Source organism: Hetaerina americana, unplaced genomic scaffold, assembly GCF_022747635.1.
Source record: "Hetaerina americana unplaced genomic scaffold, ioHetAmer1.1.p SCAF_52, whole genome shotgun sequence".
Classification (NCBI taxonomy): Eukaryota; Metazoa; Arthropoda; class Insecta; order Odonata; family Calopterygidae; genus Hetaerina; species Hetaerina americana.
In genome coordinates, this window is record NW_027287117.1 from 879,584 (window position 1) to 1,023,762 (window position 144,179).

At 40.1% G+C, this 144,179-nt stretch overlaps 4 protein-coding genes across 6 annotated transcripts in view; 1 reads left to right on the plus strand and 3 right to left on the minus strand.

The window, feature by feature from the left end:
- Window positions 1–16,223, minus strand: part of Ask1 (apoptotic signal-regulating kinase 1) — a 109,115-nt gene extending 92,892 nt beyond the window's left edge. For both annotated transcript variants that reach the window (XM_071593152.1, XM_071593151.1), the window contains exons 1-6: window positions 16,127–16,223; window positions 15,717–15,814; window positions 15,249–15,451; window positions 8,901–9,095; window positions 4,773–4,945; window positions 554–722 (exon numbers count right to left, since the gene is read on the minus strand). In XM_071593152.1, coding sequence (XP_071449253.1) covers window positions 554–722; window positions 4,773–4,945; window positions 8,901–9,095; window positions 15,249–15,451; window positions 15,717–15,744 — 768 coding nt within the window. In that variant the 5' untranslated portion in view covers window positions 15,745–15,814; window positions 16,127–16,223. The remainder of the gene's footprint in view (window positions 1–553; window positions 723–4,772; window positions 4,946–8,900; window positions 9,096–15,248; window positions 15,452–15,716; window positions 15,815–16,126) is intronic.
- Window positions 16,224–20,283: 4,060 nt separating this feature from the next.
- On the minus strand, window positions 20,284–36,689 carry LOC139694674 (zinc finger protein 28-like). Of its 2 annotated transcripts, none has more exons than XM_071593171.1 (5): window positions 36,640–36,689; window positions 35,930–36,067; window positions 35,648–35,846; window positions 25,041–25,720; window positions 20,284–23,142 (listed from the first exon to the last, which is right to left on the minus strand). In XM_071593171.1, the coding sequence occupies exons 3-5, from the start codon at window positions 35,819–35,821 to the stop codon at window positions 22,722–22,724; spliced, it is 1,275 nt and encodes a 424-aa protein (XP_071449272.1). In that variant the 5' UTR covers window positions 35,822–35,846; window positions 35,930–36,067; window positions 36,640–36,689; the 3' UTR covers window positions 20,284–22,721. The 2 variants fall into 2 exon arrangements, with proteins under 2 accessions (XP_071449272.1, XP_071449271.1); XM_071593170.1 differs by lacking the exon at window positions 36,640–36,689 and adding an exon at window positions 36,165–36,606.
- Window positions 25,714–27,260, plus strand: Yeti (yeti). Its single transcript, XM_071593172.1, has one exon. The coding sequence runs from the start codon at window positions 25,830–25,832 to the stop codon at window positions 26,682–26,684; it is 855 nt and encodes a 284-aa protein (XP_071449273.1). The 5' UTR covers window positions 25,714–25,829; the 3' UTR covers window positions 26,685–27,260.
- Window positions 36,690–43,154: 6,465 nt separating the features above from the next.
- LOC139694670 (PR domain zinc finger protein 15-like) lies at window positions 43,155–90,827 on the minus strand. The gene is made up of 20 exons (XM_071593164.1): window positions 90,739–90,827; window positions 90,451–90,515; window positions 90,190–90,375; window positions 89,980–90,102; window positions 89,765–89,878; window positions 89,155–89,233; window positions 82,789–83,042; window positions 81,540–81,740; window positions 73,240–73,425; window positions 71,460–71,595; window positions 70,830–71,116; window positions 67,241–67,394; window positions 61,798–61,946; window positions 59,177–59,387; window positions 56,619–56,710; window positions 49,854–49,961; window positions 47,935–48,120; window positions 46,735–47,023; window positions 43,209–43,286; window positions 43,155–43,159 (listed from the first exon to the last, which is right to left on the minus strand). Exons 1-20 carry the CDS (start codon window positions 90,806–90,808, stop codon window positions 43,155–43,157), a joined length of 2,973 nt encoding a protein of 990 aa, XP_071449265.1. The 5' UTR covers window positions 90,809–90,827.
- Window positions 90,828–144,179: the final 53,352 nt, after the last annotated feature.

Here is a 144,179-nt window from a genome sequence, read left to right on the forward strand (position 1 = left end):
GAAAACCTCTGACCTAACAAGGATTGGAACTTAGGCCTCTGAATTTCTGATCAAGTCATATCGCATAGTCATCTGTCCAATGCCTCTAAATGTAGAAACTCAATCACCATCAATTTATTATTGACAGCAGGAAAACCCTTCATGGATAAGCCCTTCACAATCCAAAGATATTTTTTTCACAGGAGATGGTTCACAGGTTAAGAATTATGAACTTCACTTATCATTCTTCAGATTTACTTCACATGCAACTGCATGGAAATTTTAACCTTCTCCGCATATTTACAAGAAATGTCATAAGTAAATACATTTAACAATTCACTAATAATTATTCTATCTAAAAATTGTCTCTCGAATATTGATGAATGGTAGATTAACAACAGAGCAAATAGTTTGAGAAGTTAAGGTTTACTCAATTGATGCGATGACCATTAGAAATATATTTAATTATTTTCTAAGCCCAAACTTAACCAGCAACTTAATATGACCATGCTCATGCTAAGATCTTTGTAAAAATGTTTCTGCAGCACAGCTGCAACTGGTATTCTGTACTTACTTGTATCTCTCGAAATGATATTAAGACATTGAGCACGACATCACCAGACAGTACATTTGGATCATCCAGCCGCTTTCTCATATTGTGCAAGACGTTTGCCAGTTCTTCACCAGAATACATTTCCCTTGCCTTGCGGAGGTCTGATAGGAACTTCTCCTTCATGTGGGCTCTTGAGATTACAATGGAAAAGTTTGAACATATCTTACACATTTAAACATGATCAACTAAATGTTATGAAAACATGAGATTTCATTCTATTAGGTTATGCACTTATTAAAATAATACTTGAATGACAAAACCATTTAAAAAAATGTTTTCCTTAATTCATCGAATTGTAGTAAAAATTTTAGTTTTTCCAAGTTAATCAGAGCAAGGCAATGAAAAATACCATCCTATTCCAAAGGTGGAACATGTTTAGTGACATAAAATATAATTAAATAAATTATTTTGGAAAGTTTTAATTATATCTTCAAGCCACTTGAATGGGAAACAATTGAGACAGCAAATAATTCATAAGGGAATGATTAAACATTCTATAAACCCACTATTGCCTCCCTTAGATGATAATTAAACAAGAACTGCATACTATGGCAACAGTGCAAAGTTCTCACTTTGAGATGTCTCTCCCATCCCAGAGTGGAATGGGTTTAAATTTTCAGAAACAAACACTGTAGAGAAAAGCACCATCTTTCCCGAGCCTTGAATTTTCAAAGATACAGGCAAGCAAAAGGAAATAAATAAATAAATAAATGGCAAAATCAGTGTTCCACACTCATTATTCACACAGAAAAATCATGTTGATTGGCAGCAGATGGTTGACCATCTCATATACAGCTTTAAAGGTTATCATTTTTGTATTACCAATCATAGTTGAGATCTATGATGTAATGTAACACATAATTGCATTAATTTTCTCCAAAACTTGTACTTTCTTGCCTCTAAAAACCAACTTTACTTGGCAACTAATTGATCTAGATAAAGCATAACAGTATTAATATTGTAAAATGGTTTCCCGAGGCTTCTTTAGTAGCTCACATATCTCCTAACCTTTTGCTATCATTTAGAAGCAGCACAATCTTATGCACCATTGGATGTTAAAACTGAACATGAAATAAACAGTACAATGGAACCTTGCTTACTGAGCACCTCGCACAGCGAATGATTTGCATGGTGAGCGAAATAATTAGTCCCGTCGCTTACCGTGCCACTTTTTGCATTACGAGTGAAGAGGGGAATTCCTCGATTCCTTGCAGGCCTGCTACTGCAGCTTGCTTCTAACACTCATTCCACTAGCACCTTAGCGGTACCAGTGACCACATATTTTTCGAAACTTGTGTTCAAACATACTACCTTGATCAAAAAGTTCCCGGAATAACCACCGTGTGGCGCTCCCATCGTTCCGATTTGAGTTCTGTTTTTTTTGTTAAATTGGTACATCTGTTGTTGATATTCCCTTTAAATCTTAGTGTCATAACTTGACATTTGCAAAAGTTACGTAGCCAAGAGTACATCTATCTCTGTGTGTGTTGGCGATTTTTTACAATTTCAGAAATGGATTTAAATTTGCAACAACGAACTTGTATTAAATTTTGCGTAAAAAACGGATTTAGTGGCGCACGGACGTTGGAAATGTTGGAAAAGTGTTTCGGCAACGATTCTCTAAAAAAATCGGTCGTTTACCAGTGGCACGAGCGGTTCAGAAGTGGTCGTGAGTCAATCGAAGATGATGAACGCAGTGGCAGACCATCGACATCGAAAGTCGGTGAAAAAATTGATAAAGTAAAAGAAATGTTGGTCAATAACCGCAAATTAACCATCAGAGAAATAGCGGAGGACTTGAACATTGCCTATGGATCCGCCCAAGACATTGTGGTTAATGATTTGGGTTTCCGTCGTGTAGCAGCAAAGTTGGTGCCAAAAGACCTCAATTTCATGCAAAAAAGAGACCGTGTTGACGTCGCAAAAGACATGATTTGCGAGGCTGAATCCGATCCCACATTCATCAAAAGGATCATTACTGGAGACGAGACGTGGGTTTATGAGTACGAAACGCAATCCAGACATCAGGCAAGTGAATGGCGTTCACCAAATGAGCCGAGACCAAAAAAACCACGTCATTTTCAGTCAAAAAAGAAGGCAATGCTGACGGTTTTCATGGATTACAACGGTGTAGTGCATCATGAATTTTTGCCAGAAGGCCAGACAGTAAACAAAGAGTATTATTTGGGCGTTATGAGACGTTTGCGTGAAGCAATTCGCCGAAAGAGACAAGAAATGTGGGCAGAAAACTCGTGGATTTTGCACCATGATAACGCACCGTCGCACAGTGCTATCATTATTCGTAATTTTTTGACGAAAAATGCAACAAATACCATCCAACAGCCACCGAATTCACCTGATTTGGCTCCCTGTGACTTCTTTCTGTTCAATCGAGTTAAAAAACCATTACGGGGAACGCGTTTTAGCAGCCGAGAGGAAGTAATGGAAAAATCGCAGGAAGCACTGATGGACATACCGAAAACCGACCGTAACTTTTGCAAATGTCAAGTTATGACACTAAGATTTAAAGGGAATATCAACAACAGATGTACCAATTTAACAAAAAAAACAGAACTCAAATCGGAACGATGGGAGCGCCACACGGTGGTTATTCCGGGAACTTTTTGATCAAGGTAGTATTATTAGCGATTTTATTTGTGCAAAGTTTAATAGTATTTTGTACATAGTTTTAAAAATGACCGTAAAGAAAATTCTATCTGAAGAAAGCCATAAGAGAACAAAAATAACAATAGAAATGAAAAGTAAAATCACTGAAAATAGGGAACAAGGTGTGAGTGTGGCTGACCTAATACGCACATCAACAACCACTCGACATCAATGATTGGACTTTTCTTCAAGAACACGGACAAGACTAAGGAGATAGATGGTTCAAATAGAGTGATAAGAGCATCTACGCAACTGTTACGTTATTTCAATGATGTTGACAGATTGCCTCTCATAAGCATAAACAAAATGCAATTGCAATTTGACACTATTAACGAAAATATACGTAATATGTGAGAAATGGAAAGTGATTTTCACCAACCCCGTTAGTAAAATGTAAGGAGCATCAATGGCCTAACAAGTACTTAAGGCGAGTCATGCATGACTCAAGAAATTAACTCAAGAAGAACCATCATCCATGGCATTGTGAGGCATCTTCAAGCAGCAAGCTCTTAGTCAAAGGCAGCAGAGACCTTCATCGGAGATGTCAAAAAGGTTGTAGATTCTGAGGGTTTCCTGACACAACACATTTTTAATTGCGACGAGATGGTTCTCATTGGGAAGAAGACACCAAAGCGAACCTATATTTATGCACGTAACAGCAGAAGAGATTACATTGCCCAGCCAAAAGCCAATGAGAGGCTGTCTCATGCTGCTATTTTGCACAAATGCTAGCAGCAATTTGAAAATTAAAACCCCGCTCGTTTACCATTCGGAAATTCTCAAGAACCTTCAAGAAGTTTTAACTCCAAAACAGCAGGCTAAATAACATTTTTGAGGTCACAGGAAACTTTTGCATCGTATCATGAGTAGGAGGCATTGCTCCAATCAGACAGTAGCGATGTGCGCTATAAATTCATTGAACAATCATTTTGAGTGGCATTTTTACTGAATGTTGAAGCGTTTGCAAGAACAAATGTCTCTAAACAGCTTTCTAGTACAAAGGAATTAGGTAAGTACCATAAACAATTACCAATTAATTTTGATTCTTTTTTGCTTTCACAATTTGAGTTTGCATTACCGGTCACTTCATTCCATGACAGAAGAAAAGGTGAACGTTATCCACAATCGTAAACAATTTATACATAATGTTCTTTGAATAAACCTTGTGCATAATTAATTTTTTTTGACATGGAACGCGCTCTCATATTTTACGTAAATTTACAAACCAAAGGTTGTTTCACTGACCGAGTGCTTTGCATTACGATAAAGATCGTGGAACAGATTAAACTCGTATTATGAGGTTTCAATGTAGTTTGTGTTTTTCACAGTGAAGCTTCATAATAAAATCAATTCCCCTGAACTACACCGGAGATAACATTTCCCTCTCAGTTCCACTCTATTTTGTATCCCTGAATACAACGTCGGGGAGACATTGTAAGGGCCAACACAATGGAGGATGCCTTTTCTTTTCAGTCCCCCTACCCAGTTACCCCTATCCCCTCATCCCACTTACTTGGACTGCACCTCAACATCCTGGAGTAATTTTTTGAGCTGAAGGGTCAGGTGCTGCTTGTTTGGATTCACTGGTCTCCCCTCCTCAGTGGGCACCACCCTTGGCGCCGTGCTCACGCAAGTGCCACACTCCATCACTCGGTAGGACACAAATGTATAGGAGCCGCAAGAGAGCTGCAATGTTCGGAAGAAATAAATGATTGATCAGTCAACAGTGGGTGTTCTGCTCGTTCAAACATAAATTGTTTCTGGTGAATCACATAATGTTGCAGAAGGTAGAGCAAAGATGCAAGCACCCAAAATTTGTACTGAGTGGGTATTTCCTTCTGAGCATGTTGTTATTTTATGCAATTTTCCATTAATTCTGTTACCTTGATCATGCTAAGGAAGAAATATTAGTCCATTTATCACAACTGATTCAAACTAAGGGAAGTTTCTTGAACAAAAATTTATTTTTTAATCAAATGCTGAATATCAAAATATGTAATACTTTGAGACAGTCTTCCAAATGAGAAGACAAATAGAGAGCATTATTAATTCCACTTTCAAAATTTGAATACACAACCGCCCCTAAATTTGGTGCTTTGTAATACAATGCTAATTGTTCAATAAGGATAAATTCATAATAGCTTACTTCTACATCTACATAATACCCCGCAAGCTGCCGCAAGGGCTTATGGCAGGGGAAAAAACTTTTGCATCATCATATTGTGGTCAGTTAAGCAATTTACCATACCATTACTGGAAGGGATAGAATTGCAGGGGTGTAATATTATCGGAGCAGATTGCCCTTATCGACTAAGTGACTGAGGTGACTCAGAGGGGTCGAAAAGGGCGACAGAGATTTGATTTACAAGTGAAGAAAAAATTAAACGCTCGTAGGAATAAGGTGTATTCGTAGGTGTAAGTGTATATTTACATTTGTTGATGGAATATGTACTTGCATGCATGTAAATAAAAATGGAGTTAGCATAAATATATATATGCCTCAGTGGGGGTAACTTCACATGAATCTGTTGATTATGCAAGTGGTTTTATTTTCCTTTACAGGCATTGATCTAACACCCCCCACCACACGCCCTTGAGGCAGTTATCAGGGTATTATAAACATGTAGATGCATATTTCTATTCTCCTAATTCTGGAGCTCCTTTTAAGAAGTAGCTCCAGAAGTTGGGAAGCAATGGGATTGAAAAATATGTAAAATATACATATAAATTCTTATCAGACGGCAAGCAAAGGGTCGCAATTGATGGAGTATCTTTAGGCACAGTAAGCATCACATTGAGTGTTGTACAAAGGTGCGATTGGTTTGCTATTGTTCCTTTTCTACGTTATTGATATTGTCTCAGGTTGCCAGTTGCTTCATCTATTTGCAGACGACAGAGTAATACATAGGGAAATATCCAGTCATGAGGACAGAGTATGATTTCCTTATGATCTCAATTCAAGATTTGAGAGCTAGAATTAAATTTGAATTAATGTGTTTCAATTAATTTTTAGAGACAGAAACTCGAAACCCAAAAGCATATTGTACTGGAAACCAAAATAACAGATGCGGAACCATTTAAACACTAGTTGTAACAATAACTAAGGATATGTTCTTGGGGAAACACATTTGTAAAATTACCGCAATTATACCCCCACGGTATATCGGCAAAGGTGAAATACAAGTACGAAATGTGAATTCCAGACCAAAGATGGTGCATCAATGTAGTTTGTGGTATAAAGATTTGATACTTATGCCATTTTGTTGTGCCATCAACAAGTGTCAGACGCACATGAGTGATAAATTGAAATAGCGCTTGCTTAAAGTTGTGTTGCTCTGCTCCATACGTCAAATTTATACCAAACAAAAAGCATTCACGGACAGCATGAATTTTTTGTTTTCATTTAAAGAAAACTGCTGCTGAATCACATAGTGATCACTCAGAGAAGCTTGTGGTGAACATGCAAGATATGTGTGAACGATGGTTTAGGCGTTTCAAAAGTTGTGACGTCGATGTTGCAGACAAGGGACACGGAAAACCACCAAAAAAAGGTATGAAGATAAAGAATTCGACCATTACAGGACAAAGATGATTCACAAAAACAACTCGCAGAGCAATTAAGGGTTAGCCAACAAGCTGATTCTAATCGCCTACGAGAGATGGGAAAGATTAAGAAGACTAGCAGGTGGGTACCACATGAGTTGAACGACAGGAAGATGGAGAGGTCCAAAAACACTTGTGAAATTCTGCTTGCACAATATAAAAGGAAGGCATTTTTGCATCGTATTGCAAGACCGAATCGCTTCGGCGGAAAGACGATCCGCAATATTTGGTAGGACCAAAAGGGTGTAGTCTAATATGAGCCGTTAAAGTCTATTGAAATGGTTAATGCTGAAAGAAGCCACTAACAATTGTTCGATTTGAATGCTGCTTGAAAAAGACCAGAATACTAAAGGAGGCAACACAAGGTCGTTTTTCTTCATGACAATCCTCCATCACATAAGGCAAAACCAGTTCACAGCACATTGGATGTAATGAGCTGGGAATTTCCACTGGCTTGCAGCTTACTCACCAGGCATGGCTCCTTCCCATTATCACTTGTTCCCATCGATGGGTCGCGCACTTGCTGAGTAGCAAAGCTCGTTGAATGGTTCGTGGAAAAAGGGAAAGATTTTTACCGGTGTGATATCTACTATTTGCCCAAAACATGGGAAAAATGTCCAAATAGCAATGGAGCACACTTTGAATAAAGCTCTTTTTATCATTCTTCTTTCTTCTTTGGAAAAAAATCCTCATTTCATACTTCTGGTATATGCACGACTGGAAGAAGCATTGAGACCAGGATAAAAGAGCATTAGATATGCTAAGAGAAAGGAAGAAAACAACCAATATTTGCTAAACATTTGCTAGGGAATTAGCTCGACAGCAACTTCTCTCCCAGCTCCTCCGCATTGAAGAAGGAAGGCGACTGGTAATGTTTGAAGCCCTTGAAATAGTGCTTCATACAATGGACAAAGGAGCCCTAGTTAAAGAACAAGTGTTTTCCTCTCACTCTCCATTGTTTTCCATCCCCCTTAAGTGCATCACAAGGACACACAACGCCTACCATCTTCCATTTTCTGTGGAGATAATTGAAGATTCAACCTCCCTTTCCCCGCACCCACCTCTCAGCCAAGCACTCAGAACCACAAAGACCAACCACCCGCTTAGGCAGGAAGGATCAAAGGAAGGCCGTGTGTATTGGGTGTAAACAGTGTTTCTGTTTCACTGAATAAGTGAGCTGTATATGAATTTCTGTCGTTTCGGGGCATGGGCGATGTCATCAGTTATTATGTCGCAAAACACATACTCTTTGATCACTCGACCATCAACATTGTGTGGAGACCGGTAGACCGGCGGTTTTGTGAGATACCAGCAATCATTAATTGTCACAATGTAGACCATCATATGCAGTGCTTTCCTTTCCCCCACCCTCCCCCACTTGGCCTTTGTGCACCCCACACTTTTGGCTCTTTCACCTGGCCAATCAGTCGTCACTTCCCACCCACTAAAAAATCCCTACCCCCTCAACCCTCCTCCTCCTCCCTCATTCCTCTCATCATCTAAGAGTATATATTGGCCAACAGGCATGTAATTTTCACCTGAAGATGACACAAAGTGTTGAAACCCCGGTTGTGAGAGTAAAAATACTACAGTGGAAGTCACAATCATTAATTATCATTACTCTCCAAAAGGTAAAAAGGCAGACAGTTCAGGTAATAGCAGCATCTGTTACTCTGTGAGGTAACTGCAAAGGCCTCTGACCACTGAGGGCCAACCATTGAGCGATCATGTTAAATTATAAAGACATTTGAGGAAGGCAATGTGAAACCACCCACAGTATTTACTCTGCAAAACAATGATGTTTTTAACATTCAATAAAATAAAGCTACTCATAAAGAAATCATACACAAGGGGTGAACTGACATAAAATTCAAATAAATTACACGACAATGAAATGACCAAAGCATAAAAAAAACTAGTATGCCAGTACAAATTCCAGAGAGAATATCTTCCTGGTTAATATTTATTTAGATTTTTACAAAAATTATGCGATACTAATCCACACATTTATTAATTCTTTCATAAAGCAGGTGCTTACCTTGACACGAAGTGTTGCTTCTGAGTCACAATCATGATAGAGCAAAATGTTTTCCTTCATCCCAAAACTTTCTCGCACCCCAAGATGGTACAACAGTGCACTCTGCTGTAACTGAATGGACAAATCCACCACGGCAACATCTGCATTGTAAAATGTGTCCAGCACGTTGGTTTCTCCAAAATCCAATTTCTCAAACTGAAATACAAGCACATTTGTGAGAATTTTCATGAAAAACACACATCTTCGAAATAAGACACACAATCACATCTAAAGACCTCCTTTTAGGAAACCCCATAGCAAACTACAAAATGCCTCCACCAGGGTAGCTACACAAAACCAAACCCTGCATGGTAGAAAGAATACATATATATTTCCAAGGGGTTCACGGTAAGGATAAATTGAGCTTCTTTTGGCCTCTTTTTAGACTGACTACATTAAATAATATATTCTTAGGCCCTTAAAAAATATATCCTTAAAAATAGTGGATCGCAGTAGTGCAGTGGGTAGAGCATTTGACTGCTGACTGGAGGGTCCCAGGTTCGATTCCCAGGCAAGTCTCAGGGCAATTCTTGCTGCTCCACCTAATCTATGTGATTTCCAGGTACCAGATCTCCCTGGGAAACCATAACCGGTACAGGGAAAGGAACTGGCCCCCCCACCCTGCTCTGTGAATTTCACCCACCGTCGAGCTTAGTACTGTGTGAACTTTACCATCACCAACCAAACCGACCTTCAGGTTAATTACTGTGTTTATGGTTTTATCCTTAAACCGTAGAGGGTTTTTTATAACACTGTACAAGTAAAAAAAGGAGGGGAGTATTGAGATTGGTGTGGTGATATACGGGGAATGGTAATCCCTCACAAGTGATCAAACACTTATTCAAATTATAGCAAAACATTCATATTTACACAGGGGGCATGTTTGCCGAACAGATTCACTAAAAGGAATTAATCCCATTGCCAGGGACCAAATTTGGGAACTTACAAATACAGGCACAGTCGCACTGGTTAGGTTAAGTGGTTAATGGGGAAGTTTTTCCCTCACCAAGGTCACCTCTTGACAACCTTAGGCGTTAATTAGGAAGAGACCAAATAGGTTTATGAAGAAATTAATTCCCCTTTTCACACCATTGTTTCCTACTTTTTTACGCATCAGCTGTGTGTCATACCCAGCGGCAGGAGAGGTAAGGCTTGAAAGTTGAAGACAGAAAAATTATAAACTATAAAGAGAGAGATGAAATAACAAATGAGGATAGTTGAATGCACTGTCAGGAAGTAAAAAGGGAAAATTGTGGCGAACAATCAAAGATAAGTCAGAATAAATATTAGGAGAAACAGAAAAATTCAAAGAGAGATGGAAGGCATATAAAGAAGAACTCTACTGTACAGGCATCAGGCCAGCATGATTAGAGCATGGTAGAAAACATTCCCTCAGAGGATGGGCACTTTAGAGATATTGAGTCCTAGCAACTATAGGACTCAGCCCAATTGGCAGTGGGAGAGGCAGAGCTTCTAGAGTCGTCATCTTATGATATCCTTGCAAAGAGAAAGGAACAGCAGCAACACAGAAGACCAAAGAGGACATAACTAGTTAGAATAGGGACTTAAAATGTTAGGACGATGTTGATGGCAGGAAAATTAGAAAATATAAAGCAAGAGATGCAAAGAGGAAATACAGATATTTTAGGACTATGGGAGAGGCGATGGAGGAATAGCGTGGATTACTGGAGTGATAGCTATAGAATAATATACAGCGAAGGGGACCAGAGCCAGTGAGGGGTGGCAATAATTTTGAATAAAAAGGTGCAAGAGGTGTAGAAAACGTAGTAAAGCAAGCAACTGATCGAATATTATTGGTAGAAGTAAAAGCTGAACCAATGAACATTGTCATCATCCAGGTCTAAATGTCGCCAACCAATCCAAACGAGGAAAGAGTCAATCGAGTTTAGGATCAGTTGGGGGACATGATTGCTGAAGGGAAATTCCTGGTATTCCTGGATGTGAATATTTGATAGTGAAAAGAGATTGGAATGCTTCGGTAGGTGAGGAAGAGGTGGTAGTGAGATTCGGGAGACTACGGCTTAGGAACAAGAATTGAGCATGGGGTGAAAGCAAAGAAATGAAAACATACCAAAAAAGGGATATGGAAAGCTTATAACAAAAAATGGTAACAGTAAATAAGAATAAAACTAGAAAACTTGGATTACAGATGAGAAGATGGAAAAGATAGCTGGCAGCAGGAAGAGGAAGAATGTAAACACAGATTAGGTAAAAGGAAGCGTCAAGAGTTAAATAATTATTTGAGGCATGAAACTAATAGAGAGAAACAAGCATGGTGGAAGATGCAGCGTGAGAATATGGAGAGTTTACAGATGAATGGTGAAATCGATGCACTGTTATGGAAAGTTAAAACACTGTTAGGTAGTAAGAAGGAAAAATCTGAGATATCAATCAAAGGTAAGTCAGGAAAAATATTACAAGAAGATCTTAGAAGGATGGAAGGAATATATATAGAACTGTGTGGTATTAACTTTAGGCCAGCAAGTTTACACATGGAAAGAGATTATGACGTAGATGAGGACAGCTTAGGTCCAGGCATAATCGATGATGAGCTAGAAAGGGCATTAAGGGAGATGAAATTAAATAAGGCCGTCGGGGTAGACATTATTCCTACGGAACTACTAAAAGGTTTAGGAAAATGAGGGAGGAAGGGTCTATATGGACTGCATCATAGCATCTATGAGAAAGAAATTTGGCCAGAAGACTTGGTAAGATCAGTGTTAGTTTCTGTTCCAAAAAAGGTAAAGGCTACATCATGTGAGGACTACAGGACAATAAGTTTGACTACACACGCAGCTGAAGTGGTTCTCAGGATCATCAACAAAAGACTAGAGGGAAGGGCAAATGATTAATACTTGGAGGATGAAGTGTTAGGGTCCAGGAAGGGAAGAGGCACACATGATTTCATTGCAGTGATGTGATCACTAATTGAGAAGAACATATTTAAGAACGTATTTACCTGTTTGGTAGATTTTGGAAGATGTTTGACAGAGTGAATTGGGTAGAAATAATGAATTTGCTGCAGGAAATAGGAGTAGTTTGGTGGGATAGGAGACTCACCCACAACCTTTGTAAGTCACAGACTGCAATGGTGCGAGTGACGCATGGAGAGTCGGGTTGGAGAGCTGTAGGAAGCAGGTTAACACAAGATGTGCCCATTTTTAACCCTTGCTTTTCAACGTACATGCATGGAAAGAGTTAAACAAAGCAAGAGAAGACTTGGAGAAAGGAATACAAGAAGGTGAGGAATTAATAAAATCCATAAGGTTGGCTGATCATCTAGATTTAGCTTCCAGGCCAGCAGAGAGGCTGCAAACATGGCTGAACGTACTGGCAAGTATATCAAATGTGGATGATGGAATGAGAATAAATTTAAAAAAAACCATGGTTATACAGTTTTGAGAATGAGAAAAGCTAAGTTATATATATTAAAATAGGAGTCATAAAAAAGAAAAGGTGGAACAGTGAAACTTTGTTATGGAGTGTGGTTTTGTATGGTGCGGAATCATAGTCATTGGAGCAGGATGATAGAGACTTAGATTGGAGGCTTTTGAAATATGGATGTGGAGAAGAATGGACAAGGTGAAGCAGGCAGAAAGGAAAATAAATTGCAAGGTGGCACGGGTGGTGATGCAGAGTTGGACGGAATGCAGGAAGTAATTGAGGAGGGACTTAATATAGTGTTTGATGCCAGGATGTTATTTATTAGGAGAGGCAAGTTAAAGAATAGTTGCACAGTAGCAAGGGCGTATCCATCCAAAACCTACCTAAACCAGTAGAATCCCAATGACAAAATCATGCCTACATTTTATTATTAATTACATTTTTGCAAAATTATAATTACATCTTTGTAACCCAGATACGTATTTTTGTAAATATTTGAATATTCAATGGATAAGTAAAAAAAACTCCTATAAATAATGTTATGTACATTCATTTATGGTTTATAAGAAGACAAACATTTATACGTGGCCTATACACTATTTTTATTTCCCTATAATTCATATATTTGCAACCGATACTTTATGATTCTTATACTTAGATGAAATATAATAAGTACAATAAATTACTGATGGCACATGTAAATACCTACATGGGAAGGCCCAGAAGTACCCGGCCTGACCTAGAGATGGCGGTAGTTGTTTGAAATATATCACTGTATTAGAAAGTAAGCAACCTATAAAACATATGTTTCAACTTTGAAGGCATCACTTTGTTTAGTATTTGTTTGGCAGCCATCAACAGTGAACTTTTTCCGTGAATTTGTGAAAATGGAGAAAATTGGTCATCATTACGTGATACAATACTTCTATTTGAAAGACCTTATCCCAACCAATATAAAAGGTGAAATGGATTCTACTCTGGGTGAGTCTGCTCCTTCGTTTACAACAGTAAAATATTGCATAGCAGAGTTTAAACGAGACCGTACGAGTTGTCAAGACAAGCATCGCATTGGTCGACCAAATGAGGCAATGACTCCAGAAACGGTGAAGAAAATCCACAAAATGATACTGGATGATCGTTGATTGAAAGTGCACGAGCTAGGAGATACAGTAGGCATTTCAAAAAGTGCAGTATATCGTATGTCAACTGAAAATTTGGAAAGCTGTGTGCAAGATGGGTGCTGCATTTGCTCACACTCGAGCAAAACCAGTGTCGTAAAGATGTTTCAATTGAGTGTTTAGCAAAGTTTCACGGCAAAAAAGCAGATTTTCTGTGCCGTTTCATAACCATGTATGAAATATGGGTCCATTACTTCACACCTGTAACAAAAAGAACAATCAAAACAGTGGATTCACAAGGGTTTCCAAAGAAGGTGAAGACCATTTCATCTGGGATGCACGTGGAATAATTTTCATTGACTATCTTAAAAGAGGAAACGCTATCAACGGCGAGTATTATGCAAACTTTTTGCCATGTTTGAGCAAAGAAATAAAGCAAAAGCGGCCGCATTTGCCTTAGAAGAAAGTGTCGTTTCATCAAGACAATGCACCAGCTCACAAATCCGTCATTGCAATGGCCAACATTCATGAATTCATGAAAGTTTGAATTGCTACCTCATGCACCCTATTCACCAGATATAGCCCCCATGGATTATTTTCCGTCCGAAAACTGGAAACAATGGCTCGGTGGTCAAAGATTTTCCAACCGTGAATAAGTGATGTCGGCAGTTAATGGCTATTTTGAGGAGCAAGACTCAGTTCGTATTATAAAAAGGGCATCGAACTTATTGAACATTGCTGGGAAAAGTGTATAGAGCTGAAAGGAGATTATGTTGAAAAATAAATACATTTTGTTCCAAAATTATTGTTTTTTATACTGGGTTGGGTACTTCTAGGACTGCCCTCGTACATTGCTCGAAGAACCGGTTGGAGATGTTTTTTAAAAGCTGGTCAACTGTTTCAAATATTACCTGAAAATCTAAACCTCATTTTAGCACTCATTATTTATGCCAATATTTTTAAATTAAAAATGTGGTTTTGCAGAATTGGTGTAGAATCCAAGATATTGATAGGCTATACATTTTTTAGTGGGGCACGGTAGTCCAAGGGTAGAGCATTGAACTACTGACCGGAGGACATGGGTTCGATTTCCACACAAGCCTCTCTGGGCACCTAAAGCTCCATCCAAGCTATGTGATTTTACGGGTACCATATTTTCCTGGGAAGCCATAACCGGCACAGGGAAAGGAACTGCCCCCCCTATCCTGCTGTGTGAATTCCACACGCCGTTGGGCTTAGTACTGGGTGAACTCTGCCATCACCTACCAAACCGACCTTTGGGTGGATTACTGTGTTGAGTTATACATTTTTTATCAGAAGTTAACATACACAGTAATAAAAGTATAATATTAGATCCTAGTTATATCAAATGCCACATTTCATTCTTCTATTTTAATAACATTTCAGTGGTATGAGTAAAGTGCCCAAAACACACAAGCACTGAAAGGGTTATTTGTTAACTTGTTTGATATTGCTTTTCATGCATCACTTTGACTGACAACAATTTTGGGTCCTGTGTGATATTACGTCCATATTATAGTTATAATATATGTACTAATAAACATTACTAATACCATCAAAACACACACTAGTTTTGATTTGGAATTGAAACCTGCCGATGGAATTTTTACTGCGTAAAAATGTTTTTTACCAATATACTCACGAAAATTCATTATAAATTGTGTTTAATTCGAATTTATGTTTATAATATCTATAACCCCTAGTCCTCTATCTTTTATCGAGAGGAACACTTGACAGTTATGCAATAACGGAGCCTTTTACTTACTTGAATGTGGTGACAATTAGCGTTTACGAGAGCACATGCCTGCTTCACTTCGTCTAAGGCTTTCTTTCTCTCACAAAGATGTTCAGCTTGATGAAGGTCCAAAACACAAACCACATCCATTCTTGTTCTTACACTGCCTATAGCACCGCATCCCACAGAGATGTCACTCTGACTACCAATACTGTCCGTGACACTTCTGTACTCTAGTGAAGAGAAATAGTGACGTTCATTAATTAAATGACACTTGTTTTGATATGCTAGCGTTAAACTACATAATATGTAGCATTTTTATAATTGAAAATAATGTTTAAACTGAAATAACATTACACACTGTAATGTTTACACTGTAGTTTCAGAACGAGAAGCATCAAACTTTTACAACAAAGGAAAGAAAAATAAGTATTTCCTATAAAATTGTGATAATGATAAATAGAAATATATGCTTCGCCACAAAAGATTTTCACAGACCTGGAATATCGGATTCCGTTGTAGGCATTTTTCCTCTGTAGCCAGCTCAAATATTTAATGTAACAGGAACCCGTGAGTGATAATGTACCAAACGGAGCCTTAAAAGGGTAAGGAAGAATGAGTAACAAAGATCACAGCAAAGAATTAAAATTATTGAGATTCTATTAATGTGTATTATATATTTATATTATTTTAAGTATTCTTACTACCATTAAAGTTAAGCATTTTTTTGGTTGTCGGTAAAGGTGTTGTGAAATGTCTGTCATTTGGAAGAGTGTTTAATGATTTATATATAACGGGTGAAAACAGATAATGATGTTGTAACGCACATTATTAAATTCGAAGGATCATTAGAACGATTAGCCAAAAAAAGTAAACTATCATAATTCAAAGGTTATGATGTAACTTACATTCTATAATCACATCATTGACATATGACAGTTCCCATTACAATCTACTAAAGTGTTTGATAATACACTGTAGTCTCGGAACTTCACAACATTCACACTTCCACAATAACTGTTAAACAATTGAGTAAAGAATATTTATTATGCGCTGCCTTAAACTAAGTAAAATACCTGGGTGATAGATGGATTTACGACTAGTTGTAACAGACTTTGGTAAAATTTTCATTTAACAGATTTCAATTTTTAACTTAATCACTTGAAAAATATATTGTTAACTTCAGAAGTGATAACTTTTATTCATAAAGATTCAAAATGAATCGGTCATTATTTGTGATTCGTTCATGAGCATCACAACGACCACAGCTCAAAAGAAGATGGTAGTAGCGCGAGGGAGTTAAAGGGAATACTTCCGGTTGCCGTATTATTTTTGACAGTGAAGTGGTATAACTTCTGGCGGAACTATCCTGACATTTAAATTCTTCATAATTTCGGTAAGACGTTCTCTAAAATCTTAAACACTGTTGGGGAGGATAAATGGCTTTGTCCAGAATACATACAGGTGATGCTTTGAAAAATAGTATTTTGCCGTTTTTAAATTCGAATCACACATTCTACTTTTATTGATTAAGTTCCTGACTTACCAGGAATATATACCTTCTTGATTGGTGTATCGTGTGTTTAGTTCACTATATTAATTGCGCAACCAGGTTATGATTCAATTGTGAATTGATAGACCAATTTTTTTATATTTTGTCTCAATGTTGTAAGCAAGCTCTCCAAGACGTTTTAATATATTCGAGTTGTTGACTAAGGATAAAATTTATCTGAGGTTGCAAGAGTTGGGCTTACTGTAACATTGTATGCCACGGAATCAACGTTTCCGCGTGACTATGTGGCGCCAAATTCAATGATGTCCCGCAGGGGTTGATAATGCCATATTGCTATAGTATCATATTCGTGCGCGCAGATGATCATTTAGTGTTACGTTTTTGGGTTGTAAAATTTCATTCAAATAATTGCATGAATGGAGGAATCGTTTAATTCGTACCGTCACAAACAGTAAAGTTTGACTTGCCAGAAAGCCTCTTAACTGGCCAGATCTTAATGGTTACTCGATAAAAATATTCCACTGTGGTTAAAAAAGAAAACTTTATCTTCTTGTTGTTTTAGGACTTACAATTTTCAAACGATTGAACACATGAGACCCTAATACCAAGTGTAATTTAAAATATTTTTTATTAAGTCAATTATTATTTAAATAGTTATTAAGTTAATTATTATTTCTTATTAATTGCATGACTCGGGACCCTCACGACGCACGCCAGCATAATTCTCATTGCGTTCATCTATCAACAGCTCTATTACATAACGTAGCTGAAGTGCAAATAATTTGATTTTTCAACAGGTACGTGAAATATTCCTGTAGGAATATATTCCACAGTCCGCTCCTGCAGTAGTAAATGATTTTCAAATGAATGAGGAAGAGATCCTATTTTTATGCGGGTAGAGAAAAGAAAATTTGCTTTCCTGCATAAAAAGATTTAATATATTGCACGACCATGGTTTTAATGCTGAGCATCATTTTTGGGGGCCTGATGATGATGTGCAGCGTTGAAACCATGGTTGTGTGTTATATTAAACCTTTTTATGTGGAATATCAAAGTTTTTTCTCTACCCTCATCATGAAGGAATTCGACCTAGTTAAGCCTGAAACTGTTTTGTACTATGTGATCTGCGGCTCCGCTAGATTCATTGTCTTCTAGCTGTGGTAATTGTGTTTCCTTGTCTGCATACATCATAAGGAAAAAGATACTTCTATGAAATTGGATATTTTGACCTGCACATGTCTTCTGAAACTGGTGTTAAACTGTTTATTATTTGTGGTAGCACATTTGCAATCCACATTTTTTCTATTGGATTTTAGCAAATTATGTATTTTGCTCTATTTAGAGGAAGGAACATTCAAAATGTATCTATGGACCTTCTGTTATTGCATGTTTCTGAATATGTTCAAAGGATATGGTCAACTGATATGTTAATACCAGAGATCATTTCTGAAATACATTTGGCTGATTTTTCTCAGAGGAAATTGGTGCATATTTGGCACATTAGCGGCATCTACTTAGGGGCATGGAAAACTAGAAGGAATAGGCAAAACTAAATATGTCGTATGATCCTTATTATGTAAAAATAAACGTAATTGAGGGTGTGTGGGTTTTAATATGATAATGTAGAGGGGCATGAGGTTTTGGAAGTATAAAATGAATTAGTATTGAATTGAGAAACACCTTAGCAGTAGGTCAAATATTCCTTAGAATTAAACAGGAATTGTTGGGGTGAACACCATTATTGGTGTATTATTATGCCATTTGAAAAAAAAGTTGTTACACCCCTAATAAAATTTATTAGAGATGGTTGTTCTAATGTTTTTGAGCTTCATTAGGTACAGCATTGGTGAAGTACATCATCCCATTAAATGTTATTGGGAATAGTAAGATTTTTAAATAATGATATCAGAAACTTGACAGTAGTAGTGATTATATTTCAATCATGAGAAAAGTAATTGAGTTAGTTTTGCATAAATGATAGTGTCACTGGAATGGTTACCCCACTGGGGTCAGATGACTGGAGAGTCAGGGAATAGCCAGTGTGGAAAGTGCCCACTGATAGCAGGGCACTTTCAATAGAGAAAATGATGAAACTGGCTTGAGAAGATCTGGGTGTTAGGATGACAAGGCAGGGAATGTGTGCAACTGTTACATGGAGCATGGTTTTGTACAGCGTGGAAACATGTTCATCGAAGCAGGATGATAGAAGCAGATTGGAGGCTTTTGAAATGTGGGTGTGGAGAAGGATGGAGGAGGTAAAGTGGACAGAAAGGAAAAAAATGAGGAAGTACTAGGTATGGTGGGCAAGGAGAGGGGATTGCTGGGAGAAATCATTAGGAGGCAGGAAAGATGGATGAAGGGCATTTCAATTGGTGATGGAATGTTTAAGGGTGCGAGAGTGGAGAGGGAAAGAGTTGGCCAGTTAAATGGTATTATTATTAGGTTCTTATTTGGCAATCTACCAGTTAAGATAGGTTTTGAATGGACACAACTGCCAAATAAATATTTTGTTTCCCCTAACAAAACCCTAACCCAACCTCCTACTCTACATGAAGTCCTTCCTCATCTTGGTGTACGTCCTTCCTCCCTTCATCCCATCCAACATCCCTATCCTATTCCTGCCCCTTCCTCTTTCGCCTATCATTCTTCCCTCTATGACAGTCTACAACTTCCCACTGCCGATCAATACTACCTTCACCCATTTTTCCTGCCTCCTTATGATTTCTCCCAACCATCCCCTATCCTCACCCACCAAACTGTTACTCATTTGTTTTCCTTTTGGTCCATTTCAACTTCTCCATCCTTCTCCACACCCACATTTCAAAAGCCTCCAATCTACGTCTATCCTCCTGCTTCAATGACCACGTTTCCGCACCGTACATAGCTACGCTCCATATCAAATTTTGACGAGTCTTTTCTTAACATCCTTACTCAACGTTCCTGTCATCAACTCCCTCCTCCTTGTGAAAGCCTCTTTGCATAGTGCGATTTTTCTCCTTAATACTTTGACCATTTCGGCCAAAAACACTTCTGAGATATGTAAACTGTTCCACTTCCTCTAGTTTTTGCCCTCCTATTAATGCTAAGCTTAGCCTTTATCTATCAGGAAAACTGCATAAGCTTTGTTTTATTTATATATATTTTTAATTGGATTACAGCAGGAAAAATATGTGGAATAGTAAGAGGGTTTATGCACCGTGGTGTGGCACATTTTGTAATGTTAGTTAAGGCATATAAATGGCATGGTGGTAAATCAGTCTCTCCATCAAAAACATACCTTAAACTTTAGGCTACCGTAATAATATAACAATATTCATTCTATGAGGAATTTTGAAGAAATGCTTGTTAAAATATGAATGTATATAAAATTAGATGTACCACGTACATATTTTAATTGATGTTTTTAAAAAGATCAACCAATTTTCCATTGCATAGCAAAAACAATTGGTTAATGCACTCTTATGGTTAAGGTTGTATTGTGCGCTTTATTGGCTTGTCGTCGTTGTAGGGTTTACATGATATGCATAAAAAAATATAACAACTTTTCAAACTTCCGCAACTTTATTGACCCCAGTTTTGGTAATAACATGGAATAGTTGTTCTTCTATAAAAAGCTTTGCCTTAAGAGGCCAACAATTTTTTATTGCGTACACCCAAAATACCATATGATGAGAGATATGTTTTCAAAAGTGCTCACATACAGTTCAACTATAAATCAATTAATACTGAATCAATCTAAATCATTGATCTCTTATTTACAATTAAGTAGAATAAAATCTGTTGTCTCCGGTGTAACCTAATGGAATTTACATGACATATTGAATTGGTTGCGGTAGTTCAGTGGGTAGAGCGTTGGACTGCTGACCGGAGGGTCCCGGGTTCGATTCCCGGGCAAGGCACTCTGGGCACCTGCAGCTCCACCCAAACTAAAGTGATTTTTTGGGTACCAGGTCTTCCTGGGAAATCATAACCGGCACAGGGAATGGATCTGGCCCCCCTACCCTGATGTGTGAATTTCACACGCCGTGTAGGGCTTAGTACTGGGTGAACTCTACCATCACCTACTAAACCGACCTTTGGGGTGATTACTGTGTTTATGGTTTTTTATTGAATTCAAATGAAATTATTGACTTTGCAATTCCACAGACTTACTTTAAAAACACGACCCAGGTTTCGATATTGAACGTCAACATCAGGTTTTGGAAAAAAATTTTCTTCCTCATGGAAGCAAATATCATTGATCTAGGGTGGTAATCTGAACAGCAAAAAATATTTATCTTTTTTTTTTGCTGGTGGGAGTGGGTTTTTTTTAAATTAGCCCAAATTAACACAATTTCTGACTCATTAGCATATTATTCCATTATAATATTGATTCATGCAGCTTTGAAAATGCACATATAATAAAAAGTCAATATCAAGTGGAAGATGGAGATTTTGCAAGAAGTATATTAAAATGTTAGAAACTTGCGGGGCAGTTGAATATTCAAATTATATTGCTCTGCTTCTTTCCCCATGTATTTCCATACTTTGATGTGGTGGAATAAATTGTGTGATAGGATGGCCCCTAGGGGGGAGGGGTGCTGGTGGGAGTGAAAATACTGATGGTGGAGTGACCCCTATCAGATAGGTCAAAGAGTAAGAGCCAGATGAAATGTGTTCCACAAGGTTTCTTTCTTTAGTGAAGCATCAAAGATAAAGACCCGGGCCACTTTCAAGAAAAGGGAAGGCCACTGGAAACCATGCCATTTATTGATGGCAAGCAATGCAACCAAACATAAATGCATGCAGGCCATATTGAATGGCACTGGACCGTTAAAAGGTGTGATGGAGGTAGAAATGTTGAGTAAACAAGGTAGAGGCAGGATATCAATAGTCATTTTGAACTGGATGGAGAAGAGTGAGTAAGTATGGCATATTGTAATGCAGGCTTTATGAGTACTTATTTGCTGTTGTGTTAGGTGGGACTTGTTTAGGTAGCAGAGTCTTTTGATGGTTAGCAATATGCCCATGAGCCAGAGTGAAGGTCCATATATTCAAATACCATCATGGATATGGCCACTTAATGGTCATGTTGAATATCCCAAGTAATGCTAATAGTATTGGTTCTTAAATTTATTGCGCAGCCCTGAATGGAGCTGTTGAAGTATGGTAAAGACAAAAAAATCATCATTGAATGTTTTCAAAGGTATAATACACATATCTTGTTTGAACTTTGATTCAAAGTCTTCCTTTATTAAGTTATTAGTGCCATTCAAACTCTATCTCTGAAGGTGATGTTTTTTCTTGGGAGTTGTATTCTTAACAATGCAAATTAACCTCGATCACTGGAGTACCTACAAACCAATTAATACTACAAGTGGTAACAGAAAATCTTAATTTGGAAAAATTTTTGCCCTTTAGCGTCATTTCACAATAATGCCTCGTATAAGCTTTAACTATTTCTTCACTGCTCTGCAAGATGCTCACTGTTTAAGTTACTCTATGTTGCCGAGCTTATTTTTCTGTGCTAAAACATATTAGCTGTCTTTTCACACCATGAATAATATATTACTATGACTCATGAAAATTAGTTAATCAACTATGATATTTTATATTGCATCTACCTAGAGCATATTCTTATAGTAAATGAGTCAAAATTGAAAGTGTGTTCGAATGGCTTCAAATTCTCATGTTTATGACAGACATGAAAGAGTATTTCAGGGATGTGTCAAACCCACATAATAAGTAATGACTTAGAATTTGAAATGCAGTATCTATGATATAATTTCTGATTAATTGATATAATTACTGGTATTACATGGAGATATGTTGACGAAAATGCATGTTTTGCATTTATAAAATTGCTTAGTAACTAACTAAATGAATATAAAATTGCCTGCAGTAACATGAAGATAACAAAAGCAAGAAAATTATATTCAATAGTCAAATAACTACTCTGTTAGGCTTCAGGTCTAAAAAGACCATTTGGGTAACAATTCAGAATGGAACTCCTATGCAGTTTTGGCTTTTTTTTTCAGTTTCTTGAGGTATTCACTGCACTTTTTATTCTTTTGGTGAATTTTGAGTTTACTAGGAAAAATATAATCCCTCCCACATGCAAGACACTTGGTGGGCTTTTTGGGGTGCGATGGTTTAAGGTGGAATTTGTGGATGTGGCTTCTCAGCCGGCCCTTCCTCATGAAGCTCCTCCCGCAAGCATCACAGACGTACAGTTTCTCTCGCGTGTGCACATTTTCATGCTTTGCCCAGTCTCCATTTGTTTTGAAGGATAAATTGCAGTATCTGCACTTGACGGACTTCACAGGAGCATGCCGCTTCCGGTGCTCCATGAGGTTCCCACGCCGCGAGAACTCCTTGAGGCAGATGTCACATTTGTGCATTTTCAGCATGGTGGCATTCACAATGTGGCCCCTGAAGTACAAAAATCAGTATTAGCCATGACCTCTCCATCAAAGGTGGCAGCTGACAAGGGATTCTTCACGTGCAGATGAATAAGGCATTTAATATACAAGTATACATACATGTACTATTTCATGGGAATTCATGAATGATGGTGGAAAAAAATTGCATGGGAGATGCAAGTCGTTATGTTTTGCCCAGTGAAACCACCTTGCTTAATGTTACCGAAGTAAAATTTGTGAGGGTAGTTTGAAAAATAATCGCAAAGAAAGGACTGCACGTCTGGTTGGTATCATGGCTATTTTCAGTATGCTACAGTTCTCTAGAAGGAAAAACACCAAGTTTCAGGCAGATCATCATATTTACTCTGCGTTTATTGGAAGAGAGTGATTTCCAAAATAAATAGATGAAAGAGAATTTTGTGGGTCAATCAAAAATTATTATATGAAAGGTAAATCACCTAGAGAAACAAATGAGACACACATTCCGAAAAATCTGTAACTTCAATTAGGATTGTATATAAATGATATCAAAATTATCATTGCAGCCATATGAGCACAAGTGATATTGAACATTCTGGATGCCTTGAGGTCACTACTCCAGAAATCAATGGTTTATGTGGCGGTTCATTTGTTTGTGCGATTCAGGGGTGTACCGCGAGGTGTCACCCTGGGCACGACCCACGAGGAGGCATTTTGACCAACGCGGGACCAGTCACGCCTCAACCCCCACCAAGCGTTCATCCCTCTTGTGCACGTTGCGCCCGTGGCATATATCTTACCGTGTTGACCTTAGTCTGTTATCCACAGCACTCAGAATAAATCTGCTGTTCATTCAAACGCTTTATATGTGCTTCATTAGTATTTCCTAGCACCGCCTGCGCTTCCCAGCACTCCCACAGTTAAATCCATGATATGGTAAGGGATTATTATAGAGAGAATGAATATGTGATGTATTGCATCAAAATTCAGACACAGGAAGCTATCCAAATAATGGCACAATTGCTTGAAATCGACCAACTCGCAAAAATAGAAACTTGTATGTTATATATTGCATCAAAATTTGGGCATGAGAAGAAATCCCACAGGATGGGTACCGCAATGGATCACAGTTGACCAAAACTGTGTAGCTTGTTCGAAGACTAGTTTGCAGCTTTTTAATGAAATCCACAGAACTTCAGGTATTATTTCATCACGGTGGATGAAACTTGGACCACTACATGCCAGAGGGCAGGCCCAAGCAATTGGTTACCAGTGCTGAATCTGAACCAAAGAATGAGAAGACTTCCTTAAGCTTAGAAGGTTAGGCAACTTTTTTTAGATCTTCATTGACTATTTGGAAAAGGGGCAAACTATTTTGGAATCATTATCAGACATTTAAAAACTGAGCTGCAAGACAGATGTCCACAATAGCTGAATTCAGACCTTTGGTTAAGTGTGAGCGTGGTCGCACATTGTATTGGTATTGATACAATGACACCATTATCACTGAAAAAAATGGGGATAGAAAAGACATGCATTTAACTTGTCCCAAAGGTCTTGACGGATGGCCGAGAGTCGAAAGTGTCTGCTTGGCATCACGGTGATTCCACATCCCCCCTACAGTCCCACTATTTCCTATTCCCAAAAGTGAAATCCACCATCAATCAAAGGGATGCGCACCAGGGGATGTACTTTGAAGAATTTTGAAGCATTGTAACAATATCTGAAATAAATCTGATTTTACGAAATTTTTCCCCATGCGTTTTATACAAACCATGTATGTCATACAGCAGGTGTCATACATTACCAGAGTCAAATCAATGAAACTTTTTTTTCTACTTATGAGCCGTTTGTAATACTAGGCATGAGTAATGTAATAAAGCGCTCTCTCCCTTTCCACACAGGAGAGGCTGTGCACCACTCACTCACCCTCTGTGCAGCGCCACATTAGTCCCCAGCCGAAACGTCTTTGGGCAGAGACCACAGGCCAGCGGTCTCTCACCGGTGTGGCTGGCCCTGTGCTGGTTCAGCTGACCACGGACACGAAACGTCTTGGGGCACTTGTCGCAGCCATAGGGCTTCTCACCCGTGTGCAGCCGTTTGTGCCGCACTAGGTCGGACTTGCAGTAGAAGGCCCTGGTGCACTCGTCGCACTGGTAAGGTCTGGTCCCAGTGTGGATGTACATGTGCGTGCGGTAGCAGAAGTCCCTCGCAAAGGTCATCCCGCAGTGGTTGCAAACGTAGGGGCGCTCACCCGTGTGCACAGAGCGGATGTGCGCCAGGAGGCCATCCTTGCGGGCAAAGGACTTGGTGCACATGGTGCACTGCTGCCTGGGAAGGGGACCCAAGTGAGTCAGCTGGTGCTTCCTGTGGTTGGAGTGGTGGAAGAAGACCCTGGGGCAGTAGGCACAGCTGTAGCGTGCATCATCAGGGTGCAGCTGGAGCCGGTGCAGAGCCAGGGCGCGAGGGCTCTCCTGCTTGCACTTGCATATTGAGCACCAGTGCTTCACCTTCTCTTTCGTTGTCCTGACGACTCTGGTGGTCCTCCTCTGCCCCTTTCTCCTCTTCCGTGGGGGAGTCGCCAGGGCGTGACCCTCGTCTCCTGCACCCTTTAGCAAAAAGAAGTTGCCGTGTCAGCTCTTACCATTTGATTGGAATCCTCTCCCAGGGAAGTGACAAGCCTCAAGCGTTGGTTGGGCACCATTTATTTTTAGAGCAATGAGTTCGTCAGGGAGTGATTCTGGCGATGAAGATTATGTTCCCTCTGACTGTGGCAGCCAGCCCCCTTCTGAAGTGGAGTCGGACGGGGACGAGGAGGACTTGGATGCTATTGCGGAGGACACTGTGAAGAGCGGGCCCAAAGGTAAGGGCAGGAGAAGGGCGAGGGATGACCCTTCTGAATCACCCAAAGAGCAAGAAGAGGAGAAGGAAGATGTTAAACAAAAATCTGATTCTCTGTGGAGTGACTTTTTGAAAGATGTGTCCAGTGATGGAGGCAGCTCAAAGGGGAACTGTGTTCCTGAAAAAAATCAAGGGAAAGTAGAGAAAAAAACAATAACCCAGGTCTACGAATTTGCCGGGGAGAAAGTTACTGTCTCGAAGGAAGTCACTGCAGAAGCACCCAGTAAGGTGAGGAAAATTTCCTCAGGGTCAGCCAAAAATTGTGACGACGTGATTGCAGAAGAAAATACTTCATTGTTTGAAGAGGGCAAAGTCAGTGATGTCAACGAGGGCAAAATTGAAACCCCCTTGAGTGGTGTGTCCAAACAATCGGCACTAGGTCTCTCTGACAAAAGCCGTGTCATTGGAAAACCAATCACAGTTCGGTCAGGCGCAAGCAGTTTAGGTTCAGCCCTGGATAAATTAGGGAAAAAAAATAGATTGTCAACTTTGGAGAAGTCAAAGTTGGATTGGGAAAGTTACAAGAACAAAGAAGGAATAAGTGAAGAAATAAGTGCTCACAACAAGGGAAAATCAGGTTATTTAGATAAGCGAGATTTCTTAGAGAAAACTGATCTGAAGCAATATGAACTGGAAAAGCAGTTTCGAAACTCACAAAGGAGGAAATTGTAAGATTAAAATTTCTTTTTTGATCCTTAGAGCTGTGATTTCAACTTCCTGATAATTAATGTGTGATGTTTTTAATGACCTTTGTCTCTTGTCATTCATTTCCAAGATACATAAGATGTTAACATGCATTCCTCTCTTGATGGGACTGGAAATTCCAGCATCAGCATAATGTCAGTTCCTACACTATTTTCAGATTCTAATTTATTTTTTTAAGATCAGCTTGTGGTTGTTCCCTTAAAGCTGGGTCGAAGGTTGTAAAATGGATTTTGATGGCCTCATTATTGTATGCACTGAAGATGTGTAAAGGGGTGTTTTTATTCAAATTCGGCAAATGCATTGTTCCATAAGTATTGTAAAATGACCATGATAATGCAATTTCAAGCTTCCAGATCTTCATTGCCAGGGATTGCACTTCTTGATGCTTTCCTCTTAAGCTTTGTATTATTGCCAAGTAAGATGTCTTATAAGATACATAAGGCTCATGGATTTGGCCTAGTATTTAGACCAACTTTATTTGATAAAATGGAAATGTTAGCTTAAAACACTTTTGTCAATTGTGAGGCACACTTATGCATAATAAATTGCAGCTAAATGTTTATGCTAATGGAATTTTAGTTCCATAAGAATTAAATAAATGAGATAAAAAGTAAAGTAGTGTTTGGATTTGAAAAATGAGTGCATATTGGGAAAACCCATTATCTCCACAATATGGCCCAAGGGCTCTTTAAGAGACTCAATGGCTGCCATTCTGACTGAACCAATAATTTTGCAACTAGGCAATGTAGAGACTGCAATTAATTCTGAATGAGGAAAGAGCAATCCTAAGTCATGATACCATTGCCTGGTTGCACTAATTATTGAGCTGCCACAAAACAAGATCCTGAGAATTGTGTTGAAAACTTTGGGGTCACAGCATACTGTTTTGGATTTAAGTGGAGTAAGTATGGGCATAGAAATAGGGTCAGGATATTTTTGGGGGAGGTGCAGAAAGATAGGGATGTAGATATATAAGAGTGGATGATAGGATAATATTAGCAACATTACTTTCAGAAGAAAAAGCAATGAATATACTAATGAGCTCCTCTGCACCACAAGCAAAAAAAAGAAAATGGTGGGGCCATCCATTGTACGTGTGGCTCTTGTCTAAACAATATATCATTGTCTGCTTTCATTGCAATTTTCAATAATATGTATCACTCTTAATGTGCATGTCTGAGTAAATTAAGTTTCGAGGTGATTACTGAAGCTAAATGGGTGTGTAGGATCTGCCTAACATGCCTAGGTGATGATAATAATAATAATGTTTAGTGGTTCCTGTAAGACATGTTTGCAACAAGCTGCCCATTTTTGCAATCTAAAGAGGTGCATGGAATGACATGAGTGTCCCCACACAGCAATGCTATACTTCAGTCGACTATGAATAAATGCACAATAGACTGAGAGCACCATACCATCGTCAAGCAGGGTCACAATGTTTCTCAGGAGGTAACAACCTGTACCAACTTTAGGGCATAGTTGACCAACATTAACTTCCCAGGATAGACACAGATGACACAATAATCCTTAAAAAGAGGAGGGGGTGTAATTATTCTTTGGTAGAAATGAAGCAAAAAAAAAGAAAAATGAAACATGAATGAGGTCCCACTGACGTTCAATGTACCCTCGAACTAAACGTAGATTCTAATGGTACAAAAAGTGTAATCGTTAAAACTTATAGACATGAGAAAAAACTGTAGTGTTACTGTCTTGCTGTGTGTCTCTTTTAGCTTTAAAAAGGAAAAACTGCCAGCAGTTGTGTTTTTGTACGTTTATCCTAAGGGCTGGATGGATACAAGGGGAATGAATCTGTGGATGGACAGCATTTGGTCGTCTTGAAACCTGCCTTACGAGTAAGGGGTATTTCAGGATTGCAGAACAGAAGCTGTAACAAACAAAACGAGCCTCCATCTTGGTGTCTTAACGTCCCTACACTCAGTGCACATCCTGCTATGGCAGTGTGTGTAGACTGTGGTTCTTCTACTCTGCACACTGCTAACTGTTAAAATGTGCACTGCAATAGAGAATCTGGAGAGTTGTGAAATGCGATCTGTGATTAGGTTTTTACACGCAAAAAAACTATGAGCCACTTGATAGTGAGAGGCAACTTTGTGAAGTGTATGGAGACGGAATAATAAGGGAAGGCAGAGTGAGGCAGTGGTGCATTCAGTTTAAAAACGGAGACACCACTGATCACGACAAGGACACCGTAGTGGTCAGCTTAGCCTTGTGATAAATGAGCTGATGGCTGGCCAGTTCTTGGATATCAAGGGCATTTGTCCATTCACTCTTAAAATAACAACACCACAACACACACTGTACAACACTCTCACTCTTTACTTAGTCAGTGCATAGCATGAGTGTCAGCAGCTTTAAAACTTATTGCCAGTAATAACCTATTCACTCAATGGATTTTATATCTGGAGGGATTTCTAATTGACCTGTCCATTTTCACTTGCCATTCTAAACAAACAGAAAGCCGTGAAACCTTTGTCATACCTGTTAGTTTTGTGACAAAGTTTGGTGAAATCTACAAATTTTACTAATTTCACTAGACTAGGCTAGTACATTTGAATTTATTCCTCTTTTTTTCTCTGATTCAATCCTGTAAATGCTAGTTATTCAATTAATTTATACGACTCAAAATTAAGAATACATCTTTGGAGAAATTTAAGGTATTCATGGAAATGTTAACAATGATGTGGTTTACATTAATTAGTCTTGGATGATATTGAGTAAGTGATCCTCAAGTACATATTTCACCAATAATGACAATAAAATGATTTAAAAATACATTCTTGTACATGACATTAGACAGAAATAGTATTAGGGCACACCCTCCGAAGGCATTTTCCCACATAGACTCCAATCTTGTCATTTTTCTGGAGACATGAAATCGTCACTTAACAGGTTGAGGGGCAAATCAACACCCCTGGCCTTTTAGAATTAATAAACTCGTGTATCGAATTTCAGATTATGAAATCCCTCAAGTTAAACACACATTTAAATACTTTCCATTGCTTAAAATACATACAATGCAAGAGTACCACTCTTTCAAAAAAATTGACTTCTCTCAAACTGCAACTGAACAGGGAGATGATATCAAATGGATAGTCCCAGATCGAGGTAGGCTCACAAATTCATCCACCTGAAATAGTCTAAACCTCAAGAGTCTAACGAAGATGCCAATATGAAACCATGTCCTCAAGAGAGGTCAACGAGCTCCAATGATGAGAGCTTTATCATACAACACAAGAACTGGAAGAAAAATAATTTCTTCACCATAGGATAAAGTGAGATGATCATTCAGGTGGTCTCCTAGCAGCTAAGAGAATGGCTTACATGTATGTCAGTCATTAAGCCAAAACCACTATAAAAGGTGAGGTAATTGAATATGTTAAAAAAGTAATTTCAATGTTTTGAGCATGAATCTTGCAATAAACTAAGGGGAAAAGTACCAAAGGTGCCTTTAAGATTGGCATTGCCTATGCCGATTACAACAAACTTGTAAACCAACTCCTGTGGCAAACTTCAGGAGATGCTATAGCAGTAACTTTTAAGTAACAGAGGATACCTTGGTAGCTTAACAGGCTGAAGCACTTGACCGGACATCGAGGGGACTGGGTTTGAGTCCCCATCGAGGCGAATGATTTTTACGCTTTGAAATTTCTGCATTTCAATAAAAGTAGTAGTATCTTTAATCTTACCAATAATAGCACCTCAAACTTGCTACACAATGTACACAATCTAAAATGAATGTTCTCCAACTATTTCTTATTGATCACCAGCCTGATGTTGCTTGTATATGTGAATACTGGCTGCGCCCCGACGAAATTAAAATTGCCAGCATCGATGGTTTTTACATGGTCTCACACTTACATAGATCAGAACACAAAAATGCATGTGCTGATTTTTATGTTCAGAAAAATCACCTCAAAGTACAAAATTCATCGTGAAAACCTGAGCAGGGAACTTGATCTGGAGTGCTGATGGGTGAGGCATTGATATTTGATGATGTGAATTGAACTATTGAATGTGTATACAGGTAACCTCACTGCAACTTTTCTGTCTTTGTGAACCTTTTTCCCAGACACTACATATTTATACTAGGAATTTGTTGAATACCATTATCTGTGGTGACTTTCATGTTGAGTTTGGTTATTTTTCTGCGCAGAGAAATCAATTATTGGTCACTCTAATGACTTAAAATTGTCTTTTTCCATAAACGTACCTACAAGGGTTACTGGTTCCTCCTCATCAATCATTGACAACATACCCTCCCTCACTGTAGCCAATAAAATATTGATACCCACTGTTCTGACCATAAAGCTCAGTTTTTGAATTTTTCTCCTTTCAATGCTGACTTCAGCACAATGCATAGTGGAATCTAATACAAGGGCTTTTAATCACTTCCAGCTCTATCACATTTTCAATGATTACTCGGAGAGCAATCCTGGAATTCCATATTTACAAACAATATTTTTGATACTAAATTCAACAACTTCCATGACATTTTATTGCACCACTTCAATGTAAGTTTCCCTTTGATACCTGAAAAAACTGCGGCCCCCCAGAAAACAAACTGTCAATGGGCGACTCAAGATATGAGAGCTTCTTCTGCTAATCTAAAACAAGTCTTCAATAATCTGAAATCAAATCGCTCTGTCCCACTGAGATCATATTATAAGCCCATCAAAAAGAAATATAATAACTTGGTGATGCAGAATAAAAGAAACTATAAAATGCATGTCATAAATTCCACTTAAGTTTTTTTAACAATCGAAAGGACATTTTTTTCTGGTTTTTTAGGCATTTTATTAGAGTAGATTCACAGGTTTCCAAAAATACAGAAATATCATAGAGCAAACAGCAGAATGGATTCTTTCAGAAAGCTGAACCAAGCACATAGCCAGCAGAATAAAAACAAATTACTGGAAAAAGATGAATTTTAATAAATGATTGTGTTGTAAATATGGATTCATATTCCCTGTACGATACCAATTAAAATTGTGTAGTGTAGATAGTCAATGACTTCTTTGTTGCATTGTAAAATTACTTATTTGCTCTTGCCTTAAAGTAGAATATGGAATTCTCAGGGGTTGTGAATGTGAGGGAAACAATAATGAGAAAGTAAAAAAAACCATAAACACAGTAATCAACCCGAAGGTCGGTTTGGTAGGTGATTTGGTAGAGTTCACCCAGTACTAAGCCCGACGGCGTGTGAAATTCACACATCAGGGTAGGGGGGCCAGTTCCTTTCCCTGTGCCGGTTATGGTTTCCCAGGAAGACCTGGTAACCGAAAAATCACATAGCTGCAGGCGCCCAGAGTGGGTACGGATACAAAAATATTTAAATTAAAATGTTAAATAATATGCCAGCTTCTTTTTGTAAAATTAAAATCTGTTATGAAAGCCCAGGTATTTTCAAAATCGTAAAAGAAAGAAACTAGTTGAACAGAAAGAGGATAAAGGAAATTCTGGGGTAGCTCTTAGGAAATAAGACTAAGTTCAAAATGTAGTGTAGAGAGTTTAATAAATGCAATGATGTAACCTTCCTAAAAAAGGACCCCACAATCAACTTCCAGTATATTTGCAAAAGTTTTTTAGCATCCCGTGATCTAACAATGCATTGTAAGGAAATATATCGGATAATCTGGATTACGGATCACTGTATTTCCATTCTTTATTTTTACAAATCGAGTTCGCATTCCCGGTTGCTTCGGGAGTTTTTAGATTCTGAGGGTTACCACCTCCAAAAGGTTTCTAATTGTGACAGGTTGGGTCTCTTCTGGAAGATGATTGAAGATTTGCCAAAGCAAACCTATATTTGTACACGTTACAGTAGAAGAGAATGCATTGCCTAGCCACAAGCCAATGAAAGGCTGTCTCATGCCACTATTTTGCACAAATGCAAGCAAGGATTTGAAACTCAAACCCCTGCTTGTTTACCATTCAGAAACTCCACAAACCATCAGTGTTTAGTCCAAACCAGCAAGCTAAATGAGATATGGAGGTCACGGGAAACTTTTGCATCATAATAAGCCTATGAGGCATTGCCCTAATAAGACAGTGGCGATATGCACCAAAAATTTATTGCACAATTTGTTGCAATAAATGTTGAGAATTCATTCGCACCATCAAGAACTTTGAAGTCAATAAAAACGAGACGTGCTGGTGAGCTTTGATGTGGTCTCTCTGTTCACGAATACACCTATTGATGACTGTATGCTACTCAATAAAGAATCACCTCGGAGGGATTAACAAAGGATTTCCCGGACCTTGCAGAATTCTGCCTTAGGAACTCATACTTCCTTTGGAATGATAAGTACTTTCAGCAGAAGGAAGGTACAGCCATGGGATCACTTCTCTCTCCTGTAGTAGCTCACATTTTCATGGAGAATTTCAAGCAGAAGGCAATAGAGACTTATATTGATAGAAATGAGCTCTTATGGCTAGTAATATTGAATGAATGTAAAACTCCAATAGCCGTAAACAGTTTACCTTTCTAAACAAAGTACAAATGAAATTAGTTGGCTAGCGCCACAAGTCAAGAAGGGGTAAAAGGTAAAGGGATGAAATACGAATGCGCGTATTTTGGCCAAGACTATATATTCTTCGGATTGCCCTTGCCCTTTCTCACTTTGACTTGTGTTGTCGTGACGACTACCCTTCAGTACGCTGAAGAGGGCTACTTTGTGGCCAAAATTCGCGTATAGTATTCGTATTCACCTTTCTTATCCCTTTCCTTTTTACCTTTTACCCCATCCTTGACTTGTGGTGCTAGCCAACTAATTTAATTTGTACTTTGTTTAGAAAGGTAAACTGTTTACGGCTATTGGAGTTTTACATTCATTCAATAGAGACTCACCCAAAGAAACTATCTCTTTGGATCCAATATGTTGATGACACCGTTGTCATCTGGCCACACGGGAAGGAAGAACTAGAATTATTCCTGAAACATCTAAATCTGCAAAATAAAACCATAAAATTCACAATGGAAATTGAACAGAATAGTGGAAAAGAAAAACCGACGACATCTGCTACCATCCAGTATGTCACTGGAATGGCTGAAAAGATAAGTAACCTCCTACGGAATAGTAATATAACAAATAGGTTCTCCAAAGCAAGAAAAATCAGCGATATCATCTCTAAGCCTAAGGAACAAATCCCCAATCTCATGTACAAAGGTGTATATGAGATCAGGTGCACATGTGGGAAGTCCTATATCAGCCAAACAGGAATGTCCTTCAGAAGCAGAACCAAGGAGCATCAAAGGGCCACAGAGAGAAAACAGTTCCGTCTCTCGGCAATTTCCGAGCATGGGTGGTCGGAACCCGGACACATGATTAAGCTTGACCATGCTAAAGTGCTGGCAAGAGAGAGGCATTATTTTCCAAGACTCATGAGAGAAGCAGTAGATATTATGAAGAATCCCAACAATTTCAACCGAGAGGATGGCTACACCTTGACTTCCACTTGGAAACGGGTGATTCATATACGCCTCAAAGAGAGAGCAAATCAGAGAGCTCCAAGCCAATCAGCGTCTTGTGACCAAACCCCAATGCAGATCACTTCGACCTGAAGACGCCTCCAGGACTGGGGATGAAACAGTTGTCCATCAACACACCTACACAACCGTAATTCCTTGAAGCAGCATGGATCCTTCATCAAAGCCATTTCCAAGTTGATGTCCAATGCTGATGTGCATAGGCACAACACGAGAGGTTGTAATGACTTGAGGATAACTGCCACAACTCATCCATGTTAACTAAGAACCCTTGTTATGCTGGTGTCAAGTTCTTGAAAGCATTACCAAGAAAACTAAGGGAAAAAGAAACTTTGTTGTAATTTAAATCTTTACTTCATCAGTTCCTCTGCAAACATCAATTCTTTACTGTGGATGAATTCATGGCCCTCTCTGTCAATAAATAATTTGTAATGAATTGCTTTTGTCTCCAATATTTGCAATAAATATGACATTTTCCATACATGTCTTTCAGAAAAAATAAACATCACTATTGCTATATTTCGAAAAGTAATATACTACTGACTACTGGCCTAACAATCATAGTAATATCATTTTCATTATAAGGTCTTCACTTCAAATGTTCATCAAGTGCATAATATTTTTCATGTATACTCATTATACAATGATATTTCATTTGTGAGCATTCATTATACAATGATATTTCATTTGTGAGCATTATACTGTAATACTTCTACAACATAATCTACACTAATGGCCAAATCCCTAAAAATTAATAAATTATAAGGTGTGCCACAAGACCAGTTGCTAAGGGATTTCAACAATATCAGTGGTTTAGTTGAAGGGATCCTTGGTTATGTGGAAAAATCGAAGGGCACACACATTTTGTAAGCTTTTGCAATAAAAGATGGATGAGAGGCTGAACATATTGATATTGCGACATTTACATACACATGGCCACCACCGAGGGTGGTCATTTATTCAATTTTATTCGTTTAATGTTCTTTTCTCTTGTAAATAGAAAAAGGGTGAAAATATTTTATGGTAATAGTTACTGACATTGGGAAAAAGCACCAATATGTATTCTACACAAAAAAACTTGTTGCCAAATCTCCGATCTTTTTTGTCACTTATGCCAGAAGTACCAGATCTTGATATCCCAGTATTGTTTGTGAATACTGAAGAGAAAGGGGCATAAATGAAGTCTATCCACTGATTCAAGTAGGAATGTGAATAGAATTAGCTGTCATGAGTAACCAAGAGATTAGTACTTAGGTTTAGCATGGAGTTAACTGAAATAATTTCAAATTTGATGAAAACCTTGATGTTAACATACTGCCGGCCAAAATTTTCAAACATTTAAGCAATTTAATAGTATTCACTTAGAGAAGAATGACTTAATACATAAAACAATTAGAGATAACTCTATGGAAGTCAAACTTACTAAATCTTCCTCATCCTCTTCTTGTTTTATATTCACGGGCTGATCCTGGCTTATAGTCTCTGACCAAGAAAATTCATTGTACTCATCAATGCTTAGCACTTCCTCTTTAACAATCGAAAGGTCAATGTCCATGGGACTCTCCCCAGGGCCATCACTTTCATTTACTTCTCTCATTGCTGGTGAAGGCAAAGGACTGCTCCTAAGAACCGTTAGATGAAATGTAAACTTCATAGGAACAGCTGTTCTAAATTTGTGCAAATAGAAAATTGGAAGCGAACTTACGATTATCTTGCCATGACATAATTTTTCCTCGTCATAACATGTACATACTTCCTTTTTAGTACATAAGCTGAAATACAGGAGACTTCAAATATTTCTCACATCTCCAATCGGAGTCACTCAAGAAATTGGAAGGAATCCCTAGAAATTAGAGTGGAATCATTTATGACACAATTGTGCAAGATGGTTAGTGGGTTGGCGGTTAATGATGGAGCTTGGCTGAAAACTTGTTATATACTTTCAGAGAGCGGCCAAAAGATACATCAATTAATCCGCACCGGAGATCAGTAACTAGGAGAATAGTCGCGGAAAAGTATATGAAATTGAAAGCTGCTATAAGTCTCATATTGTTATGCGACTTTACTTAAGAATTGTAACATGAAAATATTATTGGCATTAATCACTTCACTATCACTTCCAAGTCAACGCTGTTGAAATTTGGTACACACACTAAAATCGAGAAAGACCACCTGTTAATCAGGGAAAAAGGTCACGTAATGAATCGTTTCCATAGTATGAATACGCAAGATATCAGAAGAGTAACATCTGTCCATTTAACAAAGCTAATTTTTTTTACCACTCACTAAGCACCTTAATTCCATCAAAATATAAATGTTTGCTATACAACAAAGAACTTTCTCCAAAGCAAACCATGCACACTCGTTGCAAATTCCCGATGGAATGACCTAACCTAACAATATCAACAAACATACCTATATTATCTATACATCAATATCACGGTTCTCCCACTTTCCGGTACAAACCTGTGACCCTCTACAATTTTTTAAAACCCATTCACAGATGGCGCTGCCTTTCATCGCAAGTGTGATAGTTAAGGCCTTGGTTGATAGACTGCGCTAACAACACATTGTAGCAACGCCGTTTGAATACAATCATTTACATTTTATGCTCTTATTAAGTAATCTACCGGTTAAGATAGATTTTGGATGGATACAACAACCAAAAAAACATTTCTCCTTACAAAACACAACCCAAAATTCTACTCATAACAAGCCCCTCTTCAATCCTCACATACTTCCTTCCTCTCTGTAGTCCATCAAAAATTCCTGCCATTCTCCCATCTATATCAGCCTTTAACATCCCACAGCCGATCAATACCCCCTTCATCCATTTTTTCTCCCTCCTTAGGATATCTTCTAACAAACCCATCTCCTCGCCCACCAAACCTAACCCTTTCTCATTTGTTTTCCATTCTGTCCACTTCACCTTATCCATCCTTCTCCACACCACATTTCAAAAGCCACCAATCTATGTATATCATCCTGATTCAGTGACCATGTTTCCATTCCATACATAACTATGCTCCATGTAAAAGTTTTGATGAAGCGTTTCTTAACATCCCCATCATCAACTTCATCCTTATGAAAGGCTCTTTGCCTAGTACCAATCTTTACCTCGCACCCCTTCTACTTTGTCCATTTGTTGAAAACACACCTGAGATACATTAACTGTTGGACTTGTCCCCTCCTATTTTAATTGTAAGGTTAGTCTTCATCTTTCTGGAAAATCACCTAATCTTTATTTTATTTAAACTGATTCTCATCCCATAGCTATTGCACCAAATTTCCAATTCACTCAGCAATGCCATCAACCCCTAACTGCATTGCCAAGTCAGCACGTTTCCATGGTGAAAAAATCACCACTCTTCCGAAATTCAGACCGTTTTTGCCTGATTCTCTCTCTCAGGTGTTTCATAACCTCAAGGCAGTACTCCGTGATGACTGTATTGCCTTTAAATAGGCAATACAGTCACCACGGCAAATAAATAAATAAATTCCTGATGCACAACCCCCTAAGCATGAAAAAAACAGCCAACATCACCGTGACATTCAAGCAAACTTGTCAAGGTTTTGGGGGCAGGAGGATGTTTCACCAATACATTGTGAAGATCTCTTATTTTTTGATTTTACATCCATAAACCCATGACTTGTCACCTATTAAGAACCCTGGCAAGCAGATTTCAGCCTCTTCAGCTCGATCAAACAGTTCATGATGGACTTGAACTGGATGTTATTTCTTGCCTGATCTCATTAGGCGAGGTACCAATTTGGTGGTGACTTGATGTATCCTTAATTCTTCAGTCAGGATTTAATGATAGCATGAAAAAAACAAGTTACCAGACTTCTGAGAGCTTCTGAATGTCAAGCATTGATTTGCATTAAGGATATCGTTCACTTTCTTGATATGGGGTCTTCGGTCAGCATAAATAGTCTTCTGGAGCACTTATCTTCCACTAATTGCTGCCCTTTTTGACCTGGGTAAACCACTCCTAACATAGTACATTTCATGGCATCCTCACCATACGCCTTGGTAATCAACTCAAAAGTTTCTGTTTAGGATTTGCAGCATTTCTCTGATCAACGTAGCTCCTTTAAAGATCTCATTTCTGTGGATCCAACTTTTCACCGCACTCCACGAAAACACCACATTAACGGCCATAACTTATCAGCTAATAATAATGCATTTATTTGTCCAGGGATTAGTTGCATATTCATACATACACAAATATTGGATACATCAGATATAAATTTCACAATCTTAGAAGAAAAACAATATACGAGGCATGTTCATTAAGTAAGGGCTGTTTGGTCACAGTAAAAAATATACTCATATGAAACACATTTTATTGGCACTTTTAGTTAGCTATGAACCTACTTCATTTCTCAACATAATCGCCATTCACTTATAAGCATTTTTCGTACCACTGCACTAGATTCTTTAACTCCTATGCATAGAAGCTCACCATCTGAGAGTTGAACCAATTGACAACGCCATTCTTGAGTTCCTCTTCAGTTTCGAAACATTGTCCACTGTTTCAAGTGCATGAAGAGGAAGTAGTCGCTAGGTGCAAGGCCAGGACTGTACGGTGGGTGGTCAAAGAGTTCCCAAAGAAAATCTTGAATTTTCTTAATGGTTTTGGCAGCAGTGTTTTGGTACCCACCTTGCACACAATATGTGGTATCCGAAGTTTTCCGTGACAATATTTTAGACAGTAGTGCGTCCAAGTTGAGGAAATCCTTCCGCCAGGCTATTGATATTCAATTGACGATCACATCGCAGTTTTTGTTCCACTTGCGAAACACTTTCATCGGTCAGAATACTGGGTCTGCCACTTCGCCCTTCGTCATGGACATTTGTTCGTCCATTTTTAAAATCACGGCACCACTGCCTAACCTTTCCTTCATTCATTACTGTAGGTCCATAAACTAGGCATAACTCCTGATGAATTTCAGCAGCCAACAATCCTTTTGCATACAAGAATCGTATGACAGAATAACGCACTGCACAGCTGGCGGGATGAGCGATTACGCGGACTTTGTTGTTTGCATGCACGGACAAGCAAACGGCCCTTACTTTATGAATATGCCTCATATTTATTTACATGCCAATACACTAGAGTAATTACATATTAATTGGTCAAGCTGCAATTGATGCATAGCGACAATTCCAGGTATTCATTTACAGAGCATATTATCTTTTAATAGGTTGAATAGCTTTTCCTTGAAAATTGGTACTTTAGTTTCACATTCGATTTCATGGGAAAGTTTATTGAATAACCTTAAGCTCATAAATGAAAAAGAAACACTTTGTTCCAATCCACCACTTTATTACAGGTACGAACTAGTCGTACCTGTAATAAAGTGGTGGATTGGAACAAAGTGTTTCTTTTTCATTTATTAAAATGAACTTCTACAAAGTTGAGGCTGAAACTATTGAACCTTAAGCTCATTGCTTTGGGCCCATGAGCAGTATTTTGTGTTCTGACAAATGGCCGGTGCAGGTCCTTGTGTAGTGACTATGGTTATTGTGGTTGGACTTGTACTGAGAAATATTACCCTTTGCATGCAAGATGACATTAAATATATATATATACAAGGTACTGGTAATAAACCAAGTCTTTTGAAGAGAGGTTCACATGGCATATCGCAAGGAGCATTGCTCAAAATACGTATAATCCTCTCTTGGATTTTGATACACCATGTGATATGCGATCGTTGTAGTGAACCTTGTTTTTGTAATTCCATGTTGAGAAGTGGATAATAGGTTATATACTTCAAGTTATGATACTAGACTATGATAGAAAACTATTTCAAATATTTTCATCAACTGGTTCAACAGGGATATTGGTCAATTAGAATTCATTGCCATTTTGCAGCCTTTAGTGGCTGGTTGCAGTTACTCGGGAAGTTCCACAAACAACTGGAGACATTCTCTTCAAAAAGTTCAGCAACCTTTTGAACAGACTTCGTAAGGCATACAGGACAAATTTTTTGGCAGGAATGTCAACACCATGATAATTTGTACTGAGCAATCTTAAGTTCACAATGTAACTACATATTTATTTCATGCATATCAACATATGAATTAATTAGAATGATATTTTGGATTTTAAGTTTCCTTCAAACAATTGATAGCAGTTGATATTATCTTAAGCAAATAAAATTATGATGAATACATGTTCAATGGTTTTAGAGTATCCACACGCCTATGCGCTTAGAATTCTCAAGATATGTCTTAAGAGAGATGAAATGATATCACTCTGACCTACTTAAATATAAAAAAAATATGAAACTTTGCAATTTCTACTCGGTTGCTTTTGGTTAAGCACTTTAGGTTGCATTTAGTGGCACATATGATTGTACAGCAAGGAGACTATATGAGATTCATTGAATTGTGCATATTTGATGGCCTGATGAAAATAAGAATGCAACAAGATTGGATTTGCTTAACTTCTTTTCATAATTGATAATAAATTATGATTAACCCATGCACTTAGTGCTTAAATGCACAATATATAATGCTTATGCATTCGTAGGTAAAAGAGAGCAGAATTGGACTACTCCATGAGGTAATAAAATGTAAAATTACGCCATCAGTTAACTATTTCAGAAAGCCCTTTTGGATAGGCATCAAATGTGATAGAAAATATGAGGTTGCTGCCATTCTGCTGAAATTCTGCTCCATTCAAGAATGCTATAAATTAGATTATCAGGACAAAATATCAGCGGTTGATTAACAGGAAAATAGTTGTAGGCTCACCCCAAGTTTTCCTGTAACAGATTGCACATCCACAAATATTGAAAGCTCATTTGGTCTTACCATTATTGAAGGAAGAAGCGGACAACATACAGGTGCTTGATAATAGGCAATATATTGTATTTACAGAGATTTGAAATAGAGCAAAGGCTATATCTGTTTCCACATAGTGCTAAACATCAAGCCAACACTCCCAAGCAGTTAAGAAAGTTATGACAAGGAGTGGACTTAATTTGGAAAGGCTGGGACCCAGAACAACACTGAAAATCTTTTAAGTGAGTCGTTAACCAGTGAAATATGAACAGTGGAAGACATCCAGGGAAAGAGGACCAACAGAAAGACTAAGGAATAGGAAAACAAGCCCATCCATCATCCTGTCTCGACTCTCATGAACCATGACTCTTCAGTGTGTCAAAGATGCCGCACTCAGTGCAACTCTTTCCTAAGGTCATCGCTGCGGAGTAAGTAACATTCATACAACAAAAAATGGCATATGCAATCTTCCCCTTAACATACATTTGGCCCAAAAATTGCCAATGGTAATTTGCGTACACCCAAAAAACATATATCGGTCATGGTATATAATGACAGTAAATAACATTTTGGCACATAATTTAATCTCTGATTTATCTTGGCTGCTTTATTATCTTAATTTGTGGTTACTGATTATAAATAATTAAGTATTTTTCATAAAAATGTGCTACACCTAAGTAAACAGTTCATTTTTACTTTCATACGGACATAAAACATTCATTTTACACTTTAAGTAACAATTAACAATCTAATTTAGTTTTGCCAGTAAATGTTATGTTTTGCAGAGTGTCATATTACCCCTAAATGCATCTCACTTACTCTACTATCAACAGCCCATCCCTTCAAGAGTGTCTGTAGGTGGGTTTCACTAAACATATTGTCACAAAATGAATGCAGAATATGCATTTTTCACTTGATATTTCCGGGTTTTGTCAATGAGACCCAATGGAAATGGAAGGTTTGATGTTGGGAGCTATCCAGCCTGGCACCAGAAAAAAATTCTAGGTCCAATTCAACTAGAATAAGTGATAATAAGGCGGCAAAATGCCAAACTCTCAAAATTCCAGTCTGTTAACTTATTACAAAGTATGTATAAGCATAAGATCAATTCAATTTTGACAGGGTTTTTGCCAACATTCACCAGGCCATTGAAAAAACAACAGGAGGGGACCACAGAATACAACACACAACTGCAACAACACCCAAGGGCTCTTGGATGTCACTTCAAAACATATAACAGTGCCCATTAGCAGAGATGATGCATATCACTCCCCCTCCCGGGTTACTTCCGCAAAGCTAAAGCTTCCCCTTTAGAATAGATCTGCTGAAGGGGACCGGCCAATTCCCTACACCAAGCTGAGGTTGGCCGCTTGGATTTCACCCCCAAGGACGCAGAGGAGGATCTCTGCTTGGTGTGCCCCATCTTGCTGGATTATCGTTCCATCCTCGAGGATAAATGTGTGGCCTGGGGAGGGCAAATGCATACTCAATAACATGGATATGAACAGAAAAGGTAAAGTGGACAGAAAGTAACACAAATGAGGGTGTGCTGGGTACGGTGGACAAGGAGAGGGGATTGTTGGGAGAAATCATGAGGAGGTAGGAAAATTGGATGAAGGGGGCATTGATCAGCAGAGAGATGTTGGAAGGTTGTGATAGGGGCGAGAATGCTAGGAAAAGGAGGAAGGGGCAGCAATAGGATAGGCATGTTTGCTGGAATGAAAGGAGGAAGGAAGTACACGGAGAGGAAGGATTTTGTTGTCGAGTAGGATGTTGGGTTTAGTTTTGCTTGGATAAAGAAAACATCAGTTGTGTCAACGTAAAACCTACCTCAACAGGTAGATTTTCCAACAATAACAATTTAGATAATAATTGAAACATGATAATTTCACCACTGGATTACTGTTTCATTTTTCAATACTGAACCTCCATGGTTCAGATCTTCAGATAGTGGAATTACTTTCAGTAACTATGGGCCTTTGGGCACCAAAAGAGCCTTAAACTAGTGGGGAGGGTTGGATAGAGGCTATGCCTTCCCATTCCTTACCAGTGAGGGGCACTTCGTCACCTTGGGCCATCCCCTCCGCCGATGCTATGGCCTTGAAGCACGACAGGTCACCATCCTCTGCCCCCACCACTACACTGGCACCACCCTCTTGGGGCCCCTCCACCACTGCCAGTGGAGCCTCACCCTCCACTGCCAGTGGTGCCCCCACCACTCCCGCTGACTGCAGCCCCCCTGCAGCCACCGCCAACAGAATCTCTGCGCCTGGCAAGAAACGGAAATTGAACAGTGCCACTATATGAGTCATGCGCACATCCCACGCACACGCCCAGGGCCCACCACTCGCCCGTCAAATTCAAGTTTTCAAGTGTAAAACAAACTATTAATAACATGCTCACACACAAGCATATGGACTCTGTTGTTTTATAGCATTCAATCCTTTAATCCCATTTGTAGGAGGGCTGTCGGGAAAGTAACTGACGTTTCGGCCTAGCGTGACGGTGGGTAGGGCTAGAGCAATCACATTTGGTGTCCCTACACTCAGTATGCATCCTGCTGTGGCAGTGGGTGCACAGACGGTGTTTATTCTACTTGGCTCACTAGGCGAACTGTAAAAATATGCGCTGCAATAGAAAATCCCACAAGTTGTGAAGTGCAATTACCGATTAGGTTTTTACTGGAAAACACCACAAGCTGATTGAAATTCATAGGCAACTTTGAATGGAGTGTATGGAGACGGAACAATGAGTGAAAGCTGGAGTGGGGCAGTGGTGCATTCAGTTTAAAGAAGGGCCACAGCACCAACGTTCACGACGAGGACTGCAGCGGTCAAGCCTGTCCTTGTGACAGATGGCCAGTTCCTGGATATCATGGACATTTTGTCCGTTTGCTCTTAAACTAACAACACCACTGATGCACGAATCTTTCACTCATCGCTTAGTTGGCGCACAGCACAAATTTTTCAATGAATGTGGTTTCTTGCCAGTAAAAACCTTATCACTAAACGGATTTTATGTTTGGCAGGACTTACATTTGTATTGTTCATTTTGACTCACTACTGCAAACAAATGAAAAGCGATGAGAATGCTGCACCCAGTGTGCGCATCACGAACTACTACCCATTATGATTTGCATCATAATGGGTATCACCCTGGCATTTAAAGAAAATGGATATCATCCTGACATTATCTGGTTATAAAGAATGGTCTCTGGCTATGTCGTTGCTTTTCACAAATTTCTTTATTTTTTTTTCCGTCGCAAATTACAATGGAGAAAAATCATTAAAATGGTGAGGCCATTACTTGGGAGACCACTTAAAATATTGAAAAATCATAACAGCAAAGAATAAGCACCTTGCACAAGAGAGTAATTTCCATTGTGAGCACAATATTGGTCCTGAAAACGACTTGCTTGGCGAGTGACTTTCCACATCACGAGTAACGAGGAGATGGCAATTCCTGGATTTGTTGCAGGCCCGCTGCTAATGCAGTTTGTATCCAGGACTCGTTCCACTAGCATCTTAGCGGCACAAGTGACCACAAATTTCACCAAATTTGTGTTCAAACATTTTATCAGTGATTCTATTTTCAATAGTATTTTGTGCGTCATTGTAAAAATGACCGAAAAGAAAATTCCATCAGACGGAAAAAAATAACTGCAGAAATGAGAAATAAAATGATTGAAAATCAAGAAAAAGGTTCGAGAGTGGCCGACCAACGACACACATTAACAATTGACCTTTTCTTCAAGAATACAGACAAGGCTAAGGAGATCGATGCATCTAATAGAGTGACAAGAGTATCTACACAATCGTTACGTATTCTCAACAATGTTGAAAGGTTGCCTCTCTTATGCATAAATGAAAACCAATTGCTATGCGACACCATTAATGAAAATTTAAGCACATGCGAGAATGGGAAAATGATTTTCACCAACCCTGTTAGTATCAAGAGCATCAACAGCCAAACAAGTATTTAAGGTAATCCATGTGTGGTTCTAGAAGTTAACGAGAAGAGCCGTCATCCATGGCATTGTGAGGCATGGTCAAGCGGCAAGCTCTTAGTCAAAGGCAGCAGAGAACTTCATCGGTGATGTCAAGAAGGTTAAAGATTCTGAGGGTTACCTAACATAACACGTTTTTAATTGTGACGAGATGGTTCTCTTTGGGAAGAAGATGCCAAAGCAAACCAATATTTGTGCACATAACAGCAGAAGACAATGGATTACAACAAGGTATTGAAAGGTCATCCTACCCTGCTATTGGCAGATTTTTCAATTGTATCCCGATCCCTAGTTGAGGAAGTTTGTGGAGAGAACTGAAGGAGTATGCCGCCCATCTGATGGGACGTTTAACTGTGGACCCCTTGGTGCCTTTGGTTTATAGTAGACTAACGCTGGGTTTCTCTCCACCCTTCCTCCTTTCCCATTCATCCCTAATGGTGCAAATCACCTTGAGTGTCGGAGGCCTCCCCTAAAACTAATACTACAACCTTCTGAGTTTTCAACTGATTTTTCAGCAGGCTCCCCTTTGGGTTACACAGATGATATTCTACTGTCATCACAAAACCTGCTATTTCTTCTATTGCTTATGTTTGTAAATCTGAGTCTCCTTCAACAGTATGAAGTCTTCAACATTTTTAATAGTCAAAGATATTTCCACTGCAGACATTAAAAAATCCTGATAATATTCAGCTTCAAATCCTGAAGTGAAATCCTTTTCATGTAACTTTTACCATAGTAGATTGTTTAACCTCCCTCCAAGAAGCAGCCTAATTGAAGCATAAGGACTTCAAATGATAGGTTTTTATATTCGTTCTTGCTCCCTGTCCCCTGGCCATCAATCTTATCATCACTTGACTATAGCACTTCTAAAACTTCATTAACAAACTTGTAACTGTATAACTTCTTGGCAGCAATAAATTACTCCTTGATCCATCGGCAGAGATACTGAACTTATATTCAGGAGCAAAGCAAGCCACCTACCCATCTTCCCATCCCCGCTGTGCAATTTGTCAACGTCAGGATTGTATGGAGCACTGCCCATAATTGAAACTGCTTTTACCTCATCCTATGGAATTCTTAGGACATTGACTAGTTATTTCACAGCTTTGACAACAAAGTGAGAGTGGATCCAGTTCCCCTGAGTTCATTATTGTCAAAATTTTCCCACAACACTTCAAATTGTGGATGTCTTGGAGTGTAGAGACCTTTTCCTTACTGGATTTTCATCCAGAAACATTTGATTCACTTCACAAAGCTTGCATCTTTCCTGGCAAAGCTCTCAAAATGCACTGGCCCTTTTCATCTAAATTATACACAGGATAATTTAAAATCAAATTCAGGCATCAGTGCATTAAATTTTATCCATAATGGTTTAATTACATCACTTGAAGCACCCATGACTTTACCAGGCACTCTTTTCATCAACATAAGTATATCTCCTAAACTAACACGTACTGTGAAGTTTTCTACATGTAAGCACTTAAGTGAAAACGTCATGAATTTAGAATCAGAAAACCGGGCAACGCTGCAAAATTAGCTCGCATAACATGTTTCAAATTCCTCCCATTTGAGTTTAGAATACACCCCTAAATAGCAAAACAATAATGGTCAATTAAAACACCCCATAATGTTCAATTTGCAAGTGTTTTCTGACCGTTATGAAATGATTCCATCGCATATCAAGGGTTTGTTTCCACTCCTGCCCACTTACTCTCTGCCACGTCGATGGCTGTGTCCCTTGTTTGAATGACAAACGAAGCACTGTCCCCCGATGCCATCTCCATCCCCTCGACTGCCCTGCCTGCCTCCTCTCCCGCCACTCTCGTCACGAGCATTGCATCCAGCACACCCACGCCCTCCCACTCCGCACGCATCTCGGGGTGCCTGCACACCAAGTGTCGACGGAGGCTCTGGCGCAGCCGCATCGACTGACCACAGAATCGACAGGCGTACATCTGGTTGTTGTGGTACTGCCTGTGATGGGTGCGCAGAAGGTGCTCCTGCAACAAGCGCAAAGCTAGCTATCAATGCGAACAGCGCACATGACATTCTATGACAATGAGTCTAACCTGGTTGAGATACAGAATATGAATTTAAAGCAAAAAATAAACAAACTCTGCATTGATTAAAGTCCTGTGTATGTTCTTGAAATGGCTGGCTTCTCTAATTTTAGTTCAACTCTATTTAGAAGCAACGACCGTGTCGACCGGTTTGATTGGAATGGCATATTTCCATCTAGTGGAAACCAAACAAGTCACAGAAAGCAATTACACTCATAAATTATGAAGAAATAACCAGGAAAAGTGTGTATCCAAATTATGTGTGTAGCCAAAAAACCTTTTTTTCACCATTTCTAAGCTCATGCACGTGTGGAATCTCTTGTAGTACAGAGTGACCACTAAGCAACTCTTTCTAATACGAATTTATTTGTCATGCAAGTCATAGGGCAATTAACAATATTATGGGAATCACTTTTTAAACCAAGATTCTCATCTTATTCTGTACGTCTTACAACAGAATTCCACCGAGCATAATCTTTTAAACTTATTTCCCTTCCTCTAGCAAAATGGATTACTTTTTATTAATATTTCTTATCAATTATCCAAATTATTGGAGTGTCGCATGATGTTTTCTCTTAATAATAATAATATCTATTGGTCCCAGGACTTCACTAAGTTAAACTATAAGACAAGTCAGAGAACAAACAATCAGCTGTTTCAGTGTTCCGAAAACTCCAGTGGCTAAAATAGCATTTATCTGTAAGAGAGTGAAGTTAATACCCTTTAATGACAAGCACTGTATCATTGTCCCTCAAGCAATGGAGTCCCAAGAGATGATTTGGACAGCAGCTCTCCAAACGCTGTGGATTCGATTCCAGGCCCAGCTTTCACCATTCACTGCACGTGCTCACCTTGACAAATGCCTTATTGCAAAGGGCGCACTGGTGAACCTTGCCCTGGGTGTGCTCCAGCAAGTGGACGGCCAGGTAATCCCTCGACATGAACATCTTGCCGCAGTGGGGGCAAGGGTGTGCCTTCTTCGACACTGGCTCATGTACGGCTGCGTGCTTCAACAAATTCCCCTTCTGGTAGAACTCCTGCCGATGGGAAAAGGGAGTGAGCATCTATTGAACAAGGTCCCCGGCAAAGGATCTCGTCCAAATTCATCCATAAGAAACTTTGGTTAACATTACTGTTCTTAGAACAATATGCATCTAGTTTCCATAAGTACACCGCCGTGAAAATACATGATTAAAATAATTAAAAAGCCCAAATAGGATTTGAACTCAGGCTACCGAGTAAAGCTTAGGCATGCAGATGGAAAATAAAATGTCTTTTAAAATCTTTTTTTAAAACAAAAAAGTCATACATTTTTATCAAGGTACCTTTCATGGGTATTCTTTGGTGCAGATGTAATTAAATGGCAATTTTATCATTAATGGTTTCATAAAATGAAACTATTTGATTATCTTTTATAGAAAATTGCTTTGCATTATTTTGTAGACAACACTTGATATCCATAATGATTATGTATAGCGCAATCCTTGTTAGCTGAAGGCCACAAAGTGAGGGAATTACATATGAAGTGCCATGGGATGACCTGTTTCCTGTTCATTTATTCCCAACCTTCTTGCAAGGAAATGGGTTTTGTTTTTCTAACAAATCAGGTTTTACAAAGCTACATGCTCTTAGGTGTCGTTCAATTGCTCATGAAAAATACCAGCAGAAGGTGCTGCACTAGGAACTTAAGGCTGGACATGGGAGTAAGCTATAGAGTTGTCAGGTTTGCAGTGCTCCCTGCACCATCATGAAATAGTTTTCAGTTAATATAGAACTTAAATACTAAACGGAAAAGGTATTTTAGCCTTTGATTGTTTGGTTCATGGAAGAGTCTAGGATAACTATTAAGTCCAGGGAGCATGGTGGGCAGGGTATGAGTAGCACTACAATTTTGCTTCCACTTTCTGCAAACACCATGTTCCCTCAAAATACACTTATATAGGATTTACCATTTTCCTTTGCACTTTAAAATGTGTAAAAGAGCGATTTCACCCTAGATGAGACGTAGTTTCCAGTGTATTTTAGATAAATAACAAGTTATTTCCCAATTTGAAGTACATAAAAGATGTACCAGAAGGGGAACCCTTGGATGTTTTTTCCTCTGAACTGAACTGGATGATAAACTGAGATTTACAGATTGTCAATTCCACCAAATTTCATATTTGAATTCAAATGCAGTTCTTTAGTTAGGAGTGCTAACAACTATGTGGAACTAAAACCGTCAATCCAAGCAGGAGCAGTAACTTTGCTCAGTTTTCATTTAAATATTCAATTTTTCTCTCTCATACGTTCCAACTGGATGTGGGTAACATAGGATCACATATCTGCCGGAAATTTATATTTTTGGTGACGAAATGATGTATAAACTTGCAGAAAAAGCATCAAAGTATAACACTTTGATGTAAAAATATTTGACGAGATCTATTGAAAATCTGCAAAGGACATTATAACCTTAAACAAGATTTCAGTGCTTGACAACCTCTAAATTATGGACGGTATATGGTTGGTTCCATAATTGATGCTTTTTGCATTGATTTTGGTATAACAGCCTAGAGAGCCAGGAACCTAAATGATCCTTCACTAATTTGCACATTTAGTGAGTCATATTTGTTTAGAATGCACTTTATATTTTGTTACACGCCGCAAGCTTGGAAATAAAAATGCAGTTGCAAATTGCCCACAAAATGCAGAGGTAAATGCGCAAGGGGATGACAATAGAGTGGGAAATGCCAAAGCAGGCAGGCAGGCAGGAGAAGCCCCAGCACCTCACCTTCCCGCACTCCTTGCACTTGTGCCTGCGCTCTCCCTTGTGCAGCAGCATGTGCACCTCAAGCGACTTCTTAGTCTTCACCTTCTTGTCGCACACTGGGCACGGCACCTGTAACGACAATCACATGCACCGATCAGGAAAGAGGGCATCATGGGAGCAAGGACCACAAAGCCCCTCCTCCACTCCAGACAATCCGATTCAGCCAACTCTCTCAAACGCCTGCCCGTACGATGCACAGGGTGGTCAATTTTCAGCATCAATATGGGCAAAAAATATTAAACCATGATCCTGGAAATCAGCATTTTTATAGTATTATGACCAAGTTAAAGGGTTTTTCATTAAGAACATAAAAAAAAGCTATCATAATGCAGTCATGGGTTTGGTGGGCCTTTTCAAATTACATTTGGTGTTGTGAAGGAAAGAAGTACCGGTGCACACGACATTTGTGCCAAAAAATAATACACATGAGCATGCATTTCCTCGCCGCGCTATCGAAACCTTCCCCAGACTTCCCCGAAGCATTATACTAAGCCACAATATTGTAAACCGTTGATCTGGGGTACAACACAAAGAATTTAATTATTCCGAAATATAATGCCCTGCGCAAACACTTACAAAAATAGCAGCTCTTCGATTGTATTCCGCACTTGTATGTAATATCTTGAACATTTTGAGGTTATGGCTGTTTACTAGATGCCTATAGCTCTCAAGAATACCAATTGTGACCTCCAGTGGAACTACGATATGGCGGGAAATTCAAATTAAAATTTGTCCGGATTTAAGCGCTGCATCCTGTAGATCTTTATAGTCAAAAAAGCAATATTATTTAAGTCAAACATACTGTACATCTCTACTGTTTGTTCAGACATTCTAGCTCTTTTATCAAATGCATCGAAGCATACTGAGAAAAAACCTTACACAGTCAGCATTACATATTACATAAACATGGATGAACTGTTTCTGTGAAATTATTGATACCAAGACCAGAGGACCATAACCTGACCAATATTAGAATATACGATAGTTTCCAGGGCTACTTTGTGGAAATGATCTCAAAAAACACACTTTGTATCACAACACAAAATATTTACCAGGAAGACCTTGGTTCCAGTGTGTAGCATAATCATTAAGTCTTATTACAATCCTCAGTTGAAGAACTCTTTCAAAATCAGTTTGAATAAGTTTTACAAAACAGGATATGAATTCAGCAATTAATGAACTTACTTAAAGTCACCTTTCACCAGATTTATGTCAATTTATTTGACATAACCCAAAGGACGGTAGGATCTAACTATGGGCATAGCTTACAGAATGAAACATACTTTCTGGATTGAGTAATATTGGACAAAAGAAAAGCTTATTACAGAAAGCATATTACAAATGGCCACTACATTACATGTATATGGCGTACCTTTACAAATGATACTTAATATGCATTGATTTAAGTTTTTGTGAAATTAAAATACATTTTTAACGCTTTTACTCAAGCTTGGATTGAAATATTGCATCACCAACTATGTTAAATCAGTGATCCCAAAAACAATGTTGCGCAAAGAGTTAACAACATAACCAGACAACAGAATATACTAAGCCTTCATTAAGTGAGCTTCATATTTTGTAAATACTTGAACACTGCTGCTAACAAAGTAATATTACTTGAGTGTATCTAATGATGCCTGTGAAAAATTGAAACCATTTAGTGATGCAACAAAACTTCAACTAAGCACGTGCTTTTCCTGCATGTATCAGTCAAACTCTGGCATGATATTACTAAACCAACACTGTCAATATAGACATCATGAAAGAGGATGGCAATGTTCTCTCCATCAAATGTGCTCTTTTTCCTCAATCCTTTCTGCACCGATACAAGGCATATAAAGACTGTCCCAAAAGTAAGAGGACCAATACGATTAAAAAACATTTTCCACCAGAATTGATACATTCACTCAAAATTCTTCAAAGAAGCATCCTTGAGCATCCACACACTGCCGTCAGCAGGTTTTCTTCTCTTCGTAAGTCTTCTGCAAGGCAGCGCCTGGAATGCTGCCAAGCTCCCTCGTCACAGCCTGTTGTAGCCCAGCCACCGAGCTCTGGTGACGCCTGAGTGTCTAGAAGGAATCTGGTGGGGTATTGTCTAATTTAGATTTTGGATCCTCACTCATGGCCGAGAAGATCTAGGCAGATCCACCTGCACTTCACTTTTAGGAATGCCAAGTTCATCAGAAACCATGCAAACACAATCTGTGACCCTTGCCCAAATAAGCCTACACTATTGCAAGATTTTCGTCACTTTTTGAGGTCGAAGGGCATCCTCCTGAACGTTTGGCGTCTTCAACATCTTCCCTACCCTCCCGAAACAACTTGTGCCACTCAAAAACACCCGATCCACTTCATGGCGTTATATCACCATAAGCTGCACTGAGCAGTCTCTTCCCCAGTTTCATGCAACATTTGGTGCTTTCCAATGGCCGGTTCATGACAGAGTGTAACAAGGGCACTTTAGGTAGGTTTTGCAAACGAACGATCTGCAAATGCTGGGAGACGACAGCAACTGTCCTCCAAGTCTTTCCTGAGACTCCCCTCCCTCGAACCTCACCAGAGAAACCACTTCAATGTCTATACAGGAAACATAAGCATTCCTACCTTCGGGAGACCTTATATATACTAGCTGCAATTAGTGAGCTGTTGCTAAGTTCCATGAACATGTATGAAATGAAAATCATGCTGAGAATTTTGGTGTATGCTTCAGGATGCTACTGCGAAAATTATAATGTAAATCAGGTTGGCCAGTGAGAGGGAAGTTGGGACTTGCCAAAGAGTCACTTTGAGGGAAAAAATTCATTGATGGGGGGTTTTTAATCCATAATTAATCAACTTGGGATGGGGAAATGTAGAGATTATTTTCCCCCAACTCTCACTGGATAACTCTTCATATTGACAAACAACCTTTTTTCTTAAAAAAAACAATCATCAAGTTCCTGTGAGATGCATTTTATCTTTTCTTAACATACTAGTTAACAAATATTATTCATTTTTTAACTCTTTGGCGCATTATAATTCCTATTTTTTAAAAAGTTTTTGGATTAAATTAGAGCCATCAAATTTTTACAGCTTTAACTTTTGCCCCAGAAAAGCATGGAATGATCACGTGGCTAGTGTCCAATGGCTATGCATTTATGGGTACCTCTGATGGTGCTGACAGAACTACGGGAAGATTTTATACTACAACCATTATCAGGGAAAAATTTGGATATCTGAAATGCTAAAAATATGCTGAGCAGAAATTGCATTGAGCACATCATACTGTTGCACCAAACGACTAACATGATGAATATATTGAAATAAATTTTGAGTGAACATTTAGTGGGATCGATTACTAAATTACTTTTTACCCTCCAGGCCAGGCCAAAATTTGTTAGGTATGTCCAGTCTCGAGGCATAAGAACCAACTGAAAAATCTGATGAAGAAAGTGATGCCGTATTTAATAGGACACTTTGTATTACACTGGAAAAGATGGACTAAGCCAATAGCACAGTTACATTAGAATTATTATTATTACTGATCAAAGTCCAAATTACTGTTTCCAAGAATCTTATATAGCCACAGCCATAACTAACTAATTAAGAATATATGCTACTAAGATCGCTACCAAGAAAGTAATTAACATTTTGGCTTAGAATGGCGATGGGTCGGGCTACAGCCAAAATCTTGGAATCTAAACGTCCTCATACTCAGTACATATACTGCTGTGGTAATAAGCAGACTGTGATTCTTCTACTTTGCTCACTGAAATCTGTTAAAATGTGTGCCAGAATAGAATATCTTGCAAGATCTATGATAATGTTTTTACAGGCAAAAAACCACAAGCCAAATAAAATTCACAGGCAACTTTGTACAAAGTGTACGGAGACGGAATAATGAGCGAAGGCAGAGTGGTGCATTAAGTTCATAAATGGCCACAGCACCAATGCTCACGACGAGGACATCGCAGCGGTCAGCCTAGCCTTGTGACAGATGAACTGACGGACGGTCAGTCCCTTTGCTCTTAAACTAACAACACCACTGACACACAAAACTTTCACTCATTCCTAAGTTGGCGCATAGCACAAACTTCCCGACATATGTCAGCAACATTGAAGTTTCTTGCCAGTAAAAACGTTATCACTATATGGATTTTACATTTGATGGGATTTTCAATTGCATTGTTTATTTTGAACTACCGTAAACAAACAACAAATGGCATGGCCTTCCAAACACTACCCTGGTGTGTGTTTGAGACAATACAGCTAACATTCAGCACTCCACACTACTTCACTCACTACGCGCAAAGTCATTTAATCGTCAACTCATTGTGACACTATCACACAATCTTAACTGGGGAGATATCTGTGAAATCATTAGGAAATTTTCAAATATATATATCACCTTAATGGAATATGAAGAGTTTTGATAAAAAAAATGTTTGAGCCTGGAAATGCTTACATCCTAATGGGCTTCAAGGAAAAAGCACTTCCTGCTCAGGAGCCAATTGATTTGCCAGCACTTAAGGAAGATCCAATTAATTGATGTAATAGGATCTAGGGTGTCACTGGCCTCATTTAGTGCAGTACAGTACAGTGTCCACACTCAATGAGAATGCGGTAAAAGTGAGAGCAACTGAAGGGAGAATAACTGCACGCACTCTCACACAATTAACATACCAAAATGTAAATTGGAAAACAAAAGGCTTGATTTTTTTAGCATTGAATTTAGGTACATGCAATGGGCTTTGCAATATTACGGTGCATACTATATCCCTACACCACCCTTCAGGGTTTAGCCATGATTCTTCGCAGTATTGTTACATCAGAAAAAAATTACTTCTTGGATAACAGATACTAATAAATAAGATGTGCCAATGGGCGGTGGTGGCATTTTCTGGTTTTTCTGTAAAATACAGCTGTAGGCATTAGTAAAATTATACTGAAATGGTGTCCTCTAAGGAGCCCAGCTAGCCCTTTGCATGCTCCTCCTTGCTTTACCATTGGTTGGTGCCATGATTTTACAGTTCCTAAGCAAAAATGAGAATTTACACTTTACACACTTCAATAAAAGTAAATAAAAAATATATTTATCCATTATAGTTGCAGATTTCTGAAATTATTTATCAAAACTACAGAATTATTTTGCACAAATCTAAGTCAATGATGTAACACTTAATACCACCCGATGCATTATACAGCCAGTTAGTGCAGTCCTGATATATGCATGAAAGTACATATATTGATAATTTTTATCAATATTTAAAAGGGTACAATGGTAAACATTGTCATACGTTCAACATATTAAATGCTTTGATTGTTACTAATACATAAATCTGAAAGCTTGTTCGTTTCTACTTACCGAAAAACTAATGCTGAAATTGGGTTAGAATGTTGCACAAAAATATAAGGTCATTTGATTCAACATTATAGCATTAAATGGGAACAATGACAAATTTCCATGGATAAAAATTTTCGTACACTCATTAAAATACCAATTAATATAACAAGCTTATCGGCATTAGATAGAAATTCAACAAATTGCCGAAACATTTTTACTGTTAGGCCTTTAAAACCTTGAAAATTTCATTCAAATGTCATTAATGATTTTGAATCACTTTCTTCAGATTTATCTCAATAGAATCACATTGTTTTCCACAGCAAACTAGTCCGTAATGGAACACCAACATGAGCCTCACTCTTTGCCAACTACAGTCAATATAATAGGCACAATGGATTATGGAAGTTGAAAACATTCCAAATCAAATGGTATTAAGTTTCGTGGTCCCATAGTGTATGGTGTTCAACACACACAAGGCATTACTTCGCCCAAAAGCTTTTGGCATTTCATGCAATGATCCACAGATTAGCCTCCATCCCTAAGTCAGAATCCAACTTACACAAGGAACTTAATGTAATTAAAATGATAGCAGCTAACATTGGCTATCCAGAAGACCTAATAGATTAACTTTACAAAAAGAAACAAAAATAGCCTTAAGCTATATTTACTACCCCATACATTTAAAAGATCCCATTGCCAAATAGGCAACAAATACTCTATCTTGGGAATATTTCTCAAACAGCTATCAAAATTTTACCAAAAGAAAAAAGTGAAATGTGCCTTTTAAAATTGCTCATGTCTTGAGAACTTGATCTCTCACACTAAAGACTAAGTTCCCAAAGACGAGTGGAGTGCAGTGTATGAATTAAAGTGCCATGAGTTTTACACCAATTATATTGGGCAAACAGGACAAAAATTTAAAGAAAGGATAAATGAACACAAAATGTGTGTATAAGAATAAGAACAAAACATCCCTCTTTGCAAAGCAACTCATCAAGAACGGCCACGAAAGTGACTTAATACTACCCTGACGAAAAACAAAGGAGCAAGCAAAATTGCTTTTACAAAACGAATTATTGCGACTGAACACAATTTTTCCCCGATGACAAAAATGTCTTCCTAGACCTCATAACAAGTTGCACTATGCTCACCTAGCAAAAGAAATGTGTACTGAATAAGCTCAGCCAACCAAAGCACTAATCTGGTAAAATTTGATGACGTTCAACGTCGAAACCTGGTCGTGTTTTTAAATAAAGTGTGTGGAATTACAAAGTCAATTATTTCATTACATTTCAACACTAATCTGGTTATTGAGTACCCCCTCATACGAATCTGGATTACTGCGGCCATGTCATTTACCTTACTGAAATAGAGAGACCATTAATGATGGGGACGGCACACACCTGAGGATCCTGGTGAACCGATATGTGCTCCTGTAGCACATCCTTCCGATGGAACCGTTTATGGCAGATGTCACACTCGAAACGCCTTTCCCCTGAACCACACCATCCGATTGGGGTGGGGGGGGAGCCATAGAGGAGAGAACATTCATGTCATAAGACCACAAGTCCCCAACTTACTCAACAGCTGCACTCTACACTTTGCAGCTCCATGACTAATATCGAGTCACTCAAGAGGAGTTATCATTTCCAAATTTCAAAAAATGAAAGAGCACTACAGCAATACCTAAAAACCATGTGATGAACAAAAGTAGAAACCTTGAAACTACATTTTTGTGAAGACCATCAAAAATGTGAAAAATATGCTCAATGTAAAATGAATATGACTTGACTAAAATGAAAAACGTAAATACCTATAATTTGTAAACCAACAATACAAGCAGGTGTATTTGAGGAATTAAAAAAGTCACTACCACTGATACATTCAAGAAGCAATGATAACCGCACAAAATAATAAAGGTAAGCTTATTTTTCATTTGCATTTTTATATGCAATAGGTATTCGCATCAATGATTTTACTGATGATCACTGTTATTTTTAATAAGAACTTTTTACATCTGAAGAATTAGCAATCGGAAGTGATTACTAATACTTAAAGATATTGCTTGTTAAGGGTTTTTTTTTCCCTAGGGCTCAAATTTGTCATGTGAATACATACTGAACTTCCTAGCAAATTTCCATTAAGCCACATTTACTTGTGCAAAATTTTCTAATTTTGCTTGATGTACAGTTCTTTTATATCTTCCACAAGACGAAAAAACAAACAAAATTGTCAGCTTAGGTTTTGTTACCAAGTAGCTCCTCCAATGATCATTTTTAAATTGATTAGCAATGCCTCCACAGTCAACATAAAGCAGAAACAATTTAATTAACCACAACACATAAAATATAAAATCTGCTCATCTTTTGATAGATTTTTACATAAATTTGAGGTTTGATTGATATAAGCATTTCCCACCAATGAATTTCGTGGTATGCCAAAGCCCTCAAGGCTACCACACAAACCTCATTTTACTGGGAAAAATTCTTCAATGGTCAGAAATTAACAAAAATGATACATTTATACAACAGTAAAAGCACTACTTTAAACAAATTTGCAGTGAAAAAATATGGAATTTTCAGAAAAATCATATTTTTGTAACCACACATTAATACAAAAATATTAAATTTTAATGTTTAACTAATTCTTCCTCATTCTTGAAAGCCTCCCAACCTTTAATTTATTCACATCGATTCTCATTTCCCACCCACCATGACAATTTCCTAATATACTCTGCATTGAACATGCCCCACAAACCAAACCTCAATCATCCTCAAACCCAATACTAAGAATTCCTCACTGACTTTCATTTCCAACTTCCAATTCATTGCAACAATTGTGTCTATTATGAATTCATGAGAGAGAGAATTGAGGTGGCCCTCCCGATAAGCTTGCCTCCATAATTACACTTTCACTCAAATTGTGTCTGCAATGGTCCCAATGCGGTCTGGTTCCTCACCGAGAAACATACAGGGCATCAATTATCATTTCCCAGGCTCTTAACTTTTGACTTATTAGACAAAGGGGACCCTACTAAGGATCAATTTGCAGATACTAAAGATGTAAGTGACCTTTGGCAGGGTGACCATTGGTGAACCACAATTGACCCAGTAGCCCCGAAAGCTGGGAGAGGATACCCTAGGTATTTTATAACCTTGTCAACTGGGTTTTAACGGGACTTGACTGAGTACATTAAACATTAAATATTTTTACTCAAGGTAGAGATCAGAAATGATTCCTAAGTGTAACAATCATCCCCCTTGACTGAGATTCAAACCTGGATCTCTCGGATGTCCGGCGGAGTGCTTTAGCCAGTTACACTGCCAAGGTGTCCTTATACACTACAACATTTAGGGTGCTTGAAAGGAACAATATGTTGTGATGAAATACCGTACATACAATGTCACAGGCATTTGTAGGTGTGCGCAATGTGCCACAGCGTTGAATTTTAATGAAGTCATCTGCTGAATGTGCATTACATTGCAACAATTTCAGATTTATTTTGACAACATCTTGTTCCTTTAAAGTGCCCAAAATCTTGGATTGCAGGATGGTGCCGTGGTAGGTTAACTGGCTGAAGCACTCGGCCGGACATTGACGGATCCTGGTTTGAATCCCGGTCCCAGCGAATAATTTTTACGCTCTAAAATTGTATTTTGGATTACCCCAGTCCTGCTCTTAAGCCCTTGGCATAATCAGTTGCAGTGGGTGAGACGAAGGCAACTCAAGTACATGCTGAGATGGAAGGAACCATTTCCCACTATGATGGAAAATTTATTATTTATTCCCGTCCTTCATGATAAGAGGAAGGTAGTTGATACAATTGGTTTGGCTAATTTTTCCTTCCAAGTGTATGAGATAGTTAGTTCTCATGGAAATACTATTAAAAAAGTTAAACACACACGCGTCCACGCTTGGCATAAAACCAGAAGCCGTGGCCAACCACCTGCAGAGTGCATACCGTGGAGTTGGACGTGGGCTCTGAGGCTATACACAGACTTGTATTGGGCTCCACAAATCTCGCAGACGAGGCTTTTGCTGCCAGTGGCCTCACAGGCTCCTCCGCCTTCAGTTCCTTTCCCCCCTCCCTGGCCTCTGCTTTTCCGCCTCCTTGCCTTGTAGTCTCCTCTTGCCTCTCGGCAACTGCTACAGCTGTGCTTCTCAAATGACTCCTGAGAGTGAAGAGAAAGAGTGAACGCACTTCACTACAGGCAATTGATGAAATACATAGAACCAAGATACTGTAGTAGCACAATGTTATGGAGACGCTCTTGGGGGTGTGAGCGGCTTTACAATATGCATCCATATTAAACAAGGCAACACAATCGACAGGCATCATACAGATACAATGGCTTGTATAAAAAATATCGGGAAATGTTTCGGAAAATAGGTTAATGTCAGATATTGCTACAATGTCTCAATATTCTTCCAATTGCATCTCTGGAGTGTCGACACATTTTTGCCAGCGGATCTTCCAAAACTCGAAGGCTCCCTGGTTGGTGGATTCCAGATAAGGGTACTCTTTAAAGGTATACATGCAAGCTTCTTTGATGGCACTTAGGGACCCATGGTGGTGTCCTTTCAGGGAGGGAGGATTTCACTTTTATGAGGAATAGGAAATAGCCTGCTGGTGCCAAGTCGGGACTAAAACGGGGTTGGGGATTCACCGCGATTCCGTTGTAGAAGGTATTTGCAAGTAGAGACACTCTACTCTGCCCTTGGTTGTCCATCTAGACCTTCAGGACGAATTTAGTGCAGATCATTAGCATCGCCAAATTTTCAGCATTTGCGCTGTCATCTTATGAATGCCAACATTCTCTGCGATCATGCACACAATAACTGGCAGTCTGAATTCAACACTTCACTCACAAGCCAGGAAAATATTGTTACTGATACTTCATACACAAACCTTGTAGAATAACCCCATCAGAGTGACCTCATCCTTAAGGAGGATGTCATCCAAAAAAAACAACTTGAAGATTGACATTATTATTGAAGTTACAGTTAGATAGTATCATTAGGAAAGGAAGGGAAAGTTGATGTGGAACTGCCATAGTACTGGATAGGCAACTGGGAACATGGGACAGGTGAAAAAGAGAACATTATTTGTACAAATTAGAGCAGACCTGGTCAATCTAGAGGTAATCAAATTGTACAAGCAGACCAGCAGTCACAGGGAGGAAGAAGTAGAATGCTCATCCAATCAACAAGACAAAAAATTACAAATATATTTGAAAAAAGGCCAACACTAGTGATGGGGGATTGAATGCAGTGGAGCAAGAATCAATTGCAACTAACAACTAGTTCAAACACCACAGTACATATAGTTGCACATGAATAATGCCAAGAGATAAAAGATGCCGTCAGCTAGATTGTATGATGTTTAGGAATTGAATGACCAACACGCATAGCTTGCCCTGAGCAGCTATGGATAGGGTGCATAATTTATAGTTCATGGAACTGTTAAGCTGAATTTTAGAGTGCGAGAAAATGACATTACCACTTTTCCCCCAAATTCTCATTTGTCTGGCAAATTTGAGACATTTCTGGCTCCTTTTGAATACCTGGAACGTTTCCAATTTTTCCTATTTCCCAGACTGTGGGAGACCTTTGCTGGCATCTCTGCTGCTTACACTTTCCAACGAAAATTTGGTAGCCAGTAAATCAACCTGCTCCAATTTTATCCCAAGCCGTGCAAAACCACCCAAGATTGGAACCCTTAAGTCTTCAGTTACATTCAATGATATCTCAGATGAACAACCACGGATTAAAGTTGCATCATTAACAAGATTTGTATAAAAAGAGTTGACAAAAACTTTTCCTGATGTATGCGTTAAGTACTGAATTCAGATGGTCGGTTAAGTGTGCGAATGATCACGGATTGTATTGGCATTGACAATATGACAAGTACACATCATTATCAATGAAAATTTGGCGATGTGAAAGATCTGCACTTAACTTGTGCCGAAGGTTCTTCTGACAGACGACCAAGAGCAGAGTCAATTTCCTGCTTGCAAAAACCAATTATCTGGCAAAAAACGGCATTGCAACGATTCCCCAACCCAAATTACAATCCCAACTTGACACCAGCACATTATTTTCTATTCCCAAAAGTGATGAAATCCTATTCCCTCTAAGGACACCACCACATAGGACCCTAAGTGTGACCAAAGAAACTTTCACTCGTATCATTAAGGACCTTCCGCCAACCAGGTAGCCTTCCAGTCATGGAAAAGCTGCTGGTAAACAGGTTTTGACTCTCAATAGATGCACTTTGAAGAATTTTTTAGGTGTTTAAGCAACTTCTGAAATAAATATATTTTCATGAAACTTTTCCCGATACTTTTTATACCAACCATGCATTACTAACCTAATGAAATCAAAGAACATTATTTTTCATCATCTTTGAAAATATTTTTTAAGCACACGTGTTATTATAAGTGGGGGCTGCGATTTCAGCGGAATTCCTGGTGCTCCCCGGCAGATCCCAAGCAGCTGGGAGGGAATATGACCAACTATGAGGGCCTACGCTAGAGGTCTGACCAAGGAGAAAATGGGGCCAAGATCAACTGCCCTACTTACACTGCGGAAGAAGCTGACACTGCACTCGAAGCAATGGAACACTGCAGTGCCATGCTCGTTGAGATGACTGAGGAGGGCCTGGTGGGAGGGGAAGCCTTCCTCACACACCTCACACTTGAGGCCACTGTCAAGGTCACACATGTGGATGGCTGCAAGGGTCACCACCATAAAAAAAAAGATAACAATTAGCAAGGGGACGTCATCGCAAAGGCATTTGTACCTAAATAAACCGTTGGAAATTCAAATTGAAGGAATTGTAACTGATTAAAACATCAACGCTAATGTAGATGCTTCAAATCCTGATTCATGTTTCCTTTCCATAAACAAGAGGGAACAAGGACATTCTCTTAATATTCCAGTTTCATTAATATTTAAAAAATAAGTCAATCAAGTCCATTAATGAAATCATTATTAACCTTTCTTGAATAAATGTAAAACTCCAATAGCTGTAAATGGGGCAAATCTAGCAAATGAAGTGAAATTATTTTGGGTGATATTTCTCTTCCCATAAAACTGTTCTAACAATCACAGCTTTTGAATATTATGGATATTTAGACAAAAGATTAGGTTGAATCAACTCTTTCATTTGCTCCAATGTTTCTGTCCGTACTATCCAGTTGCTACATCGCAGAACTTTCTCTGTCAACAAAACAAATAACATTCATTGCTAAAGCAATATCAAGTAACAAAGCTCTCTGTACACGACAGGCATTTGGTCTGCCTATCTCAATGTTTATTGGAACAAGATAGATCAAAAAGAAGAGAAAACAATTTGCACCGTAGCAAAATTGCACTAATCAAAGTTATGCTTAACAACGAAGTATAACAGTACATAATTTTTGTTTAATTACAAACAATTCACTTTCCCAGGTCGACAATTAGGATTTACCCAGTCCTTTTTATTGACAAGCTTGCAGATATTAAGAGAACATGTGATCCAGAAATGATGAATCCCTATTATGAAAAAAGAATTGGGGATTCAAGATGGCGGCCGCTTACTTTGCAAGCCAGTGTAGCTCCTGCAATATTTCCCTTAATTCTACAGATAAAGTAATTAATTGCGATTTATGTTCACGATTTTTTCATTCCAAATGCACTAATCTGAATGATCTCTTTTTGAAAGCCGTATTTGAATGTAGAGATATTTTTTGGAAATGTTTTTCCTGTCGTGCTAATAAGCTTGCACTATCTAACATGGCGTCCGATATCGACATGCTGAAACAGGAAATGAGCATTTTAAAAGATTCTCTCGCAACGAAAAAGGCTACTAACGTGTGTAAGGGTGTATCATTTGCGAAAACCGTAAAAGTCAACCCAGAGAAAGACTTTGCTTCAGATAAATCGACCTCCAATCGGACTAAATTTAGCAGTGACTTGATAGGGCAACAGGTGCCGATCTCGAAAAATGTTTGTGTTACTCCCTCAATCACTACCGTGCTACCTCATATTGCTGACGAGAAATGTGAGAAAAGTGGTGTAGAAGAACTTTCTGCAAAAGGAGACGATGGATTTGTTACTGTGAGCCACAAACGTAGGCGCCGTAAATCGCCAATCATCGGAACATCTACAAAAGAATGCTCTCTTTCGGGGATCCCTCGTCTTTCCCATCTCCATGTGTGGAACTTCACCTCCGATACAACAGTTACCCAGTTGAGAAACTATGTAAAAGATGAAATCCCGGAGATTGATACCTCAACGGAACTGGTGATCGAACAACTTAAGGTAACGCGCGGAAATTATACATCGTTTCGGGTATCCATACGCCAAGATTTTCGCGAAACCCTCAGTAATGCCACCTTTTGGCCTAAAAATGTGTTCGTGGGAAATTTTTCTTTTTTGAAGCCACGCCTCCCACCAGCGCCGGAAGGATAACCCGTTATTTGAAGCTCTTGCACATAAACATTCAGTGCATACGTAATAAATTACTGGACCTCAAGGTTCTAGTAAACGAGTACCAACCCCATGTGATCTGTGTCAACGAACATTGGTTAAATGCGAGTGAACTTGACTCTCTTCATGTGCCTGGGTATGTCATCGCTAGTGCCTTTTGCCGAACAGTTCACAAAAATGGTGGTGTTTTAATCCTACTGTCTGAATGTTTTTCCCATATTCCCATTGGTTACCCATACGAATTTCTCAATGAAGAACAATCATTTGAATGCTGTGTTGCCTGCTTCAAAATGGATACTACTGTTTTTTATGTGCTGTCTATTTATCGTTCGCCGAAGAGTGACTTTTGCGTTTTCCTGACCAAACTGACGAAACTCTTGGAAATAATCCATAGGTCAATCCATGAGCCTTGCATAATAATTACAGGTGGCTTTAATTGTAATTTTATGGCCGATTCTAAAGCTAAAAAGGAATTCATGGATTTACTAACGTCATTCAACATCAATGCTACCAACAGTGAACCTACTAGAGTGAGTGCTAGTTAGCAAACAGTTTTAGATAATAGACTAACTAATATCGACCTTGATCTAGTACAAACAAATACCATTAATGCCCACCTATCTGATCACTACCCACGTCTTCCTACAATTGCTGTGTCTACATCCTAAGAAAGTAAAAAATACTGCAGAAGGTATTTCTCTGATCAGAATATGATCGCCTTTTGTGACTTATTAAATTCCCATGAGAGGTCCGATTTGTTTTCCTTGAAGTCCTTCGACCTTAGCTTTGAATATTTCTATTCCACCTATCTACATTAATTTGAAATCTGCTTTCCCCGTGTCCTGAAGCATACAAAAAACAAAAGCTCTTCTGTTAACTACAAAAGTCAGTGGGTCTCTGATGAAATTCGTTGGCTTTCAAAGAAAATGAAAGATGCCGCAGTGTATTACAAAAGTAAATCAAATCCAGCAGATCGCCAAGAATACTCAGTACTCAAGAAAAGTTATCGCCAAACCTTACAGCATGCCAAAAAATCTTTCAACAACCTTAGACTTACCAATGCAGACAATAAATCTAGAGAGATTTGGAAAATTATTAATGAATCCAAGGGTCCACATAATGTACAAGATCTTCAACTGCAGGACTCCGCTGGTAATGCTATACCAGATTACTCTAAAATGGCCTCCATTCTGAATGATTTATATCTATCCCATCAAAATCCCACAGTTTCCGTCAATTCAGCTAATTATTCTCATATTCCTAACTCATGCCATTCATTATATATATTCCCATGTTCAGCCATGGAACTGACCAACGTAATCAATAAATTACCTAACAAATTTAGTCCTGGATTAGATGACATCCCAGGGATAGTCATAAAAAGGTCGTTTAATGCTATTAAGGATCAGCTGCTGTTCTTAATTAATGAATCCCTAAAAGCTGGAATCTTCCCGAGCCCTCTTAAATCAGCAAATATTGTGCCAATATACAAAGGGAAAGGTTGCAAAATGGCAATGAATTCTTATAGACCAATATCCCTGTTAAACCAGCTGGGGAAAATATTTGAAATAGTTTTTATCAACGTCTTGTATCATATCTTGAGACATATAACCTATTATCCACATCTCAACATGGATTTAGGAAAACAATGTCCACTACAACAGCCACATATCACATAGTGAATCAAATACTTTCAGGATTGGATAATAGAACTGAAACTTTAGGATTATTTTTCGATTTCAGTAAAGCTTTCGACTTCGTCAATCATCAGTTACTCCTATATAAACTGAAATGCTATGGTATAAGAGGCACGCCCTACAAATGGATTGAATCTTATCTAAGTGAACGGCATTAGTATGCTCGGCTCTCAAGAAATGTCTCCGAATTTGTTTCCCCTGGTAGAGAAGTAACACTGGGTGTTCCCCAGGGTTCTGTACTTGGTCCTATTTTATTTTTAATCTATATCAATGATCTCCCAGACAATCTTAAGCTCATTAAGGGGATAGACCCAATACTGTATGCTGATGATACAAATATCATTGTGTCAGCCTCCTCAGTAGACAGCTTGACAGAAAGAGCAGCCGAAGTAGCTCAGATTTTCAATGAATGGTGCCTTCATAACTTCCTAAAACCTAATATAAATAAATCCAGCCTGATTTATTTTACTAATAAAAAGAAAGTTTCATCTGGCATCTCAGTAGATGTAGAAGGTGTGAGCATTCCCCAAAATTCCAGTACCCAATTCCTGGGAGTAATCCTGCATAGAAACATGTCTTGGGAGGAACATATTTTCAAATTACGCAGCAAGTTAAGCTCCCTATGCTTCCTTATTAGAAATATTAGGTATTCTGTAAATTTAGAGGTCCTTCTATCCATTTACTATGGTGAATTTTATTCTCGTGTTACTTTCAATATCTTCTTCTGGGGTTCCTCTCCCCATGTGGGCATAATCTTCAAAATCCAAAAGAGGATTATACGCATTATGAGCAATGCTCCTTGCGATGCACCATGTAAACCTCTCTTCAAAAGACTTGGTTTATTACCAGTACCTTGCATATATATATTTAATGTCATCTTACATGCAAAGGGTAATATTTCCCATTACAAGTCCAACCACAATTACCATAGTCACTACACAAGGACCTGCAATGACCTGCACCAACCATTTGTCAGGACACACAATACTGCCCATGGGCCCAAAGGAATGGACTTAAGGTTATTCAATAAACTTCCCCATGAAATCAAATATGAAACAAAAGTACCTGTTTTCAAGAAAAAGCTGTTTAACCTTTTAAAAAATAATATGTTCTATTCTGTAAATGAATACCTTGAGTTGTCGCAATGCATCAATTCCGGCTTAAACAATTGATATGTAATTATACTAGTGTATTGGTATGTATATATATAGATATATATTTATATATTGTATCTCTTCTATTGTGAAATTGTGAAAATTATATTTGACGTGTCCTATATTTGTGTATGTATGAATATGCAACAAATCTCCGGACAAATAAATGTATTATTATTATTGGGAAGGTGTGATGGCTAACATACTGGCTTCCCACTAAGAAGGCCCAGGTTCGAATCCTGGAGATGGCATGTCTTTTTCAGCAGTATCCCGATCCCTAATTGACGAGGTGCTACATGGAAAGCACTTCATGGGCCATCCATCTTATGGAACTTTTAATCTGTGTCACCCCTTGGGGCCGTTCGATAACAGTAGGCTAATGCCAATGCTGGGTTTCTCTCCACCCTTTCCCGTCCATCCCTAATGGTGCCAATGACCTTAGCTGTCGGTCACCTCCCCTAAAACTACTACTAATAACTACTAAAAAAAGAATTTTTAAATGCTTTTGTCAGAAAAATTGTACATTTTTATCAACAGCTTTCTCTCATTTTTCTCCTTACTCGACCTCCTTTTAAGAGACATCCCTATTTGAAACAATAACAACCCTGCATGTATTATGAAGAATATTAACTGATGACGTTGCCATCAAGTTTGATAAGCACCTTGGATGCAGCTCAATGGGCATGACAAAGAGGCACTCACCTGATGCTTTACGAGTTTTGAACCGCGCTCCACAGTGTTGGCAAAAGAATGGGTGGGTGTGGTCCCTCACATGGCTCCTGAAGCCAACCACATCATCCAAAACTGACTCGCATATTGGGCAGGTCGCTTTATGGCCAGCATCCAACTTCTTTACCTGGAAGCAAAGGAAGCCAGTCATTAAATTCATAATTAAAACAAAATAAAATAAGTAGCCTTCTTATTCCACACGCACTTATATAGAACACGACCTAGGTGTTGATGCTGGATGTCATCATCAGGCGGTCCTCAAGACAACTTTATACATACACTTATACCTTCTGAGTGGGGGGTGGTCAGAAGGGAAGGTGGAGGGGTAGAAAGGTTTAAGTACAGATGGGAGGGAAAGGGAAGTGCAACCTTTGGTTCCTATCGTTGGCTGTTAATGGGGTTTTGTTTGGGACGGAGATGATACCCCCTGTGGGGAAGCACTTGACGTGGAAGAGTGTTAGATCTAGGTGGGTGTGGGGGAGAGAGGGGGGGGGATATCTGATTTTGCAACAGACACATTTTAAAATTTCTAATTGCTCCAATGCATCAAGTCTAAGGCCTTTGACAAATTCCAAAGAAACTGCGGGAGATGCCGCAACAGTAACTTTAACGGAGTTAAAGTTAAGTTGGTAAAGTAAAGTTAAATTGTTGCATCTAAGGCCTTTATTTACGAAATGAAGAGTTTCATTCTCCGAGTCACTTTTGGAGTTGCATTCGATTAAATACATTGCGAAGAGGAATGCTTTTATTGTACAGAGTGTAGCAACACAACTTCCTTTTTTGAAAAAAGGAAGATATGTCACCACATGCTGTAGATGTTTTGTGCTCCTTCATCCTTTCTTTATATTTCCATCACGTTTGCCCAATATACTTAGAGGAACACTCCAAGCACTTTAATTCATACACTCCACTCCTCTCATCTTTGTTAACTTTGTCTTAACCATGTGAAATCAGGTTCAAGGCATTGACAAAATACTATCGAATGAACACACATAGCCTGCTTCAGAATGAAATTAATTATCGACAAAGAGAGTCATGAATTCATCCACAGAATAAAATTGATGTTTGCACAGGAGCTGATAAAGATTAGATTTCAATTACAACAAAGTTTCTATTTCCTTTAGTTCTCTAGGCAATGCTTTCAAGAATTTGACACCAGCATAACAAGGGTTCTTAGCTAACATGGATGAGTTGTGGGCAGTTATCCTCAAGTCATTACAACCTCTCGTGTTGTGCCTATGCACATCAAGCATGGCTTTGTTTTGCCATACAATAATAATATCGTTGAAAATATACACACAAGGAATAGTTAACATTTTAAATTAGCCCATTTTTGCTGTCTAGAGAGGCACATGGAATCATATGAGAACCCCTACACCGCAATGCCATATTTCAGTCGACTATGAATAAATTCATGATAAATTGAGAGAACAGTAGCAATGTCAACCACTGTCACAATGTTTCTCAGGAGGTAACAACCTAGACCAACTTGAGATATTATTTTATTAATGAGTTTCCCAGTATTGAGTCTCATGTACATGCATCCCAGAGAATTAATTCACAGTGGAACCATTGAGGGATGACACATTAATCCTCAAAAGCAGAGGCTATATTTTTTCTTCTACGAGGATGAAATTGATAATGTTGTTTTCAAATTTTTCATGAACACCATTTACTCAAGCAGTCAATGTTTCCCTGCACAACTGCATGGTTTAGGTTATTGAAGGAGGTTAGGTGCGTTGTATCATCTGGATACATATGCAATGACCCACTGAAAAAATAATTTGGGAGGTCGTTTATGTTATAGAAGGAAAAGTGGGGGACCCAGAATAAATCCTCGAGGGATTTCTTGTGACAGGCATGCTACGTAAGTAAGCATATTTTGTATATACAGTGAAACACCGCACCTGCATTGTTGGAATTTATGTTTTCCTACAATTTACAACATTTTTATCATGTACTGTGCTATTCTCAATTTTTTAATGCATACGGAACTCCAAAATTACACAATTTTATTTTCAGTCTTCCTGCTGTTTGCATCACTACATGCTGCCTTAAAACACATTTCACATTCTAAAACAATTACTAATGAGCATCAACCTTTGCATTAAACTTTTTAAACTTCATTTTGTGCATATACACCTAAAAAAATGGGAGAGAACAGCAATGGTTTAGCAAAGAATATGAATAAAAAAGGTAGCTCAGATTCTCATTTGTTTAATTTTCCTCAAAGTTAATTTAATCCTGCTTGACAATGGGAAGAAGAAGACTAAAACCACATTTTCAATTGAGGGCATAATAAAAATTCTGGAATAAGATGATTCTCATGATTGATATGGCAATACATCTATGGTTGCAGGCCTCTACAATGAAAACAAAAGGGAAAAATCATGATTCAATTCTGAAACATGCAAGCCAGCGTGGAAAATTTTCTAAAAAAGAGAAAATATCAAGAATTCCAAGAATGAAGAATTAATGACAAAGTGGTTTTTAATTGTTAAATATTCCAGTGAATAGTGTCCTCACGAGAGAACAAGTAATGCACATCCCACAATATTGGAAATTGAAGATTTCACAGCGTCCAATGGTTGAGATTTAAAAAGATGCACAAGGCTGTGCGAGGTGAGAGCAGAAGTGTTTGCATTAAGACTGCAACTCTGCGGATGGTGTCAGAATGGGTTAAACATCTTGAAGGGTGTGGCCCTAAAGATGTTTAATTGCAAACGAGACAGGGTTATTTTTTAATTTGCTGCCAGCATGAACACTGTGCTTCAGACACAAACAGCATCATGGAGGGGCACTTAGCAAACAAAGGCTTACTATCTTATTAACCACAAATGCAGATGGAAGTCCAGATGCTTCACCCACTATTGGTTGGTAAATCAAAGAGTTGTTTGGTGTGACCTAGGTCAAATATGTGAAAATGCTGCTCAGTATAGAGAAAATACAAAATAGGCAGCTTTTCCTAAGCATGTATTACCTCAGAAATATTTGAGGATGAGCTTCATGCCCTGGATGCTTAAATGGGGTCTCAGAAAAAAGAAATTCTGTTGCTTATAGATCAGCATCCGCCTGTCCACCAAATGTGAGAAATGTAGTCGCAATTTTTCCCTGCGAACTACTAGTGAGCTTCAACCACAAGATTCTGGTATAATTCACTCATTTGAGATGCATTATGGAAGAACGATATTTGTGGTGTCGAACGAAGACTAATATTGTGGATGACTTTGTTAAAAGTTACTGTTGTGGCATCTCCTGCATTTTCTTGGAATTTGTCAAAGGTAATATACCCTCAGTGTTTCAAGTTAGCTTTAACCTGGTGGACTGTGGTGCATCGCTACCAATACCTCTTGACATTGTATGCACGTAATTTTGTCACGACTTCTTGTTCCTTTACAGCCCCCAAAATTTCAGTGTAAGAGGATGCCTTGACAGCTAAAATGGCTTAAGCAATTGGCCAGGCATCGAGGGATCCGGGTTGGAAACCCGGTCAAGGCGAATGATTTTTACATTCTGACATTGTTGCATTGTTATGTCAGTTCTAGATTGGCATCCGACAAACCTGATTGCAGAATGATTGGTGTTCCTCGAGGGACTCTGGGAGGAGGAAGCCTTTCTCACACAACTGGCAGCTGAAACCCAGGTGCTCATCATTCGGGTGGTGGTGGGACAAGTGACTGCGTAGATAATTCTGGTTGACAAATCCTTTGCCACAGAGGGCGCAATTGTAGCTCTTGGTTTTTGCACCGGCAGAGGCGTTTCTTTCTTCTTCGTCCCTTGCGCAGTGGTGAGCATCCAACGATGCCTTGGAGGCATACACGTGCTTGCAGAGTAGGCATGTGAACTCACCTTGGGGTGAGAAAACATTCCGTTAGCGCTGCAGGGGACACTCAATCAAGGGTTCGGTGGACCTCCACATGCAAAATGAGGCCTCTTAAGAGGAGATACCAAATTTACATTCTGTCAAAAGATATGATCGGGCACATATTTACAATAAATAAATGAAACTTTTTACACTGGTCTGGTAGACTTGTCTCTCTGACTAAGCAAAGAAGTTTTTCTTTACCACCAAAATGCCTCCATTTATCAACTTGATGTTGGCATACAAAATCCAAATATATTTTGGAAAGGAAATGATATTAAGGCATCCATTTATTCTAAAATGTCTTTGTTAATCTGAACTTGAACTCACTTTTGTGCTTGGCTATGTGTCTCTTGAGGAGCTTCGGGACTGAGAACACTTTGGGGCAGTAGGTGCAGGAGTACAAAGTAGACGCAACACCTCCCACGCACACATGAGTCTGAAGGCTCTCCTTGCGGGCAAACACCTGGAATTCAACATTTACCCAATATTTAAAACAATAAATATCAGAATGACATAAATAAAAAAAGACACACTAAAGGACGGAAGAAATTTAATTTACAATTAAATATTTCTCAAATGGATGCAGCTCATCAATAATAACCTGGTTTCCTAAAACCTCCATTTTGCAAGTTGGTATCCAATATTGATTGAGTTACTTTTCCTTCCCAATATGTCAATGAAAACGACCCTTGTACATATATCAATTCTATAAATATGCTAAATTATTCCATGCCGACTGTTTCAACATGTCATAGAAGCAATGCCTGCTTATGCTGGAGATGTGTATGTTCCTTTATGATTCCAACTTAAAAGATTTCACTGGATTATGCAGCTTTACCGGAAAATTTGCCATTCTCAAAGCCATATTATACTCATTTTAATATTTCAAACAAGGTTTGCACAAAAAGTATCGGTAAAAATTATCTCCTCACCTGTCCGTCAAGTGCTGAATTCAGACGATTAGTTTTCAAGTGTGCGCATGATGGCAGATTGTATATTGGCATTGATACGTTGACAGTGCACACCATTAGCACTGGAAATTAGGTGATGTAAAAGATCTGCAATTAACTCATCTCGCAGCTCTTGACTGATGACCAAGAAAAAAGAGTCCAGGGTCTCTGCTAGTGAATACCTTCTACAACAGCAGCGCGACCATTGCTAAATCCCCTTACAGTCCCGACTTGACACCAGCAGACTTCTATTTTCTAAAAAAGTGAAATCCTCCCTCACGGGACAACACCACAGGACATTAAGTGCTGCCAAAGAAGCTTGCACGCGTACATATAAGGACCTAGCAGAATTCGTCCACCAGAGAGCCTTAGAGTCATGGAAAAGATGCTGGCAGAAGTGTTCCAACACGCAAGGGCTGCACTTATGAGGCAATGTAGCATAATTTGAAATCAATCTATTTTTTCCAAACTTTTTATACAAACCCTGTACTTCACACTATTTTTTAGTGATTGTCATTTTGGATAATTACTAGTCATTCGCTCCATTAAAATGCTAAATTATGCTTTGTAATCTCATAGAAGGGTTATAATTTATCATGTTAATGGGATCATACGTGTTAATTTATTCCAACACTTTTGATTTTCTCAATTATATGATAATAAATTTTTTGTACTAGTAGCAATTTCACATAGGGAAGAAAAAAGTTGGCAATGCACTATTTTAAGTGACATGAATTGTTAAAAATAATTTTTATAATCATATTTTGTTTATATTTACCAATATAAATGCTAATGCTCTGCTCCTTATAATTTAATGTTGCCCATTCAGACTTAGGATGAGATCTAATGCAATCAAATAATTTCATGGAGCACATTTATTTTCTTTTTTTTTTCACGATCTACGGAGCTCCAAGTTACAAAATGAACTCCCTGCTCATTGCATTGTTTTGTCTACCTATTTCACGACACTCAAACCATGCCAATGACTTGCCTCTCACAACCTGAGACCGATTAGCACAATGGGCAACTTGCCGTCAGATGCCAACTGTACAGGTTAAAATGCATGTATACTGTGGCAAGGAATGTCATGCCTGGCAAAATTGGCCCAGTTCCTCCCCCTCTACCACATCGTTTCACCCCATTCCGCTGCCACTCACCGCCATGCAAGAGACGCAAGTGAACTCCCCGGTGTGCTTGCGCAGATGGCGGTACACATACTCCGCACGGTGAAACTCTTTGCTGCAGATGTCGCAGATGTATGGCGGGCCCAGCTCCACCCCGCTCACTGGACCGTCCGGCTTCACTGAGATCGTCATGCACCCAGCATCCTTCATCATCATACTCTGCAATCATGAGTAAAGGGGCAGGCATCGAAAAGATGGCATCAAACACCACAAATTTACAACCACCGAGCGTAAATTCCAGCATCTCACTGTTTACTGGAGCAGTTTCCTAATTAAGAATCCAAATCCAATGGGAATGCAATCACTTAACAGCCAGAGGGGCATACCAGAACAATGCCTTTTATTAAAAAACAACCATGAACACAGTGATCAACCCGAAGGTCAGTTTGGTAGGTGATGACCAAATTCACCCGGTACTAAGCCTTATAAGGCTTGTGAGACTAACACATCAGGGTAATAAGGGGGCCAGTTCCTTTCCCAGTGCCGGTTATGGTTTTCCAGGAAGATATGGTCCCCGAAAAATCACATAGCTTGGGGGGAGCTGCAGGTGCCCAGAGAGGCTTGCCCGTGAATCGAACCCGGGACCCTCCGGTCAGTACCCCTAGACTACCACGACCAGATTTTTATTAATGCACACACAAATGAATACTATTCCCATTAAGAAGGGCAGCTGTTTGAGATTTTGGCAACAGAATGCAAAATAAATTTATTAAGTAGTAGTAGTAGTTGTTATTAGGGGTGGTCACAAAAGAACTCGAGGTCATTCCTGTCATTAGGAATGGATGAAGGGTAGAGAAACCTGGTGTCGGCACTAGCCTACCCTTAACGAAATATGCCAATGGGTCTGCAGCTTAGCTTCCCTTCTGATGGATGGCATACTCAAACTACCTGTCTCACCAGGCCAATGCACTAGATGTCCTGAAGGGAGTTGGCCTCTGGAACTCGAGGACAAGTGATCATCCATCCATAGTTTCCTGTTAGCCCCCTAGTTGAAACACACAAGGGAATTCAGCCCAATGATAAGTAAAGAGTCTTGTTTTGGGTTCAGAGTTATGCACACATATGGATTAGTGCTGGCCCTTCTACCAATAGCTAAACATAGCCCACAAAGTAGCACTGGCCCATTCAGCTACCACACTTCCTGTCACCGTAGAAGCCACGCTAAATCCGAACTGCGACAACAGCCTACTAACCATTGGGTTGATATCTCTGGCGTTATTATAATATGAGAATTGCAGGAAACTGTGGGTGAATGCCCACTTGTACCCAAGGTCAAGAGGCCAACAGCATTCAGGCCACGGTGACTGTTGGACTGGTAAAATACCTGGCATTTTTCCAAGGTGCTAGGGCAAACCAAACAGCTGTTTGGAAAGAGGTTCTGCCTTTTCTTAAAGAGTAAATTGCATTACTGTAGTCAATAATTCACGCAAGTGTGCAACTCGATCCCCAAAACCCCAGAGTAAACAAGTTCCATACCATACTGAGTTGCATCAGTTAACATTGTCCCCAAAATGTCACTATTACCATTAATATTCACATATTTTGACCTCACTAATGTCATACACTCCAACCTTTGGTCATAATTCAAGAAAAAATTGATACCCCATTATTTACTCAATCCTGAATTTAGTAAAATAAATACTGTGGGAAAGTTCCCTAAGCACCATTGAAAATCCTGCTCTAGTGACCTCAACCACTGCCAACAGCACGGCTATCACATTACGCTATGACATGTTCATGCAAGCACCATGCAGCAACTTATTCATTTATGTCATACCAAGGACAAAACTTTTTTTGAATTGCAAAAACAATTCAGGGAAATACTTTGTGGCGGGAAGAGGAAGAAAAATGTTATTTGCTTCTGAAAGGAAGCATAAGAAGCATGGCTCTTAGCCCTGATGATGCTTTTCAGATACAAACCAAGATGGAGACTGAAGCACCCAATTCCATCAGTGAGGAAAGCCACCTAATGTTACAATGAAGTTTAATTCAATGTGTATCTGGTCCTGATGTGCATAATAATTCAAAATAGAACATACATACACTGCAATCAAAATCTAATACCTACAAAAACAAATTACTGAAGATTTCCTTGCAAATGAGAAAAAAATTCTCTTACGATAACCAAATTAATTGAACTCATCAATTTTTTTTTTTTTAAGGTAATCTACCGGTTAAGGTAGGTTTTTGGATGGACACAACTACCAAACAAATATTTTATTACTCCTAACAAAACACAAAATCCATCATCCTACTCTATATCAGGTCCCTCTTCATCTCTGAGTACTTTCTTCCTCCCTTCATCCCGTCCAACATCCCTATCCTGTTCCTTCCCTTTCCTCTTTTGCCCAACATTCTACCCTCTATCACAGTCTTCAACATCCCACTGCCGGTCAATACCCCCTTCATCCACTTTTCCTGCCTCCACAGGATTTCTCCCAACAAACCCCTGTCCTCGCCCGCCATACCAAGTACTTCCTCATTTGTTTTCTTCTCTGTCCATTTCACCTTCTCCATTCTTCTCCACACCCACATTTCAAAAGCCTCCAGTCTACGTCTATCCTCCTGCTTCAATGACCACGTTTCCGCACCGTACATAGCTACGCTCCAAAATCATTAAAATGAAATAAAATAAAAAAGTATGCATGCTACTGCTTTTAAAGTTCCATTATTTTTCCCTTCCACCACCACAGGAGATGGCATTAATTCTTTTAGAATTTCTCCCAAATTTCTGTACTAATTTCAATGATTCACACTTCAACTAACAATGAAGAACGCCACCATTAAAATCTTCTGAAGGAGCATACACCATGATTTCATGACAAAATATATTAAATAATGCAATTTTATTGAACAAATGACGCTAAAATATTTCGATATCAGTGGATATAACAACCAGTGCCTTCGATGCCATTTTTGTCCAATAGTTCTTTCTAATTACATACATTCCAGAAAACAGGATACATTTCCCACCTTTTCCCAACCCTTATTTTAATACTCTCCTCCCCGGACTACAACCTTGACGTTCTGGAAGGGCTTGTGCGTTCCGATGACCCCTAGAGCTGTGCTGGCGGGAGTAATCAAAATTGCTCCTGGTAGGGTCACCCATGCCAGATAGGTCGAAAGTTAGGAGCCAGACAAAAGGTAGTCCACGCAGCGTCTGTTCCTCAGTGAGGCGACTGCAATGGCGTCTGACCCCAGTGGGGCAGCCAGTAAGTGAAGGTGTCACGTTAAAAACACTTTTGAGGAAGGCAACGGCAAACCAACTCAAGTATCATTCCCAAGATTTAAATGATGGACAATAGAGATATTTTGAGTCCTGGCAACCACGGGGCTCGGCCCAATCGGCCGTGTGTCGTGCCCGGCAGCGGGGGAGGCAAGGCTTCCGCGGTCGTCATCCCACGAAACCCTTGCAAGGGAAAACCAGCAGCAGCAGGACAGAAGACGCAGGAGAAGAAGACCATATTAGTTAGAATAGGAACGTGGAATGTTAGGACAATGATGAGGACGGGGAAATTGGAGAATGTTAAGCGAGAGATGGAAAGGGGAAATATAGATATTTTAGGTCTATGCGAGGTGAGATAGAAAGATAGCGGGGATTACTGGAGTGATAAGTATAGAATAATATACAGCGGTGGGGACGAGAGCCAACGAGGGGTTGCCGTAGTATTAAATGAAGAGGTAGGAAGAAGCGTAGTCAACATAGAGCAGGTAACGGATAGAATACTACTAGTGGAGATAAAAGCAGAACCCACGAACTTAGTTATTATTCAGGTATACATGCCACCGAGCAACCATAAGGAAAAAGAGGTCGATAGGATATACGATCAGTAAGAGGACATGATCGCGTGTGTTCCTGCAGGGAAACATTTGATAGTGATGGGGGATTGGAATGCGACGACAGGCGAAGGAAGAGATGGTGATGAGGTGGGGGACTACGGTTTAGGCACGAGGAATGACCGCGGGGAGAAAGCAGTTCTGCAGTACATTAACACCGTCGATATGACCCTGAAACTAACGCGTTACTCTTTAAGACGGATTTGTTACATTAAAAACGTGATTAAACGCATCCGCGCGCGAGACATCCCGAAAGCAGCGGGTTTCATTTCATGGTGTGTCTATGTGCTTCGGCTACCGTTGTTCCTGATCACTCAGACAGCGCAACGCGACACAACATGGTTGTCCCGTCTATGGGATGAAGGAGTCTGGCACCAGCCTAGGGAATTTGTGAATTACAGATATATCTTAGACGTTTATAGTGATGCCACGCCTTGGCAGGTGGCGTGGACGATTCCCCTCCTCAAGACTACGGAAGTGTGGGCCTTGGAAAACGACACGCCTATCGTCATAGCAGAGGCCCTGGCGGCCATTATGGCCGCACACCATGCCGTGAGTGTGGCAGAGCCAGACACGGCTATAAACATTTACGTGGACAACATGGCGGTATTACATAGCTTTTCCCGTGGAAGGGGTGTTGTATTTAATAATGAAAATGTAATAACATTGTATGTTTCCTTAATAAAAGAACTGTCACGAAACGTGACCTGGAGGTATGTCCCTTCCGAATTGAATCCGGCCGACCGTCCTTCTCGGACCGTCCTACCTCCCTATGCCCGCTCGGCCTCGGATTCGGGGTCCGGGTGGATATATAGGTGGGACGACGCCTGAGTGGAGCAGTCGGTCGAGATTTACAGACCGGAAAGGAGGTGCCTCCGGATCTCTCGCTGAAAGGAGTTCTGCAGAAGACAGGGGTTAGTCATCACCAAAACTTGGTTTAGACACCACAAAAGACGCAGGTATACATGGAAAATGCCAGGTGACTCAGGAAGATATCAGCTAGATTATATCCTGGTTAGACACAGGTTTAGGAACAGTGTGATAAATTCCCACAGCTTCCCGGGAGCGGATGCGGACTCAGACCACAATTTAGTTGTTATGAAATGTAGCGTACGTTTCAAAAACATAAGGCAGGGGCGGCGAGTTAGAAAATGGAATGTAGAAGCATTAACCCTCTTAGTGCGGCGGGCCGATATATCAACTTTCGTATCCCTGGCGAAAAGTGCGGCGGGCCGATATATCGGCTCTTGCGTAGGCTTTTGTTTAAATCGTTGTAACTTATGGATTTTTCTTCAATAATTTATGGTTTTTGTGCTATCGATAGGTTGAAATCCATAGAATTACGTAACTATTTTTTAAATTTTTTATTAGCAATTTTAAATGCTATTAAAAAAGTATAATTCTTACCTTAATTTTTCATTCAGTTTTGTACATGTCGGGAAGCTAAGCCTAATTTTTTGCTCGTTTTTTTTTCTGAGTAGTCTTTCCACTATGAAAAGCCACTGAAAGGCTACTAATCTTTTTTCATCTGTAATCTCTTGAATGTGTTGTGGTGTCGTGGTGTTGATATATACCTGCTTATTCAGACTTTGTTGAGACGATGGAAATGAGAGCACTGCTTTGTAATCATTTTGGTTTCTCTTGCCGTCCGTCGTATCTAATCAATTGCGCCCAGTGTAATGGATTACATTGTCAGCAGTTCTCTGTGAGTTAGAACTTAGTTTTTTCTGCCTTTAGATTGTAAGCACATTTCCGCAGTCTCAAGGAAAGGGGAAAAGTCCCAATTTGACTCAGTGATATCAGCCTTTTCAACAAAATCGAACTATGCAGAGGCTGACAAAAAAATTTGTAACTCACTGTTTTTTCTTTATTTATTTATAATATTTTCTACATGTCTTTTTGATTCTTTATTATATTTAAATATCGTAGTTTAATTGAAAAATGTTTTTAAAAAATATTAGTTTTGTGTCTAAAAATCGAAATATTATTGCTAAAAAAATATTCTTCAAATTTATGATACTGTAATAATTACATTTATTATTCAGATGATGTAAATGTATTACATCATTATTAACTACATTATTATATTTTAAAATAAAAAAACTGCATATGGATATCTAAAAAAATAACTTCATAATGTTTTTTTCCTAAGGTGATACATTTCTTAAATTACGCTTCGCACTTCTCACTAGTACCCCTGAAATCCCCGCCGCACTAAGAGGGTTAAATGGGTTGAAAAGGAAGGAATACAAACAGGCGGTAGAGAAAATCATGGAGGATGGCAAAGGGCTTAGTACTATCAAAGAAAAATGGGAAATGATCAAGAAAGGGTTGTCTAAAGCCGCAAAAGACACTATTGGAACCGTTAACGCTAAAAGGACTAGGAAACCATGGATCACGGATGAGATGATTACAAAGATGGATGAGCGGCGAAAATGGAAGAATATAAATACAGAATTAGGCAAAATGAAGTACAAAGAATTGAACAATACATTGAGGCGGGCAACAAATAAAGCAAAAGAAGCATGGTGGAAGACGCAGTGCGAGGATATGGAAAGTCTGCAGAGGAAGGGTGAAATCGGTGCGCTGTACAGCAAAGTTAAATCGTTATCGGGAAGTAAGAAAGGTAGAGCTATGCTAACAGTTAGAGATAAAGCGGGTAAGGTAATATTTGACACAGGAAAGATCCAAGAGAGATGGAAGGAGTATATAGAAGAACTGTATAGTAAAGAACTAGGAACAACAAAGTTAGACATTGAAAAAGAAAATGACGTAGAGGAAGACAGCTTAGGTCCAGGCATACTAGACAATGAGATAGAAAGGGCATTAAGGCAGATGAAACTAAATAAGGCCGTGGGGGTGGATAACATTCCCGTGGAACTTTTAAAATGCTTAGGAAAGTGTGGGAGGAAGAGGCTATATGGGCTGATCCGTAGTATTTATGAGGAGGGAATCTGGCCGGAAGACTTTGTGGGATCAGTTTTAGTTCCTATTCTGAAAAAGCTAAAGGCCACGTTATGTGAGGACTACAGGACAATATGTTTGATATCTCACGCAGCTAAAGTTGTTCTTAGGATCATAAACAAAAGGATGGAGAGTAGGGCAAATGATTACTTAGGGGATGATCAGTTTGGGTTTAGGAAGGGGAGAGGTACGCGTGATGCCATTGCAGTAATGAGATTATTAATCGAGAGGAATATAGAACACCACCAGGAGGTATTTGCCTGTTTCGTAGAATTCAGAAAAGCATTTGATAGAGTGAACTGGGAAAAACTAATGAGTATTTTGCAGAAAATAGGAATAGATTGGAGGGAAAGGAGGCTAATCCGCAACCTGTACATGTCTCAGACTGCTCAGGTGCGAGTGGGAAACGGGCAGTCCGGATGGGCAGTGTTAGGAAGAGGTGTAAGGCAGGGTTTGCCCATTATCACCGTTGCTGTTCAACCTGTATGCAGAGGAAATGATTAAAGAGGCATGGGAAGAACTGGAGGTAGGAATGAAAGTTGGCGGGGAATTCGTAAAATCAGTGAGGTTTGCTGATGACCAAGCTTTAGTTTGTTAGTCAGCCAAGGGGTTGCAAGCATTGCTGAGTGAATTGGAAATTCAGTGCGACAGGTATGTGATGAGAATCAATATTAAGAAAACAAAGGTTATGCGATTCTCTAGAAAGAAAAAGGCCAAGCTTAACATTAAAATAGGAGGGCAAAAAATAGAGCAGGTAGAACAGTTTACGTATCTCGGCAGTGTTTTGGACCAACACGGTCATAGTAGGGACGTAAGGAGAAGAATTGCGCTAGGCAAAGAGGCTTTCACAAGGAGAAGGGAGTTGATGACAGGGACATTGAGGATGGATATTAAGAAAAGACTCGTAAAAACCTTGATATGGAGCGTAGCTATTTACGGTGCGGAAACGTGGTCATTGAAGCAGGAGGATAGACGTAGACTGGAGGCTTTTCAAATGTGGGTGAGGAGAAGAATGGAGAAGGTGAAATGGACAGAGAAGAAAACAAATGAGGAAGTACTTCGTATGGTGGGCGAAGAAAGGGGTTTGTTGGGAGAAATTCTATGGAGGCAGGAAAAGTAGATGAAGGGGGTGTTGACCGGCAGTGGTGTGTTGAAGAATGTAATAGAGGGGAGAATGTTGGGCAAACGAGGAAAGGGAAGGAACAGGATAGGGATGTTGGACGGGATGAAGGGAGGAAGAATGTACTCAGAGATGAAGAGGGACCTGATATAGAGTAGGATGATGGATTTTGTGTTTTGTTAGGAGTAATAAAATATTTGTTCGGTAGTTGTGTCCATCCAAAAACCTACCTTAACCGGTAGATTACCTTAAAAAAAAATACCTTAAAAAAAATTTTAACACTGCACTAGGTACTTATCACCATGCACCAACAACTCGGTGCTTGAGGGAATATTTACCCTGGGGAGCTCACCTCTTGCCCTTCGGGTATCCTCGAGATCACGATGCTTGTTGTCTTCCCTCCGTCTCGCTGCCAATCCAACCCATCATTGCCTTCCTCTACACCCTGGACCTCTGCAGTCAACCCCCTTGGGCCCTCCCTCCCTTGGGGCCCCAGCAGCCGGGGCCGTCTTATTGCCACCTTGTGAGCATTCACCTTGTGATGCAGCAGCTCCTGCCAAGATCATTCAAGCTGCTCAATTACTACACGGCAGCAGGACTGGACGACACATCAGCAAATGGTCATCAAATTGCCATTGCTGTATATAAACACAAACACAAGGGCAGTATGCTTAAAGCTGCTTCTTTTTCGTTTACAATAACAAATGAAAATGAAGAATACAATTGAAATTCGTACCAAATGTGTAAGTTCGTTCAGTGAGAAGAGCATTTTGTCTCACATTTGTTCTTGTGTACGCATGTGCATTGTAAGAGTGACCATTGACCAGACTTGACCCTTGCTACCAGGACAATTGCCTAATTGAAACAATATAAACTCTTAATTTAAATATGTAAATTCTTAAACAAGGTCATATGCTCCATTAGGGATGGATGGGAAAGGAAGGGTGTAGACAAAGCCCGCGTTGGCATTAGCCTACTCTTGTTGAGAGGCGCCAAGGGGTCCACAGTTTAACATCACATTCAACGGACTTTGTTGAACTCTGGCCCTTTCAGTGGGAAGCCTGTACGTTAACCACCCCACCATTTCTATGCCCCTCGTCTTGATGAGGAACTTCAAGATGCCGTCATCAGTTGCTGCAATCTTAGGAGGCAGAATTTGAAAACTAATTCAGAGATAAGACAAATTTTTATATGTTTGGGGACTATGCATAAAAATAGTAGAGCTATATAGCTTTGATAATAAAATAACAAATAGGAAACCCTTAGCACATTTAACACACTGAACATATAGTTTACAATGAGCTGAACCTAGCCATTTTTAACTTCTGGGCTCATAATGATGGTGGGCTTAAGGCGAACTTGTCAAGCAGTTGAAGCTCACAATGCACAGGACAAATAAAGGAATATATGAGCAATAATGAAAGTATGCCACAGATATAAATGTATCAATTTGACTCATCAAATACGTGAACTGTAGAGTACAGAATGTTTTGTATTTAACACAGGACTTCCCCAAGTATTGGCTGGCAATATTGTACAAAGTTCAACTTCCTTTAACCCAGGGGGCCCATCACCATCATTTCAAGGAGGACTATCATCACCTTTTCCCCAGAGAAGTTCTGGAGGCATATGTGGCACGGCCACAACTTCTGTGCTGAACTGCGCCCCAAACGCGGCCGGTAATGCGCCATAAGGTGCTTGGCGAAAGTGGCCACCCCACTGCCTCCTCCCACGCCCTCCTTCACCACCTCCTCCCCACACAAGCGACATCGCCAGCTCTTCTCCGCTTTCTCGCCCCTTGCACCAAGCTGCTGGGGGGCCAGCTTCTCCACTATCTTCTCCGTCACTTCTTTGTCTGCAGCACAACGAGGGAAGAAAGAAAGGAAAGAAGTTAGTTCTTGCATATTGTTAATTTTAAGTTGAGAAAATAAAAATATTCAATAGAATTGCTTTGAAATTATATTAATTTAAATTTCACACTATAGGGATGAACATTCAGGGATCCACTATATAACGTTTGCATAAAAATAACAGGGACAATTTTTTCCTGATATGACTGTGCTTCCTAGCAGTCAGGCTCAGTTGCGACAGGTCTGACCTTAAAGCCAACTGCCAGCAAGCGTCTGCTCAGGCTAGATTGTGTTTTTAGTGGACCCCTGTGGAGTGAACACTCTGTCCGATGGGACATTTAACTGCAAACCTCTTGGTACCTTTAGATTAGAGTAGACTAATGCAGACGCCGGGTTTCTCTTAACCCTAACTCCTTTCTCATCCATCCCTTAATGGCACAAATAACCTTAACTGTTGGTTTCCTCCCCTAAAATTACTACTACCTGTAGAGTAACCTGGCACAGGAACAAAATGCCACGAACAATTGAACTGCAGCACGCCATCAAATTTTGTGTTGGACTGGGAATATCAGGTAGAGAGACATTGGGCAATATTTTAAACAGGGCAGTTGGACAGTTTTCAACTGGCACAAGCTCCTCAAAGTTGGCCAAGAGAGAGTGGAGGATGAGCCCCAGACTGGACGACCGTCGATGTCAAGAACTGATGACAACGTGCATTGTGTCCATAAAGTACTGAATTCAGACCGTCAGTTAAGAATGCAATAATCGCAGATCATATTTGCATTGATGAGATGACATAGCACACTATATTCAGTGAAAATTTCGCAATGCATAAGATCTGCACTCAACTCGTCCCAAATATCTTCTTGATGGATGACCTAAAGAGCAGAGTTGAGTGTCTGCTTTGATAACACTTTCTGTAACAGCATCCCAACATTTCCCCAACCCCCTTACAGTCCCCCTGACTTGGCACCAGCAGACTATAATTTCCTATTCCCTATTAAAGTGAATTTCTTTGATTAAAGACACCACCTTGGGACCCTTCGTGCCATCAAAGAAGCTTGCACACGTATCCATAAGGACCTTCCGTCTACCAGGAAGCCTTCGAGTTGTGGTGGAAAACCTGCTGGCAAAAGTCAGTCGATGCTCAGGGGATGTACTTTGAAGAATATTGATAGGCATTGTGACGATATCTGAAATAAATATTTTCTGAAACTTTTCCAGATACTTTTTAAGCAAATCCAGCATACATATTTACAATACCTATATTAAATAACCACAAGTAGTTGTCGCTCACATCAACTAACAAAATGGCAAAAAGATTCAGGTAGCCAACTAGTATGAGGAAGCAGAGTGTCAATTTTGAATTGCTCAATAACCAGCTGTCATTATGTCTGAAAGGATGTTTGTCTATTAAGTTCAAGGAGATGGTGAGATACCTCAAGGGAGATTCAGGATCATTAATGAAGGGGAGCTTGCGAACAATACAGGGCTAACTATGCTGGCTGAGACAAAAGGACAGAGTAGAGAAATAGATACATTTAAATCTTATCCTTGGGTGCTAAACATCGAGTAACCGCTTTAGGTGGGTAAATTGCAGCAGATAAATCAAGGAGACGTGAAGATTGAGCAAAAGAGAGGCACATGCAAACAAATAACTCGGAGAATGTAAAAATGTCATCGTTTGGTACCCAATCACGCTGGTCTAATTAATGATGGCAATTTAAAGCATGCCATACCTTAAATTCTGAAAATAGCTATGGCAAAACACCATTTCATTTGATATAATTGTTTCCAGCCAGGAATAACATACGAGACATTATCCTCTACGTATACAAAGTGACCCTCTGCTCAAAAGGAGAAGGCAGCTCCAATTTATGTCGAAGAGATCTAATAAATGAAGGAAGCAAGGAAGAAAACATTACCATATTTTAAAGGAGATAGTTGCTTGCTACTGCTATAGTTTCCATGTCCAAATTCTGTCTGGGTATTAAACCAGAAAAATGTTTACAGATCTACCTCTATATATACACCTGTATGCATAGCACATCTACGTACATCATGTAATGTAGAATGTTGGTAAAATGAATTTAATTCTAGAAATTATTTTTGATTATGAATTTTGTCCTTTCTAATGCCAATGCTTGATTTTTGGTCACCAAATGACATCTTAAAATCTAACATTCATTTAGAGTTGTAAATGAAGACAAGCTTAGAATAGAAAATGTTCAATCTTTAAAGAACTACAACAATCAAATTTTCTTAGCACAAATATGTAAATTAAACTCGGGTATATATCTAAAATTTATTAACCTAGAGAAGTTTAATTTGAAATACCGCAAGCAATGTTTGGCTCAAGCTATCATTTTGCCTCTAAATCTTTCTTATACTTGAATTGTACCAATTGTTTGTAACGCTGCATGATGTATATACACTAACTTCATTTGTTGGAGAATGATAGGAGTCATATTATTGAAGGGATTAGGTTGGGTTATCATCAATTATCAAAGATTTAAAAAGTATTAATTCTTAAATGGAGGAAACTGCCCAAGGCTTTATTTTGCTGAAGTATTGCATTATGGACAAAATGAAAGAAACTCATTCAAATTCGCCGAATGATGTATTCATATGGTTGCAATAAAACCCTGGACAAATTAAATGATTTAAAACTCAATCATTTAATGATCAATCTTTTTTAAAGTAACTCTTATTCTTGAGACGTACCATTTGACTGTTGAACTGATAAGCAGGTAACAATGTTGAGGTAATTTGAAAGGGTCAATCAAATCATTATTATGGACACAGTGAGGAAGGCCCTTCAGACTGCATTAGAAAGAACAAGTAAAATACAGTACTTGAATGTAAATGTTCATTGATTTCACTCAAAATAAATTAAGGTAGATTGTGCTTTACAAGGATTAAACAAAAACATGAAGAGGGGGTGTTTTCATCTCAAGGAATGAAAATGGGGTCTACAAACAGAAATTGATAAGAGACACGTGGGGTCACCAATCACAATAATGGCCCAAATATGAAGCCACAAAGGAATAGCACCCAAAATTAGATTTATCTTAGAAAAATTCTCATCTCAACTTGTTCATTATTAAATGAATTCAAGATATTATTAATAAAATAGTAATATTCAGACAAACTGCAACATTTCTGAAACTATTCTGCAACTCTGTTGTATAACCCTTGAACTCCATTATATTTACTAGTATATAATACTTAATATTCAATTGAAGAAAGCTGGAGTTGGGATTTTTATTATTACGCTCATCACTATTATATAGTAAGAATACCACATTGTTCGCTTCTATGATGCCAAAAGGGGTGTGAGCAGGATATTGAACGAACTTGAGTATTTTATCATAATCAAAAATAATGGATTCGCCAATTGTGCAAATAAAAAGAAATATTTCAAATAAATTTTTTGTTTTAACTCACAACACCATGGGGAATCCTTAAAGAACTAGTAATTTAAGGGTAACTCCAAATTACACTAACAACTCTTATACATTCATACAAAGCAGGACATTAACATTTGCTTATGCCAATTAGCTCCCATCTTCATTAGTGGCAAGGACAAGGGAATGTATTCACAGGGCATTCTTTTATCAAACCTGCAACATATTCATTATCACTCCAAGCTTTACAAAAAGTAATTCTTCTCTATGGATCAGTTTACCTGAAACAATCTTATCTTTGGGAAAAGGCCATTTCACAAAATTTCACCAGTAAAATAAAGAGTACTAGTAAGACACTGCCAAGATTAGTGAGGTCAACTAATAGTCACTGGGGAGAAATCCCAGGGAATGAGAAGGACTTTCTCATTTCAGTTAAGCATCTAAATATCCATACAGAAATTATAAAGTAGTAGCCACTATGAAATTCTTAAATGACATGTCAGTAATGGTCTCCAAAAATTGGTGGTTAAATGTTCATTTGGTGCTTGTAATAACCACCTGGCATTTAAGTTGGACTCGACAAACACTTCTAACAAAGCAACAAGTCCATTTCATGGCCTGGAGATAGCCAAGGCCTGTACTTTGTGAGAATCCTTTCGCAAAGCATGAAGGAAGAATCAAAAAGACTTCACACTTCTACAAGAAAGAATTTATTACTGTCAACTAGTTAAACTACACAGTTACATCACCTGGACAGACATCTGAGTCCAGATGATGCCACAGTGTAGCTAAACTAGTCAATTGGAATAAATTCTTCCCTGTGCAAAGACATATTGATTATTCCTTCATGCGTTGTGTACTACTTTGGCCCATTTCAAATCAATGAAAAATAAGATATCACCACTTGATTATTTCATTGCACTCCACCCACTTAAAGGTTGTGAGCACTATCACCACACAGGGAAGAGTAGTTATCTTATTAGAGGGGATCGAGATGGTGTGGGGGCTAACGTACTGGCTTCCCACCCAGAGGGCCCGGGTTCAAATCCCGGCGGTGTTGAATATTTTTCAGAGGTATCTCGATCCCTACTTGAGGTGCTTTGTGGAGGGCACTTTGAGTGAGTACGCCGTCCGTCGGATGGGACGTTAAGCTGCGGACCCCTTGACGCCTTTCGTAAAGAGTAGGCTAATGCCGACGCCGGGTTTCTCTCCACCCTTCATCCTTTCCTGTCCATCCCTGATAGCGCAAATGACCTCAGCAGCCGGTCGCCTCCCCTCAAAACTACTACTACTATCTTATTAGAGGCATTATTACTGATTTCACAATATAGAGGCGAGGGAAAAGTTAAAGGCAGTCACATTGAAGTTTAAAATACATAGAATCAAACGAAGAAATGCAGCAATCTTGGGGACCGTGCCTGTGAAGTGGGGAAGTGCCTGTGATTCTATGAAGCCACAATCAAGTGATCACTTACTTTCAAGATACTCATTCCCACTGCTTTCTAACAAATAAATCACCTCCCCCAGTGTCTGCAAGCACATTACCTATGGCTAGCACAAACTGATCCCATAAGTGAAAAAAAACTCTAGTCTCTCAAGTCATTGATCGAATTTGGGTCTCTGATTCCAGACTTACGTTTTGCAAAACCTATTATCTTCATCCAAATACTGCAAGGGAATTCAAAAATCTCACTATCGATAAGCTACACCCTGATGACGGTGATTTCTGTTGACCAACTAAGATTTTTTTCTGAAAGAGTATGACTGTACATTGAAACATGACAAATAATTTTTTTAAATAAATCATAGTTTTGACCATCATATTAATAAACCATCTACAGTCAATTTATTCACACGAACACAAATATTCATTACATTTACAGATTTTATCTGTTTAGATGCCCGCTTGAATGTGAATATTCATGAAGGTTTTACACTTATCACCATAGCTGCTAAGTATATTCCTGTAACTAGATCTTTAAAACAGTGAAGTAATCTGATTACTTCGTTTTTTTTTAAATCAAAGTAATAATTTATCTTTTTTGGTGAACTAATAAAGAAAGCCACAAACCATGTTCCAGATATGCCACGAAAAATCAACTTTCTCTGTGAATTTCTCATTTTCACAGATAAGAGTCTCTGTAATTTTGAAGTCTATTTTGTATTCAACCTGAAACCTAGTCCACAGTACTGTAATCTACTAATGGAAATAAAACATGAAAAGAACATTAAAACAAAGTGTTTTCCTGCAACTACTTGATTATGCTGACAGCACCAAATATCTCACTTTTTCCTGTGACCTTTTCCCCATCTGGAGAGAACCACGGCAAAGATTGATTCTTTGACATTTGCAAGTCCAAATTACCTTTTTTAAAAGGATGTATTACAAAATAATGAATTATATATTGACGTAAACTAACATGTTTGGAGATGAGGAGGCACTTGATGCCTTGTGAACGCATTCCGCCTCATTTCGTTTTCAAATTTGTCAACGGGACAATATAATAGAGAACATTATGCAAGATATATTGGCGTTTTATACAACCTGTTTAAAATTTTTTCTCCTGTATTTATGCTCACTTGATAACTGAAACAAAAAATCTAAATATTTGATGACACAATTATTAAAAAAATATCATTTCACTAAACACCCCATTATCCATCTTTGAATCCCTTCATGCTCCACTAACACAACAGATCATAAACTTACTGAGAAGCATGTTTTGCACAGTCTTCTTCTCTTTTCTTGGAGTTCCATACACATGATCTGTCAAAGCATCAGGCTTCCTCTGCAAGGGTTAAAATGAAGGTAAATTAAACATAACCTCGACGATTAGTTGTCCAATAAATTAATTAACTAGTAAAAAACAAGTTGAGGCATCAAATTCACTCTAAACATGAACCAAAAAATTGTAAAAAAATGATGAAATTTGAAGCACTGAAGATTCTATTTCCGCCCATAATTTTCTCAAGCATCCTTCAATAGTGATGGAGGAGAATTATGCCATTTTAATATTAACAGGGAGAAACAAGAAAAGTTGACCCAAACGTTAAAATGCCATGTTAGCTTGGGACTGATAGCAAACGTATTAACACAATAATTCAATATAACATATTTGTCATGCCAGCGTTTTCAAACGCTGCCTCATTGTAATGAACAGACAAATATTCAATGTTTCTGTAAAAACTAGGCTCAACCGATAACTGACCAAAAGAGCACTGCCCTACTAATTGATTAATCACAGCTTCCTCGTGAGGAAGCAGGAGATGTTAGCCTAAGAATCTCATTCAAGTACTTTTGACATAAATTATCAACATACCTTAACTGCTTGAACTACTCCCATTTTTACAGCATAATATGGTGCATACCACACTCGAAGCTGCTCTCCCGGTTGGATTCTTTTCATAACTGTATAGTAAATATCTTGCTTCATCTAAAAACCAATTTGGAAGATTGGATGTCAGTAGTAATCCCGACCAACACAGAAATGGTCTTTTAAAAGAAAATAAACGCACATTAACATGGTGCAACTACCTGATAGCACATAAGATTTTGTTCCTTCGCTAATGTTGCTGGAGATACTAAACACATCCAATTGCAAAATTCTTCGTCACTGGTATCCAAGTAGTAGCTTTCTTCAGAATCTTTACTAAACACCTAAAATAAAATAATTAATTACATTAACATAGATGTATTACTCCAAGCAGTGTCAATTGAAAACTCTTGAACACTGCATTTACAAACCTTCAACGGAAAATCTATAGTCAACTGAAGCACAGGAGTTCGTCTAGCTTGAAACGGTCCAAATTGTGTTCCACGTTCGAATACCGTTCGAGCAACTACAGTGGGTGAACCGTCTGCCAAAGTTTGCACTTCCAAATTTGCTGGTAACGTCAGTCGGGCTTTCGTCTTCGTTTTCGTGTCCTGCACCTGCAAAACCAAATAACGTTTTAGTTAACTATTTAATAACATTCCACTAAAAATGGAATATTAATCTGAAATTACCGGAAGCAGAGTTCCAAGGAAGGGGCATGCTTCAGTGCTGTGGTTTTGTCCACAAACATTGCAACCTACGGAATCAACGTTAGTATTACCATTGAATACGACACTTTCAACTATTATTAAAAACAAAAACTGCCAACTAAGTATGAAATTACTCGACAATGTGCCATGAATCACATCTCCATCACTAAACGCTAACCGCCAATAACTTTCCCGCCAATTCACCTTTTACGTTCCTGACACGAGATAGAAAAGGTGAAAAGTTAGACACGTGAAATAAAGTAATTTTACCTTTAAGATTGAATTCGGGGCCAACGGAAGTTGAAGGCAGTGTATTATCAAGTAGAGAATGTGAAATCATTCCAAATTTCTTTTAAAAACATTTCATATTAATAAAAATATAAATAAAATCATGAAGTACGAAAAAAATCTACTTTGAAGCTACAGTTAAAACCTGACGTCTTTCAAAATGGCAACGACAAACTGCGCAAGGCGTTCACCATTTCCGTTTTTATTTCACTCAGCGATTACATGATGCTTTCGTGGACGCGGGGAGTCAATCTGGTCTAATAGAGAAACCAAGAATCTAAAAACTCTTGACATTAATATAAACACGATAGTTTTACTTTCATTGAATTGTGATCGTGGATCTATTTGGGTGAAGCAAATGGTAAATTGATAATATTAACTTACGTCTCAGGACGTTTACTCTAGATAGTAGCAGTAAAACTTGCGTATGACAACACGTTTTTCGAACGGATTAAATTTAAGAAAAGATATATTCTGATCTCGGTTAATCACGTGACATCTGGGGCTTGAATAATTATGAAGTTAACGTTTCTTGAAGTACCTAGTTTAAAGCTCTCTCATAGGGCTGACTATTTGATAAACAGTGATATCACTGTTACCCAATTAAAAATACAACCGTATGCTTTTGATGAGAAGTTATTTTTGGGGGAAGCGTGAGAAAACTGTAGAATTAAACATACGTTTTGCTGCCGAAAGGAGGCAATTTATGTACGAAAACATATTTAAAGAAAGTTGAATGCCCAAGAAATGCTGTGCCAGGGTTTGCATATATTTTTAATGAAAGGCTCGGTTATATTTTTTAGAACTTTTTCGTTGTTAATTATGTTTTCATTTCAGATCAATAATGATTTTTTGGATAATTTGTTGAAAGCATCACAATAAACCTCGTTTACCACGCAGCTCAGCAATCTAACTTTTTCTTTACTGATAAGAGCCAGGAACTGCATATGTATATCCTCTTAGATTTTTTACAGGAATTATTTTTTGAGAAATGGTTACGGCCGGTAGTTAATATATTTGTAACGCACGAAGAAAGAATGTAAGACTTAGCGTTTCCGCAGGAGAAGTTTTCCCTTCTTTCTTCGTGCGTCAGCAATGCTTTCATTGCTATTCTCTCTGAGGACGTTTCATTGGATGAGCTGGATATTTAGCTGATGATATTCATCTAAGTAAATACCACAGAAAAGGGCAAATTGAGCTTCCTACAGGCTCTTTTTAGACTGGCTATTCTAAATAATATTTCCTTACACCGTAAAGGGTTTTAGGCCTAAGGAGATATTATTTAAAATAGTCATTGTAAATACCCCAGGGAGTTCACTTCTGAAGGCTTCTTATAGTGGTTTTTGCCATACTAGGCAGAGAAAAAGATAAATATGCCAATTGATACACGACAAGAGCCTCGTTTAAAGGCAGGAAAAAATTGTCATTACCATGATTACAGTAATGAACCGGAAGGTTGAATGCTGAGCAGGATATTGGTGTAGCCCACCCCAACTAAGCCCTTCCGACAAGTGAAATTCACGCATTCGGTTAAAGGGCAGGGAATGTCCCTTTCCTATGCCACCATTGAAAGATGTAGGGAGATATATTTTCAGTAATATTCCGTTGCTGTTTTTAGACCTCAGGCGAATATCCAGTTTTTGAAGATGACTTACATGGAGTTAAACATAACCATTGCGAAATTAAAGATGGGAAAATAAATGCACTTACAAATTAAGCTCTGGGACGGGGAAGGAGAGAAGAAAGGAAAAGCTATCGCCCACAGTTCACGAATAGTGTATTTAGGTTTTGATACTGCTGGTTGGAGACCGTGGGCAAAGTTTAAGGAAGATTGATTAGGCAGGTAATTCCCCCCCCTCTAATCTTTGTTAACCATTTTGCATGCACGATAAGTATAAGATTGAAGTGGTTGAATTGAATTACCAGTCAAATTACTGATGCACGGAATCGAAATGCAAGTTCCGGAACGCAGTCCTGGAAAGAAGGGAGGAGTGAAAGCAACTGTGGGACACCGACGGAGAATACATTTTCAAATTCTTGGTAAACCCAGTACCACGGCTGGTGCGGACGGGGCTACAACATTGAAAACATAGCTTCAGAACCGTTTCTCTCTGTTGTTGATTTTCAAACTTAGGACTTTGAAAATTGGCTATACAAGAGAACGCGTATATTTATTCATGGTTAATAATTTAAAGCACGTGGAAATCACACTGCTTAATGATAGGGAGGTTAGCTGATATATTATCAAGTTCGTTATAGCTGCTTATCTTCTCTTTCTTCCAGTTTGACCGATAGAGTGGTAAAGTAAGGAGTTTTGCCTAGAGAGATTGGGAGGCATGGACCGAAAGCTTTCTTCTCACGACTCTCGGCTGGCCGGACCGATATACTAACCAAGATGGCCGGCCGAGACATATTTAGGTATCGAGGGTGAACTGCCCTGGAGGAGCACTCGGCTGAATTTTCCAAGGTCGGGACTCCCCTCGGATAACGTATGGTGGTAGTTCTTTATACATAATTTACAAATAAAAATCATCATATTCTGGACAAGAAGTTCTCGGTCATTCCTGACTGCGGCCAGCACGGCATGTTTGTCGAGGAATGCATGAAAATTGTTAAAAATCAGATAGCATTTTTAGCATCTTAATTGAAAATTACTAGGCAGAATGTCCGTGCTTCTGCCCAGTGACTGAGCAACTGATGCGGAACTTGCTGCGCAATTTCTATTTTGAGGTCCTTGCAAACGATGGCCCACTACCATAAGATATCATCTGTAAATTAAATGAATGTGACTTTATACAAGATCTGTCCCAAAAGTAGAATGACTTATTTTTCCCAGTAAATACAGTCGGACGGACGGTAGGCGGTTTCTCTGATTGAGTTCGAGGGAGGGGACTCTCAGGAAAGACTGAATGCCGGTGGCAGTTGGCTCCCAGCCTAGGGCGGATCGTTCGTTTGAGAAACTTCTATAGCGTGACCTCGTCATGATCCATCATGAACCGATTATTGGAACATCGCTGCACCATCAAAAAGTGCGTGAAACTGGGCAAAACCAGGAAGAAGACTCATGACATGCTCAAGGTAGCTTATGGCGATAACGCCATGGGTAGATCGGGTGTAGAATGCAGAACCATACGATGGAAGATACTATTGCGCCCCCATGCATGCTGGATAATATCTGGTCTGCGTTGATACACGTGACTGAGGTTTTAGCACGCCTCGGCCATTATCCCTCCACATTGGGGATGTCTAGCATGTGGAGGCGATGGAAATCATGGAAGCACCACTGGCTGGATATAGTTGGTCCAAGGTGGGTGCCAACCAGAGTGCCAGTTGATGCGATTGAGGCTGTGATGTTTGGAAGCACTGTAGTTAATGCAAGACATGGACTTTCTTGGAGATATATTTGATGGGGTTGGAAGGAATTGACAGAGGAGCATTATGGTTAGAGATGCTGCAAGCTGAGGATAATGTTATTTCTGTTATGCTGTTAGTTAAGAAGAATATTTTCTTGAAGAACTCTGGGTGGTACGATTTTCAATTTGAAATGGACAGGGTCAGAATCACCCAAATAATAAGTGATGGGATCCTACATATATATATATATATATATATATATATATATATATATATATATATATATATATATATATATATATATATGTGTATATATATATGTGTATATATATATATATGTGTGTATATATATATATATATATATATATATATATTTTTTTTTTTTAAGTAATCTACCGGTTAAGGTAGGTTTTTGGACGGACACAACTACCAAACAAATATTTTATTACTCCTAACAAAACACAAAATCAATCATCCTACTCTATATCAGGTCCCTCTTCATCACTGAGTACTTCCTTCCTCCCTTCATCCCGTCCAGCATCCCTATCCTGTTCCTTCCCTTTCCTCTTTTGCCCAACATTCTACCCTCTATCACAGTCTTCAACATCCCACTGCCGGTCAACACCCCTTTCATCCACTTTTCCTGCCTCCATAGGATTGCTCCCAACAAACCCCTCTCTTCGCCCACCATACCAAGTACTTCCTCATTTGTTTTCTTCTCTGTCCATTTCACCTTCTCCATTCTTCTCCACACCCACATTTCAAAAGCCTCCAACCTACGTCTATCCTCCTGCTTCAATGACCACGTTTCCGCTCCGTACATAGCTACGCTCCATATCAAAGTTTTTACGAGTCTTTTCTTAACATCCTTACTCAAAGTCCCTGTCATCAACTCCCTCCTCCTTGTGAAGGCCTCTTTGCCTAGCGCTATTCTTCTCCTTACGTCCCTACTACTTTGACCGTGTTGGTCCAAAACACTACCGAGATACGTAAACTGTTCTACCTGCTCTAGCTTTTGCCCTCCTATTTTAATGTTAAGCTTGGCCTTTTTCTTTCTAGAAAATCGCATAACCTTTGTTTTCTTAATATTGATTCTCATCCCATACCTGTCGCACTGAATTTCCAATTCACTAAGCAATGCTTGCAGCCCCTTGGCTGACTGACAAACTAAAGCTTGGTCATCAGCAAACCTAACTGATTTTACGAATTCCCCGCCCACTTTCATTCCTACCTCGAGTTCTTCCCATGCCTCTTTGATCATTTCTTCTGCGTACAGGTTGAACAGCAACGGTGATAATGGGCAACCCTGCCTTACACCCCTTCCTAACACTGCCCATCCTGACTCCCCGTTTCCCACCCTCACCTGAGCAGTCTGAGACATGCACAGGTTGCGGATTAGCCTCCTTTCCCTCCAATCTATTCCTATTTTCTGCAGAATACTCATTAGTTTTTCCCAATTTACTCTATCAAACGCTTTTTCGAAATCTACGAAACAGGCAAATACATCGTCATTGTATTCAATGTTCCTCTCTATTAGTGATCTCATTACTGCAATGGCATCACGCGTACCTCTCCCCTTCCTAAACCCAAACTGATCATCCCCTAAGTAATCATTTGCCCTACTCTCTATCCTTTTGTTTATGATCCTGAGAACAACCTTAGCTGCGTGGGATATCAAACTAATTGTCCTATAGTCCTCACATGACGTGGCCTTTACCTTTTTCGGAATAGGAACTAAAACTGATCTCACAAAGTCTTCCGGCCAGATTCCCTCCTCATAAATACTACGGATCAGCCCATATAGCCTCTTCCTCCCACATTTTCCCAAGCATTTCAAAAGTTCCACGGGAATGTTATCTACCCCCACGGCCTTATTTAGTTTCATCTCCCTTAATGCCCTTTCTATCTCATTGTCTAGTATGCCTGGACCTAAGCTATCTTCCTCTACGTCATGTTTCTTTTCAATGTCTAACTTTGTTGGTCTAAGCTCTTTACTATACAGTTCTTCTACATATTCCTTCCATCTCTCTTGGATCTTTCCTTCGTCAACTATTACCTTACCGGACTTATCTCTAACTGCTATCGTTGATCTCCCTTTCTTACTTCCCGATAAAGATTTAACTATGCTGTAAAGCGCACCGATTTCCCCCTTCCTCTGCAGACTTTCCATATCCTCGCACTGCGTCTTCCACCATGCTTCCTTTGCTTTATTTGTTGCCCGCCTCAATGTATTGTTCAATTCTTTGTACTTCATTTTGCTAATTCTGTATTTATATTCTTCCATTTTCGCCACTCATCCATTTTTGTAATCATCTCATCCGTGATCCATGGTTTACGAGTCCTTTTAGCGTTAACTGTTCCAATAGTGTCTTTTGCCGCTTTAGACAACCCTTTTTTGATACATTCCCATTTTTCTTCAATAGTACTTAGCTCTTTACCGTCCTCCATGATTTTCTCTACCGCCTGTTTGTATTCCTTTCTTTTCAACCCATTTAATGCTTCTACATTCCATTTTCTAACTCGCCGCCCCTGCCTTATCTTTTTAAAACGTACGCTACATTTCATAACAACTAAATTGTGGTCTGAGTCCGCATCCGCTCCCGGGAAGCTGTGGGACTTTATCACACTGTTCCTAAACCTGTGTCTAACCAGGATATAATCTAGCTGATATCTTCCCGAGTCACCTGGCATTTTCCATGTATACCTGCGTCTTTTGTGGTGTCTGAACCAAGTGTTGGTGATAACTAAGCCCTGTCTCCTGCAGAACTCAACTGCTTTCTCCCCGCGGTCATTCCTCGTGCCTAAACCGTAGTCCCCCACCTCATCACCATCTCTTCCTTCGCCTACTGTCGCATTCCAATCCCCCATCACTATGAAATGTTTCCCTGCAGGAACACATGCAATCATGTCCTCTAACTGATCGTATATCCTATCGACCTCTTCTTCCTTATGGTTGCTCGGTGGCATGTATACCTGGATAATAACTAAGTTCGTGGGTTCTGCTTTTATCTCCACTAGTAGTATTCTATCCGTTACCTGCTCTATGTTGACTACGCTTCTTCCTACCTCTTCATTTAATACTATGGCAACCCCTCGTTGGCTCTCGTCCCCACCGCTGTATATTATTCTATACTTATCACTCCAGTAATCCCCGCTATCTTTCCATCTCACCTCGCATAGACCTAAAATATCTATATTTCCCCTTTCCATCTCTCGCTTAACATTCTCCAATTTCCCCGTCCTCATCATTGTCCTAACATTCCACGTTCCTATTCTAACTAATTTGGTGTTCTTCTCCTGCGTCTTCTGTCCTGCTGCTGCTGGTTTTCCCTTGCAAGGGTTTCGTGGGATGACGACCGCGGAAGCCTTGCCTCCCCCGCTGCCGGGCACGACACACGGCCGATTGGGCCGAGCCCCGTGGTTGCCAGGACTCAAAATATCTCTATTGTCCATCATTTAAATCTTGGGAATGATACTTGAGTTGGTTTCCCGTTGCCTTCCTCAATAGTGTTTTTAACGTGACACCATCACTTACTGGCCGCCCCACTGGGGTCAGACGCTATTGCAGCCGCCTCACTGAGGAACAGACGCTGCGTGGACTACCTTTCGTCTGGCTCCTAACCTTCGACCTATCTGGCATGGGTGACCCTACCAGGAGCAATTTTTATTACTCCCGCCAGTACAGCTCTAGGGGTCATCGGAACGCACAAGCCCTTCCACCACGTCAAGGTTGTAGTCCGGGGAGGGATATATATATATATATATATATATATATATATATATATATATATATATATATATATATATAACGATTGTCCGGAAAAACTCATACGAGCGGCACAATAATGGGCTGACACAACATAACACATGTTATGTTGTGTCAGCCCATTATATATATATATATATATATATATATATATATATATATATATATACACATTCAAACACGAAATCCCGCCAACCGGCGAATAAATACTCATATATACAGAAACAGATATAAGGAAAAGGGATAGGAACACACATAAAGGACGAACACAATAGAGGTGGGGAAGGCGGAATCGAACGGATCACAAGAGTAAAAATATTTCCTTGACCGGGACACTAACCTCGGATCTTTCCACTTGCCGGGCGGATGCTCTTAACCACTTGAGCTATCGAGGAAACGTAATTTACCCTGAGATCCGTGGGTCAAATATGTCGCCAAGCGCCCCGATTCTTTCAGCCAAGAGATGGCGTCAGGGGGCGGTTTCACCCGCCAAAGGAGAAATAGACAATACACACAAGAGGAAAGGACAGTGGGTTAAAATACATACAACATCATACAGGAAAGGAACAGTGCGTTTCGTGGCACGCATAGCCAGAAGAAAAAGATGAGCCACATTGGCCAAATACACATTCAAACACGAAATCCCGCCAAACGGCGAATAAATACTCATATATACAGAAACAGATATAAGGAAAAGGGATAGGAACACACATAAAGGACGAACACAATAGAGGTGGGGAAGGCGGAATCGAACGGATCACAAGAGTAAAAATATTTCCTTGACCGGGACACGAAACGCACTGTTCCTTTCCTGTATGATGTTGTATGTATTCTAACCCACTGTCCTTTCCTCTTGTGTGTATTGTCTATTTCTCCTTTGGTGGGTGAAACAGCCCCCTGACGCCATCTCTTGGCTGAAAGAATCGGGGCGCTTGGCGACATATTTGACCCACGGATCTCAGGGTAAATTACGTTTCCTCGATAGCTCAAGTGGTTAAGAGCATCCGTCCGGCAAGTGAAAAGATCCGAGGTTCGTGTCCCGGTCAAGGAAATATTGTTACTCTTGTGATCCGTTCGATTCCGCCTTCCCCACCTCTATTGTGTTCGTCCTTTATGTGTGTTCCTATCCCTTTTCCTTATATCTGTTTCTGTATATATGAGTGTATATATATATATACTAATATATATATATATATATATATATATATATATATATATATATATATATATATATATATATATATATGTAGGTCCGGTAGTCCAGTGGGTAGTGCGTTGGACTGCTGACCGGAGGGTCCCGGGTTCGATTCCCGGGCAAGGCACTCTGGGCACCTGCAGCTCCACCCAAGCTGAAGTGATTTTCCGGGTACCAGGAAATCGACCTTCGGGTTGATTACTGTGTTTATGGTTTTATATATATATATGTATATATATATAAATATAGATATATATAAAATATATATGTATATATATAAATATATATATATATATAAAATATATATGTATATATATAAATATATATATATATATAAAATATATATGTATATATATAAATATATATATATATACATATATATATGTATATATATATATATATATATATATATATATATATATATATATATATAATATTTATATATATTAAAATCTCATCAAATGAGGGAGGTTGGTCAGAGAGGGTGGATGGAGGGGTTAAAAGGTTAAAATGTAGGTGGGAGGAAAAGAGAATTACATCTTTCGGTGTCAATCGTCGACTTGGAAGAGTGGTATGCCTAGGAGTGGGAAGTTGGAGGGATACAAAATTTCGTTGGCAAGTTCATCTTTGCAACGGATGCATTTCAAAATTTCCGACTGCTCCAAATCATTTGACCTAATTTTCAAAATGAATAATTTTAGTCACAAATTCACTTTTATGGTCACTTCGGATGAGTTGCAAAGGCTGCAAATTCCATAAAGTTACGCCTGAGACAACTAAGTTTTTTTTAACATTTGGATTTGCATTAGCAACAAGCGGAATGTAATAAAAAGGCGATGGAGTGGTTTTAAAATGTTTAATTCACTCAAATGAAGAGGCCACAATACAGGAGAATCTTATATGGAAAATAAAAGGGCTGGAATGAAGTCCCCACCAGCTGCCGATGTTTTGACCCCTCGCGATTGAGGCCAGACAAAGAAATGATACCCTGGAGGGGTTCCGTGCGGGTGGGACCTTGGAGAGACCCTTAAGTGGCCATGGAAACCGGGCCTCCCTCCCCCAATCCATAAGCACCCGCTAAGCAGTCGCGGCGCATGCGCGGTCGATGGCGAATATTTCTAGTGGTGATGATGGTGGTGGTGGTGGTGTCCATGGTGATGTCCATGGTGGTGTCCATGATGGTGAAACATTTCGTGGAGGAACCCGTGGTGATGGTGCCCATGGTGATGGTGGTGACCATGGTGGTGGTTGTATCCTTCGCCCACGTTGAGAATCACCGTGTTCCTGGTGACGTCGTAGCCGCCGTAGGGACCGGGCATGTGGGACCACTCTTGGGAGACAGTCATCGGGCGTCCACTGTTCTGGGTCGCCCCATACGTAGCATACGGGTTCATTCCTGACATCTCTCTGGTCGTTGTGCTGAAATGTAAACAATGCCTCGAATAGAGGAGCTGTTGTGCCGGACAAAGATCTCAGTGAAGTATCACTTAGCTAAAACATTTTCCTCGACTGGGAATTTGGACCATAGACCTTAACATTTCTGGGGTGACACGGAAAACCTCGACGGAAGCAAAAGTTTTGATTTCGTCTCAGAGGTAGACAAACTATTTTGTAGAAAATATCCCCTGGCAACGTACCGGAGACCTTCCGTGGTGATCCATGGACAACTTTAGCGATTTCCACGGGGACCGTAAAATGCGTAGTTTTCACAGTTCTGATGGAAATGTGTAAAACCTGTCGCGATTTCAATGGCAACCATTGTTGTGTTGGATATTTATTTTACAGATAATTGCATGTTAACCTTGTGTAGGTTTTTTCTCTTTGCCGAGTGACTGACGGTTTCAACGCAACTGGAGTTGGAGATCATGCCAGCGACATCTCTGATTACACAGTACACACTGTGCTCCCTCTTCTGTGAAGGTACGGGAGCCTTAACAACTTACCGTTTTCTTTTTATATTGCCTCATTTCCTCAGGTTTTGTACGATCAAACTGACAAATCAGTCATCAAATGAAGGGACTGGCTCTGTACCTGTTATTGTTTATTGAATGATGGATTCGAAGGTATTCTTTTACCAGATGCGCAGAATGGATTAAGGCTTGGAACAACACTTGACAGACAATATGTAGCTTTATAATTGCAACATTTTAAGCTATCATTTTTGTTCGTGTGGCACCTGCTGTCCGGCCAGAACTGACTGGCTTAGCAGGACCGGAATTAGTATTCAATAAATAGCAAGATCATACAACTATGGTAATATTATAAGGTAATCTATCAATTAAGGTAGGTTTTTGGATGGACATGACTACCAAATCAATATTTTGTGACTCCTAACCAAACAATAAATCAGGCAAACTACGTCAGGTCCCTCTTCATCTCTAAGTACTTTCTTCCTCCCTTCATCCCGTCCAACATCCCTATCCTGCTCCTTCCCTTTCCTCGTTTGCCCAACATTCTCCCCTCTATCACAGTCTTCAACATCCCACTGCCGGTCAATAACCCCTTCAGCCACTTTTCCTGCCTCCATAGGATTGCTCCCAGCAAACCCCTCTCTTCACCCACCATACCAAATACTACCTCGTTTGTTTTCTTCTCTGTCCATTTCACCTTCTCCATTCTTCTCCACACCCACATTTCAAAAGCCTCCAGTCTACGTCTATCCTCCTGCTTCAATGACCACGTTTCCGCGCCGTACATAGCTACGCTCCATATCAAAGTTTTTACGAGTCTATTATTAACATCCTTACTCAACGTCCCTCTGATCAACTCCCTTCTTGTGAAAGCCTCTTTACCTAGCGCAATTCTTCTCCTTGCGTCTCTACCACTTTTACCGTGTTGGTCCAAAACTCTTCCGAGATACGTAAACTCTTCTACCTGCACTAGCTTTTGCTCTGCTATGGTATACCTGTATGTTGAAGATTATATGAAATCATATGTTGCACTGATTGTCTGTGATTCTTTGTATATCATATATGATGAATATTATATTACAATTTTATACGAAAGAATAGAAAGCAATAATTATTACCGGTATTATTATTATGACGGGAAGTCAAATGGAAACTTAAAGCCCTCCATAGAATGCACAGACCGCGAGATAAGGTGGCAATACTATTGTCACGTATCGATACTGCCATCGCTGTGGTTGGAAAACTGACTAGTAGTGACTCGCTGGCAGTTTGGCAGCTGTTTGGTTATTACAGATCGGGTTATATTACCTGTATGCCCTTGTTGGTGCGCGGACTGGTGTCTAGTGTGTTCGTCCAGCTTTAGAAATGGAGTGCTGTAGAGGAAAGCTGAAATTCATCATTCGTCTCATGTCTGCTGTTTATGGTGAGCGCTGCATGTCCCCGATGAGTTCGCACGTGTTGCTCGGTTTGCATTTGACTGCCCCTCATGTTACAAGATGAATAAAGTCAAAATGAAACTATTTCATTCCACTTGTGCCGAATAATCTTCAATGCCACCTCGGTCTCACTATACCCATGTCGTATCAATGTTTATCTCCAAAACGGAATAACTAACAATTCAACGATTTCATCGTTCACCTTTACCGGGATTCGAACCCGAATCCCTCGATGTCCGGCCGAGTTCTTTAGCCAGTCAAGCTATCGAGGCTAAAGCTCTTACGCACGCAGAAGGGTGATTCGAATCCCGTTAAAAAGGCGATGGATTTCTACACTCTGAAATTATTGCATTGTAATGCACATTTAGTTGATGACTCCGTTAAAAGTTACAGTTATGGTATCTCCCGCAGTTTCTTGGAATTTGAAATTACGAATTTTTATTTTGACATTAATAATTATAAGTGTACTTCACTGTGTTGGATAATCATTGGGTCGCGGTAATTTCCACAATTTCAAGAAATTAGATAGTCAAATCCCCTCTCCCCATACAAATGTCAGCTCGGTTCCCGAATGAGGATGCCCAGTCATCATCCTTCCCTTCCTAAAAACATTCGCCCGAAGAGCTCTTATCTGAAGGGTAGATGACTAAAAATAGTCCACTAGGCTCTTATCTTCGAGATTGAAAACAAACTAGATTCCGAGAATCCACACCCTGATAATCTTGTCATCTCTCTCTTGCAAAACTCTTCGGTTAGGACTGCGAGAGGCATCAAGGCTTGCGAATAAGATTTCAAAAGCGGCCGACGCTGCTTACGAAAGAGTAAATCCTGCGTCACGTGACTTGGTTTACTCAATCACATGTGCACACATATGCACAGTCATTCACTTCCGTTTTCAATGTTCCTCACTCTATTCTCAAGTATACTCTAGCAGTACAGGTGATATTTACAAATAATTCAGATAGCTCATGTAACTTCGACACAAAATACCCCAAAAAGGTGTGTAGCAGGGGGTGTAAGCACTAGGTGGTAAGGGTGAGAGTGATAAGGGAGGGTATGGGAGAGGAGGATTATGGGGAAAGGGAAAATATTTGTTAGAAAAGTACCAAATAACGTGCAAATTTGCATTAATGAGGGAGGAAGACTTAATTCAAAACAAGGTTTAATTCACCCAAAAAATTGGTTAATTGTTATGCGAAAAAAAGGGAACAAAAATGAACCACAACCATTTATACGAAATACCCCCGCCATACCAAGACAGATCATGTAAAACTGCAAAGTAAGAAGCGGAAACTCCACCGTCACATGGACACGCAACTCATAGTCTCCGCCCTTAAAGACACAAGTTAAGGGAATGTGACACACCGCTGTAGACAGCGGACGGCGTGAGGCGTCCCGTCCCCAAAAGAGAGAGACGAGGGATCTCAATGTAACATCTCATCTACAGCTACACAATACCCTGCAAGAGCGTGTTAGCTCAATGCCCGTAAACTAGAATAAAACCACATGCCAAACCAGATCATGTTACCTCTACACAAATACTAGTTTGTTCATACATTCTACAAAACTTAACCACACGAAAGAAAGGACTTACATGGAACAATATTCAATGACAGGATACATACGAGGGCGATTCGAAAAGTAAGGTTTCCTATTTTTTTCATGAAAAATCAAATTTATTCTCAACTTTTTGTGCATCGTAGGAAGGGCTGAGCATTTAGCTATTTTTTCTACATTGTCGCCTTGACGATCAATCACTTTTTGCATCCTTGTAAGCAGTTTTTTGATGCCGGCGTCGCACCTTTCTCCCGCCGCGTCACGAAGCCAACTGACGACTGGTCCTTGCATTTCCTCATCTGACTTGAATTTCTGTCCTCCAAGGTGATTTTTGAGAGCGGGAAACAAGTGGTAGCCGCTGGGGGCAACGTCCGGGCTGTAACGAGGGTGGTCAATGATATCCCAGCCGAATTCATTGAGTAGGGTGGTCGTTTGATGTGACACATGTAGACGTGCGTTGTCATGATGCAAACGCACTCCTTTGGTGAGACACCTTGATGTAACCGAGGACCTCCGACACAATATTCTGCACGGAGAAGAGCCACTCTCTTCATTGAGGCCTTCCTTTATCTCATGAAGGGCAATTCTCCGGTTATTTTGCACCATCTCGTCAATTGGAGCCACCGTTGATTCCGGCAAACTCGGCCGTCCCGACCGATGCTCATCGTGGACGTTTTTCCGGCCATTAAAAAACTCCATGCACCACTTCCGAACATTTTTGATGGCCATATACTTCTCAACGTACACTTCCACTAAATGCCGATGAATTTATATCGGAGAAGCAGTCGTCAGTTGGCTTCGTGACGCGGCGGGAGAAAGGTACGACACCGGTATTAAAAAGCTGCTTACAAGGATGCAAAAAGTGATTGATCGTCAAGGCGACTATTTAGAAAAATAGCTAAATACTCAACCTTTCCAACGGACGCAAAGTTGAGAATAAATTTTCGTAATTTCCATTTTACCGATATAAAATTGCACAGGCCGAGTCTCAGAAGAAGGGCAAAAATGCTCTTCCTTGTGGAACATGTACATGCCTACGTAGAGATGCTGCCAACGACGACCACAGACGATCACCACATCTACTCCACCGGAATTCCCTCTTTGCTAAGACATGATTTACGGGGTCAAGTTCATATATATAATCGGAATCGTGATTTGGCATAATAAAAAATAATTAGTCCCAATAATGAAAACTATGACAATTATAAAAACGAAATGACACGCTAAAAAAAAACGCTTTTCTGACTCTGACAGGTTACATAACAGATAATTTGCACAAGTGTCATCGTTTCAACGTCAAATAGGCCAGCGTATAGAGATATATAGTACAGCTTACATCGCGACAAAACAAAATTAAGTGCTACCCGCGGCAGGATTCGAATTAATGACCCTCATGATTGTCCAAAGAGCGATCCGTGTTGGTAAAAGGCGACAGGTCGTTTTCATTTCACTGTAAGTGTGACTTAAGACTACCGAAGAAAGGCTAGAGCAACCTCGAAAGCGGAGTTGGTGACACCGAAGAGAGTTTATGAGAGAGAGAGAGAGAGAGATAGTGGGATGAAAGAGGAGATGTGGGTTGCCATTATGTGCAGAGATATGGCTTTCCACAATAGCTTAATCAGGAGGAAAATTGGCCATTGACGACGAGGGTACTTTCATATAGGAGTGGATAGTATCGCGAATATATCTCGGTGGATTCATTGAAATTGCGAGAATGCTACGAGAATCTCGCACCATAGTAAATATCTCACCCTGGAAGTAGAGCGGAGGGGAGAGAGTTTTTTTTTTATTCATGCAACCTTAGACCGAAAAGAGGGCTTTTTGCACTTTTACATCGTATAACAATGATACAGTGATAACAATGGACACGATTACAGACATCCAAGCCTTAAAGTGGAGAAAAACCCACCCAGGTGGGAATCGAACCCGCCACCCTTTGGTTGGGAGACGAAGACGTTACCCCGCCACCACCGGGACCGGCAAATATTTATTTATTTAACGTATGCGTCATTCAAAATTTCAAACATTGTTTGTTTCCTTCCGTTGACATTTAAAGAGGTACCAACACTGTCACTATAAAACTTCATGACCCCCATATTAATACGAAATGCCGATTTCGACAGAAAGATATTGCCGCATTCGTAAACGCGAGAGGCAAAGGCAGAACTAAATCATGACCGGGAGAGAATCGCTCCAGTTTTTTAAACAAAAATCAACGCCCTAACACACCTATTAGTGTGAAAAACAATTTCCACGGCAATACCGGAATCCAATTTTTTGAGTCAGCGCTGTTGCCACGCTCACTATGGAAACGTAATTCCACTTTAGACTGACGCCTTCACCAGTTAGAAATCTAGTGACTTACGGTTGAGAAGAAGGAAAACGTGAATCTTTAGCCCACTCAATATTTAAACCACTTAAGTAAAAAAAGGAAGTTTGACTCGCACAGATTCCAGGAATTCATCGGATCTTTTAACAAAATCGCTTTATTATCGAGTAATTGGTGTTTCGTTCTGGCGAAAAAAGAGGACAAGCATGACTGGCAGCTAACGTGTGAAGTCTATTTCCATGAAAATAGTTTAAAATGGTTTTAAGAAAGGTCAATGAAATGTAATTGGCAGGCCCTGATCAAATCCATGCTCGCATATACAAAAATATGGCCTCAGAAACAGCCTATTCCTTGGATCCTTTCTATCCTTCAGCCTATTCCTTTATTAGATCCCTAAATGAATGCTCAATACCCAAAGCCTAGAAAATAACAAACGTCACTCCCATATTTAATATAGGCAACCACGAAGATCCGAGTAATTACCGACCAATCTCTCTCACATCCATCCAATCCAATCATGAAATATCACGATTCTCAGCATATACTTAAAAAACAACACGGTTTCCGAAAAGGTAGATCTTGCGATACCCATCTGGCACTTTTCGCTCATGAAATTTTGGTCTCGGGAGAAAACAACGTTCAGGTCGATGCTATATTGTATTTCTAAATTTTAAAAAGGCATTCCACAAAGTCCCTCATAAAGAGCTGCTCCAAAAGTTGGAAAACTACGGGATTGATAAATGTGTAATAGATTGAATTAACAACTTTTTAAGAGGTCGCGAGCAAAGGGTCGTAATAGACGAGGTATATCATCGGACACATGAAGCGTAACATTGGGTGTCCTACAAGGAAGTGTCATCGGTCCGCTGTTGTTTGTTTGTTGTTTGTTGCTGTTGTTTGTTTGTTGTTTGTCGCTGTTGTTTGTTTGTTGTTTGTTGCTGTTGTTTGTTTGTTGTTTGTCGCTGTTGTTTGTTGCTGTCCGCTGGCTTAGGACCGAAATGCAATTAAAAAGTGGTGAGACATGAGAACTTGAATTACATTTGAGTAAATATGTTTCGATAAATTTTTGGAGGAAGAGTATTTAACCAGAAAACACACTTCACAGGAAACCAATATAAAACATGTGGAATATGTTAAATACTAGGGTGCAATGATAACTAGAGATATTTCCTGGGAAAACACATTCGTGAAATTTGTTGACTGGCAAATAAAAAGTTAGTATTCATAAAATGGATGCCTAGGAATTGTAATGAAAAGGTCAAGGAGCTTTCTAATATCTTGTTAGTTAGGCCCCACTTTGAGTATGCTGCAAGTGTATAAGATCCTCACGAAGTAGGCTTAATTTTAGAACTTGATTGGATTCAACATAGAGCAACTAGGTTAGTGAAAAGTTGTTATGAACAAGGCAGCAATGTCACGACACTATTGGAAGAATTATGATGGGAGCCCCTATTTGACAGTAGGTTTAAATACAGGTTAAATTTATTACGCTAATTTGAGAAAGGTTACTTATATGAGGATGTTAAAGGCATATCATAGACTTACTAAGATCACCAACGTAAAATCGGGGAGATTTATTGTAAAACGGATAGATTTAAAACGTCGTATTTTCCTCGAACCATTAGAGATCGTGATAGACATGATAGCAATTGCGTAGGAGATCATTAGAATTGGTCGTGTATACATATTTGTCGATATCCTGCATGTTATTCTTTTTATTAAATAGGCCCATCTTTGAAACAGTTCTAGCGCATGTTTTGAATATACATACCCTGTAATTGATTATTGTTGCATGTTAATACTTTCTTTCCTCACAAAGAGAGAGTCGAGGGATGAAATGAGAAACATTAAAACAAACAAAGCAGGGTAAGAATACTGTAACGTGAGCTACATTCATTAAATGGAAGTACCATGCGGTAAGGGTTTGGACAGCAAAACATATAAGATTAGTGAAATTGTATGCAATTGAGTAAAACTAATTATTCCCTAGACGCTGCCTGTGATGATGAAGAACATTTGCTTTTGTCCACTATAGTTTAAGTGCCAAAATTTGATGTAATATATGCATTAAAGTGTGACACATGCAAAAATTTAGTAATGTCATCATATATTGTAATTCACATTAGAATTAATATTATTAGGTAATCCACCGGTTAAGGTAGGTTTTTGGATGGACACAGCTACTAAATAAATATTTTATTACTCCTAACAAAACACAAAATGTAGCATCCTACTCTACATCAGGCCCCTCTTCATCTCTGAGTACTTCCTTCCTCCCTTCATCCCGTCCAACATCCCTATCCTGTTCCTTCCCTTTCCTCTTTTGCCTAACATTCTCCCCTCTATTACAGTCTTCAACATCCCACTGACGATCCAAACGCTATTCATCCATTTTACCATAGCTTATTAAGGTGGAGCAATAGCAGTGAGAGAAATTTTCCATCGAGGTCCTATATTTTCAGGGAATGCACTGCATGAATACATTTATTTATTTATCCTTGGCTTCAAAACTCTAAAAAAAAAGTGTTCGCTCCATTTCCGCTGGAAAAGTAACACACTGACATGGGGCGAAGGATGAGGGTGTTGGGATGGAATTCACCGCCGTGGGAGGCGGGGTCTTCTTTGTCGCCCGCGGTGAGGGGGGGAGGAGGTCGTCGCTGCGGGATCCGACGACAAGTGTCTCCCGATTCGGCGACTCTCGACCCGTCCCTCCCAAACTGAGTCATCGCCGGGACACTCAAGCTGCGGAACGGCCCCAAAACACCAACATCTTGGCCAGTGTCATTATTAAGCGCTTTTTCAGTGGTAGAGAAAATGTTCCCAAAAAGGAAATATTTTAATGAGAGCTCTTTTTTTTAGGAATAGCGACGGTGACTGGGATTCAATCCCATCTTAGGTGATTCGAGGGACCCTTCCCTCCAAAGCCACGAAACTATTGGAGGAATTAGGATGGGATCCGCTAGTTGACCGTAGATTTAATTACAGGTTAAATTTATCACGTTAATTTGAGATAGGTTACTTATCTGAGGATGTTAAGGACATATTTCAGGCCCCGTCTTACGTAGATAAGATCACCAACGTAAAATCAGGGTGAGAGATAGAAGAACGACTAGATTTAAAATGTCGATTTCTCCTCGTACCATTAGAGATCATAATAGACATGACAGCAATCACGTAGGAGACAATTATAATTGGCGTTAGGGAGCTGTGAACGGTGAAACCGTTGGGCTTTGGTGGGTGAAACAGCTCCCTAACGCCATCTCTTGGCCAAAGAATCGGGGCACTTGGTTGCATAAAGCATCGCAGATCTCAGTGTAAATTACGCTTCCTAGATAGCTCAAATGGTCAAGAACCTCCACTCGGAAAGTGGAACGATCCGGAGTTCAAATCCCGTCTAGGAAATATTTTTGCATTCGTGATCTGCTTGATTCCGCCTTCCCCACCTCTCGCGTGTTCGTTCTTTATGTTTGTTCTTATCCCTTTTCCTTATATCTGTTTCTATATAAATAAGTATTTGTTCGCCGTTTGGCGGGATTTCGTGTTTGAATGTGTATATTTATATGTGTATATATATATATATATATATATATATATATATATATATATATATATATATATACAGAAACTGATATAAGGAAAAGGAACCTACACAAAGGACGAACACAGGAGAGGTGGGGAAGGCGGAATCCAGCAGATCACGAATGTAAAAATATTTCCTAGACCGGGATTATTCCGGGGACCGGAAAATTTTCGTGACTGGGCGACTAACAATCCTCGCGAACTTCACCCAAGACCTTTTCATAGCCCCAAAGTGACAGTTTGGTGCGCAATGTCCTCCATAGGCATTATTGGGCCTTATTTTTTTGAACCTCGAGGTACAATTGTTACTGTGAACTCTGTGCGCTATTGTGAGATGCCGGAGAACGTTTTACTCCCCAAAATGGAAGAGAATGGTGAGGAATATGAAACAGAAGCCTTTTGGCTTCAACAGGATGGCGCCACAGCTCATACCGCCCGTCGTTCACGCCAAATCCTGCAAGAACAATTTCCCTGCCGCCTGATCTCCTTATGAGGGGATGTTCCATGTATACCATACACGTATATATGAGGCTTAGCCCCGATCTAAGCCTTGACGCGTGTGCAATACGCGTAACACGTCCAAGGCAAATCCTTTCTCTGGGCCTCCCGTAATTTCAAAAGAAGTTCGAATAGCCAGAATATCGTACTGATTTGGTTTTTGGATTGAGTTGCTCAAAGGAATAGCCAAGGATTTGAGAAATCTCTGGCTAATAGCGAAACCCGTTTGATTATCACGCTGCCGCAGTAAGCCTTCAGAGAATGTAGAGGAGAATTCACATAAAAAGAGACGTTTCAGGCACGATATGGTGGAATTTATTATTAGGTACTCTATCGGTTAAGGTAGGTTTGTGGATGGACATAAATACCAAATCAATAATTGATTTTATTAAATCCTAATAAAACACAAAATCCAGCAACCAAGTCTGCATCAGGTTCCTCTTCATCTCTGAGTACTTTCTTCCCCTATTCATCCCATCCAACATCCCTTTCCCGTTCCGCCCTTTCCTCGTTTGTCTAACATTCTCCCCTCTATCACAGTCTTCAACATCCCACTGCCAATCAATACGCCCTTCATCCATTTTTCCTGCCTCCATAGGATTTCTTCCAACAAACCCCTCTCTTCGCCCACCATACCAAGAACTTCCTCATTTGTTTTCTTCTCTATCCATTTCACCTTCTCCATTCTTCTCCACACTCACATTTCTAAAGCCTCCAATATATTTCTATCCTCCTGCTTCAATGACCACCTTTCCGCGTTTTGATGAGGTTTTTCTTAATATCTTTACTCAACGTCCCTGTCATCAACTCCCTCCTTTTTGTGAAAGCCTCTATGCCTAGCGCAATTCTTCTCCTTACGTCCTTACTACTTCTTTGACCGTATTGGTTCAAAACACTTTCGCGATACGTAAACTGTTCTAAACATGATCAATTAAAAATGGGAAATTTTCCACAAAATAGAAAATATTTTGTGGAAAATTTGCATTTTTTAATTGAGTAGAGTCCGCGCATTAACTAAGGGATCCCGTATCCCTTATTTCTTATGCCGCCTACATTTCCATGGAAAAACGAGAGAGAAAGCTATTGAGTAGCAGGAAACATCACGCACATTTGAACTTGGTACCTCTTCCACCGAAAGCCAGAACTATCTGCATATAACTGGAAATCTTATCGTGAATTTCAGTGAAAGTCCATTTCTAGAAATGCGACACTTTCTCAAAGAAGATAAACGAAAACCGAGATAGCTCTCAATCGATTTCCACACAAAATCTGATATTTATTTGAGGATGTCATTTATGGTATGATGTGAAGTTTATGCGATTTATTAAAACGTATAAATGGGTTTTATAAATGTGAGACGCGGGCGAGAGAATCAGCAGAGAAAAAATGTGCACGAACTGGAAAAACGGCGCTAAAAAGAAGAAGTACTACTACGAAGAGTGTGGAGGTTACTTACAAGGAGAAGAGGGGAATCGAATGGACACATCCATGAGGTGCGGTAGTTTACTGAAGACCACAATTGAAGGAAACTTCAAGGGAAAGATTTTGACAGGAAGAACAAGGATCAACTGCAAAGAAGACGATGATGCACGATGCCAAGGAATGGAGATTGGCCGAGAACAGGCACAGGATTGTTTTTTTTTATTTTTATATATTTATCCTGCCAGCCACCGCTAGGGTGTGTGGTAGGGGGTGAATACACACCAGAATAATTTTACCCAAACATGACCATACCGCGGTAGGATATTGTTTTTGTGATGCCCTATCGTTCGTGGAAAAAATTACATTTTAATACTCGCTGCTCTACCCTGAAGTCTCTCTAATTTCATTAATATGATCTCTCCTACCGTGGTACGATGGGAGTAATAATACATTTTCAATTACACTACTAAAGAGACCTCCTTCCAATTTCTGCTAGAGATCTGTAATTTAACCTTCGCACCGTGAGTAATCCCCAGCCTAGCTGCTCTAATATTTTGGATACGCTACCCAGTTCATCTAACAAATCTAGCTCCTCTACGCTGCAACTTTATGAGGATCCCAAATACTTGCAGCATATTCTATAAATGAGGCCTAGCCAACGACAGATAAAATTTGTCGTTGATATTTCCATCACATTGACCCAGGACCCTTCGGATAAATCCTAATTTTTTGTTAGCTTTTCCATTTGTTCCCCGTATGTATTGCCTGCAGGAGATTGAAGAATGCAACGATCTAATCCTTAGATGAATAATCCATGATGTGATGAGAATGTTTTAAACCATGCAAGCCATCCATATTAAATTCAAATCATTTGAATGGAGCAGGACAAATTTCTATCCATTGGTGCGGCGAGACATACTTAGTCCTCTCCTTCGATTTTATCATTAGCCCATTAACATTGCGCAAGGGGGGTGGGCGGGCGCGGTCGACAGGTGCGGAGAAACTCAATGTACAGATTGAATAGCCTCGGTCACAAAACCCTTAACTGACGCCTTGGTTATGCCTTCGGACATCTCCAGCTAAAAGTCAATTGGTCTGACTTGATGACACATTGGGACGCATCCGGTAAGAATTCGAATATTTCGGACCTCAACAACCAAAAGATTTTTCTAGTCATAAACTCAAATTTTAGAATTTAATAAATCGGGATTTATCGAGTTTTAGAAGGAAAAACTTCGTCATTGACGAGATACAACAGGCTGCAGCCTTTCCTTAGTGATCCGTCAGAACTAATTGGGAATCAGAAAGTTGCATCAGTGAAGATTGAATGCGAACTAAATGTTGGAAATTCGCTTGATATAAAAGCGGAAGAAAGAAAACCAACCCGCAAAAAAAGTATCCCGAACAAATATGAGCCAATCCATAATTAACTACAAATGGAGCCCAAAAACGTTCTTTATCATTCCCTTATTTTCTAACAGTAACAGTGGTAAAGGAGGTAACAACTAAGAGAAACTAAGGAAGAGATGTTGCTCAAGTACATAGTTCAAGATTTTCAATGATATGCCCTGTGAACGCACCCGCCCTACCACTCCACCTCCAATCCAAAACCGTGATCTCTTCAACAGTTTTCACTATATACTTCTAAACGATGGAAGCCTTGTTCAATATTAAAATATTTAAAAACCCTTTTCGCATGCATATCCACGTAAAATCTCACCTCCATCTTGGGAAATTCTCCCCGATGCACTCATCACTCAAGCTAAAATTTTAGTAACGAGTAACAATCCATTTTTTTCGATTATATCAGTATTTTAGTTGTCCTTATAATACAACAATTTAAAAGCGTAAAAATCATTCCCCTTGACCGGGATATCTGACCGAGTGCTTTAGCCAGTTAAGCTACCGTGGCGCCATCTTACACTCCGACATTTTGGCGGCTTTTAAAGAAACTAGATGTGTTGTCGAAATACCGCACATGCAATGACACGGGTATTCGTAACCCCGTGCGTAGTGCCACAGCCCACGAGGCTAAATATAACTTTTTCCCGGTCGATTTTTTACACGTAACGATTGTAGCGTTGTAATGCGCATTAGTGGATGTAATCTTAAGTTACCATCGCGGCACCTCACGCAGTTTCTTTGAATATTAGCTGCCATCCTTTACATCGTCAAAAATGTGTACAACTAATAATATCCTCTGCTTTTGCAATCAATTTTGAATCAATATATTTATTAAAAACTTTGAAATAAACGCTTCAACTTTTTCACGGCATGCATTATTATCTGGATTGAAAATAGCACGATGGAACACTTCGTAACTGTTTTGACAAAAATCATAATTTCCGCACATCTACATCTATATATACATAATAAACCCCGCAAGCCCCCACAGGGCGTGTGGCGGGGGATGTTAGGTCACTACCCGTAAAAGAGAACTGAACCACATGCAAAATCAACATATCCAGGCAAACCTACTCCCACAGTGACGTATACATTCATGCAAAGACTCTTTCATCTTACACGCATACATAACATTTAACTTTTACAAATACATTTACTATCAACTAAAAAACACATGTAGTGTGTTTTTAGTTGACCTGATAATGTAGTAAAAATGTATCCAATTACGTGTAAGCTAGAATTTGGAAAGGAAGATGATGAAATTTCACTACCACATGGACATGCAACATACAACGGTCTCCTCCCCAAGGAAACAGGTAGGGAATGTGACACAACGCTTTTTGTAAGGAGTCATTTAAAATATCCATGTAGTGCATAGGGAAGGTTAAATTAGACTTAAAATATAAGAGGGAGCAACTAGAGCATTTGGAGAAGTTAAAGTGTATTTGGACAGTATTTTGGAGGAAAATGGATGTAGGAGTGAAGGCATTAGAAGTTGAAAAGGGCAAATGAAATGAACATTTGGGAAAAGAAAGGAGTTGAAGACAGGTACGCTGTGGGAATAGAAAAAGAAATGATATGTAAAAACTTAAATACGGAGCGTGGTACTGTATGGTTCGAAGACATGGTCTTGGATTCAAGAGGATGAGGTTGTTGAATTTAGATTTGAAGAGGCTTTTGAGATGCAGTGGGTGTTGAAAGAGTTAGTTGGACAGAGGGGAAGACGACAAGTGACGTAATTTCAACTATGGTGGACGAAGAAAGGGGAAGTTGGGTAGGTGGGAGGGAGGGAGGTGAATCCAAAACGGAAAAGAAAGTAGGTGAGGGAGATATCAAGAGTTGGTGGGATGCTAAGATAGCTCGATAAACGTCTTTTTTCGGGCGAAATTGAGACCATGATGTCCATTTTTCCATTCAACCCTCAGGTTGAGTGGAATGGAGAAGCGGCGAAGAAGAAGGGAGAGAATGAATTAGACGGAATGAAGGCAAGTGAGGAACTGAGGACGAAGATGATGCAGGGCAAACAAGAAATAAATACATGCGATGACTCTACAGCCGTTAGGGAGAGTTTAAGGAAACCTATCTCAAAGAGTAATTGGCACATTTCCTAGGATTGATTAATGCGCGTTTCTCAAAGTCGCCAAAACCAAACAAATCTGTTTTTCACGACGGAGGGAGTCGCTTTACGAGGGAATACCATTTTCGCCCAAATATCACTCACCTGCTGAGAGCGCGTTGATAGGGGTCAGTGTCGCGGGTCTCCGCAGTCGCGAATGTGGACAGCGGTCCTCTCCAGCCTTTTAAATGACTTTTATCTAGCCACCCGACATGTGTTCATATTTATCTAGATCCGCAAACACTTAAAGAGACTCACATCTGTCGCCTCGACGTTCGCCCAATCAGCGTAAATCAGCGATTGGGACGATATTGGATTCATCTGAACCAAGAAAGTATTTTCATGACCAAAATAAGTCTAATCGACGTTAACGTTAACTATTAGTACATATGAGGGGAAAGTTATTTATGCTTAAGTATATTATGCGAAAAAAAGTTTTCACCTCACTTGTGGAAAACAATATTCTAAATTTTAATTGGATTATCTTTGAGTAATATGGATAGTGACGAGAAAAGCAGACAAGGAATGCACGAGTATTTCGTCCCCCGGCTGAGTGCCCTCTCTTAGGCTTGAACTCCAAACTCCGGAAAAAGGTTTTCCATTGCTTGGTTTTACGTGGAAATATGTCGCAAAGATGAAACTAAATAAGGCCGTGGGGGTAGATAACATTCCCGTGGAACTTTTGAAATGCTTGGGAAAATGTGGGAGGAAGAGGCTATATGGGCTGATCCGTAGTATTTATGAGGAGGGAATCTGGCCGGAAGACTTTGTGAGATCAGTTTTAGTTCCTATTCCGAAAAAGGTAAAGGCCACGTCATGTGAGGACTATAGGACAATTAGTTTGATATCCCACGCAGCTAAGGTTGTTCTCAGGATCATAAACAAAAGGATAGAGAGTAGGGCAAATGATTACTTAGGGGATGATCAGTTTGGGTTTAGGAAGGGGAGAGGTACGCGTGATGCCATTGCAGTAATGAGATTATTAATCGAGAGGAATATAGAACACAACCAGGAGGTATTTATTTGCCTGTTTCGTAGATTTCGAAAAAGCGTTTGATAGAGTAAATTGGGAAAAACTAATGAGTATATTGCAGAAAATAGGAATAGATTGGAGGGAAAGGAGGCTAATCCGCAACCTGTGCATGTCTCAGACTGCTCAGGTGAGGGTGGGAAACGGGGAGTCAGGATGGGCAGTGTTAGGAAGGGGTGTAAGGCAGGGTTGCCCATTATCACCGTTGCTGTTCAAACTGTACGCAGAAGAAATGATCAAAGAGGCATGGGAAGAACTCGAGGTAGGAATGAAAGTGGGCGGGGAATTCGTAAAATCAGTTAGGTTTGCTGATGACCAAGCTTTAGTTTGTCAGTCAGCCAAGGGGCTGCAAGCATTGCTTAGTGAATTGGAAATTCAGTGCGACAGGTATGGGATGAGAATCAATATTAAGAAAACAAAGGTTATGCGATTTTCTAGAAAGAAAAAGGCCAAGCTTAACATTAAAATAGGAGGGCAAAAGCTAGAGCAGGTAGAACAGTTTACGTATCTCGGTAGTGTTTTGGACCAACACGGTGAAAGTAGTAGGGACGTAAGGAGAAGAATAGCGCTAGGCAAAGAGGCCTTCACAAGGAGGAGGGAGTTGATGACAGGGACTTTGAGTAAGGATGTTAAGAAAAGACTCGTAAAAACTTTGATATGGAGCGTAGCTATGTACGGAGCGGAAACGTGGTCATTGAAGCAGGAGGATAGACGCAGATTGGAGGCTCTTGAAATGTGGGTGTGGAGAAGAATGGAGAAGGTGAAATGGACAGAGAAAAACAAATGAGGAAGTACTTGGTATGGTGGGCGAAGAGAGGGGTTTGTTGGGAGAAATCCTGTGGAGGCAGGAAAAGTGGATGAAGGGGGTGTTGACCGGCAGTGGGATGTTGAAGACTGTGATAGAGGGTAGAATGTTGGGCAAAAGAGGAAAGGGAAGGAACAGGATAGGGTTGTTGGACGGGATGAAGGGAGGAAGGAAGTACTCAGAGATGAAGAGGGACCTGATATAGAGTAGGATGATTGATTTTGTGTTTTCTTAGGAGTAATAAAATATTTGTTTGGTAGTTGTGTCAGTCCAAAAACCTACCTTAACCGGTAGATTACTTAAAAAAATGTCGCAAAATCCCGAAACCAATGGGAAGACGTCACGAGTCACATGTTTTTTTTTTTAATTTTAGTAATTTGGTAGCAATTACTTACCTTTGCGGTTGACCTATCTATTGTGGTATCTAATTGAATACTAAGGAGAAGTTGCTATCATACCTGTATATAAAGTCTGTCCAAAAAGGACTATGACTTATTTTTTCCCGGATAGGCGGGCGGACGGGCGGCGGTTTCTCTGGCTGGTTTCGAGGAATGGGAGGCAGGCTATGGTGATATAACGCCATGTGTAGATCGGGTGTGTTTTTGAACAGCACAAGTTGTTTCGGGAGGGGAGGGAAGATGTCGAAGACGCCGAACGTTCAGGACGGCCTTCGATCTCAAAAAGTTAACAAAATCTTGCTAGAGTAAAGGCTTTGTTGGACAGGGATCGCAGATTAAGTGTTCGCAAGGTTTATGACCATCCCTTAAAGTGATGTGCATCGACTTGTGACCGAAAACATGGGCATGAGAAAGGTGTGTGCGAAGTTGGTGCCGTGAGTGCGCTCGGGCGGAAACAAAAGGAAACTCTCATGCCAATAGCTTCTCGACCATGACCACAGCCCTGACGTTGCCCCACCAGACTACTTCCTCTTCCCCCGCCTGAAATGAACGCTAAAATATCGCCACCAAAGTTCGTTGGAAGCGTTACAACAGGTCGTGACGACGGAGCTTAGCATGATTCCGGGCGACGCCTTCCTTAAAAAAACTGGTTTGGAAGGAATGTTTTATAAATCAAAGAAAAAAACGAAGGCTATGGGTTTATGAAGAAATGAGGGAGTCTGAGATAAAGTTATAGGAAATAAAATAGAGCAGATAGAACAGTTATGGAAGAGTGTCAGATGAAAGTGAAAAAGGTGAAATCTAGGAAACGTTGAACTCTACGACCTCGTAAAATAACAAGTTCAAAAAAATCTCCGATGGCCGTAATAATTGAGTGCCACTCGTCCAAAAGGAAATCTTAAATTTGTTGTGATGGTTTATGGGAAGACAGTGACCAAGCACAACCTCTCTCAACCAGAATACCATTCTGTAGTAGTTGTGGGAATTTTACTTCCTGGTTGGTCACTGCCGTGGAACTCCTCCCACAAACCATCACAGCAAATGTTAGTTTTCATTTATGACGAGTGGTGCTAATTTATTACGGCCGTGGGAGGTTTTCTTTAAACTTGTTATTGAAAAAGTAGCAGAGAAGAGTTGTGCCATGAAGACGCTCTTACGAAAAGGAGAGCTTTGATGGCAGGGATCTTAAAATAAATCAAACACGTGCGAAAACTTTAATAACAAGCATAGCACTCTACGGCGCGGAAACTTGGTCGTTGAAGAAAGAGGATAAGCGTAGATGCGTGGGTTGGGGATATGGGTGGCAAAAATTACTTTGAATGAACGGAAATAAAGCGTCCTAGGCATGGCCGGAGAGGAAAGACAGCGGAGTCGGAAGAAATTCAAAGAAATGATGAAATATTAGTTAGGGTAAATTGAATGGAAATGAAAACTATGATACACAGGAGGGAGAGATGTTGGGCAAAGCTATAGATTGAAGAAAGGAAAGGAAATTCGCGTGTCGGAGGGAATGAAGACCGGAGATGGCGCGTAAAAAGAAATTGAAGAATGGTTAACTGTAGCATAGGATGTGACCCACTGTGGCCCACGTAAGGCTCAAGATACGCTATCGCGTATCCGGTTTTGTTTCCTTTTTCAGCGAGCGAGAGACACACCCGTATTCCTCCTCCCGTGACGTTGAGGCTTGAATCACATCTTCATACTTGCCTTGTCATCCGGGAGTGGACTGGAATTCGATGAAGTGGCTGACACATAGTTCAGACCGTAATTATGAAATAAAAATGTTCCATCAATTGTCAATATTTACATTCCTCGATTTTTATTCACCCGATCCTTTTCGTTTACATTCCAATTCAATTAATTGCACGTCCATTCGCAGTCGGTCACGAGAATCCTCCAGGGTGGCCTTCATAGCGTCGTCCCCCGAAGATCATTCACCACGAATCGGATCCGCTTCATTCCACTATCTGAGGGAAGGCGGCCAAAGTCAGATTCACTGAACGCTCCGCAATGGCAGCGGACACTAGAAAACGCGCCTCCATCGAGTGTAAAAATAAATTTGAAACAAATTTGTTGTTTAGAGCACATAACTTCTTGCGATATCCTCTGGGCTTTTGACACTTGTCACCGTGGAGGCATAAATACACAATTCACATTACAGTTAACGCAATAATTTAATAACAACATATATTTATAATATACAATGGTTATATATGCATAAAAACAACCTAGTTATACATATATATGTATATATACATATATATCAATGAATATATATATAAATAAATAAATATATATATATATATATATATATATATATATATATATATATATATATATACACACACACCTATAATCTGTGCGAAGGTTTCCGCGGCGTTGATTTGCTTGCATCTGCATTTCAAGGTTCTCCATCCACTTTGGTTGACGCAGGCAGGATGGCGAGTGGAACTGTCGTCACCAAAAGGCAACCAATGCGAATGGAAAACCCGGAAATGCAGATACAAGTATAAATATATATCTATATATACATGTATATATATACAAATGCATGTATATATATACATATACATGTATATATACATATACATGTATATATATACATATACATATATATATATATATATATATATATATATATATATATACATATTATTTTATGTGTATATACGAGTGAGTACATATATCCATTTACAATTTTCACGGGCATAACGATGGCACAAAAAAAATAAAATTTTATTTTTATATTTCGTTGGCACATTATATCCGTAGGGTTGAGGACTTCCTTTTCCCTTCTGCTGGAAAATATGGTTGAGTCACCAAAATACAGAAAAAATAACGAACATTTTAAGTTCTCTTTTAATTTTATTCCACCGCCATGACTTTGAAGATACTTTTATTCACTTTATTGAAGATTTTGATTCGTTTACGTACACTATGAATAATTGAAAACATGTTGGTAAGTGTCGCACTTAGGAGGACACACCATTTGAGAGTGGCATGAATGCGTAAGAATGCGTAGTTCGCTATGCGTAGAATGCATTCGGCCGCTGACAATCAATCAGCGGAGTGGGAAGAGGCGAATGTATTCGCCAGACTGGACTTCGCAAACAGGTTTTCATTTCACAATTGACGAATTTCAGCAGGATCTTCATAATCAGACCCAAATATGCAAAATCCGCACAATAACATTGCCTCAGGTATTACTCTATGGAAAATATATGCAAGTTTGTAACAAAATAAAATTTGCGAAATAATTCGAAGCATTTTAATTTTACAAATGTTTAAATTTGTCAAGGTTCCACTAGATAAAAAAAATAATTCATTTAATTAGTTTTCTGCAATGAATGATTTAATTTTTCCCATTTATATTGTCGTAACTAGTAATGAAATTGGGTCCTGGGAAATAGATGAAAAATTATTTTTTTAAATTGATGATCAACAAAAGGATAGAGAGTAGAGCAAATGATTACTTAGGGGATGATTAGTTTGGGTTTAGGAAGAGGAGAGGTACGCGTGATGCCATTGCAGTAATGATATCACTAATCGAGAGGAATATAGAATAAAATCAGGAAGTATTTGACAGTTTAATAGATTTTAAAAAGGCGTTTAATAGAGTGAATTGGGAAAAACTAATGATTATATTGCAGAAAATAGGAATAGATTGGAGGGAAAGGCGGCTAATCCGCAGCCTGTACATGTCTCAGACTGCTCAGGTGCGGGTGGGGAACGGGGAGTCCGGATGGGCAGTGTTGGGAAGAGATGTAAGGCAGGGTTGCCCATTATCACCGTTGCTGTTCAACCTGTATGTGGAGGGAATGATTTAAGAGACATAGGAAGAACTGGAGGTAGGAATGAAATACTGGGGTAAGTCGTCAAATCAGTTACGTTTGCATGCAATTACGGGTTTCAAACATTGCTGAGTTAATTAGAAAGTCAGTGCGATGGCTATGGGATGAGAATCAATGCAAATAAAACAAAGATTATGCGATTTCCCAGTAAGAGAAAGGCTAAGCTAAACATTACAATAGGAGGGCAAAAACTAGAGCAGGTAGAACAGTTAACGTATCTCGGATGTGTTTTCGACCGAAATGGTCAAAGTTGTTTGGACACAAGGAAAAGAATTGAGTTCGGCAAAGAAGCTTTAACAAGGAGGAGAGAGTTGATGACAGGGACTTTGAATAAGGATATCAAGAAAAGGCCCATTAAAATTTGATGTGGAGCGCAGTTATGTACGGCGCTGAAACGTGGTCACTGAAGCAGGGTGACAGAAATAGATTGGGGGCTTTTGAAACAAGGAGCCAAATAGATCGCGAATTACTCTCTAGAGACTTAGACACAATATCGGATTGGTGTAAGAAATGGAGATTAGTTCTTAGTATAGATAAATGCGCAGTTTTGAAATTTTGGGACAAAGGAAGTGGCGAACGGGACATAAACTACGAAATAGAGCGTTCAGTACTGACCACGGCCAATCAAGTTAAATATTTGGGGGTAGTTCTAACACCACGCCTTTCATGGGGAGCATATATCAGGACAATACGCGGATCCGCTTTAAAGAAACTCGGCTTCATCAAACGGGTGGTGGGGAAATGTAAGGAGGAAGTCAAAGAGAGGTGTTATTTTGCTCTAGTTAGACCTCATTTGGAATATGCCACAAGTATTTGGGATCCTTGGGAGAAAATTTGGCAAAAGGAATTAGATAGTCCAGAGAAAATCCGCCAGATTAGTTAAAAATTGTTATGATAAGAACACAAGTGTGACAGGTCTCTTAAGGGATTTAGGCTGGGAGCCACTTAAGATGCGAAGAGAAAAAGCAAGGCTTAGACTTTTAGAAAGGTTCAGAAGAAACGAGTTTAACGATGACACTAAAGGAATTATGATGGCCCCACACTACTTAGGTAGATCAGACCACAAAGATAAAATGAGGGAGATAGATTCCAGGACAGATAGGTAAAAATACTCATTCTTTCCCCGAACAATCAGAAATCATGATATTAAGAAACCGAAGTCACTTTAGAAATATTAAAATCATTGAATTTACAAGTCGGAACAGAATTAAACATTGCAAAAACATTTGGTATATTTGTAGATGCATGTGTATGTTAGTTGGTGGTTTGAGTGTTTGCATGTGTGTGGGGTGTAAGTGTTCTTGCATGAATCTATACCATGTTTTGTTTTTGGATAGTATAAATTTGTGGCTTTTGCATGCGGCTTTTGTTTTCTTTCTTAATTACAGCTGGTGTCCTAACAACCCCCACCACACGCCCTTGCGGCGGCTTGCGCGGTATTTAGTTGATGTAGATGAGAAATGTGGGTATGGAGAAGAACGGAGGAGGTGAAATGGACCGAAAGGAAAATAAACGAGGGAGTACTTGGTGTGGTGGGTGAGGAGAGGGGTTTGCTGGGAGAAATCCTAAGGAGGCATGAAACGTGGATGAAGGGCGTATTGATCGGTAGTGGGATGCTGAAGACTGTAATTGAGGGGAGAATGTTAGGCAAACAAGGAAAGAGCAGGAATAAGATGGGTTGTTGGACGGGATGAAGGGAGGAAGAAAGTACTCAGAGATAAAGAGGACCTAATTAAAATAATATATGTTTGGTAATGTTTTGTAAAGAGACACAAGTGATTCGTCACTCTACCGTTTGGTAGCTTGTGCTCAGCCAACAACTGCCTCAATTCTGACTGTTTTTACGCTCCTAAAATTTCATGTGCAAATACTGAATTAGGCGACATACATCCGAGGAGTTGCGTCCCTATATTCAACCAGCTGAACGATCAATGCCAGTGGAATATGATGGGTCAGGGAGTAAACATATGCTTATCACTTGATAGTATCGCAAAGTAATCGAACAAAATATAGATATTAGCCACTGTTAAATATTTTAGTTTCTCAGAAAACATACTTTTTGCCTTCTTCATCATCGAAATTCAAGACTGCTAACCGCGGCATGCCAATGCAATATGCGTGTGAAAAAAATGAGCTCGGGCGCACCAAGCCATCTGCAATGAATCCCCCTACGAAAGATGCCTTACGCAAAGAAAGCAAAACCTGCAAAAACAGTCGAGAAAAACTATATAGATGACTCGAGTCCATTACGAGACATTGTGAACTGCTGAAAACAGTAAAAAAAGCAGAGTCGAAAGGTAAGAACTTGGATACGGAACGCAACGCATTGATTTAAATAAGACGCGAGTGGCGGATATTATGACGGGATGGGAGAGATAAGGGAAGAGATTTTCATGAAACGAGAGGCTTTCACAGATACTGTACACTGTCGGGAATGAAAGGAAACGGCGAATTCAATCCACAAAGATAAAGAGATGCAAAGGATTAACTGACTTACAACACGATGCATGAATGGGCATCGTAATTTCACATCTAGGTCATCTCAAAAGTAGAATATTCCTCAGAGGGATAATAATCACGTTACAAATTTTGGCCCGCGATTCAGAGCTTGGTTCCCTGGTGGCCAGAGTGCCAATGATCTTAAAGGGCCGCGAAATGTGAGTCTAGCTGAAGCAATGACCCATGCCTCCCCGGTAGGAAAGGACAACTTCAGAGCGAAATTGGTGACCGATGTAACACTGAAGTAGTTGAAAGTCAAACGAAGCCGCACACTCCCGAATATTTATTTATTCATTCAGTATTAGTCCGAAAACAGCACATTTTGGCCTTTACATCGAACTATCAACAACGATAACAATGGTCACATTTACAAACACCCAAGCCCTAGATGGAAGGAAACTCACCCAGGCGGGAATCGAACCCGCGAATCTTGGAATGGCAGATAAGGACGTTACCCCGCCGCCACCGGGGTCGGAATATGAATGAAGTGGTTTATTCCGCTGTGAGATAAATTCCCGAGGACGGAATTCAAAATTATAAATAAACTACGACGCCACCTAAACTTTTACCAGTAGGAGAAACTCGATCGGAGAACAACGGGTTACGGCCGTTTCAAACTCTCGCGTTTACCGGTACTCTGTAATGTTAATGCCGGACGTAAAGGACAATGACCTGCCGGAAAACTCACGTCGTGCACTAAGGTCATCCTCGATAGAAATTCAACTTTGTGCTTGTAAAATGCTTGGACTGACAAGATGACGAGGGAAGGGAGGCTGAGTAATGGTCCGTTCGTCGCAGATGAGTCAATGCAAGGATCAAAGGGAAACAGCAGAGGGACCTTTGCACTGGAAATACCTCGCCCATAAATGTGGAAAGCGCCAAGCCATTTGATAATACCTCGTCCATCTTTCTCTCGATTGAACAGCACACGCACGAGACAATCGCACACACGCTTTATCAATCTGCATCCGTCACTCGCAAAATCCGCGTTTCTCGCGAGCGGGCGCACCTCATCAGTGCGCATGCCTCAAACGGAATGTCAGATGGAGCGCTCGAACGGAGGTTGCCCGTCACGAAGGGACTCCCACCGCTCCAGCGGAGACTCCAGCCAGGACTGACCCAATGCGTATTGAGATAGCCCTGGTCATGGCCATGGCCCCGCACCATCTACTTGCACCGGTGCCTCTCCACCCACCGCCTGCATGTCTTGCACTTGACGTAGCAGCACCAGTAATACTTGCACTGGCACCTCTCCACCAGTTCCTCCCCCAAAGTCTCGAACCCGCGACCGCAGCACATGGATTCGCACCCGTCGTGGCCGTGGGAGCTGGCGTTGCACCACCTGAGAAGGAGCGAGAGAGACGGGAGTGAGAGACATCAATCGACGCGGACTCCGGGTCATTCGCACCGCCGGACTGGTGGCCGGAGGGTTACCAGGGTGGAGGGGACGAGTCCGAACGGAAATGTGAAGTGACCGAACGGACTCATCGCGCTTTGAACGGGAACGAATGCGGATTACAGCGTTATTCACCCAAAATCCTACACGCACTCACGTTCTTAGATATGCAACGGGGAAAGTCTCTTTCGATAGGAAAAATATGATAAGACAAACAAGTGTAATATTCGCCCTCCAAAGGACTGTATGGCAGTGAAGCCAGAGTTGGCCAGGGTGGGGATCACCTTTGAATAAATGCAGTGTTAAGAGGTGTGTTTGCTGTGAGATACGAGGTGAGGATTGAACGGTATGTATATGGATCGGATGTACGTGGAGGGGTGATAGGCATGCTGGCTGAGAGATGTCATTCCTGCTGGTAGAGTCACATTGAACAGCGCCCCCTTATTAGGGTAGTCCAAATAAACCTCGAGATTTCTACTTGCCTTGAAATGATTCGATGAACAAAAACATTTATTTTGAAATTGTGAGAAAATTAACGAGGTGTATCTTATTTAATCATTGGTAACGGGATGGGATCGTTTATGCCAAAGCCTGAAAGCCGACACAACAACAAACCCTTCTTCTATTCCCCATGCTACATCCGGCCCTTCATTCTGACCAACATGACTATCCCATCCCCAACCCTTCCTCGCTTGCCTCTATCACAGTCTTCAACATCCCATTGCCGATCAATTAGTCCTTAATCCATTTTTTCTGCCTCCATAGGATTTCTCCAAAAAAAACCCCTCTCCACCCCAATATCATACCTAGCACCTCCTTGTTTGTTTTCCTTCCGGTCTATTTCACCAACTCCATCCCTCTCCACACCAACATTTCAAAAGCCTCCAATCTAAGCCTATCCTCCAACTTTAGTGACCATGTTTCTGCGCCGTATATAACTAAGCTTCATATCAAGTTTTGACGAGCCTTTTCTTAACATCCTTAGTCAACGTCCCAGTCATCAAATCCTTATGAAAGCCTCTTTGCCTATCGCAATACTTCTCCATACGGCCCTTCTAATTTGACCGTATTGGTTTAAAACACTTCCGAGATACGTTAACTGTTCTACAGGGTTCGTCCGGAAAATAAGTGTACTGAGCTCAGGAAAAAAAATTTATTACACTTTTACATATCTTAAGCTAATATTCCTCAAAATAGGACCCTTGTGAGTCGATACACTTGTTCCAGCGGCGTTCCCATTCCTGGAACGCTCTCGCGAAGGCATCATCGGGAACGTCTCGAAGACTCGTCGTCGACCTCTTCTCTGCCCTCCACTAACATCTTGTGCCACCGAAAGATCATGTTTCTGGACATGGCTGACTCCCCGTAAGCCTGGTTAATCATACCGACAGTTTCGGTAGACGATTTCCCTAGCTTTACCGCAAATTTGATGGAATAACGCTGCTCCAAAAACTTCGGCATCGCGTTCCGTGACGTGGGTCGAGCGTGGAGGTTCGCGTTAACAGAGCTCCCCACTACACCACAGCTCAGAGCCGACTGCCTTTTTCAGCGTCGCTTGCCAACATACTCCCCTACAATCGCAGCCCGTCAGAGCGGTGCTGGGCGCGCCTGGAGCGGCGGGAAAAAATCAGTACACTTATTTTCCGGACGAACCCTGTACCTGCTCTAGTTTTTACTGTTCTAGGTTTTACCCTTCTATTTTAACGTTTAGCTTAGGCTTTCTCTTTCTCGAAAACCTTGACTTACTAAAACTTATTGTTTAGCTCAAATCACATCTCATCGCATTTGACACCCTGACATTTTAGTGCACTCAGAAGTGCATGTAAGCTCTTGGATGACTGGCAATCCAAAGTCTCATCTTCAGCCAACCTTATGGATTTTATTAATTCCTCACCTTCTTGTATTCCTTTCTCCAATTCTTCTCTTGCTTTGTTTAACTCTTTCCATGCATGTACGTTGAAAAGCAAGGGTTAAAAATGGGCACATCTTGTGTTAACCTGCTTCCTACAGCTCTCCAACCCGACTCTCCATGCGTCACTCGCACCATTGCAGTCTGTGACTTACAAAGGTTGTGGGTGAGTCTCCTATCCCACCAAACTACTCCTATTTCCTGCAGCAAATTCATTATTTCTACCCAATTCACTCTGTCAAACATCAAAATCTACGAAACAAGCAAATGCATCCAGGTTGTATTCTATGTTCCTCTCTCTTAATAAAGTAAGGATATAGCACTTTTTCACAAAATAATTTGTGTAAAAGTACTTTATTCTTGCTTCACCACATATTCCTTCCACTGCACCAACCTTGGAACTTGAGTGTACTGTTCCTCTCAATAAGTGACCTCATGACCGCTATGGAATCACGGGTGCCTCTCCCCTTTCTGAATCCAAGCCGATCATACCCTCAGAATTCATTTGCCCTATAGTCTAGCCTTTTCCAAAGAAACAGCGGGAGATGCCGCAACAGTAACTTTTAACGGAGTCATCCGCTAATGTGCATTTCAATGCAACAATTTCAGAGTGTAAAAATCATTCGCCTTGACTGGGATTCGAACCCAGATCCCTCAATATCCGGTCGAGTGCTTTAGCCACTTAAGCTACCGAGGAGCTAGCCTCGGTAGCTTAAGTGGCTAAAGCACTCGACCGGATATTGAGGGATCTGGGTTCGAATCCCAGTCAAGGCGAATGATTTTTACACTCTGAAATTGTTGCATTGTCTAGCCTTTTATTGAATTCATTGATGATTCTGAGCACCACTTCAAATGATTGCGAAACCAGACACTTTTTTCTGTATTCCTCATATTTTGCTGCCTTTCCCTTTTTTGGAATAGGAACTAAAACTGATTTCAGAAAATATTCCAGCAAAATTCCTCCCTCATAAATGCTACGAATTAGTCCTTAAATTACGAAATTAGTTCATAAAAACTCTTCCTTCATCCTTTATCAAAAACTTCAAGTAGTTCCTCGGGAGTACTGTCCACCCCCACGGCTTTTCAACTGACTCAATGCCTTTTCTATCTCGGTATCTATTAAGCCTCTTCTCTCATTAACGTCATATTTCCTTCCTATCTTGAGGCTTGCTGGCCCTTCACCATATACTTCCTTTATACTATATTCTTTTCATCTCTTTTGAATATTTCCAGAATAATTTTATAACTTTCTTGACTCCTCATTGATTGTTTGCACGGATTTTCCCTTATAACTTCCAGTTACTACATGCAATGTAGTAACTGGAAGTTATAAGGGAAAATCCGTGTACACAGCCACAAAGCGAGTCAATTTCACCTTTCCATGTATATTTTCACTGTTGATGAGAACTGTAATCGAGAACAATGGAAAAATACATTGTCTTCTTCATTAAATGAAAACCAACTTCCACAAAGCTGAGCCACTAACCATCGAGTACATTCAAAATTTCTTTCCATTATTAACATAAATTACGTGAGAACGCTCGAGATGCAATAAAAATCTATCGACAAAGAACACTGATCTATTCATTTCATCTCCATTATTGCCGCGATCTTCAAATTATAAATAATTTGGGAGAGACCTTCCTCTAAGTTTTGGTAGAAATAAATAAAATACTGCAAATTTCCTATTACTTTTGTACAATTTTAGGGAAATTTCTTGTATCGAAAATGACATGCATACAGTTTTCAACCAGAATACTGGTTTCCCTGAGAAATCCCATCATAGAATAGTTTACAGTAAAATGTCTGACCGATTTCTCAAGATAGCGTTGTCCAAGACATTGGTTTGCTGCTATCCGTATCCTCTTAATTAGAAATATGTGTGGATTTTCAGTATCCCAATTCCTTGGGACTTTGCTTCTGCAACAAATCCCAAAAAGTGTTTCCAGGTAACGTGCAATGTTAGCAGCCAATTAAATCGGCGCCCCAGTTCATACCGACTATTCGTAAAACATGATATTTTACGATCCCCTGAACATTTTTCGTAAGCGTCGTCATTCCAAATCAATGCAGTATATTCTATTACGTAATTTCGCAGTACATACGATATTGAAAATCAATCCGAATGACATAATCAGAAAAAATAGTGTCAGCCTCGGAATGGAATTCATTTGAAATCCCTCCGATTCGATATATGCCAATCCCGGCGTTATCCAACTCTTCGATTACAATAAAAGAGCGAGACATTCTATTATCGGGTGTGGCAACATAACTTCCTTTTTTTCAAATGAGGAAGCAGAAAGGAAGGTTTGTTGCAGCACCCTGTATTATTAGTTAATATACCGGTTAAGGTGGGTTTAGGATGGACACAACAACCAAATAAATATGTTGTTTCTCCTAACAAAACACAATCCAAAATTCAATTCTACAACAACCACCTCTACATCTCTGAGTGCTTTCTTCCTCCCTTCACATCGTCCAACATCCCTATTCCGTTCCTTCCCTTTCCTCGTTTGCCTAACATTCTCCCCTCTATCACACTCTTCAACATCCCACTGCCGATCAATATGTTTTTCATCCATTTTTCTTGCCTCCTTAGGATTTCTCCCAACAATCCCTTCTCCTCGCCCGTCATACCCAGCACTTCCTCGTTTGTTTTCCTTTCGGTCGATTTCACTCCTTTTCCACACCCACATTTCAAAAGCCTTCAATCTATTTCTATCCTCCTGCTTCAGTGACCATGTTTCCGCGCCATACATAATTACTCTTCATATCAAAGTTTTGACGAGCTTTTTCTAGACATCCTTACTCAACGTCCCTGCCATCAACTCTCTCCTCCCTGTGAAAGCCTCTTTGCCTAGCGCAATTCTTCTCCTTACGTCCCTACTACTTTGACCGTGTTGATCCAAAACACTTCATAGATACGTTAACTGTTCTACCAGCTATTGCTTTTGCCCTCCTATTTTTATGTTTAGCTTAGCCTTTTTCTTCCTAGAAAATTAAATAACCTTTGTTTTATTAATATTGATTCTCATCCCATACACTGAATTTCCAATTCACTCAGCAATGCTTGCAACCCCTTGGCTGACTGACAAACTAAGGCTTGGTCATCATCAAACAATATTCTCCTTAGAGGCATGCTATAAATGTATAATATTGTACAACAACCTGGAAATCCGGGCGTCAAACTGATGAAGGCGATTACGCTGATGCCCGTACTGCTATTCGAAAAAGAACAAGCATTATTACGCGCATCATAAATAGCTTGCTTCGGTTTCCAACCTTCACCTAGACTCTCGCGGCAAATCATGACTTTAATGCATACATCCACTGAGTTCACAGCAGTGGAATACGAGCAACTGATGGCTCCGTGAAGGAATAGTATGCTCGGGTGCGAATGTGCACAAAAAAGACGCGGCGTGAGGTGTCAGAAGACCACCGGCCGGCCCAAGATAAAATATATAAGCGCACATATCTGCCCGAAACCTGCAGGCAACCATATGTATAACCCGTCTCCCCCCCGGGGGGTTGTGAGTCCCCCAACAGCCGCCCGCCGTGAACCAGATCCGGAGTCGAACGCCCTCGCTCTCAGGCAACTCACCTCCCACGACTCGTCCTCTGACCCAACCCGGAGGCACAAATCACGGGACTCGCACTCGACTCACGTGTGTTGGAAACAACATCCATTTAATCTGCACTCTCGGCTTCAAAGTAAAAAAAAATGGATGCGCATTTCGTTACTCTGTTTTTCTTTTGCACTAAGCACTTCGTCCAGACTCGTTAGGCATTAGGGAGCATGGATTTGGGGGCATTCCTAAATGTTTGGCGCCTGAAGAAGAAAGGCTGCCTGAGTTCAGACACCATGCGCAATAGTACTGCAGCCTATGTAGCTAAGAACGAGGAATAAACAGATGACGTTCAAATGTAAATACTTTGATATTTGAGTTAACTTGTGCAAATGTAAGTGTATAGTTGCATAACCGCGTAATAGTTTCTGCGTCACTCTGATTTCTGTTTAAAATTTATTCGGCAATCTTTTGTTAAGGTTTTCCATTTCTTTCTCTTAATTTAGAAAGTTGGTCGGCTTTTTTGCACTATTTTCGTATTCATTTTCTCTTTTCGGATTGTATTACAATTCGATAATAATACTTTTTACTTATGATATGGTATTTTAATCAAGAGTTATTTTTCGGTCATTAACCCTTGCCAGTAATTGTTTTAAGCTATGCTTTGCATCCTTTTTAGTTCATTTATATTAACGCGTACTTTTCTGGCTAAATTTGTCATATTTTTAAGTTAAGCTTAGTATTAATTCAATATTTATCCAACAATTAACCTTGATTGGCGCTTTTTTATTTTTGTTGGTCTTATTACTTTGTGGTCCCACGTAGTGAAACGTTGACTCCTTTTGCAAAGGTATGGCGATCGACCTATGATTACCCAATTGTTTTCATCTAGACAGCTAAATGTTTAATAAAGACATAACTAAATGCTTACACTCTCCAAATACAACACTACGCTCGAAGATTATTTTCCTTATTGTTTATATATCAAAGTAAGATTTAATAAGCAAGACGTATGGATGCACCCAAAATGACAAAAACGATTTTCTCAGTCATGAAATGAAGTACCAAACAAAGAAATATGTTCTTACCTCATCATCTCAAATATCTGTATCCAATAACTCGATTGAATAAAGTTATTACAAGAATGAAACTACATTCGTCCGGAAGGCGCCAAATTTCTCTTGCCCAAGGAAAGCTCCGCCTTTTCCCACCTCGCGTTAATAAAGCCTTTGTTTTTTCAACGAGTAAAAGTGTACCCTCTCAAAGAAATAACCAATTTTATTGTGACCCACATATATAATACACTCCCGCCATGGCAATTATTCTTCTGTTAGTTTTTTCGCTTCTAGCACAAGGAATTATTAGGTCGCAATATGGCGTATTAAGTATACACTTATTTTGCCCTAAATCCGGGTCCGAAATAAGATGCCTATATTTGCACCCTCTCGCATCCTAACCACTTAGGACACCCTTCAAGATGGCGTCCACGCTAAAGCGGGCGATTTAGGCCTCTAAATGACGAGTTTGGACACAGCTCAAAGCACGGCGGAGACCAGCTGTGACATCGCGAGACAGTAACGTGGGAGCATGCGCATTGAAACGGAGCGTATCCGCATAATCGGGAACGAGTGAGGGACCCGGTGAATGGTGGCGATCAGCAAACCTATTGACGGCCAAGGGCAATCCAATAAGAGACACCTACGAGGGCGGTCCCAGAAGTACCCGACCCAACAAAGAAAATACAAAAAGTTTGGAAAAAATTTATTTATTTTTCAACATAATCTCCTTTCAGCTCTATACACTTTTCCCAGCGATGTTCAATTTGTTCTTTACCCTTTTTATGATAAGAACTGTCTTGCTCCTCAAAATAGTCAATGACTGCCGACATCAATTCTTCGTGGTTGGATAATCTTTGACCACCGAGCCATTTTTTCATGTTTTCGGACAGGAAACAATCCGATGGGGCGAAAAGGGTGTATGAGGTACCAATTCAAACTTTAATTCATGAATTTTGGCCATTGCAATAACGAATTTGTGAGCTGGTGCATTGTCTTGATGAAAAAGCACTTTCTTCTAAGGCAAATGCGGCCGCTTTTACTTGATTTCTTCACTCAAACGATGCAATAAGCTCGCATAATACGCGCCGTCAATATTTTTTCCTTTTTCAAGATAGTCAATGAAAATTTTCCCACGCGCATCCCAGAAAACCGACGCCATGACCTTGCCTGCAGATGCAGATCCGGTATTCGTCTTATTTGGAGCCGGTTCTCCCCTTTCGAATCCATTGTTTTGATTAATCTTTTGTCTCGGGTGTGAGGTAATGGACCCGTGTTTCATCCATGGTTATATAATGGCGCTAAAATTCTGCTTTGTTGCTGTGAAACCTCGCTACACACTCAATTGAAACATCTTCGCGACAGGGTTTTGCCCGAGTGTGAGCAAACGCGGCACCCAGCTAGCGCACAGCTTTCTTACAGGTATGTCCACATTTTCAGTTAATGCGCGACGTTCTGCACTTTATGAAATGTCTACTTTGTCCGCTAGCTCGCGCACTTTCAGTCGACGATTATTCATATCGCTTTGTGGATTTTCTTCACCTTTTCTTGGGTCGTCACCTCATTTGGTCGACCAATGCGATGCTCGTCTTGACAGCTCATGCGGCCTCGTTAAAACTTTGCTACCCAATATTTAACTGTTGTAAGCGAAGGTGCAGACTCACCCAGAGCTATCCAGTTCAGCTATTCTATTGGTTGGGCTGAGGTCTTTCAAATAAAAGTATTTTATCACATAGCAATACTCCGCAAGCCGCCGCAAGGGCGTGTGGCGGGGGGTGTTAGGTCACCACCTGTAAAAAGGAACAATACCACATGCAAAACAACAACATGGAAAATTACACCCACAGCAGCGCACACTCTCATGCAAAAATCCATTCATCCAACACTAATGCAAACGCATATACCGCAAACCAACAAAAAAACTGCACCCCAGGATGCAGCACGAAAGCCATCCAACAACGCGCAAGCTAGGACACAACAAGCAAGAATGTAAAAAACACCACTACCACCACATAACAATGACCAATTTCCTCCATTTTCACAAATTCACTGAAAAAGTTCACCATTGATGTCTGGCAAACAAATACTAAACAACGCGAACCCTTCAAAACTTGAAACATATGTTTTAAAGATTGCACACTTTCTAAGAAAATGATATCTTTCAAACAACTACCCCCATCTCTAGGTCAGGCCGGGTACTTATGGGACCAACCTTGTAACAGACGCTGAACCGAGAAACCACATTTCTTCCTTGCTATTTGCACTTCTGATAAATGTTTCGAGCACAGCGGAGGCCTGAATACAAAAACTAAAGCGCCAGTCATTATTGGTCAAAAGGTGCAGGGTCATTCACGTAATTAATAACCGCAACCGAGATGAGGGACTCCAAGAGCAATTAGCTCATAACTAGTAAAATGAATGTGGATGAAGAAGCTAAAGGTAACAAGGAGAAGTATGAAATCGAACCAATAAAGATATGCGATGGCTGTCCAGAAAGTAACTTTTGTTTTCGTGTGGCGTTCGAGGAGGTTCACGGAAACAAGTCTACGAGACAGTGTCAGCCTTAAATTTCAACGGGAAAAAACTTACCTCCAGTTTAGAAAAAGCTAAAATATTAAACCATTATTTTCGAAGCGTATTTAATAATAGTGCGCAGGAAAGAGCGAGTCATTACCCGATCGCTCCCTTGAACCCAAGTCTGAAATTGTAATATCATCTCTTGAATTCGAACGCCTACTTAAAGAATTCAGGCCAGAAAATTGGTAGGTCCTTATCAAATCCCTGTTCGTGTGTACAAAACGATGACCTCAGAAATGGTTCCTTCCTTGGAAATAATATTTAATAGATCCCTGAATGATTGCTCAATACCCAAAGCCTAGAAAATAGCCATTGTCACTCCCATACTAAAAAAAAGGCGATTGAGAAGATCCGAGTAATTACCGACCAATCTCTCTTACATCCATCTGGAGCCAAATTTTAGAACACATATTTGCAAGTTCAACCAATGAATGAAATATCTTGATTCTCAGAATTTACATAAAAAAACAACACAGTTTCCGTAAGGGAAGATCTTGCGAGAACCAACTGGCACTTTTCGCTCATGACATTTTCGTCTCGGGAGAATTAACGTTTTAGGTCGATGCTATATTTCTAGATTTTAAAAAGGCATTCGAAAAAGTCCCTCATTAATAGTTGGCCCAAAAGTTGGGAAGCTACGGGAATGATAAATGAATTATAGACTAGATCAGTTAGTTTTTAAGAGGCCGCGAGCAAAGGGTCGTAATAGAGGGGGCATCAACGGACACAGTAAGCGTAACATTGGGTGTCCTACAAGGAAGTGTCATCGGTCCACTATTGTTCCTTTTATTCATAAATGACAAGTGTCTTTGGTTTCTAGGAAATGTAATCTATTTGCTGACGATGCAGTGGTGGTATATAGGGAGATATCAAGTCATCAAGATAGAGTGCCATTAGCTAACGACCTAAATTCAATCCAAAAGTGATTAAAGTGACATGATTTGTTTTTGTACCAGGTTTTATTCTGTTTTATTATTTTTTTGGTAACCTGGCACCCCTTGCCACAAGCCCCCTCGGCGGCTTATTTGGGGTATGTAGATGTAGCGTTAGAAGGGGCCGAAGGGTCGCTCTGTTAAAGGATGCATTAGGACAGTACGCCTCGAGCTGCAGTGGTTAGGTCTCTCCGCTTGTCGTTTGTTTGCATTGACGAGTGAAAATAAGCAATACGATTGAAACACCGCCAAATGTGGAGTTCGTTCAATGATAAGGTTTTCACTGTCGAAAAAAACTTCAAAGTTATATTCGTCGGTGTATGGATAGTGTACGCACGATATATATATATATATATATATATATATATATATATATATATATATATATATATATATATATATATATATATATATATATATATATATACTATATATAGTATATATATATGGATAGCACGACTATATGGATAGTCGTGCTCTGTGAGGACTAAATGTGATGATTGACAGTGATAATTGTGCGTGAGTGTTGTCGTTCGTTTAAGAATGAACACAAATGTCCATGATAATGGCAGAATGGCAGACCTACTCTCGACCGCTGTGCCCGAGTCAATCACCCCCGGCAGAAATATTTTCGACTCAGACCACCAGTCCATTGATGCCCATTTCTTTTTCCGTGGCTCCTGGAAATCCCGTAGGGCTCCTCCCACTCCATCTAAGCCCTTTCTTGCCTGGTCGAAGGTTCGCTGGGAGGACGTCAACCGCTCCCTCGACCTTATTCCCTGGAGCGTCCTTTCCTCATTATCCCCTGAAGAAGGAGTGGACTTCTTTCACGCTGTCCTCGAGGCCGTCATAAAAGACTTTGTTCCTCGAGTTAAGCCCAAGACAAAAAAATTCCCTTCATGGTTTAAACAGGATACCATACATGTCCTGGGTAACAAAAATCGCGCTTGGTATCTCCATAAGGCCGTCCCGAATGTGGAAACGCGCCGGTCATACGTTGATCTCCGCCGATATTCCAAATTCCTCATTCGCCGTGACTATGAAAACTACGCTCAGACTGTTTCCTCCAATATTTCCTCCAGCCCCAAAAAATTCTGGTCCTTCATCAATCAGCGCCGTAATCGTCCTCAAATTCCCGAAGCACTCTCCTATGGCACCAAAAATGCCGCGGGATCAGAGAGACCCAACCTCTTTCTAAATTTTTTTTCCGATTGCCTGCTGCCTGCTTCTAACCTCAGTATTACCTCTGCCCATTCCCTCCTTCCTAAAATAAACCATTCCCTATCCCACTTACAGACAGACTCCCGGGAAGTCTTTCAATATCTATTGAAAATACGCCCCCACCGCTCACCCGGCCCAGATGCTCTCAGCCCTAAATTTATTCGCAATTGCGCTTCATCCCTCTCACAACCTTTAGCCATCTTGTTTAATCGCTGTTTTTCCCTAGGAACCTTCCCTCCTCAATGGAAATGCGCTAATATCATTCCAATACATAAAACAGGTCCCAAGAATGATGTTTCAAACTATCGCCCTATATCATTGCTTCCAATCCTGTCTTCCGTTTGTGAACGCATTATTCTCAACAGGATTTATTATTTCACCTCTCCCTTTTTATCTCCTCAGCAGCATGGTTTCCTCCCAGGCAGATCATGCCTGACAAATCTCACTGTCTTTCAGCACCACGCCGTCATGGCAATAGACAAATCAAGTCAACTTGATGCCATCTACCTTGACTTCTCCAAGGCTTTCGACGCCCTCCATCATCAACTCCTCCTTCATAAACTCAGCCAACAGTTCGGCATTCATGGTATGTTCCTTAGCCTTCTCTCTACCTTTCTCACCCACAGAACTCAGCGTGTGATACTCTCGGATGCTTCTTCCTCTTGGTCTCCTGTCACGTCTGGGGTTCCCCAGGGCAGTGTCCTTGGGCCATATCTTTTCAATTTATTCGTTAATGATCTTCCTTCCCAACTCCTTTCCTCCCAGGTCCATACACTTCTCTACGCTGATGATTGCAAGATCTACAAGCAAATTAATAACATATCTGACTGTACTCACCTTCAACTTGCCTTACATAAAATTTCCCTATGGTGTGACACCTGGGGGCTTAACTTAAACCCTGGAAAATGCAACATCATGACTCTTGCTCTGAAAAAAAACCCCTTGATGTTTAACTACTCAATTAATTCAACTCCCTTAAATCGAGTAACAGCAATTAAAGACCTCGGCGTTCTAATTGACCAGAAACTAAATTACTCCGGCCACATTCAGACTTTAAAAAATAAAGCAATGTCCCTACTAGGCCTTCTTTACCGCTTCACAGAAATTAAAGATCCAATTGCACTCCACTCGTACTTCTCATTAATTGTCCTTCCCATCATATCATATTGCTCCCCCATTTGGTCCACATCATCCCCAACTAACCTTAAATCCCTTGATTCCATCTCTCACTTCTTTACCAAAATAGTCCAACACCGAGTCCCACATTACCGCAATATGTCCTCAAATGCTGTTCTGTCTTCCCTATCCATTTCTAGTCCCCAAAGCTGCAGACTTAAAGCTGACTTAAAACTCCTCTACAAGACCCTAAACTCGGCTATTGATTGCCCTGAACTGCTATCTTTCTTTAACTTCAGAATACCAACCCGATCCACCCGCACCCACTCCCTACTCCATCTGCCTATTCCTAGAATATCTCTCACCAAGCGCTCACTGTTATTTCGCCTCTCCTCCCTTCTAAATTCACTCCCTCACACTGTCGACCCCTTTAACCTATCATGCAAAAACTTCACCACCCAAGCTTTATCCCACCTTTCAGTAAATTAAAATTTTCCCCTGTCCATGCTTGGTTCTCGTTGTTATTGTTATACTGTTATTGTCTTTGTCCTCTTTTATGTTTGTTATATTTGTCACTGTAAATTGGCGCCACTGCTGTATGTGAACAATGTTTTAAAATAAAATAAATAAATAAAAATAGAAGTGGCCGCCCTTCTGTGGTGGTGTAAAATGATCTACTTAACCTGAAAATTGACGAAAAAGTCCGTAAAAACCGGAGTTTTAAGATATCTGAAACCTTTAGAAAGTTTTACACAGACTTTCGCGACTCTGTTGCATGGAAGCATGACTGAAAAGTTAGGCTACTCCGTGTTTTGTGCTCGTCTAGTCGAGGAACTTCAAGATGCCGTCATCCTTTGGTTGCGATCTCAGGCGGCAGAATTTTATGCTGAAGGAATTCGTGAACTAGTCCAGGGATGTAACGGATGTTTGAACCTCTTTCGCGAATACTATATGTATAAAATAGTGGAGATAAAGTAGTTTTGTGATGAAAATAATAAATATTCTTTACCTAGTCCAGTGTATTTTTATAGCATTATGTAAGTTACTTCATATTGGTTACTTTGTGGAAAGCCCTCGTTTATATGCGTCATAGTCTCATATCCTTAATTTTATTTGTTCCGAGGGACATCGTGGGTTCCTGGTGTCTTCTTTGCACATAAATAAGTCCGTCATTGCGTAGCCATATGCAGACCTAAGGAAGTAGTAGCCTTCTCTTCCATCGCCGTCGACAGAATCCTCGCCTTTCACTTTTCTTTCATGCATTTCTTCCGAGGGTGGCAGATCTCAGGTGGCGGAATTCGCAAACTAGTTCAGAGATGTATCGGATGTGTGAATCTCTTTCGCGAATATGTATAAAATAGTAAATGTACGTAATTTCGAGATGAAAATATTACAATCTCTGTGTCTATTCAAGTGAATTTTTTGTATTGCATAATGGAGATTTCCTTCTCTGCAGCACTGTTTGTTTACTGTCATTGCATTGGAACGAGCCGAGCACATGTTTAAAATTTCGTGCAGTAAAAGAGTTAAGGGTACTAAGAGTAGGACAAAAAGACTAGTTTTCATTAGAAATGCTAATTTTTCTAAGCATGAGAAAAATAGATGACGAGAGAAAATAACGAATGTGACAACGTGGAAAATGGATGGAAGAGGAGTGATGAGGGCAAAGGCGGATGTCCTTTGGTGCAGCTGAAGAGAACTCGCCATGGAAACGGACACTGTTACTCGTTTGACAATCTCCAGAATCCCGGCATCTTATCAGCCGCAAATTCATGAAGTGGCTGCAACCGCTGGAGGCGATTTCTATTTTCTCCCAGTTGATTGGAGTAAAAAGATATAGGTTTTTAAAAAAATTGGGAATATTTTCGGAAAATATATATTTATTTCAGATGTTGCGGCAATACCTCTCAAAATCATTCAGAGTAAATCCCTTGAGTGAAGACACCCTCTTGCCAGAGCGGCTTTTCCACGTCTCGAAAGCTTCCTAGCAGGCGGAGGATTCCGGATAAGGGTACGCGTGCAAGCGTCATTGAAGGAACTTAGGGTCCCATGGTGGTGTCCGTTGAGGTAGGATTTCACTTTTGGGAATAGGAGTAATAGTGTGCTGGTGCCATGTAGGAGGGACTCTAAGGGGGCTGGGGAATCGTCGCGATGCCGTTGCAGAAGGTCTTTGCAAGCAGACACTCTGGACTGGAGTGCGTCCGTCCAAAGACCTTCGGAACGACGAGTTTAGCGCAGATACTCCTCATCGCCAAATTAAAAGTGACAATGGTGTGTGTATTGACAATCTCATCAATACCAATATACGACCTGCGATGATGCTCACACTTAACCGACGGTCTGAATCAAGAACTTCACGCACACGTCAGGGAAATAATTGTTATCAATACTTTTTATACAAACCTTGTATGTACATACATGAAGAGGTCAGCGGATCAATTAGCAGACATGTTGAAACAGGTGAATTTCTGGATCTAAAATAAGAGTTGATTGCGATGATGTTTGAATACTTCGGTTGTCAATGCTAATCTCCGGGCAGTTTGATCTGGGTGCAACCGTTGAACCTGGGATAGGGTTGATATCCCATTCGCTGGGACGTCAGCGTGGCAATGCCTAGTGTCTCCCGCACCACTGGGAGGGCTTCGCCCGGCCTCCACCCCCGTGGCTGGCAAATCATCAAGGCCCCCCCGTATCGCCCCCTCAGGGAGAGCGACCAGGGGGTGGCGATTGCCCCCCCGCCCGCCCCAACCGACGGAGGGCACGCAAATAATGCTCGGGCCCTCCCGTCTCCGCCGAGGAATCCGGCCGGTGGTGCCGATTGAGTAGGGGGATGGTGGTGGTCGGCAGGGGTCGCTTCTCCCCGTCCCCCCTTCCGCGGTCCCGCCCGTGGACGGGGGCCCTCCTCCGAAATAGCGATCCTCCGTCGAAATTCATCGCCGTCCTCACGTTTACCGGAAATCAAAAAAGCGACGGGGGAGATGGGAGTGCGTGCGTGTGGCGGCGGAGTGACTCCTCCCGTCGTCAAGGCGACCGACGACGCGCTTGTCATTCCATCTGTCCCCGTGACCACTCAGGAGAAGGGGGTGGGGTGGGGGGGGGCAAGGGCGATTATTGCGGCATCCGGGCCTTTTATTCATTCCGTGCGGGACTGTCGATTTGGGGGCTGACCGTGGATGCGCGGAAACATAATGAGGATTAAGAATTCGCCTCTTTCATTTCTCCTCGGACGTAATTGGAATAATTAGGCCTCAGAATCCCCGGAATCCGAAGGCAGAGAAATCAACTTTCATTCGACGTTGTTCTTCTTTCCCGTAACGATCCCCAGCGATCTTCAATTGAATGTCACTCTTTTATTTTGCGAGGGTTGTTTAAGTCGCCGCCGCCCCTCTGGCGAATGGGCGAGGCGCCCTCGCTCGGGATGGCCGACGCGACGGTCGCGCCCAGTGGGAACGACTCCTGCCGCGTCACGACCTGCTGAGCCGTGGACGAAAATTAAGGTGGAAAAAAAGAGGGAATTTTTCGGACGAGGAGCCGGCGACGGAGGATGTCGGGCCATAATCGTACGGCCAATGCCATGCACGGGTTATGATGGGAAAATGTTGATTCTGACGCTTGCCTATTACGTACACACATAGTAGGCATAAAAAGTATCGCGAGACGTTTCGGTAAAATAGATTGTGTATCAGAGGTTTGTCCGGAAGCTATCTGATCTGCATTCATATCTCCGCCTTGGTGCTGATCTTCGTCATCCGGGTCGTGGCATCCTTCCTTCGAAGTAGTCCCCATTTGATTGAACCACACGCTCCCAGCGGTGCTTCCACATCTTAAAGCAGTCCTCGAACACAGATTTTGGAATGGCCTTCAGCTCCTCGCGCGTCGCATTACTCTGAATCGTCTCGAATTCGTCGAACCGCTTTCCTTTGAGCGCCATTTTCAACTTTGGGAGCATCCAAAAGTCGCAGGGAGCCATGTCGGGACTGTGCGAAGGCTGGCGAAGCTGTATGTACAATCTCCTGTGTTTCGCCAAAAATTGCTGCACAAGGTTCGATGAATGTGGTGACGCGTTATCGTGGTGAAGGAGCCAGTCACCGCTTGAACAGATGTGCGGTCGTTTTATTCTTCCGGCGTCACGCAATCTTTTCAGAACTTCAAAGTAATATTCTTTGTTGATCGTCTGACCTCTTGGAGCAAATTCGTAGCACACAACACCCTCAAAATACAAAAATAAGCATTGACTTGTCATGGCTCCGACTTTGACGTACATTTTTCGGCCGTAGCTCGTCTTGGACGCTTCCACTGTGAACGCCGTCTGGACGCTTCACATACTTTCGTCCCCAAAGGCATTCTGTATCATTTCAATCGTCTCCGTACAACTCTTGCCGAGATTGAAACAAAACTCGATGCAAATTCGTTGATTTGTTCTTTCTGTCATTTTCAACAGTAAGCAAATGCGACGACCGGAAAACACACGTTGGGCTGATAGACACGCTGCGCGTGACCCAAGGCGTCACGCCGATAACTACGGCATTCATGGAGTTCGTGAGGGACTACTGGCGACGCTCTTACCCCGCAGAGGCAGTACGGACACTCTGGCGCGAAGATATGATCGCATGTCGGTTACTTTTCGGAACCACTTCGTATTATCACAATGCTTCGAAATTCTTCAACTCACATCCCTTGAGCGTCGACAAATTTTTCCAGCGGATTTTCCACGACTCGAAGGCTCCCTGGTTGGCGGATTCCGGATGGTCCTTAAGGGTTGTACGTGCAGGTTTCTTTGAAGGCACTTAGGGTCGTTTCCATGGTGGTGTCCTTTGAGGGAGGATTTCTCTTTAATAGGGAAAAGGAATAATAGTATGCTTGTGCCAAGTCGGGACCAGCCGGTCCCTAATCTAGTTTACCGTCTCGGCTATCTCGTTTTCATTGATTCACGACCGTAGGTACGTTTAGTTGATATTTACATCTTCAAGCTAGGGCCACACCAAAGCCAATAAAACATTGGCAATAAACTGTAGAATTTCTGATGGAAGTCTATTTATTTTAATACCGTTCGTAATAATTATCAATTATCTCAAATATTCCCATGCGTGTTTTTTTCCATTTTGTAAAATCACCCACATATATCGGCACTCGTAGAAGAAGTACTGCATCAGAATTTCAATGTATTTACTTGATAACTCTCAGAAATGCACGTGGAAGGGAAATAACCTTAATAAAAATGTGTAAAATACTGCTAACATACCATTTCAAAGTTATAATTTCAGCAAATCAAATTAATAGAAAAACTCAGACAATTCACATTTATGATTCCAATTTCTTGCTTGGACTATACAAGAATCGAAATTTTGGAAGGTACCTGCCTTTTAAAATATTGTTACTGTTTCGCCGAACAACAGAAAACTAAAGTAGCTTGGAACATAAAATCAGCTGGAATGCAGAAGCTCGCGGGTATACGAAGGTAGTCAGAATGATTACATTGGGATTTCTACAGAGGTGAGAAGCCATTCCAGCGTTAAGTACGGATGGATAAGTAAACATACATACTCCATCCTCACTCGCTACGTTTGTGACGAGGACATAAATGTCAAAAGCCAATTATCCGAAATTCCTATTAGGAAAAAACACATCGGAATTCAGTTGTGTAATACTCTACCTTCCCCCTGTCTCTCACTTGATGTGCATCCTGAGGTCTACATGGCCTTGAGAGGGAGACTGCAGAGAATAACCGACGTAGCTGAAGTTGTGACGCAAAACTTTGGGTGTGAAAAATCAGCTGTCATCTGACATTTGCCCCAACACCCCCTGCCACAGATCACCCCCACGTTAGAGGCGTTCTGTGGGGCCCACTAGGCGAGTGGATGCTCTGAGGGGCGCTCTGGAGTGCGGAGCGGGCGTAAGATTGCCTCCCTCCTCTCTGCGGCGTGGCGGGACGGCCAGGGTGGGGTGGGGAGTGGGTGACCTCCCTAGGCGTCCCCCCGTCACACCTTGCTGTTGCCGAGGGTGGGGGGTGGACGACGGGGTGGGTGGGGAGACACGACGGACGGATTCCATTTCGTGGAGGGCGCCTAGCCGTCTGTCTGCCAGCCCCGCCGGGGAGACCTCATTCCCGAGCAACGGATTAGGGACGGGCGATTTTTGAGAACAAAATTCTGGCTATTCAAATTAGATATTAAAAAAAAATGAATTTCCCGATACAAATTACTGCAACGATACTATTGCTAATCTACAGATTAAGGTAGCTTTGGATGGACACCAAGCGGTTCAGAGGCAATTTCCATTTCTAAAAAAAACACAACCCGACATCCAATACATCTCATTTGTACTTTGTTTAGAAAGGTAAACTGTTTACGGCTATTGGAGTTTTTCATTCATTCAACACTACTAGCCGTATGAGCTCAATTCTATCAATATCCAACACCCCTCTTTAATTCCGGATGCTTCCTTGCTCCTTTGATTCCATCCAACACCCCTATCCTATTCCTGTCCCTTCCTTGTTTGCCTA

Coding starts and splice junctions, on each gene's coding strand:
- Yeti (XM_071593172.1), top strand. CDS start 25,830: ATGAGTTCGTCAGGGAGTGATTCTGGCGATGAAGATTATGTTCCCTCT.
- LOC139694674 (XM_071593171.1), bottom strand. CDS start 35,821: ATGAGAGAAGTAAATGAAAGTGATGGCCCTGGGGAGAGTCCCATGGAC. Junction 25,721..35,647: donor AAGAGGATGAGGAAGATTTA/GTAAGTTTGACT, acceptor TTTTTGCTAAAG/GGTGCAGGAGACGAGGGTCA. Junction 23,143..25,040: donor AATGTGGCGCTGCACAGAGG/GTGAGTGAGTGG, acceptor TTTGTACTTCAG/GGGCCACATTGTGAATGCCA.
- LOC139694670 (XM_071593164.1), bottom strand. CDS start 90,808: ATGATTTCACATTCTCTACTTGATAATACACTGCCTTCAACTTCCGTT. Junction 89,879..89,979: donor AAAATCTTATGTGCTATCAG/GTAGTTGCACCA, acceptor ATTGGTTTTTAG/ATGAAGCAAGATATTTACTA. Junction 43,287..46,734: donor AGCCATCGACGTGGCAGAGA/GTAAGTGGGCAG, acceptor GTTTCTTGCCAG/GCGCAGAGATTCTGTTGGCG.